Source organism: Antechinus flavipes, chromosome 1 (genome assembly GCF_016432865.1).
Source record: "Antechinus flavipes isolate AdamAnt ecotype Samford, QLD, Australia chromosome 1, AdamAnt_v2, whole genome shotgun sequence".
NCBI classification, from domain to species: Eukaryota; Metazoa; Chordata; class Mammalia; order Dasyuromorphia; family Dasyuridae; genus Antechinus; species Antechinus flavipes.
The window spans coordinates 615,617,651-615,761,829 of record NC_067398.1 but is presented as its reverse complement, the minus strand read 5'-3'; the positions used below and the strand labels follow the sequence as shown (position 1 = coordinate 615,761,829).

General features: G+C 34.5%; 2 protein-coding genes across 8 annotated transcripts; one reads left to right on the top strand and one right to left on the bottom strand.

The window, feature by feature from the left end:
* Positions 1 to 20,594: 20,594 nt before the first annotated feature.
* On the bottom strand, positions 20,595 to 44,374 carry NTAQ1 (N-terminal glutamine amidase 1). 2 transcript variants are annotated; one of them, XR_007949442.1, is made up of 7 exons: positions 44,158 to 44,374; positions 41,314 to 41,413; positions 40,262 to 40,312; positions 36,017 to 36,165; positions 35,525 to 35,649; positions 29,856 to 30,050; positions 20,595 to 20,679 (listed from the first exon to the last, which is right to left on the bottom strand). XR_007949442.1 is itself a non-coding variant. In XM_051971053.1 (6 exons), exons 1-6 carry the CDS (start codon positions 44,238 to 44,240, stop codon positions 29,944 to 29,946), a joined length of 615 nt encoding a protein of 204 aa, XP_051827013.1. In that variant the 5' UTR covers positions 44,241 to 44,374; the 3' UTR covers positions 29,731 to 29,943. The 2 variants fall into 2 exon arrangements, 1 of the variants encoding a protein (XP_051827013.1); XM_051971053.1 differs by lacking the exon at positions 20,595 to 20,679 and having other exon boundaries at positions 29,731 to 30,050.
* An 18,012-nt stretch (positions 44,375 to 62,386) lies between these two features.
* ATAD2 (ATPase family AAA domain containing 2) lies at positions 62,387 to 142,578 on the top strand. Of its 6 annotated transcripts, none has more exons than XM_051971047.1 (28): positions 62,387 to 64,986; positions 72,580 to 72,725; positions 74,715 to 74,767; positions 75,360 to 75,525; positions 76,345 to 76,447; positions 77,356 to 77,443; positions 81,109 to 81,264; positions 81,819 to 81,936; positions 85,597 to 85,704; positions 85,939 to 86,047; positions 86,937 to 87,052; positions 89,375 to 89,549; positions 89,941 to 90,029; positions 93,833 to 93,992; positions 95,730 to 95,820; positions 96,323 to 96,637; positions 97,171 to 97,303; positions 97,801 to 97,987; positions 98,662 to 98,847; positions 108,662 to 108,797; positions 109,213 to 109,409; positions 110,561 to 110,720; positions 113,792 to 113,914; positions 113,997 to 114,152; positions 115,345 to 115,752; positions 121,281 to 121,414; positions 124,155 to 124,283; positions 124,984 to 126,773. In XM_051971047.1, the coding sequence occupies exons 1-28, from the start codon at positions 64,756 to 64,758 to the stop codon at positions 125,083 to 125,085; spliced, it is 4,275 nt and encodes a 1,424-aa protein (XP_051827007.1). In that variant the 5' UTR covers positions 62,387 to 64,755; the 3' UTR covers positions 125,086 to 126,773. The 6 variants fall into 6 exon arrangements, with proteins under 6 accessions (XP_051827007.1, XP_051827012.1, XP_051827011.1 ...); XM_051971052.1 differs by lacking the exon at positions 124,984 to 126,773 and adding an exon at positions 142,462 to 142,578 and having other exon boundaries at positions 62,388 to 64,986; XM_051971051.1 differs by lacking the exon at positions 124,984 to 126,773 and adding an exon at positions 132,516 to 134,061 and having other exon boundaries at positions 62,388 to 64,986.
* Positions 142,579 to 144,179: the final 1,601 nt, after the last annotated feature.

Here is a 144,179-nt window from a genome sequence, read left to right as displayed (position 1 = left end):
CTTAAGTGAACTTGGAGAGTGGGGTGATTCTCACTCTTGCAGCCCAGCTTCAACTCTGCCTACACCAGAGCAGACTCTTGACACCCTACCCCCACCCTCCATCAACTTCACCTTCCAGGGTGGAGGGAGGAGGAAGAGCGGGAGGGGCAGTGATATCACCAGCACCTCCCCCCCCAGCAATCACCCCCTTTTATGACTAGATTACAAAAGGCACTATCTAAAGCCACAGAAGAAGGGCCGAAAACAACTGATTTGAGAATAGAAATGTATCCTGTGATTCAACAGTTTAACTCTTCAGGTCAAGAAAGTAGAAGATACATTCTTTTTGATCTAGAAATCATCAAAGACCTGAAAAAGGCTTGTACTCTTTATGGGGCTATATCAGCTTATTATTATTATTATTATTAACATTATAGATGTTATTACATAATTTGATTTATGAAGTCTTAACCCCTAGCGACTGGAATCTATAGCAAGGACGTGCTTAGAATCTGGACAAAACTTGTTGTGGCTTTCTGAATATAGTGAGCTCTGTAGGATACAAGCCCAATGAAATAGTCAAAGTGGAGTTAATCCTCCAAACACCTGTGACCAATTAACAGTTGTAGGTTCTTACGCAGACATTTCAGTACAGATTAATTACCCCATAGCAGCATATGAGCAAATTGCTTCTGCTGCTATCAAAGTATGGGGTTTTATCCCAGGTAAACAGGACAGAGGAGAGGCCTTCACAAAAATAACACAAGGGCCAAATGAACCCTTTGCTGACTTTGTGGGACATTTGCAGACAGCTATCACAAGAAAAAATGGAGAAAATGTAATAACAGACATTTTGATAAGGCAAGTTGCTAAAGAAAATGCTAATGAGGTTTGCAGAAGAATTATACTTAGGACTGCACAAGGATGCTCCTATAGAGGAGCTCATAAGATGCTGTGCCACAATGGGCACAAATTCCTTTTATAGCCAGGCTATGATGCAGACTTCCCATGATCCCAACATGAGAAGACAGGGTCCCTTCTGGCAAAGGACTTCCAGAGAGATTCATCAATGCTTTCAATGTGGTAAAGTGGGGCATCTGAAAGCTCAGTGTTGGAATAGAGACAGAATGAGAAAACAGGAGAACAAGACCCAATACTCCATGTCCAAAATGCAACAGAGGCTTCCACTGAGCATCAAAATGTAGACAGGGAAACAGGATGAGGGGCCCAGCCCCAGGGCCCAAGGCAAAAATACTTGGGGCATGATGGCAGCTGATGCTACACCTTCTAAAGAGAGCCTTTAGAAATTCAATACCCAGACATGACCAATCAGCCAGGAAGCAACCTGATGAGAGAAAGGGATTACAATTGGGGAGAATAGAGTTGTATGCAGTTGGGACAACTGAGAGACCCCCTAGAGAGGTGAAATCTGTTCCTCTCCAGCCTATGGATCCCTTGTCTCCAGGCACAGTAGGCTTGACCATTTTACCTCCCAAGAGTACTTACAAAACAGTGTCTATCCATACACTGATGTGGGAAACTGGGAAATGTGTAGATAATATCCCAGTCACTAACACAGGTAGACAATGTGTGACATCACCCAGGAGAAGTAGTAGCATCAGGTTTACTCATACAGAATCCTAATAAGCAACCTGGTGATAGTCACCCAGATTGTCACTCCAAGCAACAAAATCCAGGAATATACTGGACAGCAGCTGTAACAGCTGACGGAACTATGCTCACTGTTTATATAAATGGCCTACCATTAGAAGGATTGGTAGACACAGGTGCAGATCATACAGTGTAACATGCTCTCATAGCAGTTACCATTACCAGTCTCTCCTGATTCTTAGGCCCTCAGAGTATCTCTGGCCACTGACCTTTGCAGTGTCAACTAATTCTACCAACTCGCCTCCTCCTCTGAGGCCTTTAGAGGTTTCTGGCCACGATTTCTTGAATCGTAGTTTAATAACCGATAGCACGCTCAAGAACAGCCAGCCACATGCAAACTTAAAGCCTTTATTATACCTACTCACATAATGCCCTGACTTGTTAACTCCCTTGCGAAGAGCTGGTCTGAAGACCCACGTGTTCACTATCAACCTTTCTTACCTCTCTTGGCTATTCATCCACTCGGCTTGGCTACCGCAGGATAAAGAGAGTGACTTGCTGCCCACAGTGGGCTTATAGAGGGTCTGTGAGGTCACACACACAGCCAATCAGAAAGAGAGTGCTTTCTCTCGTTAAGAAGCTATCTTGATATGGACAGGATCCCACCCAAGGGGCAGTCCTATACCCACAGAGACTACTTCCGGGCACTCAAATCTTTTGTTGCACTGTGGCCACCCATTTAAAGGACCCTTACAGTACAGTCATTAGAGGTGCCAATTGGCCCAGTCACTGGCCAAAGATGAAGACAGCCACCTACATGGCATAGGAGGATCGATAGCAGCTGAAGTTAGTGCTGTCCCTTTGAGATGGAATGAAACAGGAGTTTTTTTTAACTCCTTTTATAAGGAGTAAAGAGGAGTATTGAAAAATCCTCATCAATCTGTGGGGAAAAGACATTTTACAACAATTAGGATTAGTACAACAAATGAGTACTTAGGTTTTTTAGGCAGGGCTGCTGTTGAAGGCCTGCCAACACTTTCACCTGTTCTTATTCAATGGAAAACTGATACACCAGTGTGGATAGAGCAGTGGCCCTTAGCCAAAGATAAAATTCAGGCCTTATTATAGTACAAGAGCAACTTGACTAAGGACACTTACAACCTTCTCTGAGTCCTTGGATTCCCCTGTATTTTTTGTAAGAAAGAAATCTGGAAAATGGAGGATGTTGACTGATTTAAGAAAAGTAAATGAACAGATGGAAACTATGGGAACTCTTCAGCCTGGACTTCCATCTCCTACTCAATTGCCTAGATAATGGCCTCTTTGGGTTATAGATATTAAGGATTGTTTCTATTCTATCCCTCTAGATAAGGAGGATATGAAAAGATTTGCCTTTTCAGTGCCCAGCGTTAACTTAGCTGAGCTTTATACAAGTATGGACAGTTTTACCACAAGGAATGAAAAACAGTCCTACTATGTGTCAAATGTATGTTGCTAGTGACCTTACTCCAGTAAGAAAAGCATTTCCAAAAGTTATGTTGTACATTACATGACTGATATCTTGGGATGTGCACATGAGGAACAAATGTTAGAAGTATATCTACAAAAGACCATAGAAACACTAAGGAACTACAAATTGCATATAGCCCCCAAAAAATTCAAAGACATGCTCCTTTTCAATATTTAGGATATGAGGTATACCCTAAGATGCTTATTTAAGAACAGAGAAGCTAAACACCTTAAATGACTTTCAGAAATTGACAGGAGATATCCAATGGATGCATCCAATGTTAGGCTTGACTACCTATCAATTGCAACTATTGTATGACATTTTAAGGGGAGACAGTGCTTTAAACTCAACACATCAGCTTACAAAAGAAGCTCAAGAAGCTTTGAGAGAAGTTGAACTGACTTTATCCAATGTGGTTGAAAGAATTACTCAAAAAACCCTTGGAAATATCAGTTTTGCTACACAAGAGGCACCCACAGCAGTCCTTCATCAAGGAGACAGTGTGATAAAGTGGGTGAATCTCCCAGCACAACCAGAACAAAGCCTTACTCCTTACCCAGTGCTTGTGGCTAGAATTTTATTAAAGGCCATTAAGTGAGCAGTACAATTATCTGGGACAAGACCTGACAAGTATATACCTTTTATACTAAAGCACAAATTAATGTATGCTGTGAAAACATCCCAGAGTGGCAAATTTTATTGGCCACGGCTCCAAATTTCACAAACGGGTCTCCATTAAAGATAACCAGACTATTACATAATTGGCAATGGATTCTTGAAAAAAAAGGTTTCTAAAGTTCCTCTTAAAGGACCAACTATCTTTACAGAGGCATCCAAACATAATATTTGTGCTGAATACTCTCATGACTTAATTATAAAGAGAGTAGTCAGTACTCCTTTTCAGTCCACTCAGCAGAATGAATTGTATGCAATCATTCTGGCTCTTATTAACCAGTAGATATAAATATAATATCTGATTATATATCAACTCTTTAAGAAACTTCAGGAGCAAGTAAGAAAGCATCCAGGTAAGATTTATACCTTGCATGTCCTCTCATAGTGGACTTTCAGGTCCTATTTTTGACAGTAATTCAAAGGCAGATAGCCTTCTAACCATGTTGGCCAATACTCCTTTATTTCAAGAATCCCAAGAATCTCATTCTAAATATCATCAGGCTGCTCTAGCTTTACGTTTGCAATTTGGAATAACAAGAGAGGAAGCTAGGAACATAGTAAAAGCCTGTACAGCTTGCCTTCCTTTCTATACTCCTACACTCCCTCCAGGAAAGAACCCTCGTGGTTTGAGACCCATTTAAATTTGGCAAATGGATGTGACCCATTATAAATCTTTTGGTCATCTGTCTTTTATCCACGTTGTAGTAAACACCTTTTCAGGATTCACTTTTGCAATACTAGCAGCAAAAGAGACAGCCTGAGTGGTCACTGAATTCCTTGTACAATCAGTTGCAATTATGGGTGTGCCACAAGCAATAAAAACAGATAATAGACCTGTATATACTTCTAAACATTTTGCACACTTTTGTGCACAGTATAAGATTTTACACACCACTGGCCTACCTTTTAATTCTCAAGGACAGGCAATAGTAGAGAGGAGAAACAGACATTAAGATGCTGCTCCAAAAACAAAAGAAAGGGGGAGGCACAGGTAACCCTAGAGAACTTCTAAATCTAAACCTTTATACTATTAACTTCTTGATTTTTGACAAAGATGCACTGGCTTCCACAGACAGGTTTTATAACCCACTGGAAGGGCAGTGTCCAGTGCGAGCAGCTCCACTATCTTTAGATAATCGCCAGGTGATGTGGAGAGACCCAGAAAGTGGTGAATGGAAGGGACCAGATAGGTTAACTGCTTGGGGGAGAGGGTTTGCATGTATCTCTACAGATGGAGAAGGAATCAGATGGATGCCAACAAGCCATATTTGCCTTGTCCATTGGAGAGAAATGGAGCAGACCCTTGAAACGAAGAAGACTCAAGAAACATCGGGTGGTTCCATTGCTGATTGTGCTCACCATTGAAAGAGTGTGGCAGTTATGGCGTTTGAATCATGGACATAGAAAATTGTTGGACTTCAAACCTCTCAAGAATTATTGGAATCCCTGAGACATGAAAAGATTGTTGTAGGACTCAAAAACCCTCAGGAATCATTGGATTCTCTGAGAAATGATAAGACTGTTGCAGGACTTCAAAAACTTGCAGGGATCATCGGATTCCCTGACACATAAAGTAATAGACAATAGATTGGTTTGGACTATCTCTTGGCTGCTGAACAAAGTGTATGTGTGACTATTGTTTACATACTCTCCTTCTAGGACTTCTGGAAATCTTTTACAACACCATGTTGATTTATATTGTTTGTTATACCACTACTTGCATGTGCAATCCATGTTTGTTATATCACATTGAGCCTGCACCAGCTGTGAGGAAAGTCATCACTAATAGCCTGTGCTTTATTGCTATGTGCTTGTGAAATACCTCCCATGCTGATGGGTTTGTGCATACTTGTTTCTAATAATATCCTTCAGCCCAGAAACCCACTAACAATATCTGGTTTGACTCCCCACTTCCCTTTGGTGAAAAATACCTCCCCCCCTTCCTGAGAAGTCAGGGGGGCATGATCACCTCCTTTTTGGAGCTCTCACCTTCCTGAAAAGTCAGGGATGGTGTGACCACCTGTGTTCTAAAACAAAAGAAAGTGGGAGATGTAAAGGTCTGAAACTCTGAATAGGTGCACTTCAATCAGACAGCCGAGCACTTAAGGCTAATTACTTAATCAAAATAAGACAATGACTCTATTAGCATATGTTTGGAATTGCTCTTCTCACAGTTAATGCTGGCTTAATGTTTGGGGTTAAGATAATTGTAGGTAAGGATTAAGGAGTGGGGTGAGAGAGGAGAGAGAACTTCACTTTGTGGCAGGACCAGGAGAAGAGAGGTTAGTAGTAAGCTTGTGGCAATTTGTCTGTCTCCTTCACTTCTTCCCCTAAAGACCAAGGACTTTTACTTATCCTGACTCCAGCTGTTTCTGAGGCCTCCAGGGAGCTAGCCCAGATTTCACAGGAAAGTGTGAGATATGTCTTGTCTTCAAGTAGGTTTTTTCAATACTTTTACTGTGTAATCAAAACTTTTATGTGATATTTTATTTTCAAAATTCTTGAAGAGCTGAAGGCCTTTTCTGAAAGAGCAGAATGAATAAAATGAAAATGCTCTGAGTTTTTCAGGTTGGGATAATAAGTCAGAGATTTGGGAGGTGCCATAGACAATGGAATCTTGAAGGTTCACAAAATTAGAACTACAACAGGCAGTCGACAATACCTAATGTCATTTTACAGATTAAGAAACTGAGCACCAAGTGACTTGCAAGACACTACAAATAATAGGTAGCAGACTCAAAATTAAATTTAAATTAAGGTTCTTCAGCCTCCAAATTTAGTTTTTTTACACTTCTTAGTTTCTCTAGCTGATAGGCAAGCTGAGATTTTTTTTAAAGAAATCTGTAAAAATTGTACTTTAGTCCACTTTGTAAAGGGCCAGAAACCAATGACACTTGGGTTACTGAACACAGAAATAGAAATGGTTTAAATCAAGTTCTATCTTCTCCTTTATTGCCAAATTGCATTTCTAAATATATTTTCTCTTGAGTTTCACTTACACACAAAATTGGGATTGGCAGAAAACTAACTGGAGTACTTCCTGCAATGAGGTAATATAATTTTGGGAATCCAATTCAGTGGTACTTCCCTGTATCTCTCAATCTAGGGAAGAGATATTTGAAGTCTTAGAAATTTAGGATATTATTTTCAGTAATAAGCTTTGAAAATGCTCAGCAATGCTGTTTGTAACATTAAGGAATCTCCACCTAAAAAGGCTCAATTACTGACTAGACCTAGTGTAGAAAACTTTGATTCAGATTATATTAAGCCACAAAAAAAGAGTATAACCAGCTGTCAGATCACGAGATCTCATGAAAAAGCACTCAAGGGTTTGGGGTTTTGGCATTCCAACTAATATTTGGTTGGATATGTACTATTATAAGCAATAAAAAAAAGCAGAATAAAAAATTTGGAAGTCTTAAAGAGACTTCCAAAGACCATACAGTCCAACCAAGGGCTGAACAAGAAACCCCTCTACAAGATTTCTGTCCTAGGCCTTCTACATTCTCAATAAACCCATGAACCCAAATGGGTTAAACTATCATCTGCTAATATCTCACATATACACACATAATATATGCCTGTATGCATGTATGTATAGCTAGTCCAGTGAACTTCAGTCCCACATTATAATCTATTAGATATTTTAAACTAAATGTTTCAGAGACACTCAAACACCATACATACAAAATTGAACTCATTATCTTTTCCCCTCAAGCTAACTATTCCAAACTTTCCTATTTCTGTTGAAAGTACAACCATTCTTTCCACCTCTTTTTGTAATCTCAAAATTATCCTCAACTCCTTACTTTCCCTCATCCCACATAAACAATTGCCAAATTTTACCATTTCTACCCTTATAAAATCTCTCATAACTGTGAGAAATTTTTTTTTGTTTTCTTTTTCAGTTCTTTTGCAGTTACCATCTTAATTCAGGTCTCCTGCAACTCTTACATAGGATATTTTAACAGTCTCTTAATGGTCTTCCACTTCCATGTCTCTCACCCTTCCAATTTATCCTACACACTGCTGCCAAAGTTATTACCTTTAAACACAAATCTGACATACTCATTTACCCATTCAATCAAATCTAATGATTGGAGTTGTTTCTAGGATAAAATATAAACAACTCTGTTCAGCTTTTAAAAGTGCTACACAACCTGGCCCCAACCTATATTTCCAGACTCATTAGATATTGCCCTACTCCTTCTAGCACTCTGTGATCCAACTGATTTGGCCTTTTTTCACAAAAGATACTTTCACTTCCATCCTTTTTTCACTGTCTGTCCCACTCCTATCTTCCTTCCATTTTAGTGTCCCTCTATAAGAAGCAACTTAAACACTATCTTCTGCATGAAGTATTTTCTGATTCCCCCTAACTGCTAATGCCTTCTCTCCCCAACTATCTTATATTTAAATTATTTTATATTTATCTACTTATTTTATATTTACAGATATACTTATCTTCTTCATTAGAATGTTAAGCTCTTTGCAAGTAGAGATTATTTTATTCTTTGTACTTATAACCCCCAAATCTGGTGCAGTGCCTCGTATATGATACATGATTAATAAAAACTTGATTGTTATTTCTGACAAGCTGTCATCTAGCAAATACTGAAAAACCCAATGACACCTCAAGGAGACTATTTCTCTTTGGATGATTCTAATTGCCTCTTTTTGACTTCTACTCATTGTTATGTTGCACTTTAGAGCCAAGCAAAATAAATCTAATCTCTTTCCACATGTTTGCCTTTTAAGTATGTGAAAACTATTATTATGTATCCCCCAGACCCTCCCAAGTCTTTTCTTCTCTGAGCACCCTTGATTCTTTTAATGCTACTTATGTAATACATTTTTCAGTCCTCTTACATCCTAGTCATCCTCTTCCAGTTAATCACTACCATCTAGATTCTCTCCTAATATCTGACCTCTGATCTGAACACAATATTCCAGGTAAAGTCTAATTAGGATAACATTCAAATCATCATCTTCTGGACACTTTCTCTTACTGTAGACAAAGACATTATTATTTTTTTGAATGACAGATCTTGCTGTTGGTTCATATTAAGGATACAGTCCACCAAAATCTCCAAATCTTTTATATAGGAACTGCTATCCAATCACGTAATTATGAAGTGTGAAAGTATACAACTTTATCCTATTAAATTTCATATTCTCTAATTCAGAATATGGTTCTGGTCTGTCAAGATTCTTTATAAATAAAGATCATCATCCAATGGCTTAACTATCCTCCTAGCAACACATTGTCTACATTTAACACGTTTTCTTTGCCTTCATCTAATTTATTTGTTAAAATGTTAGATAATAAAGAGTCAAGACAGATTGCAGATGTATCCCAGTACAGCTCTGCTATATAACTTCAAACCATTAATGGCAACTCTTTAATTTGTTCGATTCATCCAATTCTAAATTCACCTATTTAGTCATGCTGTAACACACATCTCTCCACCTTATCCATAAGAATAACATAAAACACTTTGCTGAAATTTAAATACATTATTGTTACAACATTTTCCTGACTTACCAGTCTAGGAACCTCATCAAAAAAAAAAAAAAAAAAAAAAAAAGGCATTAATTTAGTCAGGCATGAATTCTCCTTTAAAAGTTTTATTGATAATATTTATTATACCATGGTCACTTCTCAAACTAATCCCTCCCTCTCCCCCACAACAACATATCTGCCTCATAACAAAGAAAAATATTTAAACAGAAACATCTACTGTATGATTGCATATGTGACATTTTGCTTCTCCACTTTTCTATTAAAATGGAATACTGCATGATGAGGGATCAGTTTTAATCTTTTAGGAGTATGTACATCTGAAGAGCTTTTTTCTTGAAAAGCCTAATAATTGATAATGGAGAAGCCCAGCTCTCCAATTCAGAGTATGTGCAGGAATTGTATAATTACTTCCTGGAAACTTACCATATGATGAAGCAAAGGTCTTTTGATTTGCTGCTGAGCTAAAACTGCATGTGCACATATATAAAGATATCAACAAATTAATGGTTCTTAATCTTCTACAGTCATTCATTTGGGGGAATATATTTTAGAAACTAGAACTTTTTCAAACATTTTTGATGCAAAGGTTTTTTCCCTCTATTCAGTCATTTCTTCTTATTTCTGATAAATAAAATGCCTACAAAAGCTTAATTTTATGCAATCAGTATTGTATAGTTTCTCTTTTATGATCATCTCTAGCTTTAATTCTTCACCTCCTTGCCATAGATTTAAATGGCATTTCCTGTTCTCTAATTTTTTAAAGATATGCCCTCATATATTTAGGTGATGAAAATACTAGTGTTTACTATGGCAGAAAATATTAAATGTTATTTTTTTTTTGCCAAACTTTTTTCAGTTTTGCCAACAGTTCTTATCAAATAGGAAGTCATTCCCTCTCTAGTTTGTAATCTATTTAACACTGGGATATTATGTGAAATTGTTCTAGATCTGGCTTATCTAGCCTGTTCCACTGATCGAGTTTTCTATTTTTTTATATAATAACTAACGAGTTGATAATTACTGCTTTATGATATGTTAGGGTGAGGCAGTGATATGATTTCATTCCTACTTTTTTATTTCCTTATTTCCCCTGAGATTCTAGATCTTTTGTCCTCCAAATAAATTTCATTATTTTCTAGTCCCATAAAGTAACCACTTATTTGTTTGATAACACACTAGATCTGAAAATGAAAGTAATATTTTTATCTTATTGACATAGTCCTGCCATGCACAATGACTTTCCAAAATTATTTAAGACTTCTTTTATTTTTAAGCAGAGTAACAGGAAGGACTATAGTATCTCTCCCCCTAAAATGTCTCCAAACAGATCTAGAAAACACATCAGAACAAGTTTTTTTGTTTTGAATAATAGCTTTTTATTTTCAAAATGCAAAGATAGTTTTCAATATTTACCTTTACAAAACCTTGTATTCCAGATTTTTCTCCTTCCCTTCCCCCGACTTTCTCCCCAGACAGCAAGTAATCCAATATATGTTAAACATGTGTGATTTTTCTTTACATGTTTCCATATTTATCATGCTCCACAAGAAAAATCAAATCAAAAAGGGGGAAAAAAAGAAATACAAAAAGGAAGCAAACAACAATAAAAATGAAAATATATACTGTGATCCACATTGTTCTCCATAGCCCCCTTTCTGGATGCAAATGACTCTCCATCACAAATTTTATTAAAATTAACTTCAATCACCTCATTGTTGAAAAGAGCCACATCCAACAGAATTGATCATTGTATAATCTTGTTATTGCTGTGTACAACGTTCTCTTGGTTGTACTCACTTCATTAGTTTATGTTTTACTTAGCATATATAGTTTATTTAGCATCAGTTCATGTAAGTCTCTCCAGGCCTTTCTGAAATGATCCTGATGATCATTTTTTATGAAACAATAATATTTCATAACATTTATATATTATAACTTATTTAGACATTCTCCAACTGATGGACATCCATTCAATTTCCAGTTCCTTGCCACTATAAAAAGAGCTTATACAAATATTTTTGCACATGTTGGTCCCTTTCCCTCCTTTATGATATCTTTGGGATATAAGCCCAGTAGAAATACTTCTGGGTCAAAGGGTATGCACAGTTTGATAGCCCTTTGGGCATATTTCCAAATTGCTCTCCAGAATGGTTAGAGCAATCAGAACAAATTTTGATGAGGAAATCCAAGAAAGGGTCACAGTGAATCATTTTCCCAGGATGACAAAGGGAGACAAAGAAGTCTGTAAATATTGGTAATGGGGTCTTGGTAAGGAATGTGCCATGGTAGAGAATTCCAGTGTCCAGTGAAAGGCTATGCAGCAAAGCAAGAAGAGGTCCCAGACGCAAAGAGGGACAATGTTCAGAAAAAGGTATCAACTGGCAGTTTTGTTTCCCACTACTCTATTCTAGATTTCAGACTCAGGGAAGAATGAAAGAGCACCTACAAGCAGGGTAACGTTTCAGGATAAGGAGAGGCTCTAGGCTCTAGATGATATGGATCTGAGAGAGAAGCAAGTTAAGAAGTAAACAGGTGCCATGTAACTCTGAAGTTAAGAGCAAAAACAAAGTCTCAGTTCAAACTTCTAGTTCAATCAAAAGGAATAACAGGGGTAGGAATCTTGAAAACAAAGGCAAGATTAAAGTTTGCTTAAAACCCATAGTCATTATGAATCAGAAGAGTTTTCTAGCTGACTGATAATAGCTGTAATTGTACTCCTACTGTTGCTCAGACCCAAACTCAAGGCAAGAACTTGCAGAGCTCAGACCAGGATAAAAGGGTGGGAGATTAGAATGACCAAATTTCCCTAAATTAGCCTATTTGGAAGCATTGAAAGATTACAGGTCCCCAGACAGAGCTGTTCCTGAGATACTGGAAAAACATAACATTCAATACCTTAAGAAAGTAGCAACAGGATCCACACATTTCCTCCAGAAGCATGTAGAACCCAGCCCTAATATTAAGTTCAATGTCAAGAAGCAGGAGAATGACCAAATCCAAAAAAAAAAAAAGAAGAAACCCACCATAAAAAGCTATTATAGTAAAAAAAAAGATGCTCAAGACACAACCTGGAAGAAGAGAATGACTCCAAAATATCTACCAAAAAAGTCTCAAAGCAAAACACAACTTGGGCACAAATTCAAAGAAAATTCCTAAAAGAGATGAAGCAGGAGTTTTGTTGTTGTCATTGTTTTTAAAAGTGCTGAAAAGTGATTTTGAAAAAAAAATGAGTTACAAAGGAAAAAAATAGGAAAATAAGTGAAAGCTATTTAAAAAAAAAGAATTGGAAAGGGAATTAACAGCTTGTTAAACAAAAACCTTGTCTAAGGCACCAAATCCCTAAAAATTAGACTAGACCACTTAAAAACCAAATGACTCCATGAGACAACAAGAAATATTGAGGAAAAAAAATTCAAAACTGAAAAAGAAAATGTAAATATCTCACAGCAAAAACACTGACAATCCAACATTCTAGAAAGTAATTTGGAACTATGCCCAAAGGACTATAAAACTGTGCATTCACTTTGCTCCAGCTCTCACTTGCTGGTTTGTATCACAAAGAGATCATAAAACAGAGAAAAAGACCCACATATGCAAAAATATTTGTAGTAGCCCTTTTGTAGCAGAGAGGAACTAGAAATTGAGAGATATCCATCAGTTGGGAAATGGCTTAATAAGTTATGGTACATGAATGTAATGAAATATTACTGTTCTGTAAGAAATGATGAGCAGTCTCATTTCAGAAAAGCCTGGAAAGATTTACATAAACTGATATTGAATGAAGGGAGCAAAACCAAAAGAATACAATGTATACAGTAACAACAAATTATGTGAAGATCAACTGTGATGGACTTGGCTCTTAAAAATGTGGTGATTCAGGGTAGCTAGGTGGCTCAGTGGCTAGAGCACCAGATCTTAAGTCAGGAGGATCTGAGTTCAAATTAGATCTCAGATACTTAACACTTCCTAGCTGTATGACTCTGGGTAAGTCACTTAACCCCAATTGCCTCAGCATTATGTGGTGATTCAAGGCAATTCCAACAGACTCAGGATGAAAAATGCCACCTGCATTCAAAGAGAGAACTATGGAGACTGAATGTGGATCAAAGCTTAGGATTTTCACCTTTTTTATTTGTTTTTTCTTTTTCATGTTTTTTTTTTCCTTTTGATCTGATCTTTCTTGCACAACATGATAAATATGAAAATGTGTTTAAAATAAATGCACATATTTAACTTATATCAGATTACTTGCTGTCTTGGGGAAGGGGAAGGTAAGTGGGAAGAGAGAAAAATCTAGAATACAAAGTCTTAGAAAAATGAATGCTGAAAAACTATCTCTACATGAATTTGGAAAATAAAATACTATTAAAAATTTTTTTAAAAGAGACTGAACACTGGACTAAATCAACCATTTTGTCCATCTATGTGTTGTTTGGCCAGCAGAGTAATCTGGTAAGAACATATAGATTTTTCAATTCATTAGCAATTTTTGACCCCCGTTCCATATTTTCATGTCAAAGTACTTGTAACTGTTGACCTTTAGAATCTGGTATGGCTATCTTAATCATTAAATTTAAATGAGTCCTAAAAAGAAGTACCTACTAAGTACCAGGCACTATACTAAGCCCTGGGGCTAAAAAGAAAGGATAATAATAATAATAATCTCTGCCCAAAAGAAGCCTATATTCTAAAAGGGGTCTAGTCACAATGTCTAAATCAGTATTGGATTCATAGTAAATACTGAAGAAATTTTTTAATTCAAATTCAGTTTTTAAGGACTTACTGTGTTGATGGCATTGTTGAATGAATCAATCAATAAAATACTACTCAAACATGAAAGAAAAAACCCACTGACTTGGAAAATAGATTAAGGAGAAAATTTAAGAATCATTAGACCATTTGAGTTCCATAATTAAAAATGAACCTAAATACATATGTCAAGAAATCTTAAAACAAACTGTTGAGTTATATTATTACCAGAGGATAAAGTAGACACAAAAAGACCCAAAAACCAACTGGAAAAAGAAACCTGAAAATAAGAATTCCTAAGAGTTCTTATGATAGACAAAATCTAGAGTTTCTAGTCAAAGGAAAATACCCCCAAAAATAAAGAATTCAAATTCCAAGGAACCACAGCCAAGGTCATACATGATTTTAGGAGTATTGATTTAAGGGAGTAGAGAAATGGAAATAAAATTTGCCAGGATGTGATAGATAATAGACAAAAATTATTTACCCAACAAAACTAAATATAATTTTACAAAGGAAAAAATGAACTAAGCATTCCTAAAGAATGGAGCTGTGTAAAAACTTTGAAGTTCAAATACAGAAATTAAAGAGAAACACAAAAAGGTAGACACAAATAAACAATATTATAATGGAATAAACAATAAATAACATTCAAATACAAAGAGATGATACATATATCTGCTCTCAATCTTATCATTATTATGAATCAGAAAGGAAGTCTAATTAGACAATGCCTAGGAATTATTCTCTTATGTCTTGATGATCTTAAGGGAAAAAGAATAAATTTTAAAAAGGGGAAGAGGGAGGAAAGAAAGGTTAGGGAAAATTATCTCAAACAGGGTGCACAAGTGGACATCTATCTAAATAAAGAAGAGTGGGGAACAAGAATGACTTACATCCAAACCTCACTATATCTGAACTGGTAAGAGATAAGAACATAGGAAGAGAGAGGGAGAGAGGGAGAGTTGGTTACAGAAATGCTTTTTACTTAATAAGAGGGAAAAGGGGGGAAAGAGAAGGAATAATTGAAAAGAGAGTAGATTAAGGGAAGGATTAGTCCTAAGCAAAACAAACTCTAAGGAAGATACAAAAATATTTATAGCTTTTTTTAAGGTGGCAAAGATCAGGAATCTGAGGAGGTACCTATAAATTGGTAAATGGAAGAACAAGTGACGATATATATAAATATGAAGGAATATTATTGTGCTACAAGAAATAATGAAGGGAATGGTTTCACAGAAACTTAGAAAACTTGTGTGAATTGATAGAGAACTGAATCAGAACAATTTATACAATAATAGAATGGCAAAGAATTTTGAAAGAATTGGGAACTTTCATCATAATAATGATTAACATACAATTCCAGAAGTCTAATGATAGAGCATACTACCCACCACCTCCATCTTACTGAAAGGTTCAAATAGTATAGAATTAAGAGGAAGTGAAGGAAAAGGGAGAAGGAGGAAGAAGGAAAGAAAGGGAGAGAAATACAAAAAGGTAGGGCAGAATTTATTAAGCACTTTATGTGCCAGGAACTGTACTGCCAGGGAAAGAAATGCAAGCAAAGAAGATAGTCCCTACCCTCAAGAAGCTTACAATTCTAATAATTTAATGGGAAAGACAATGAGTAAAGGGATGCTGGAAAGTGGAATACAAGGGAAGCTTGTGATACAAGGTTACTTGTATCAAAGAGATAGAAAAATCCAGAGAGTGAACTGAACTAGGAGTGAAATAAAAACTTGATCAAGGTACTTCCCCTCTATGAGCCTCTCATGAAATGATGATCTGGCCTAGATACCAATCAAGAAAGCAAGTCTCTGGGCAGAGGTAATTCTTGTGTTGAAAACTGTTCATGAGGAAGCAGAAAATGCTAAAAAGAAAGAACAGAGAAATAAGGGAAAGGTTTCCTTAGAAGACCTCCTCCTTCACAACATTTCAACATACCTAAGTCTTCTGCCCACTGTGAGAAAAATATCACTAAATTTCCAAGTGGTAAAATATGGTCTCCATATTTGTAGCCTCCACAAATTCCTATTCCAACTTCACTAGGCAGAAAAGTGGCTCTGGGTTCACAAATGTATAAATGAAGTATAACTTTGGACTGATTCTACCATGATAGAAAAGATTGGAGTAATTACATCAACAGATTGTCTATTTTCTAAGGACCAATTCATTACTATTAGGCTGGCTACTAAATGATGAATTATTTGGGTATGCCATAAAACAAGACAAAATATTTTTTAAAAGGCCTCAGTTTTATTTGGCCCCTTTTGCTTCCCTAATGAATCCCAATGAATAGAGTGACAGGACTGGAGTCAGGAAGACTCATCTTCCTGAGTTCAAATCTGGCCTCAAATACTTATTAGCTACATGACCCTGGCCAAGTCACTTAACCTTTTTGCCTCAGTTTCCCCAGATGTAAAATGAGCTGGAGAAGGAAGTGATAAATAACTCCAGTATCTCTGCCAAGCAAACCTTAAACAGGGTCACAAAAGAGTGAGACATACTGAAAAACATCAACTATAACAAGCTTCTACAGTGATGCTAGCAGAATGAAGGCAGAAGAGGCTGAATATCACATGGGTTTTAGATATCTATAAGCTTTAATTTAGTTTTTACTCAAGATAAGATCCTTGTCTAACAACCAACAATTGGACATACTAGAGGAATTGAGTCATATGATCCCTGACATTTTTGTTATAAATTAAACTAAAATGCCCAATGAGAAAGTTTCAGATATGGTCAATATGTTCATTTGCTTTGCTTAACTATATTTATCTGTCATAGGGTAGGGATCAAAGAATTATTAGCGAAAGATAGACACAAAAAAATTTTTTAACAAACAAAAAAGTATCAAGAAAACATTTAAAAGACACATAATAAGAGGAAATTCAGAAGGAGACAAATGGAAATTGTGTTACAAACTTCCTAAATTTAATATGCATGTTTTAAAAAGATATATTTTTAATGTCATGTAAAAGAAGTTGTTTCATCTACCATCATTCTTTCTTATTCTTCATATATTATGTTTGTTGAATTTTTAATTTCATAATAAAAAGGAAAAATAAATAAAACCAAAAGAAAAAAAAAAGAAGTTTCAGTAAAACTGAAAGATGACTCATACAGATACTCCTTTGGTGAAAGAAAAAAATTGGCAGAGTTGGTTTGTATTGTGCTCCCAAGGCTAACAAAAAACATTTGATAAGATATTTGTTCATTTCATATTGAAGTTCTTATGAAAATATTTGCAAAAAGATTCATCAAAATAATTGCAACTCAGGTATCATTTATTTCAGAGGATAAAGAGGTAAAAAAATTATATAAAGAATCAGATAGGTCCCTTCATATTAAAAAATGCTTTCAATGATTTTGATGTGAGGAAGGAAAAAAAGTAAACTGGAGAATAAACAGAAGTCAAATGCCTGTAAAATACAGGGAAATCAAATATGTCATAATTGCCTTCTCTTTAAGAAAAGAATCAGTAGGTATTGAGTATGGGAAGCACTGAATATCACAAGGAATGAAATTATTTGGAAAGACAGAAAAAGATTAATTTTGGATATAGATGTTATACCTGAACCAACTCTCCATGAATTGTCAGTCAACAAACATTTATTAAGTACTTATTATGTGCTAAGTACAGGGATACAAAACACACACACACACACACACACACACACACACACACACACAATATGTTACCTCAATGGTAGAAGGTAAAAATGAAAACAAAAGGTGCACTTAAATCTTAATATATTCAAAAAAACCTATTGAAAGTCAAAAGAATCTAACAAATGCCTCAGCAAATACTTGATTTATTTGCCACATGAAAGATGAGGTAACCAATAATATGGTTTAGAATATAAACTAATTTATAAAATCTTATGGAAGTTGCCTCCCCGGTTCATAATCTTAGGATTATTCTCAATTTCTCACTCTCCCTTGTCCCACATATTCAACCAGTTGTCAAATATTGCCATTTCTACACCATTTCTTTCATCTGACCTATTCCTTCTATTTACATAATCATCATCATAGTTCAGGACCTCAGCACTTCTCTTCTAAACTACTGCAGTGGTTTAATTAATATTCTGCTTCATTTTATTCCACTCCAACCTTTCTTTCACTCAACTCCCAGAGTGACTTTCCTTAAGAACAGATCTGGCTCTCACACACTTCTCCCCCCAAATCAACAAATTCCCTATTGCCTCTAAAATAAAATAGATTCTTCGATTTAACTTTTTTTAAGCCCTTTACAATCTAGCTTCAATATTTCATTTCAACTTCTTTATGTTATCATTCCCTTTTCCACTCTTTATGGTCCAGCTAAACTAAAGTCCTCTCTGTTCCTGAAAAACAACACTCTTTGTCCCAAATCGGTTTTAAAACATCTTAATGATATATTTAACTAAATAGCCATAATAATAACAATAACAATAATTTTACATTCACATGGCATCCACTATAGACTAGGCACCGTGCTAAGTACTTTATAAATATTATCTCATTAAATCCTCATAACAATCCTGGGAGGTAGATGCTATTATGATGCTCATTTTACAAACAAGGAAAATGAGCTAAAAAGAGGTTAAATGATTTGCCCAGGGTCACAGAACTAATAATTATCTTAAGCCAGATTTGAACTCAGATATTCCTGACTCCACTACACAGTCAAGATGCTTCCAAGGACTTTTAAAAATAAAATTAGAAAAACAATAAGTAGATGAAAGATATAAAAATATTTGCAGATCTTTTCTAACAAATTTTTTTCACCAACAAGAACAGTAAAATTACTTCTTAGACACTGTATCCCAGTACTAGATCTACTTTTAAACTAAACAGAAATGACACAAGAGAACAAAGGCAGGAAAAGCAAGTGGAACAGACTAAGAATCACAGAGGTGATCTATACTGGAGGTGATAAAACTGTAAGGGAACTGAAAGACCAATTTACATTTATTAACAGGAAAAAAGGATACATCTATACAAAAAGTCATAGCATTACTATCTGAAAGAGGAAAAAATTGGAAACAAATTTTGTGCCTAGTAACTGAAGAAAAGCTAAATAAATTGTGAAATGTATCTGTTATAAAATATTATTGAGCCATAAGGAGCAACTAATATTTAAAAAAAGAAGACAAAGATGAGTGATATAAAGTGAGGGGAGAAAAAAGAATCAGAAATAAAAACACTGAGATTTCAACTGTGTAAAGATATAAAATGGCAGTAAAATCCATGATAAAAATAATGGATGTCAGTTCTACCTTAGGTAAAATTAATGCATGTGGTTTTCATTTCTTTTATCAGTTAGTAAATATCAAGATTATTTGAATTTATAATTGTTTAATAAAACTTCCTAATATTAGTTTACTTATTTTGGGAGCTTTATGATTTTTTTTTCTATTGCGTTTATTTTATGATCTTGTTTGGGGGGGTTGCAATCTTTGCTGCTTTCTTGATAATGATTTTGCTTGTACAGTCTATTTAATATTATTTCTGAAGATATATTATCAATAGAAGTTAAAATGACAATCAATTTTAAAAACAGACAGCACATAAATCTCAATGATGACTTTGTTGTAGCACGTGACACAAACTGCTAGTGATCACGTTTGTCACTTTCATAAATATAGCTCATCTGTCATATTCCACATGAGAACTGCTCCTCCTGCTGGATGGCTGAAACACAGCAGTAGCTTTCACAAATTCTAATGAATTACTTCACTCCAACTCCCCACCCCATCCCCCACCCCCGAACAAAAATAAAACCAAAAAACCTATGAACATTAATGAACTGATGTTCTGAAGAGAAACTTAATACACACACATATGTAACATATCTGTATGCAAGTCTAGTGCTCAAAAGAGAAATTAAATTGTGAGCTTATCCCCTTTACTCACTAATATTTTCCTTTCCTGGGTATCTGAAGCTACAATCATGGGTAGAGGGATAGATGAAGAAAGTAAAGGACAAAGAGGGCTAAGGGGTCTGCCAGTCCTGTATAATGGAAACAGTCCTGAATCTGAAGCCAAGGATCTAGACTCAAATGCAGATGCTGCTACTCATTACTTCTAAGGCCCCTGATCAAGTAACTTCACTTATCAAGACCTGCTTCCACCTTCTATAAAATGAAAAAATTGGACTTACATAAGGTCCAAAACCCCTTCTAGTTCTAAATCTTATTTTCCACATTTTTAGCACCTGAATCCAGTTCTTATTAGATGATCAAGTCTTCTTAAGCTTCAGAGGAAGGAGAGGAAAATAGGGTCTTGTTCTTTCAATCTGTTACCTGATAGGCCTGAAGTAAAAAGAGGGAAGCCTCTTGTAGTATATTAACAAATGTGTTGTTTGTCTTGGGACTGTTTTTTTGGGGGGATGGAGGGGAAGTTGGAGGATTAAGTTTAAAAGATCTTATTGTTGTTATTCTGCCTGGCCACTTCCAGGTTCTTGGCATGAACCTAAAACATGACCACTATGGTTTGGACCATCATAACACCTCTTGCCTAGACTACTGAAATAGTCTCCTAATTGGTCTCCCTGCTTTAACTCACCCCATTCCAAGATTTCTGTTATTATATCAAACTTCATTTAAGCGGTTTCAGAGTTATAATAAAAAGCAAGGTATCCAACCTGAAAAGACAGAAGAAAAGAAGAGTAATGCTACAATGCCTATCAGTAGCCAAACTCACCTACTTCCTCATATATGCTTAGGGCTTTCCTGGATTATGATATTTCCATTAGTTAAATTACTATTCTTTCCCTCTTTCAACCTTCCCACTCCCTCCAGTTTTACTATCTGCTTTTGAAATCCTAACCATCTTTACAAAATACAGGTCAAATGCAAATTCCTCTAACAAAGTCTTTACTTTGTTGTAAAAAACCATGTTTCCTTTCTGTGTTCCTACATAGTACTTTGTACTTCTGTGACCATATCATCTTCTTTATTAGTCATCATACATTGTGTTCTACTGAAACTTTCCTCCAATACTTCACACCATGGTATGCAGATGACCTCTCTGGGTTCCTGAAAGTTATACTGAGAATACGAGCTTATTGGGGAACACAGCTATTGCTGAATATCATCCACTCTGTAATATCAGAATTATAGTCTGTGATCATAAAAGGAATACTCCTAAATATAAAAATTACAATTTTTACATATACAGATATACAGACTTATATCAACCATTTGTATCATATTGCATGCTTTTTGCACACTGTATTCCTCGGAGAATATAGTATATATAATGTATGGTATAAAGTAGCAATGTCAAATTTTAACAGAAATGAGGACATCTTTGGGCTACATATTGGCTTGGGAAACTAAACAGTAACATTACCTATATTTTTAATACTGTATTTTAGTATTTTTATTTACTTTATTAACTATTTTCCAATTACTTTTTTTTTTTCCAATTACTTTTTAATCTGGTTCAGACCACAATCAGGAATGTTGTGGGCCTCTGAAGTAAAAAATGAAGTACTAGGTTTGAAGTCAAGAAGACTTGGATCAAATATTGTCTAAACACTTTTCCATGTGCCTCAGATTCAGCTACTAAGTTAATAATAGACTGCAGTAAGAATTGGTTAAGGTAGTTTCTATATGTGGAAGTACTCTAAAATAAAGAAAACATATTCTGTGCAAATTCTGGCATCATCTACTTAGATTTTAGGTCCTGGAGAGGAAAAAAAATTATTTCTTAACCATCTATGCATCATTTTTAGGCTCTAAAGATAATACTTTATACATAATAGGCATTTAATAAAATGAGATTGAAAACAAGAATGAAAAACATAACTAGTTATCATTTATATTGGAGCCAAAAGATTTTGATCTGGAAGAAACCTTAGAAGGCATCTAATCCAATTTGTCATTTAACAGATGAGGAAACTCTTTCCCCAAATAGGCAAAGTTAGTTAAGGGCAGTAACTCTCAAATCAGTGCCCTTTCAACTGTACCATACTACTCTCTAAGCCTTGTTTCAAAATTATTTCCTTTCATCATGCTTTATGCTTTTGCCCAACTGTACTCACTCTATTCCAAACACATATACTTTCCGACTTTCACAATTTTGTTTATATCATTTACTTATGTCTAGAATGCCCTTCTCCACCAATTGAAGTACTACTCATCCTTCAGTACCTTGAGTACCACTCAAATACCACATCAATCATGTTGTCTTCTCAGATCTCTAACATAACCATCTCCAATCCTCCACATTTTATATTTAAACCCTCTCCCAGTTTTGTTCTCAATTTAGCATCCTATCCACTATGCCACTTATATGCCTCAATAATGATGACATAAAGTGTTAGCACAATACCTAGCACATATCAATAGTTTAGTAAATATCTGTTGTCTTGACAAATAAAATGGACAAATTTTTAAAATATAAAATATCTAAATTAAAATAACAAGAAATGAATTTTTAAATATCTCAATCTAAAAAAATTAAAAATGAACAAGCCATAAAAGAAGCACCAACTTTTATTTTTTTAAGCCTATTATGGTTTTTTACTTTTTTATTAAAGCTTTATATTTTCAAAAAACATATGCATGGATAATTTTTCAACATTAACCCTTTCTGTTCTAATTTTCCTTCTCTTTCCCCCACTCCCTCCCCTAAATGGTAAGTAATCCAATATGTTAAACATGGTAGAAATATATGTTAAATCCATATGCATTCATATTTATACAATTATCTTGCTGCACAAGAAAAATCAAATCAAAAAGGAAAAAAATGAGAAAGAAAATAAAATGCAAACCAACAAAAAAGAGTGAAAATGCTATGTTGTGAACCACACTCAGTTCCCTCAGTCCTCTTCTCTGGGTGTAGATGGCTCTCTTCATTACAAGATCATTGAAACTCGTCTGAATCATTTCACTGTTGAAGAAAGCCAGTACCAAAGTTTAAAAAGCAATAACTAACCTAGGACCAGATGGATTTACAACTGAATTTCATCAAACTTGCAAAGCCAAAATTCCAAAGTTATTTGAAAAAAATCAGTAAAGAAAGATTCCTATAAATAAATCAGATGAAGGAATAGAGATCAAAGAGTTATTAAATTCAAGATCACTTAGGAAGCTATTGAAATAATATGGGCAAGAAATAAGGAAAGATCTGTTCTAGAATAATTGTGGCATGAGTAGCTATAAGAGTATAGATAGGAAAGATGTTGAGAAACAAGAATCAACAAGATTTGTCAATTAATTGAATGGAGGTGGAGAGAGAGTTTGAGTGACAGAAAGTAAAGTTTCAAAGATGACTCAAAGTTTGTAAATATAGATGACTAGAAGAATAGAGGTATTCTCAACACAAACTCTGAAGAATAATGAGAGTTAAAGGGAAATAAAATTAGTCTATTTTGAATGTTTGACTTTAAGATGCTTATGGAAAATTTAGGTTGAAATGCTAAGCAAGCAGTTGGAAATACAAGAATAGAACTCAAAAGAAACATAAGCACTGAATATGTAGATTTAGGAGTTAATCTGCATAGAGATGGAATCTCTGTGAGTTAACAAAGAGTAGATAAAGGTGAAGAAACCCCAGAACAGAACCTGGGGTTATGCTCATGATTACCGGGTAGGTCATGAAGGATGAACTTACAAGAGGTAGTAAAATGGTCTGATAGATAAGAAGAGAATAATAAAACAATGTCATAAAAACAGAGAGAGAGCATCTGAAAAGAAAAGAGTAATCATTAGTATTTAATGCTGCAGATAGATAAAAACTCAATAAAGAGATCATTAGTAACTTTAGAAAGAGCAGTTTTAATTGAGAAGTAGGGACAGAAACCAGATTCTGAAAGACTGAGGTGAAGAAGTCAAGCAGGAAGTTAATAAGTATGTATTAAGGACTTACTCTGCCAAGCAATAAGTAGACAACTTTTTCTAGAAATTTGGCTACAAGAGGAAGGAGAGATACAGAAAGATAGATTGAAGTCAAGTGATATTTTTTTAAAGATGGAAAGAGAAGGTACAAACATGTTTGTAGATAATAACAAAAAGATCCAGAGATAAGAAGAGTCTGAAAATTAGGAAGGGCAAATTCCCAGAGGATGTTGGAGGTAATGGGATCAAATACACAAGTAGAGGGGTTGGGAATGCCATCTCTATCTCAGAGACTAGAGAAAATAAAGAGAGAGAACAATCAGATTTCCCAGTGAAAAGAGAACTGGCTCTGGAGTCAGGAGGAACTGAGTTCAAATCCAACCTCAAACACTTAACACTTACTAGCTGTGTGAGGCTGGGCAGGTCACTTAATACCAACTGCCTCTCAAAAAAAGAGAGACACACAGACACAGAGAGATAGAAAATGAGAGAACAGAAAAGGAAAGAGTTTGGTAGAGAAGAATTTGAAGTATGAAATTGTGGAAAAAAGAAAGTAAATGATGGGGGAATTTCCATTTTTTCAGAAAAGTCTGAAGCAAGGCCCACTCTTCAAATGGAGTGAGGGGGTAGTGATATAGGTGTTTGACATAGGTGTTTTGAGAAAAAAAAGGTTTGAACCAGTTGCTGTGTAGAGTGCAAAAGAGGACTGATCAAAAATTAATTAATTAATTAAAAGACAGATGAGAAGCAATAAAGGCCTAGTTGAAATAACAAAATTTTAGTGGAACCAATCAGTAGGCATGTCTTCCTTCAATGATTAAGCAGACATGCAAAAGGCATAAGGTGAGAGTAATCCACAAATGGAATCTAGAAAAGAATAAGAAGGTGAAGGAGCCAAGTTACTCAAGGCCAGGACACAGTGGAAAGCCGAACTATGGAATAAAAACATTTGAAAGGAACCAAATAAAGCAAAAGATGATGGCCCAGGAAAGCAGAAAGTTCAATGACAAAGTTGTGGTAAGGGTGGATGATAGTTGAAGAGGGGCACCAAGAAAGCTGAAGCGACAAGAGGTTATGGTCAAGTAGAGCCATCTCAAGAGCTAAAATAGCATGAATATAGAATAATTAGAAATAATGATCATAAGATTAAGGGCAGCTGTCTCTGTGTGGCTGAGGTATAATAAGGAGGTAGATCATAGGAGCTGAGAAACCTGGTAAACTGTAAAATGAGGTTATTTGAGGGACATTAACATGGAAACTGACAAGTATAAGGATAGAATCAGGAATAAAGATGATGGTAAAATAGGTACTAAGCTCCTTGAAAAAAGCTAGAGAATGTTGTGGCATTTAAAAAATAAAAACTGACAATACTATTACACTCTGTCTTGATCAAACCATAATAAAGCACTGTGTTCAATTCTAGAGACCACAATTTAGAAAGAATAGAACTAAGCAAACAACTGACAAGTATTTATTAAACATTTACAATATTTAAGGCATTGTGCTAAGAACTGGGAAATACAGAGAGGCAAAAATACAAGCAGTTCCTGTCTTCAAGGAGCTTACAATTATAATAGGGGAGATATAATATGCAAACCAATAGGTGCATACAAAATATATAGGCCAAATAAAGGAAATATTCTCTATAGATGCTAAGGCTCTTCAAAAACTCTTTTTCACAGATGATATACTAATTTCATCAAGCCTTAGTATACAAGAAGGCTTTTTCAATAAGTACAAATAAAATGAACATTGTTCAGAGTATAATGCGCCCATTATTAGTTATTACATATTACAGATATGTATATGTATGAATAATAAGCTCAGCAAGAACTGAAGGATTTGTAAGCTAAATTACATCTGAGAAAATGCATAGCAAGTTCAATGATCTCAAGAAAATTATTCTTTGCTACCAAAGCCAAATAACATCTACAAACATGAAATACCACAAGAACCAAAATTACAGATGACCCAAAGGAAAATGGAAATATGGATGCCAGATATAAACGCTAAAGAATACTGCCAAGAATATTTCTCATGTGAAAAATTACGTAAAAAGGCAATATCAATGATATGTAGGACAAAAAAATTTTTTTAAACAAGGTGAACTAGCCTATGTAATGAGAGCAAGGGATAATAAACAGCCTAAATGCAATCCCAGCATCTACAAAATATATAAAGAATCAAATAGATCTCTAACAACTTAGGTGGGTGCTCTATGAGGAATTTATACAATGACATAAGTATGATATGTTGCCTCAACTGTACTTCTACAAAAATTCTTTCTGTACTTCTACAAAAAGTTCTTTCAACTGTACTTCTGCAAAAATTCTAAGGGTGAAAAGAATCCTTAGAATTTTTGTAGAAGTACAGTTGAGGCAACATATCATACTTATGTCATTGTATAAATTCCTCATAGAGCACCCACCCAAGTCTTTTCAAGTCTTTTCTTCCTTGACTCTATTTCTTCTGTCTTCCTAGTAAATCAATGAATCTATGGGGAAATTCCCTAAATAGCAAAAAATGATTTTAATCTATTTCATACAAAATCCTAAGCTTTTCCAGAGCGATTTTTTAATACTGGCAGAGTGTCCCATTTTCCAGGAATTCAATACAAAGAAGGTCTCCACCAATCCAAGTAAAATGTGAACTCCTTAAGGGAAGAGACTTTGATTTTTGTCTTAGCATCCCTAGTACCAATCACAATCCTTTGCACATAACAGGCACTTAACAAATCGTAGCTGAATTTAATTGTTAAAATCATATAGGGTAAAAAAGCATAGAGGTTAGCATTCAAAATACACTCTTTCAGGGAGTAAAGGCAACAGGATTTTGTAAAAACAAAAACAAAATCAACAACAACAAAAACAAAACACCTCACATTTATAAAATACATGAATGTTTTTTAAGATGCTTTCCACACAATAATCATGAGGTAGGTAGTTTAAATAATATACTATTCCCATTTTACAGATATAGGTACTGTCACTCAAAAAAATGAAGTAATTCCCCCATTCATCTCCAGTTTCCTAACTCTGAGAGTCCTACATTCTTATCCATGAGGATAAGCTGCCTTTCAAAAAGATTCTGCTTAAAGTAAAATACCCAGTATCTTTTAAGTTAATGCAGTAACCAGTATAATATCCTAATTTAAAATTAGCAAGTTTGATTCTTCCCTTTCAAACATTTGTCAATTACAGGTTGGGTGGGAAGTCCACTAAACAAGGTAAAAATCCCTCTAATTGTACCAGTCAGCTCTGTCCACTAGACATACACAGGCATACAAGAGACTGCCATTGTGATTGCCAAAAAAACAAATAACAAAACCCTTAATTCAGACATCAGGCTATATTTAGTCACCCGATGACATAATTTATGCAGAAAATGTTCCTATGATGCTACTTCATTATACCTCCTTTATTTTCAGCCATACTTTAGATAGACAGTGAAATAATTAATAGATACTACTGTCCATAGAAGGAGGAATACCTGAGTTTAAAGCCAAGCTCTAACATATTACCAACTGCGTGACCATGGGCAAGACAATTAATTTTTCTGAGCCTTAGTTTCCCCATCTGTAAAATGGGGATAATAATACTTCCAGTACCTGTAAGGTTCAAGTCAGATAATATATAAAAAGTGACTTGCAAACTTTAATGTTACATAAACATTGGTAGCATTGTCTCAGCACAAAGAAGGCACTTGATAAATGTCTATATTGCTACAAAAATATATTAATAATAGTCAAATCAAATACTCTTAAAATAATTAATTCCTAAAATATGGACCTGGATCATTAGTCATCAGGTGTTAAAAGTGTAAAATTGTGTAAAGAAACTAGGCCAACATTTTTTATAAACCATAAAAATTAAGCTCTCAATCAAATTGCTTGTGGCCCAAAAAATATTCTAAGACATTATATAGCACACTGAACAGCATTCTGATCAGCCTAAGCAGCAGCGCAGTGCAGGAAGGACCCTGAACTCTGAGTTAAAAGACTTATGGTTAGAACACCTTAGTCCTGACTCTGTTCCCTACTTGTTATGCAAATCCCAAAATTTAAATTGAAAAAACACTAACCCATTTTAAGACAATTTCACTTCTGGATAGCTGTTGGACATCTTTCCCAACATTGAAGTTAAATGTGTTTCTTTGTAACTTCCAACCATACTCCTAGACTTTGGGGTAAACAGTACAAGTCTTCCATATTATAACCCTTTGAATACTTGAAAACAATTTTGTTTTCCCAAAGAATATAGGCAATCATCTGTAGGTACTTCTACCAATCATCATAATGGCATGAATCATCCTAGTTTTCCTTCCTTAGATAGTCTCCAGCTTATACATGTTCTTTGCATGTAAACTATGCATGTAAACTGCAAAGAATTAACACGTTATTCCAGAAGTAATGGAGGGCAGTGGAATAATTATCTCCTAATTCTTATAATTCTCTTGCTTTGTAGCTGCCATATCACTGTTAACTCATATTTGAAATTGCAGTCTATTAAAATTCCAGATCTCTTTTCAGGAAAATTGCTATCTTTTTAATGTCTTCCCTACCCCCCCCCACTTAATTTTAGTCTTTACCTATCATTATTAAATTTCATTTTACTGGATTTGGCCCAACATTTTGGCTATTGAGATATTTTTGCAGTCTGTCATCAACTGTGTTAACTATCCCTTCAAGCTTTACATTATCAGCAATCACTTACTTATTCAATAGAATTATCAAATATAGTACCTGTAAAAATACTTTGTAAACTTCAAACTGTTATACAAATATTAATTAATAAGCATTTATAAATGCCTACTTTGAGTCAGACTTTGTAGAAATCAAGATGTGGAAGAATTAGAAAAAGTTGGAGCCAAGAGATCCCCTAATTCAACCTCTTCATTTTTATAGACGCTATGACTCCGGCTCAGAGAACAAACTAGTTAGTGGCAAATACAGAGCTAGAATTCAAAGTCCAATACTCTTTCCACTACACCATAACTACATTACTTAAATTAGATAACTAATCCAATGTCTAAAGAGAACACAAGTGTTGAAAGAGATCAAACATCCTCACGATATAAAATTCTCCCAAAAAATTAAAATAAGCTTTGGTGTCCTGGGCCAACTAAAGTATCCTTTGTTCTTTATCAGGACTGGTATTTCAATATCAAATCAACGTTGCTCCAGGAGGCCATTATAGACCCTAAGAGTTATGTTAACATCCATTAATTATATGTAAACCACATAATACTTTTAAGTGAATGCTAGGGAATACTACAACTCTGAAAAGGTTATGAATCAAGAGGGACATATATAGATATAGCTATATCAGCTCAGTATAAATAATTTCCTAACAATTAAAACTGTTCAAAAATTGAATGGGTTGCTTCAGTAAATAATAAATAGGATGAACACTTGCTGGGAATTCTTGTGAGGGGATTTATATTTCACAGAGTGATTAGATAAGATTATATCTAAATTCTCTTCCAATATACAAGTCTATAATTTATTTTCTTTCTATAGTATTCCCTTCTTTTATCCACAGTTACATCATATAAATCAAAAGAGATTTATTGACCTTTACTATATGTAATTCACAATATTGGGGTTACAAAATGGTTTAAACATAATCCTTGTCCTCAAAAAGCTATCTGGAAGAGAAGGAAGGAGAAAAAAGTACTGGGAGGATTTGATGAAAAGAGAAAAGTATAACTAAGCCAAATAAGCTTGAATAATTAACATCAAATATCTAGCAAAACTTTTTACCTTAAAAAAAGATAAAATTTGCTTAAGCACAAGAAAAAATCAACAAGAATAACTCAGAAATTATTTGTTACATTAAGCACACAAACTCTTGACATATAAAAATATTTTATTCAATTTTTTACATGTGTGCACCACACATGTAAATTTCAATTTTATGAGGTAAAATAGAAAAACCTAATTCTGTGCCCATCTCATTGGGCACTATTTACAAACCTGGAGAGTGTTGGTATTCACATCATGCAAAAGGAAAAACAAATATGTGTCCCAGAATTATTCCATTATCCATGTCCATATGCAGAAATCAGTTCTTATTGCCAAATCGATGTACAAAGTCAGGTAGTGTGTATATAGCTCCCCATCCAACCTCAGGATTCATACTGATAAAATCATTCAGGTTCATTTTTGAAGCTAAGAGAATGCACAAAAAGAAGTGTATAGTGAGAAAAATAATTTTCATTTAATCACAACATAATTCAAAGAGCTAGAAGTATGTCTATTTTTTAAAAAATAAACTGGAAATATATAATAAATCCTTCTACAAGGCAGAATTTCACAGAATTTTAGAATTGAGAAGCCCCTTGGAGAGCTATAGTCTCTATTTTTCTATAGAAACAGAAGTAGAGATGTGAATAACACAGAAAGAACTAGAATCCAGACCACTTAAGTCACAGTCCAGTGCTTTTTCCAAAAAAGTACTTTATTCATGTACATGAATACATATAATATTTAGAAATATTATAAATATAAATACAAAGACATACTATTACACAATGAGCAATTCTACATTATAATCCTTATAACCAATGGGGAAACAAAATATATTTTTCCTACTTGGTCCGTTTTTCATGTTTTGAATTGGGATCACTAAATTTTTTTTGTTTCTATTATTTTTATTTTTTTCTGGCTACACATACACCAATTTTTTAAAATACACATTTCTTTATGAATCATGTTGGGAAAGAAAAATCAGAACAAAAGGGAAAAACCACAAGAGGAAACTAAAAAAGAAAAAGGAAAAAAAAAGTGAACACAGCATATATTGATTTATATTCAGTTTCCATAGTTCTCTCTCTGGATGCAGGTGGCATTTTCTTTTTTCTTTTTTTTTCTTTTTTTAATAATAGCTTTTTATTTTCAAAATATATACAAAGATAAGTTTTCGACATTCCCCTTGCAAAACCCCTTGTATTCCAAAATTTTCTCCTTTCCTTTCCTTCATTTCCCTCCCCTAAACAGCAAGTAATCCAACATAGTTGTTAAACATGTGCATTTGTTCTAAACATATTTCCACATTTTTCATGATGCATAAAAAAAAATTTCAGATCAAAAAGGGAAAAAACAAGAAAGAAAAAGAAAAGGAAGCAAACAACAAAAAAGGTGAAAATACTAAGTTGTGATCTACATTCAGTCCCTATAGTCCTCTTTCTGGATGCAGATAGCTCTCTTCATCACAAGTCTATTGGAATAGACCTGAATTACCTTACTATTGAAAAGAGTCACGTACATCATAGTTGATCATCACATTATCTTCTTGTTGCTATATACAATGTCCTCTTAGCTTTACTCACTTCATGTAGCATCAGTTCATGTAAGTTTCCCCAGACTTTCTGAAATCATCCTGCTGTTCATTTCTTATAGAACAAGAATATTTCATTACATGCAGGTACCATAACTTATTTATCCATTCCCCAACTGACAGGCATCCACTCAAGTTTCCAGTTCCTTGTCACAATAAAAAGGGGCGCTAAAAACATTTTTGTACATATGGATCCTTTTCCTTTTTTTATGATCTCTTGGGATACTTTTGGATCAAAGAATAAGTACAATTTGACATTTCTTTATCTATTTTAGAAATGAGGCCTTTATCAAAAAAATACACTGTAAAAATTTTTAGTAAATTAAAAAAATCTAAAAACTATATTTCAATACCATTTCAATATAGCTATTTTGCTTTGTAAGTCTAGTTTGCACATTTAAAAACATTATTACAGAAAGGGGTCCAGAGCCTTCACCAAATTCACATGATAAAAAATGTCAAAAATCACGGTGTTGTAGTAAAAGCAGTATTTTAAGGATGATCAGCTATGAAAGACTTCTATACCTTTCCTCCAATATAATACTCCACTGCTTTTTTTTAGTTTGTTTATTTTTAATGCACATTGTCTTATGAATTATATTGGGAGAGAAAAATCAGAGCAAATGGAAAAAACCACAGGAGAGATTTAAAAACAAAACAAAACAAAACAAAAAAACAGAAAAAAAGAAGTGAACATAGAACGTGTTGATTTACATTCAGTTTCCTTAGTTCTTTCTTTGGCTACAGATGGCATTTTCTGTCCAAAGTGTATTGGGATTCCTTTGGATCACTGAACTACTGAAGAAGAACCAAGCTTTCATAGTTGATCATTGCATATTTTTGCTATTATTGTATATAATGTATTCCTGGTTCTGCTTGTTTTGCTCAGCTTCAGTTCATGTAAATCTTTCCAGGGCTTTCTAATAATGAGTTTGTTCATCACTTTTTATGGAACAATAATATTCTATTACTTTCATATACTACAACTTGTTCAGCCATTTCCCAATTGATGGGCATTAATGAAGTGCATTTTCATTGGCTATCCTCATGTCCGGAATTGTTTTTGCTTGTTTCTTGATTTACTTCAAGTATCAGCTAAAATTCAAGTATCCTCAAAAAGCCTAACCCAGTTCCTATGTATCATCAGTGTTGAAGTATAAATATCTCATGAAGGTAGTATTTAAGTTAGTTGTTGCTGTTTTTTTTTTTTCCTTTCATCCTCAAAGAAGACCATGACATCATAGAGGTAATGCTATGATATGCAAGTGAAATGGATTTAAGTGAGGGAGGTCTGTGCAAGGTCACCTGCCTCACTTTCCCCTCTAGAGCCATCTGAGTCCAGTGGCAAGTTATAGATCAAGATGACTGGAAATGTCCCTGGATGCAGTGGGAGACTTTGGCCTTCTTAAGCTAAGGTCTTCAATAACTCCCAATTTGACAATTGCAATGGAGACAAAGAATCTCCTTTCATCTAGCCTAAAAAAAAATCTAAATAAATGAATATATAAATCTGGGAGAGGAAACCTCTAAGAGTTTCTGACCAAATTACAAATGATCGTTATTTACAATCATAGTCAATCAGGACCCAAATACTGACCAAATGGGGCTTGGCCTAGGACTTGTTGGTGGTCAATGAGAATCAGATTGGTTTTAGTTTAAACCCTGGTCCTTAAGAAAGAAATCTAGCCAGTAAACCCCAAGATATCTTGGGAGGGTTCAAAAGTGCAAAAGAGGGGGCAAAAAGCTTTTAAGAGCATGCTAAGGGTATAATACTCTATGTAGACAGAAGGAGGAAAGAAGGAAAGAAATGGGGAAGGAGGGAGGGAAAGAATAGAAAAAGAAAAACTGGAGAACTTTCCAGATCAAGATGACATCATGTGTGGAGGCACAGAGATACAACAACACAAAGTACATTCAGGAGATGGTGAAAATCAGTTTGGATATAGATGATCATTTTAGAATTATTAGAAACAGAAAAGAACAATAAGAATAGCTAGCTTTTTTATATCATCTATTGTGTGACAGGCACTATGTTAAGTGCTATACAAATATTTTCTCATTTGATCCTCACAACAACCCTGTAACACAGGTGCTATCATTCTACCCAAAGAACTACCTAGCCTCTTACTGGAAAAAAAGTAGTGTGATACTACAGAAAATAGCAAATTTAGACTTAAAAGATCCCATTTGAAATTCCTGGGTCTGCTATTTATTACCTGTGATTCTGGGCAAGTCACTAAACTGCATTACCCCAATTTCCTCAACTATAACATGAGGCATTCAACCAGATTACTTCTGAAATCCCCTCCAACTCAAAAACTATTTTGTGCAATAGGCAAAGCAAGTATTATCCCTATCTTACAATACAAGTCTAGAGACTCAGGAACACTGTGACAAATTCCTTTTTTAAAACTACTTCATATCTAACAAAGAATAATTAATGACATGAATCCCTTGCACATATCCATTTTCACTTTCTCTTATAATAAATACAGGCTTTTTTAAAATTAGTAAGGCCTATGCCTATTATTAGAAAACTTCTCATTAAAATTAAATTGTTACAAAGGTAGCCATTACATTTCAAAATCAGCTCTCTGCCTTATCGCCCCAAATAACTAACCACACTATATACCTTTGAAAGTCACATCTCAAACAATTTTTGAAAGAGATACATTTTAGTTATTAAAAATTTCAAAGATGACAAATTTTCTTATTTGCAAACTCAAAATACATCAAAAGCAAAGAATACAGATCAATGTTAATATCTCAAAGGAGTTCTATAGCTCTTAAAAAATCAGAGTGAATTTTTTAATATTGAAAATGTTTTTTCATTCTTACCCTTAGCAGTGTTAATGATGTCATTAAATCTATATCGTGACTGGGCATCCCAGGTTCCCTGAACCTTGATAAGAATAATAATTTCCTAATACCTTTTTTTAAAAAGATTCAGTGGTTAAAAAGCTGTGAGCCAACACTTCACAGCTTCATCAGCAGGTGGTGCAGGAATAACATGACACATAAACTCTCTCTCCCTATGGCCAGAATAAGTCTACATTCTAGATAGAGTATTCACCCACAAATTATTTTTTACATAGTACTAAAATTAATACTTCAGCCCATATAAAAGAAGCCAATTGTCGTATATATTTCTTTTTATTTTAAAAAGGTCCACATTGACTTTTTAAATTGTTCCAGAAGTTTCTGAAATTACTGTGACATCCATTTCACAGCAAACCACTATATTTTTTAGCTGTACCACTACACAACTAAAAATAATAGCTCACATTCATACCATACTTTGGTTTACAAAGCACTAACAAAAATCCAGTGAAAAAGGAAAGATACTATTAATGTTATATTATGAGAAAAATAAGATTCAAAGAGGCTGTGCTGCTATTTAAGAGCAGAAACATTTTACAGACCCATTCTTTCCCCAAAAAACTTTTTTCTTCTTCTCACCATTATTTGCCTGTGATCCAGTTATCATCCTCATCTCCCTCCCTCCACAACCCTAGTCTCTAACCAAGTCCACCCCTCTCTAAGAGATTAGTTTTTGCTTTATTTTACCTGAAACTACACTCCATGCTATTTCCAGTCAGATACTTGCTATTCAGTATACTACAGCTATTAACCTTATCTCCCTGCCACCACAAGCTTGAACTCTGTCTCTAGGTTCCCTAGGGTTGAAAAAAATCTTTCTACTTCTTCAACAAGACTTGGTACCTGATATATAGGTAGAGAGGGAGAAGACTCAAAAGTCATACTGAGGTTTCAAATCTCAGTAACTGGCTTTCAATAAATAAACTGGCAGAAGGAGTAGCTTGAGGAAGGTAAGATGATACAATATAGAAATCCCTTAAACCATGCTTTTTATTATATTTAATTTATATGATGATTAATTTTAATCACTTGATGCTGATTTTTAGAAAGTTCATTTACTTGGTGGCAATCAAATAAATATTTTAGTTACCTCCAATCATCATGAACCTTTCTTTACTCTTCTATAATCTCCTTTGCTCACGAGACTAATTCTTCACTCCACTATTTTCCAATATTGGATGGACAGGTAAAATAATGATCAATAAAATAAATTGTGAAAAGTAGATTAATCACAATCTCTCTATGCTCATTTCCTACCTAATAAATATAACAAAAATACTAATACTTGCCACTTCTTACTTCACAAAATTTTTATAAAATCAATAACCTTATAGATTATTGATAATCTTTAGAGAGGGAAAAAGCTGTTATGTAAAGTAAATTGAAATAACTGATATTAATACCATACAAATATAAAGTAGTCTACCTCCAGTTTGAATGCATGGGTAGGGAGGAGGAGGTTCTCTCCAATTTCCGCTGGAATCTTTCATATGAGATCGGTCAGATGCAAAATTCTTCAAATACAAGTCTGCTCGAATCACTCTAAATTTTCTAAAATTAAATCAAGCACTTGTATCAGAAATATTTCTCTAACAGGATGTATATATGATGTATAAGTAAAGTATAGCATGCATTTCAAAAGGTGACATGTGGGACAATTTTCATCAATGAAGGAGCTGGCTCTGCTGCCTCCCATCCCTTTGGGGATGATGAAATTGAGGTTATATCAAGGAATATCCCTAACCAGAACAAGAACCTAGCCATTGGTACATAATTCTTCAAGTCAAAGCCAAATGCCAGTTCCACAATGATGTAGGGGTAAGTACATCATTGGCAATAGTTGTGCATGTGATAAGTAAAATGAGTTATTGTGCTTCTACTTTAAAAAGTACAAAAAAAATCACTATTTATTGCTTACCTTCTAAATTGTGGGTGAATATCATCATCAGACTTAAAGGCTTCTTCTACATAAGTGTCAAAGGGGCATGGAAAAGGCAACACAGTATCAAGATCATAAATGAAACTCTGTCCTCCACTTGAAACATGAAGCAAAACAACATGGTAATCCTAGAAGTAAAAGCTTGAGTTAACTAAGTAATTTTGTAATTATGACAATAGCTCACATTTATACTTCCCTTTATAGTTTATAAAACCCATTCCTCACAACTTTGAGCTGGGCAATACAAATATTATCTCCAAAATACAACACTGAAGCTCAGAGAATTTAAATTAAACCATCCATTCAAGACCACTCAGATAATAAATGGTAGAGCCTGAATTTGAATCCAATCTCTAGACTTAATATCTAATACTCATTCTATTATATCACTAATAGAGATATATTGAACAAAGAAAATGAGGACTTGGGAAGTTGTTTTTTGTTTTTTGTGGGAGGGTTTAAAATACAGTCATTAGAAAATAAAGAGATGGATTGAGAATAAAATAACTATACAGCATTGCTTTCACATGTTACATTTACATTTTAATTTATTATTGAGATGAAGAAAAATCAACCATAATGTAGTAATCTTATAGATAATCTATGGTATATAAAAATGATGAATTATTTGGGGGGAATGTTTTAAGTTATCACACTGTGGATTGAAAGAAACCAAATGAAAAATTATGTTGTTTTTCAAAAGGACTTTGGATATTTCCCTTTTTATAATCAACACAGATGCAACATTAATAAAAGTGAAAACAAAATAGTTTACAAATTCACCTATTTTTTACACATAAATTTGTACAGCTACTCATCTTTCTATTAATTTTCTTTTTTCTTTTCTAATGAGCTGTTTAAGAAGCCAGGTGTTGGTAAGGGCAGAGGGAAGTATATTTATATAACTTTTATCACAAAATCATTATCTTATCACAGCTAAGCACTCTGGAGTATGAATGTCACTAATTAACAGTGTCCATGGTAGGATACAATATAAAACTAGGTTTACAAAGTATTTTCCTTCCTATAACCCTGTGCAGTAATAAATGCAAGAATGGTTATCCACTTTTACATGCGATACCAGCTAAAACTGTGAAATAGCTATGTCCAAAAACAAGTCTGCTTCTTATGTCTATCATCTATGTTAGGAAGTAGTTAATGGCTTTATCATAAATCATCTAGAAACATATTTATCATTAACTGATCAGACCTCTTGAGTTTTTCAAAGTTTTATTTCTTTATGATACTGCTGTAGTTGTAAAAAATTGTTCTTCTGGCAATGCTCATTTCATAATATATTACTTCATACTTTGTACCATTCCCTGAAATAACTGTGTCATTTCTTACAGTGCAATAATATTTCATTACATTCATATGACAATTGATTCCACCATTCCAAATTTGTTTTTAAAAAGCCACTTAAGGTACATTTGATTCTAGATATTTAATTTTTTGTTTCTCTTTCCTCTTTTAGTCTCCTTTTCAGGACCAGGAAATGTTTTCCTCGTGACTATTCTTTTCTCAATATTATTCTATTTAATGCCTTTACTCTCCTGCCCCCACCTTCTATTTCTGCTTATTTCCCTGTTGAGTATGATGTATTTCTATACCGAACTGGGTGTGTATATGTGTTCCACCTTTCTTTGTTCATTTCAGAGAAGAATAAGATTCATCTGATGCCCCAAATTCCTTTTTCCATGTTCATATACCTCAATTATGAGAAGTACTAAGCTCTTTTCTCCTATCTATACTAGTACATTCCACTTACTCTTTCTTCTCTTTTTTCTCTTCTAATCTAAAAAACAGAACCAGTATGCCTACTGTTTTACTTTTCTTTTAAATTCTTTCAATACTTTTTGAAGATATTAATTTATTTCTTCTCTCTCTACATCAGAATTTTAGTACTACATACAGCTTCTTCTATGTGCTCAAATAAATTTACCTTTCTTGGTTTCTCTGAATGTTTGTCTTTCTTTTTCAACTCAACTCTGGCCTTTTTTTTTTTTCTTGGAAGTCATGTATCCCATTAAAGATCCATTTTTTTTTCCTCCATGTAGAATTACGTTGAGTTTGCAGAGTAAGTTATTCTTGTGTGCAATCCTATATCTTTTGCCTTTTAGAATATAGTATTCTAGTATCTCCTCTCATTTACAGAAGTAGCAACTAAATCTTATATCATCCTGTTTGTAGTTCTTTGGTACTTGAACTGCTTCTTCCTGGATGCCTGTAGTAACTGTGATATTCCTGGGAAGAAGGATGTTAGCAGATGGCAGCTCAAGTAAGGTTTCATGTACAAAATGGTATCTGAACTGTCTTAAAGGAAGAGAGAGCCTCTGAAGCAAAGGTAAAGAAAACTTAATTCCAAACATGTGAAATATCCAATAAAAAGGCACAGGGTGTAGTGGGAATGGTTTTGCTGGTTGCTATAGTACAAGAAAAGTGATGTACATTGAGCCTGGAAAGAGAGGTTAAGACCAAGTCATAGATGGCTTTAAATGTTAACAGCATTTATATTTTTATCCCAGAAGCAATGTAAGTAGATGGAGTGGAGGCTCATATGGTCAAATTCTATATTTAAGATAGCAATGTGTATGATGGGCTAAAGTATGAGAGATCTGAGGCTGAGAAACCAATTAGGAGGCCACAGAAATAATCTACATAAGACATTATGATAGCCTGTACTAGATAAATAGTTATGAGAGTAAAGAGATATGAACATGTTACAGAAGAAGATACAGTAAGTTTTGTAACAGATTGGATATATGGGGAAAGAGAAAGAAGAAAATTATGTCTTTCCTCATTCTCATATCATCACTCAGATCTAGTACCCCATAAGAGAAATGATTGTTTCTTTCACATATTAATAACTAATTATTGAATTAGGACCAAGGTTTTTGCCCTTTTCTACTTCCTCATTCAGAAATCAACCAGTGTGGGAAATATTGGGCAAAGACTTATCCACTCAGGTAAGCTAAGACATAATCAAACATAGTAAGAAATTCTAAATTTAGACAACTGGTGGATTGCTGCTCACTGTTTAATGAGATATATCCTGGAAAAATGTGGATTCTCCCTTTTGTCAGAAAGGTAATATGAAAATTGATAAATCTCTTTGACCAAAATTTGAGTGTTCCATGTCACATACCCCAAGACCTTCACTGGAATAAGTTTCACCTCTCATTATAATATTAATACTCTCATTAATTGTTAATGAATCAGAGTTGGTTGCCACCCTCAGGAACACCCACTCTTCCAAGGGAATATAAAATATTGAGTCTACCACCATGATTCACCTTTTATCCAAGAGACCCAGCTAAATGACCATTCCTTTTATTATAATATGTTATCATTATTAATAAAATGATTAATTATCCAGAAACTGTCTCTCTCAAAACATTTTAAACTTCAGACTCAATAACTCCTCCTTCACCCCATCTCATGTGAAGAAATGGCCCTACTCCTTGACATGGCTTACCCTTCTTTATGCACAAGCGATGTCATTCCATTTCATCCATTCCAGAAGATTTTTTACTTTGTGATCCCCACTGACATCTTCAGTTTCTTACTACCTATGGCTGCTTCCTTGCTACCTACAAACACTTCCATGACTTCTTCATCCTGAAATCCATTAATCTCCTCTAGCTATCAACCTATATCTCTTCTTTCTTCATGGTCAAACTCCTTGAGAAAATCATCTACAATCAGTGCCTCCACTTCCTTTCTGAGTTGCATGATAATAAACTTTTCAGCATAAGTTACAAAGGCTACATTGAGACCTTGAAATTTGTGTCAATTTCATTTATTAAGTGCCTAAGTGAAAGGCACTGTGCTTGGCATTTGGAATATAAGTACAAAAACTCTTTCAAGAAGATTAATTCCAATAATGCATATTATTAGTTCTAATAATAGCAACCACACTAATATAATCATGAATTCTTTATGTCATGAAGTTTATTTTAGCCTTACCTTTATTATCAACATCATTTCTTTTTTTCTTTTTCTTTCTTTTTTTTTTTTTTTTTTTTGCTGAGGCAATTGGGGTTAAGTGACTTGCCTAGGGTCACACAGCTAGGAGGTGATAAGTGTCTGAGACCACATTTGAACTCAGGTCCTCCTGACTTCAGGTTAGTGCTCTATCCATTGCACCACCTAGCTGTCCCAACATCATTTACTTTTTATAAATAAATTAAATACCATCCAGAAATCATTTATAGATTACCTTACCCAAATGATAGGTCCATCTCCAGGCCTGGCCTGCTGTTTCCAAATTGGGATCTACAAAATACAAGTTATTTCAGTTCAGCTGAATTTTCATTTAATCTTTCATATATATAAAAGTTGATATATAATTAATTAGATATGAAGTAGCAGATGCTTTTGCCCCAGAAAACAAAACTAGAAGTAATGAATGGAAGTTTCAGGGAGATAGAATTTAGGTTTGATTTAAGGAAAACTTTCCTAACAATTTGAATTGTACAAAAGTAAAATAGGCTCCTTTAATAAGTACTGGATTCCTTTTTAATAGAAATTTTCAAGAAAAAACTAAATGACCACTTGTTAACTATGTTATAAAGGAAATTCTAATTTAGGTAAGAGTTTAACTAGACGGTCTCTGAGTTCTGGTCCAAGTCTGAAATCCAGTGATTCTGTAACATGGTTTTCTTTAAAGCTAGTTTTACTTCCAGTTTCTCTAAGAATACATAATCATCAGTAGTTACTTGAATTCTAAGAACCCTAATTAACTCTTAAATAATAACAATCATACTAACAGAAGTTGGCTATACACAGCATTATAGAATTTAAAGTCTTTCCTCATAATAATCTTGTGAGGTATATCAATTTCCCTTTTACAAATGAAATCCAATCCTTAACAATGTACTTATAATGTTCATCCAAATGTCCATTTTAAAATGTTAGTCTATTTTATAATATACAACTTAAGACAATAATTACAATAAAATAATCAATGATATTTGTATATCATTAAGTTTTGCAAAGTGCTTTATATATTATCTAATTCAATCCTAACAACAAGCCTGAGAGGCTATATTATCCCTATTTTATAAATGAAAAAAACTGAAGCTAAGATATTAAGTGATTCTCTCAGGGTCATATAGCTAGTAAGCATTAGAAGCAGTATATTAAATTGGATTTTCCAGACTTCAAATTCAGAACTCCACTTCTATACCCTTAGTCCCTCACATATAATAAAGTCTTTTTATTTAAAATACTACTCTAAAGCTTGCATACTTTCCCTGCTACTAGTTGCAACTTACCATCCTTCTCTCATTAGATATGAAGACGGCATAACATTCTTCTAGAGGATATTGATCATGGTTTTTTATGTATTCACAAAGCTTCCAGATATTTTCTTCACTGAAATAAAAGCATTTAGTTTTTAACATTTTTATTTGATAAAATTTAAAGAAAATGTTATTTCTTCCTATTAAACAGAAGAATAAAATGATCATATTATCATTTAGCTATAAATTTAAACCCAAAAGACCACTAACCATTCTGTGATCTCTTCATCACTGATTATATACTAATGACTATAGTTTTTAACTGCTACCAACACTGAGCTTTACTCACTATCTTATTCCACTATCTTATTAATTACCTAAAATTGTGAGCTCAAATACAGTCGCACCAACTTTTGACATATACCAAATAGGTTAATCTATTTCTGTAGCTTCTAGGCAGCTACTTGACTGAAAATAACATTTAAAAATGAGTAACATGAATGGCACCAGAAATTCTAATCAATGCATATAAAATAGTCTTTCAATTTCTCAAGTCATGATAGTATCTGCCTAGTCCTATTACTTTCCCATGACTAAGCAAAACACAGAAGCACAACCAGTCTTGAATTTATCTCCCCAAATCATTCCTATAATACCTCTACTGAAAAGATGGAAAAAAGACAAAAAATATTAAATTCCTCTTAAGTTCACAGCCCAAAGCTTTAAGGTCCTAGGAAATTAAATCAGTATAAATTAGAACTAGAAAAGTACTGTTAGAACTGGAAAGATTCCTAAGAAATAATTCAATCTAAATCCTTCATTTTATGGGTGAAAATACTAAAAGCCAGGGAGGAAATCAGATGTATGTAGCCCTGGTCCCTAAGTTAGTCCCAGAACTTATATTTTTTCTCCAATTTTCCCATATAAGCAACTAAAAAAGTCTGCTAACATTTGCACATTGCTGTTTTAAGATTTAAAAAAAAAAAATTCTTAGATATATTATCTTATTTGATCCTCACAAATCCATATTATCCCCATTTTACAGATAAGGTAACTAATAATCTGAAACTGACATAGCTGTGTATAAGTGTCAAGATTAAGATTTAAATCCAGGTCTTTCCTTATTTTAAGTTCTAGATTCTCAAAGCCTGAACTCTGAAATTCTGAGAAATAGCAAACCCTATCACTTACTAGTAAAGCAAAGAGTAATAATGTGGCATAGCAGAGTTTTACATTTAAAGGCAAAGAAACTTCTATTTAAATGCCACTTTTTGATAACTATTTATGATGACTATGAGCAAATCATTCAGCTTAGCTAAACCTGTTTTTTCTTCTGCAAAATGGGAATATTACCTGTAAGACCTTTCAAAGTTATGAGCCTCAAGTAACTTAACAAGTAAATGCACTGTTCAAAACTTAAAAAGTTTGCTGTAAACATAGGTACTATTTTTTATTATTATTAAAAACGTATTTATACCTCTGCCTACAGACATCTAATTTTGACTATTTTAATCTAATGTTTTGCCTATAATGACTTGGGGCAAATGTTTAAATAAAAAGCACTAGAATATTTATTTTCATCTGTTTCCTGGTTTTAAATGGAAAAACATAAAGGAAATCATGATTATATAACAAAATCTTAGAGCTGAAAGGGGCATGAGGAAATTCAATTAAACAAATATTTATTCAGCACCTTATGTGCATAAGGCCCTGAACTTGGGACATAAAAAAATGTAGCCCAAATATCTGGTCCAAACCACCTTTATTATGGAGATTATGAAATACTCAAAAAACACAAGACTGGATTTAAGAATAAGAGCACCTGGTTTAAAGGCTCTGCTTCCCCACTTAAAGACAGAATGATATACCATAACCCTTCCCTCACAGGGTGTTGAGGAAAAGGTGAAATAATATATGTCAAAGTGTTCTGTACTCCTCAGACATTTCAGAAATCTAACATTGCAAATTAAAATAGTTCACATTTCTACAGCATTTTAAAATTTAGAAAATGTTTCTCCCAATGGCCTTACCCCCCTCAGAAATGCAGTAACTGAAAGTCAGGGAGATGATTTGCCTAAACCAGTAAGACCTGTTAACTGGGCTGAAATCTTTATCTTTCTGAATGGCCACTTATTACACCATGGTGTTTTCTTAATTACCAGGATCGCCCAGATTTTTCACACCCCCAACTAAAAAGGGACACCTGCACTATTTAGTCTTCCCCAACTGCCCCCTCGCCCTCATCAAAAAAAAAGGAACAAACTACTGATTATTTTTATGACAATATATTGTCAGAAAACAAACTGTCCTTCCCCGCTCGCCTCTCTCAACCCTGAAAGGACTTGTCATCTCCAGCAGAAGGGCTCTGGAGTCAGAAGGCCTGAATTCAAATCTTGATTCCGTCTTTACCATTTTCACCCATAAAATGAAGGATTTAGATTGAATTATTTCTTAGAAATCTTTACAATTCTAACAATAGTTTTCTAGTTCTAATTTATGCTGATTTAATTTCCTAGGATCTTGAAGGGATTAGTCCCTTTTCCCCCCTTTCCCCCCTCTGCTTCATTTTACTGTATGAATGTGAAAACTGAGGCCCAAAGAGAGTGAAGGGACTTGCCCAGGATGGGTCGCTGCCCCAAACCCTGCCAGGCCTCAGTTTCCCCAACTGTAAGAAGGGGTGGAGGGGTCCACTTAGAACCCCCTCCCGAAGATCCCAAAGCCAGGCCCGAACGGGAGGGAAGTCCAGGGGTGTGCGGCGCCAGGGACTGGAAGGGAAAGGCCCAGAGAAGGCGGCTACCGCAGACTCAGACCGGATCCGGGGGCGGGGACGGGGATGGGGGCGGACCTCAGTGGGCCAGCCGGCCTCGGGCCCCTTACCAATAGCAACTGCTGTAGGTGCAGGCGTCCCGAGGCGGGCTAGCGGACTGGTAACCGCGGGCAACGGATCCCTCTCCCTCCATGGCGGGCGGGTGGGCAGGCCTGGGCCTAATCCGGCCGGCCGTCCCGTCACCCTCGGTCCACAGGCCCAGGGAGCGCAGTCTGAAAGCTTGGGAAAGAGGCCGCAGTAGAGGAGGCGAGAGCCGAGGCGGAGGCCGCGAGGGGCGGGGCCGCGGAGCCTAGAGGGAGGGGCCAGAGGGGCGGGGCTGAGGAGGCCGAGGTTGAGGGGGGGAAGGGGGAGGAGCAGAAACACAGAGGGCGACCTCGGGGAAAGAGGGGATCGGGTTGGGGGCGGAGCCAGAGGGGGCGGGGCAAAGAGTTTTTGAACTTTTTTTGACTAAACTTTTGACTCAGTTGAGTATGGAATTCGTTTCTTTTCATTTAGGGGCAGAGGAAGAGAAATTTTCCTTAGTTTTGTGGGCTTCAGGGATGGAGGCTTATTTTGCACCGCAGGGCGGGGGGAAGGGGGGGCAAAGAGAGGGGTCCTCCTCTTATCTATATTTTGTATCTATGTTCAGCGCTGAGCAAATAATCAGAAATAGATGAGTTCCTAGATGAGGCAGCTCAGTAAATTGTATTCTAGCACCGCAGAAATCATTCATCCGAGTTTAGCTCTTCGAAAATACCTGAGAGGTCATCTGATCCAACCTCAGAGCCTAGATTTAAAGCTGAAGGGGATCTGTTCCAACTCTCCCCATCCCCTCTTATGATCCCCGTTTTTCAGATGAGAAATCGCAGATGAAACCAGAAAGGTCTAGTGACTAATCTGCGTGTGGTCCCAGGGATGGTGGGAGGACAGAATCAGGATTCAGACTCGGGACCCCATGGGTTCCTTCCAGTTCCAAACAAAATTCACATCTTCTGCAGGAATCCTTTCTCAGGCCCCCATAAAAAATGCTTTTCCCCTTAAGACTACCATAATTTTATTCCTGAATATGCCCTATTCCAGTTCAGGCCTAGTACCCATCACTAAATCATGGTCTCTAATCCTCTCACCATTCCTGTTATCCTTTTTTGAACGTTTCAGTTTGTCAGTGATTTAGCCCAAAATGAAACATCCCTAACTAAACTTAATACTCCAGATAGCTAAGCCCAGTGATTCTACTTACTTTTCTGATCTGGACACTGCTTCTGTCAGTACAAACTGAAATTCTGGCTGCCAGGTTACCGAGACAGCTCATATAGAACATGCTTGTGAAGTCCTTATCAAATGGAGTGTTGTCTACTATGCCTCCTTGAATCTAAACTTACAGAAGTGATTTTATTTTTATATTTGAAGTCAGTTGTTCTTTTTCCCTTCACTTCAATAACATCTTCAGTTCCTTCAAACCATATGGTATGTTTATAACCATCATCCTTAACTTAGTTTCCCTTTGGCACTGCTTCATCTTTGTATAAATGTTTAAATAATTGAGCAGAAATAATAAAATGAGGAAGGGGTTGGGGGATAGTGTGCCTCAAATACGGAGACCCTGGGAAAATAACAAAATAACAAAGAGTTAGAGGAATGAGGGTAGAGGTAGAAATCACCTTTCTATCCGAATTAGAGAAAAGGCATAAGGAGTTTTGAAAAGATAGCAATAATAGTAGAATCTTAGAATCTTGAATTTATGAAAACAAACATGAGGATATGGAGAATCTAAGATGGAAAGTCTAGCTGCCTTTTAAAAAGCTGGCTTACATTTCTAGTCATGAAAAAAAAATGCTCTGTCACTATTGATTAGAGAAATGAAAATTAAGACAACTCTGGGGAACCACTTCACACCTTATAGATTGGCTAAGATGACAGGAAAAGATAATGATACATGGAAGAAGGAATGTGAGAAAACTGGGACACATGCATTGTTGGTGGAGTTATGAATTAATTGATCCAACCATTCTGGAGAGCAATTTGTAACTGTCCAAAGGGCTATAAAATTGTACATACCCTTTGATCTAGCAATCTCGCTACTGAGTCTGTGTCCCAAAGAGGTAATAAAAAAGGGAAAAGGAGCCATATGTGCAAAAATGTAAAAGTTCTTTTTGTGGTGACAAGGAATTGGAAAGTGAGCGGATGCCTGTCAATTGGGGAATGGCTGATTAAGTTATGGTATATGAATGTAATGGAATATTATTGTTCTATAAGAAATGATGAGCAAGCTGAAAAAAGTCTGGACTTATATGAACTGATACTGAGTGAAGTGAGCAGAACCAAGAGAACATTGTACACAGTAACAAGATTATGTGATGATCAACTTTGATAGACTTAGCACTTCAAAGCAATGCACTAATTCAGCACAATTCCAATAGACTTGGGAGGGAAAGTGCATCCACATCCAGAGAGATTGAATGTGGATCAAAGCATAGTTTTTTCACTTTTTGCAAAAATTTGCTTTTTCTTGTGATTTGTTTTCTGATTTTTCTTTCACAGCATGACAAGTGTGGAAATTTTAAAAAAACAATTTTTCATTATTAAAATGAAACAATCTATATCAGATTGTCTACTGTCTTGGGGAGGGAGGAATGTTAAAAAGTGAGGGAGAAAAAATATGGAACACAAAATCATACAAAAATTAATATTGAAAACTATCTTTATATGTATTTAGGAAAATAAAATATTATTGAGGAAAAAATAAAGTAAAATGAATAGGAATAAGCACAGATGTATAAAGTTAAGAGGAATTCTTCCCAACAGATAGTTAAAGGCTCTTAACAAGTCTTTTATTTTTGCTTTGTGTTATTGAAATCTTTTGGTTTTGCATCACCTTTTTTACCAAATATATTCTATCTTTCTTCCTCTTCACTGAGTCATTCCCTATAACAACTGTTTTTAAAGAGATAGCTAAAAAGAGAAAACTCAGGATGAAAAAGAAATTTAGAAAAAATTAATCAACACAATGAAGTTTGTCAGTATATGAAGGTGAATGGGTGTTTTTTCCGAATAAACATAACACCAGTAATTGAAATGAATAATCAAAAAATTCAAATTAGCTTGTCTTAAATATCATTTTAGAGGCCATCAAATTCACATAAATGGCCAAAGATTTTTTTTTAATCAGTTGTTGGCAAGATTTTTGGAAAATTAACACTCTAAAAATTCACTGCTAATAGAGCTGTGAATTTGCTAAGAATTTTGGAAAGAAATATGGAATTATACAATAAAAGTGACAAAAAAAATTTTGTATTTTTTAATCCAAAAAATCCACTATTAGGCTTTTAATTCTAGGTGGTAATTGATAGGAAGAGACCAATCTGCAAAAATATTCATAACAGTACTATCTGTAATAGCTGAAAAGCTGGAAACGAGCTATGTGATTTGAGAAATGGCTGAATAAATTGTGGCATATGGTTGCAATGGATTATTCCCAAGCCATAAGAAGTGACACAAATTGCAAATTTGAAGAAATGGTGAAATATTCAAATTGAATCTATGCAAAGTGAAGAAAGCAAAATTAAAGGAAAAATACACTCCAATTACAATGAAATAAATGAAAGCACTAAAGAGCAGCAAATCTTAGATAAATATGAAAGTAGATGTTGGTATTGCCTTAGCAAAACTGAAGCACACAGCCTCTGGATCCCCACCCTCCCTTCCTCATTGTCATCATCATTGTTATCTTCTTCTTTTCCTTTTTTTTTTTTTTTTTTTTTTTTTTGATTAGGTCAGCACATAAGCCTCTTTATATTTTCCCATTTAAACCAAGGATTTCATCAATGTGAGAAACTCCTAGTGTGGAAACTTTCTCCACAGATTCAGATTAGCCATTCCTCTACAAAGAAGTATGCTTATCCTTAGGTTTCCCATTTCACTGAGGTAAAGTGACTTAATGATGGTCACATAGTATCATATAGTATGTATCATAGGGAAAACTTAAACCCTGCATTTCCTATCTAGATAGCTAGCCCTTCCTCTCTCCCTTGGTAATATTAACTCCCATGATTGCATTTATCATCTTGATTCACATGGTTCCTGAAACCAAAATACCTTCCATTATGACCTCTCTCAAGGTCACAGACTCACTTTTCAAAGCCTACAGAATATTCCTTACCTGAATGCCTCACTAGCACTTCAAACTCACCTCCTCCAAAGCAAAGGTTACCTATTCATCAACACTTCCTCTTTCTTCGGGTTTCATCAGTTCTGTCAGTGGCAGCATGCTGCCTCTCCTTTTAAAATAAAAAATAAACAAGTGCATGGTTGCTTGTACAACCTATATCTTCTTTTTCTTCTCCTTCGATGACTCATCCTTTCTTGGACCTCAGAAGATTTTGTCAGTCCTTTTTTGCTCTTTAGTCTCTCCCTTAATAATGTCCTAAACTCCCATGATTTTATTAATCACCTCTAGATAGATGGCTCCTGAAACTATAACACCTCCTCCAGTATCCTCTCTCAAAGTCACAGGTTCACTTTTCAAATGCCTTCAGGGTATTCCATGCCAGAATATTTTATTAGCACTTCAACTTAACTCCTCCAAAGCTGAGCTTGTCCATCAAAACATGCTTTTGGATTTCACCCAGTTCTATCAGTAGCACTACCATTGCCCTATTGTACCATATTCAAAACCCTGGCGGTATCTTTGATTATTCCCTCTGTTTCATCCTTCATATCCAATTAGTCACAAAATCTCAATGGTTCTTCTACAATCTTTCCCATATCTAACTGTAGCTTTTCACCATAACTCTATTTCATCTTATTAACAGCCACCTGCATTATAGTCTTATAAAAAAATCTTCCGGCCTCCACTTCCTTTTTTTTCCAATCTATCCAAGACATCACTTACAGACCTATCTTCCTTATGTACAAATCTAGTTATATCGAGTCTCTGCTTAAAGCCAGCCAATTGTTTTCTATTTCCCACTATGTCAAACTCAGTCTCTTTAACCTGGCACAGATTTTCCACAATATGACAGCAGTTTAATTTTCTGGTCTTATGTTTGGGAAGACAGAAAGCTTTTAAGTAGTCTATCCTTTTGTATGCATACTCACTTTCATTTCAGCAAAGACATCACTACTCAGAAAGCCAACAGGAAATAGAAGATACTTATACATGCTCGGGTTACTGTATCCCACAAAGAATTTCCAGAAATAGGATCACCAAACTTCACATAAGTTGATACAAGGGAGAACATATTACACATGTCCTAAGGACTGGGACCTCATTGGATAGTCTCATCTTCCTCTCATTCCACTACTGAACTCTCCTTTTTTTAATTAAAGGTTTTTATTTTTCAAAACATATACACAGATAATTAACCTTTGCAAAATCTTATGTTCCAATTCCCCCCCCCTTTCTCCCACTCCCTCCCTAAATAGCAAGTAGTCCAATATATGTTAAACATGGTAAATATATATATATGTGTTAAGTCCAATATATGCATACATATTTATACAATTACCTTGCTGCACAAGAAAAATCAAACAGAAAAAAAATGAGAAAACATAAAATGCATGCAAACAACAAAAAGAGTGAAAATGTTATGTTGTGAACTACACTCAGTTCCCACAGTCCTCTCTCTGGGTATAGATGGCTCTCTTCCATCATAAGATCATTGGAACTGGTCTGAATCATCTCAATGTTGAAGATAGCCACATCCATCAGAACTTATCATTGTATAATCTTGTTGTTACTGTGTACAATGATCTCCTGGTTCTACTCATTTCATTTAGCATCAAGTCATGTAAGTCTCTCCAGGTCTCTCTTAAATCATCCTGCTTATCTAAATTCTCCTTCTTAAACAATATAATCCAGCCACTAGACTACTCACCAAATTCAAACACATCCTACTATTCTGCCTTTAAGTCTTTGCTCATGGGACTTCTTTCCCATATCTGCTGAATTTTAAACATTTCTCTCTAAAAGTACACTACTTTTTCTCAGGAGTTACCACTTGTACTGAGAATATTGAGATCATTTATCATAAGATCTCTCATCTCACTTCTGCCACACTTCAAAGGAAAGCAATAAGCTCACTGCATACTTTTCTTTTATTGTCAGATCCAAACAATCAATTACAACCTCTTCCTTACTAAGAACAATCCCTTCAACTGCACCTTTGATGTCATTCCCACTCATTTTATGAACTATTTCTCAGATGCCTACAAATATGTTCAAGTTCCCCTTATCCAAAGAAACTCAAAATTATCCCCTTGACATGCCCTTGAGCCTTCACCTTATATCTCTTTTCCCCTTCACTGCTAAATTTAGGATCATAAATTTAGAGCTAGAACTCATCTTAAAAAACATCAAATCTAACCCTTCACTTTAAAGATGATACAATTTGGATTTAGGAAGGTTAAATAACTTGCCTAAGATCACAGAAACAGAGCATGAAAGAACTAAGACTTAAATTTAGGTCCCCTGACTCTAAATCCAGCATACTTCTTCTACATTGAAATAATCATCTTTTGATTGAAAGGAAATTTACAATTAAAGCCTCTTCTTCCTTACCAATTTATCAATCACTGGCAATCTGGTCCCACCATTCTATAGAAACGAACCTTTTCAAAATCACTAACTACCTCTTATAAACTATATCTAACACCATTTTTATTATAACTTTTTACTGATAGTACATATACATGGGTAATTTTTTACAACATTATCCCTTGCACTCACTTCTGTTCTTATTTTTCTCTTCCCTCGCTTCACCCTCTCCCCTAGATGGCAAGCAGTCCTATACATGTTAAATAAGTTATGGTATAGCCTAGATACAATATATGGGTGCAGAACCGAACAGTTCTCTTGTTGCACAGGAAGAATTGGATTCAGAAGGTAAAAATAACCTGGAAAGAAAAACAAAAATGCAAACAGTTTACACTCATTTCCCAGTGTTCCTTCTCTGGGTGTAGCTGATTCTGTCCATCATTGATCAATTGGAACTGAGTTAGATCTTCTCTTTGTTGAAGAAATCCACTTCCATCAGAATACATTCTCTACAGTATTGTTGTTGAAGTATAAAGTGATCTCCTGGTTCTGCTCATTTCATTCAGCATCAGTTCATGTAAGTCTTTCCAAGCCTCTCTGTATTCATTCTGCTGGTCATTTCTTTCAGAACAATAATATTCCATAACATTCATATACCACAATTTACCCAACCATTCTCCAATTGATGGGCATCCCTTCGTTTTCCAGTTTCTGGCCACTACAAACAGGGCTGCCACAAACATTTTGGCACATACAGGTCCCTTCTTTAGTATCTCTTTGGGGTATAAGCCCAATAGAAACACTGCTGGATCAAAGAGTATGCACAGTTTAATAACTTTTGGGACATAATTCCAGATTGCTCTCCAGAATGGTTGGATTCGTTCACAACTCCACCAACAATGCATCAGTGTCCCAGTTTTCCCGCATCCTCTCCAACATTCATCATTATTTTTTCCTGTCATCTTAGCCAATCTGACAGGTGTGTAGTAGTATCTCAGAGTTGTCTTAATTTGCATTTCTCTGATCAATAGTGATTTGGAACACTCATATGAGTGGAAATAGTTTCAAATTCATCATCTGAAAATTGTTCATATCTTTTGACCATTTATCAATTGGAGAATGGCTTGATTTCTTATAAATTAGAGTCAATTCTCTACATATTTTTGAAATGAGGCCTTGATCAGAACCTTTAACTGTAAAAATATTTTCCCAGTTTGTTGCTTCCCTTCTAATCTTGTTTGCATTAGTTTTGTTTGTACAAAGGCTTTTTAATTTGATGTAATCAAAATTTTCTAATTTGTGATCAGTGATGATCTCTAGTTCTTCTCTGGTCACAAATTCCTTCCTCCATCACAAGTCTGAGAGATAAATTATCTTATGTTCCTCTAATTCATTTATGATCTAGTTCTTTATGCCTAAATCATGGACCCATTTTGATCTTCTCTTGGCATATGGTGTTAAGTGTGGGTCCATGCCTAATTTCTGCCATACTAATTTCCAGTTTTCCCAGCAATTTTTGTCAAATAATTCTTATCCCAAAAGTTGGGATCTTTGGATTTGTCAAACACTAGATTACTATAGTTATTGACTATTTTGTCTTGTGAACCTAATCTATTCCACTGATCAACTAATCTATTTCTTAGCCAATGCCAGATGGTTTTGGTGACTGCTGCTCTATAATATAATTTTAGATCAGGTACAGCTAGACCACCTTCATTTGATATTTTTTCATTAATTCTCTTGAGATTCTCGACCTTTTATTCTTCCATATGAATTTTGTTATTTTTTCTAGGTCATTAAAATAGTTTCTTGGGAGTCCCAACACCATTTTTCTAGTCCTTATCTCCCTGCACTTTTCTATAACATAGTCAGTTTGGATCAATTGTCCTTCCATATAGTCTTTTGACTTGAGACTTTGCCATAAAAAGTTGAGCTATAGCCTAAAAAGCTTCAGATGTTTGACTGTCTTGGATGAATATTTCCCCTCCCCCACCCATATATCTTAATTAGCATTTAAATATTTAATGAATAAAGAGTTTGTTATTTACTAGCATACTTTTGTTTCAGGGATAGCTTTCCACATTTAGTCTTAAGCCTGGACTCACCCTCACGATGAGAGCGATCAAGGGAAGAGGAGGAGGTAGGAAGGAGGGAGCAGAAAGGGCTTCTGTGTTTAAGGTCTATATAATCTTGTATTTCAGTTTGTCCTTTGCACTTCTCTACTGACACCTTGTCAGGAGTGTCCTTTCTTGAAAGATTGTAATAAATACTTTTTTTTTTCCTTGAGAGTCTCTGATTTTAATTTGGGTAAGAGTCAGTGTCTCATACACACTTTATAAACTTTAAAATGCAATACAAATTTTGGCTTATCAATTTTTTTAACTCTGCCTGGTCTGGATGAAATGGCATTCCTATGGCCTTTCTAGAGGTCTACTCCACTTTTATTGATATTTCTAGAAGCTTGCTGAGCCCTCTCCTCAAGGTCCTATCCCCTTGATTGCCTGGAAATTCAACATAAACTCTTTGGTTTAACTTTTAAACAATGGTGAGTAGAAGCTGACCTCTAACTCATATTCCAGCCTTCCCATCTCCTGTTCTATAATGCTGCTAAACTGTTCTTCTCTTTGCCCCTCTTACATGCCATCTACATACCTTTTCATTTGACTATTCTACTTCTCTGTTATAGAATCCTCTCCTCAATCTTAAAGGAAGGAAAGGGACCCACATGTGCAAAAATGTTTGTGGCAGCCCTTTTTGTAATGGTAAGAAACTGAAAACTGAGTGGATGCCCATCAATCGGAGAATGGCTGAATAAATTGTGGTATATGAATGCTATGGAATATTATTGTTCTGTAAGAAATGATCAGCAGGATGATTTCAGAGAGGCCTGGAGAGACTTAGAGGAACTGATGCTAAGTGATGCTAGGTTACAGGACTCTACTGAGAGGGAGTGCTGGGGCCACCTCGACCCTTGGTGTACAATAAGTTTTCTGCCACGTTGCAGAAACGCCCTTGTTGAGTAAGGAGCATCGATTTGTGATCATGGGAAGAAGTGTACTGGCTATGTGAGTAGGGATGCCTTGACAGGATCTCTCACCTGTGAAGTTGCTGCTGAATTGCTGGATTGGCTCTCCTCCCATTGGCAGATACCATGCATACACAAAGCCCACGAGCTGCTTCTCTGAATGGTGATTGGGGATTGTCTACTGTTCACTCACTGATCACTCTTGCAAAAATGTATATCAACAAGTCTGTACAGCATAATAAACTGGAACTCTTTTCACACTCTATGAGTCTCCTGTCTCATTCATCTCGTCTCTGAGATCAAAGAAAGGCTCATAGACTAAGCTCTTAAGACAGTGGCAACAAAGTGAAATAAGCAGAACCAGAAGATCATTGTACAGGGCAACAACAAAACTATACAACGATCAATTTATGTCCTAAATATATACTTCTTATCTCCTTCCTTTTAGAATGTCAGGTTCTTACAATAAGGATTATTTCATTGTTTGTATTTGTATTCCTAGTAGGTGTTTAACTAAGGCTTGTTGATTTTTCATTAAGGGAGTTTTCTTCATTGACTCCGAATTACTCCCACCAGCTGACTCCTCTACTTCTAATCCATAGCTCCTCAGTATAATGGGGGAAATATCACGACTCTTTTGACTGGATACCTTACAAATTTATCCATCTACAACTGGATTCTCACTACAGCAAGACAATTTTTTCATTCTTACTTAATTAATCCCCATCTAACTCTCCATAGAAACTATTCCACCATCCCCCAATAGAATGGATCGACAAACAGTTCTGAAAACAAAATTGCAAACTTTTAACAACCATATTTAAGAATACTCCAAATCATTAATAATAAGATAAAGTCCAATCAAAAAAGCTGAGCTAAGTTTCCACATCCAATGGAAAAGTTCCTTCACTCTGTATTGTCTGGTACATATTCTCCAATATGTACTTTTTCTGATTTCTGTTTTGTTATGATTTAGAGAAATAGACTCCTTTGCTATTTGCTATGTGTATTCATTGTACAACTTCTATTAGGTGGAAAAAAAAGCAAAGCTTTGGATATAGAGCTTGAGGTACTCCTCACCCCCAAAATATCAGCGTTCAGAAGTTGAAAGGCAATTATATCTCCTGGACTAACAACATTCAAGGGAACCAATGTTTATAATTCTAGCCTAGTACCCTGATTAACCAGACTAGAAGAAGCCCAAGGTTCCATAGAGAGCCAGGATTGAAATTCAGTTCCTGCCTCCAAACCCAAACCTTTTTCTCCTAGATCACAGAATACTTTCATGAAACATGTGGCACTTGATCCAGGCTTTAAAGCAAAAACAGTCTTCAAGAAGGAGTATGTTTAGAGTGGGAGGGAAGAAGAGAAACCCTGGACAAATGCCCAGAAGCAATGTGGTATAATGAACAGAGTACTGAGCTTGGAGTCAGGAAAACCTGGGTTTGGTCCCACCTCAAACATCAACTAGTTGTATAACCCTTGGTAAGTCACTTAACTTGAGCCTCGATTTCCTCATCTATAAAATAAAAGAGCTGAATATAATGACCTGCCTTTTAGTTCTAAATCCACAACAGTGTAAAAGGTCAGGGGAGGACAAGAAGAAGCAGGATAAGATGAAAAAACAGCTAGTTCAGTTTGGCTAGAACATAGAATACATGAAGAGGAGTACTGTGAAACAGGGCTGAGAAGAATAAAGGTTCTATTTTATACAGTATTATGTTTTGGCTTAATTGTTCCAAGATTTCTAGTACATACAGTTTCCAGAGGCAACATTTACAAAGCAGGCAAGTATTAACATCTTTAAGTACATTGAAATTTTTTCACTCCCTTACAAGACTTTTTTGTTGATATATAAAAGGAAAATATAAAATTTAAACTAAGTTGAAAAATATAAAATCATATACCCTGAAAAATCCTGTCTATATAGGACTGCTCTCTTGTTCTGTTACAAAATACTGTTTTGTGATTGAAATCTAGATAGAATGGTCAACTAAATGTGATTCAGATCAAAAAAGACATACTCTTACCTAGACACAAATACTAGATTTTGTAGTTAGTAGATAACTTTATTTATATGGTAAAGGAAAAACTCTAGACTTGGAGTCAGAAGAGATTTGAACTCAAATTCCAGCTTTGATACTAATTGGAACACCAATTGGAAGTCCCTTCCCCCATTTGTTTCCTCACCTATAAAATGGTGATGATAAGAATTACATAGGATTGTTTTTGAGAAAAGGGTCTGTCAGTCTTAAAGTGTTCCAGAAACATGGTATGAATTTTTATAGAAGGATTCAAGAATAATATATTTCAAGAAGAAATAAGGCAAGAAATAGCAATATAAGAAAAAGCAAGGGAAGAAAAGTTAAGAATTCTTAAAATAATTTTATTCGATTTTTTAAAGTACAAAGCTTAAGAAATCACACAAAGTTAGAAGCTGAAGAGACCAAAAAAAATTTTTTTAATTATTGTCCTTCGTTCTTGAAGAGAACCAAAATGATACCATTATATTAGAGTCCAGTTACAGTGTGACTAACTGTGGCTGATGAGAACAATAAAAGCTCAGAATGCTCTGCCTGGCACAGGTCAGGAACAAATAATCACTATGAACACTTGGGGTGGACTCTTTAATCTTGTGCATTTCATGTTTCTTCTGAGCTAATTCAATTCTGCTTTGCTCATAAAGCCCAGCACCTTCTCTGATGAGGGCACGCCATGCTGGGAGGTCCTGTGCCAGTGTCCCCCATGTCCTACAATCAATTCTAAGTTTCTTGAGAGACCTAGAGAGTGTTCTTACATCCCTTTTTCTGTGCTTACCCTGTGTGAGTTCTCCATAAAATAATCTTTTTAGCAAGCATATATTTGGCATTCAATGTGGATCTCCACAGTTTTGCTCTCTACAGTAGAATTGGAACACTTGGCAATTTAGTTCAAGAAAGAACCTCAGTATCTGGTATCTTATCCTGCCAGATCTTCAGAATCTTCCTGAGATAATTCAAAAGGAATCGATTCAGTTTCCTGGCATGGAGCAGGTACACTGTCCAGGTTTCACAGGCAGACAACAATGGTCGGCACAATGGCTCTGTAGAGCTTCAGTTTAGTAGTCAGTCCAATACCTCTCTCCTTTCCCACATTTTCCTTTGGAGCCTCCCAAATACTGAGCTAGTTCTGGTAATGCATGTGTCAATCTTATTATCAAAGTGGACATTCCTAGAGAGTATACTACCAAGCTAAGTGTACTTTTTCACAGCTTTTAAAACTTCCCCATTTACTGTAACTGATGATTCCACATATGGATGGTGATGGATTACCTATGTTTTCTTGGTGTTAATTGTTAGGGCAAAATTAGCACAAGTAGCAGAGAATCATCCCGTACAAAAATGTTGTTGCATCTCAGCTTCAGAGGCTGCATTAAGTGCATAATCATCTGTAAAGAATAAATCATGTTTCAATATTCTCTCTGCTTTAGTTTCGGCTTACAGCCTTTTCAAGCTGACTTTGATTCCATGTTTATCCTCATTGAAAGCATTTGACAACATGGCTGAAAAGATCATGTTAAAAAGCATGGTAGTATCCAATTCTCCCTGTGCAACAAGAGAACTGCTCGGTTCTGCAAACATATATTGTATCTAGGATATACTGCAACATATTTAACATATATAGGACTGCTTGCCATCTAGGGGAAGGGGTGGAGGGAGGGAGGGAAAAAATCGGAACAGAAGCGAGTGCAAGAGATAATGTTGTAAAAAAAAATTACCCTGGCATGGATTCTGTCAATATAAAGTTATTATAAAATAAAATAAAATATTAAAAAAATTTTAAAAATAAAAAATAAAAAGCATGGTAGTAAGCTTTGATTATCGGGAAAGAGCATGATCCATTGTCCAGAACCCAGGCAAGTATGCCATTGTGAAACTGCAGTATTATACTGATGAACTTCTCTGGGTAACCAAATTTTGACATAATTGACATTGATTTGAACTCAGGAAGATAAGTCAATGTGTAATCCTGAGCAAGTCACAACTTCTATTTGTTTTCCTCAGTTTCCTCAATTATAAATTGGGAATAATCACAGCACTTGTTCATCATGATTGTTGTAAAGATCAAATGAAATAATAATAGGAAAGCATTTAGAACCGTGTCTGGCACAAAGTGATTGTTATGTAACTACCTATTCCCTTTCTTCCCCCTTCCTTTCCCTGACTTTAGCCTCGAACCTTTGTTGAAATCCTGTTATTCCACTTAGCATAATGGGATAATAGTTCTATAGCTTAAAGGGAATTTAAACCCTCTAATTTTATAGATGAAGAAGTTGATAGCCAGGGAGAGATGAGATCTGACCAAGGTTATACAGGTAGTAAGCTATAGAGATAAAATTTCAGTCAATAAACAGTAAGTACCTACTATGTGCCAGGCTCTATCCTAAGCCCTGGGGAACAAAAAGAGGCGGAAAGATAGTTCCTGACCTCAAGGAATTTACCATCTAACTGGTGAGACAATATACAAAATTACAAAATAGAGAAAAAATAATTTACAGGAAATGCATTTAGAGGGGTTAGGAAAGGCTTCCAGCAAAAGATGAGATTTTAGTTTAAGCTTAAAGGAGTCAGACCTGCAATCCTCTGCTTTCAGAGCTATTTCTAGTGTACCACCTTGTCTTCTAATCCATAACAGAAGTCCCCTATAATTCTAGAGCTAATATCCTGACTCACATCCCTTAAAGTGGCAGTCTCTGCAAGAGGAAAATTATGGGATTAGAAGATGGAGAGCTTAGATAGATGTGTGGCTCTGTCACTTTTAAATTGTGCAGTTATGGTAGGAAATTTCACCTCTGGGTGAAGTTTCTCTGGGGCTTAAGTTTCTTCATCCTTTGTATCATCAAGAATTTTGATTCTTTAGATAATATGGTGTTGTGTAATGCAACACACTCCTGAAAACAGGGATGTCTATGCTCCAAATGATAAATGATCAAAATATATGATCTATGCCCAAAGGGCTCTAAAATCATGCACATCCTTTCACCTAACAAAACTACTACTAGGCATGAATCCCAAAGGAGATTTTTAAGGGGGGAAAAAAGGTATATATAAACTTGTCAGGATAAAAAATTCAAAATTAAGGGGATGCCCATCAATTAGAAAATGGCTGAATAAATTGTGGTGTGTGATTATGATCAAATATTATTGTTCTATGGGAAATGATGAGCAGGATGCTCTCAGAAAAAACCTGGTTCATGAAAGACCTCAAGCAAAGTAAAATGTACTGTACACAAAATTCCTGGATGATCAGCTGTAAAGGTTTTGCTATTCTCAGCAGCACAATGATTCATAACTATTCTGAAGGATTTATGATATAAAATCCTATCCAGATCTAGAGAAGGAACTGATTGTGTCTGAATACAGATTGAAGCATTCTCTTTCAACTTTATTTTTCTTAAGGTTTTTGTTGTTGTTTTTAGAACGGGAGATCTATGTTTTCTTTCACAATATGATGTTTATGGAGATGTTTTGCATAATTTCACATGTGGTTTTTTTTAATAAGGATTGGGAGTGGGGATAAAGGAGAGAATCTGGAACTTAAAAGTTTTAAAAACATTTTTTTAATATTTTAAATATAAGTAGAGAAAAACATTAAAAAAAAAAAAGAAAAGAAAAGAAAAGAAAAGAAAACAGGTGCACCTGAAGGATTTAATGGTATAAGGGGGACAGATATTGGCTCTAATAGCAGAAATGCAGGACAATTGTTGCCAGATCTGTCCTCCCTCTTTAGAATTGTTATGTACCTCCACAACAAACACGTGTTTCTCCAAGCTTCAAGGTAATTTGCATGATCCCAGTGCTAGATGTCTAATGATGTAAAAGGGCAAATAAAAAAAAATTCAGAATGAATTTGAAATAAACACACACAGGAAGTACAGAACATAGAAAGGGCACACAATGCAAGCTGGGCACACCTGGTAAGGGCAGAGCAGAAATGCAGCCCTTTTCCCTAATCCAGGTCTGATTGGCAACTGGGCACATTTCCCTAAGGTGGTAGGGGGAGAGTATCAAGTAAATTCTGCCTTGATAGATGTTCCAAAGAATTTTTTTTTAAATTTTTCAGGTGCATTAGTTGAGTATATTGTATGATTGATTAACAAAAGAACCAAAAATATGCTTATTGTCTTGGCCTGGGGAGGGTGGAGGTGAGGTCTCAATGAGAGACTTTAAAATTGTATCTTTTAAAAATTTCACCCACTGAAGTGTTCATATATATGTGTAGTGTGTGTATGTAATTTGCACATACATACAAGCAGATAGATAGTAGGTAGATAGAAAAGTCCTTGAATCCCAGTTCCTGCTCTTGTCTACAAAGTGAAGGAGCTGGAGCAGCTTGAGGTCTGAGCACCTCCTGGTGGCTTATTCAGATACGGATTCAGCTCCACCTTTTCCTGTTCTTGTTCTGGTTTATCCACTTCCTCCTCAAAGATAACCATGACATCACAGAACCGAGTTGGATTTGGTAAGAGCCAAGGTACTCTGAGAGATTGTAGAACTTTTCCCTTTCCCCTCTTTCAATCTCTTCTTTTCTAGCTGTGTAACTAGGTAAATTATTTAAGGCACTAGGCAGACAGACACGGTAATGAAAAGCCATCGATGTCTATATGTAGAGGAAAAAAGTTAGAGATAAAATGGGCCTTGAGAAGGATTTCAACCCTTTCATTTTCTAAAAGAGGAGAATGAGACATCCCTGCTTGTGTTTGCTAAATTTGGATTTGAACTCAAGTCCTTTTGTTCCAAATATAGCCTCTCCTCGCTTGGACCACAATGCTGACTGAGAGTAAAAGACTTTGTGACTCCATGAATCATTTCAGATACACCCATTTTTTAAAAATAATTATCAGTGATCTTAAAATATGGAAAACAAGGACGAGACAATGCAGGCAGCAAACAGCTCATCATTAACATGATGTTGATGTGAAACAAAATTAAATGCATTTTGTCACCTCATTGATTCCTAATTTGCCCAATCTTCAGGAAATGGTTCACAAACGACAATCAAAAACATTCTATGGCTTAGAAGCTTTTGTGAATGGCTTATTGGCTAACTTTTTATGGATGAGCCAGCTGACGTCTCCCTAAGCTGTTTTCCTGACAGGAGAGAGGTCTTCCTACTCAGCTGGATCCAAAGCATTTCTTATACTTACTTAGTAGGGGTGATTCCATGATCATAAAGGTGGTTTCCCTAGGGTGAGGCTTAATCCTTGCACTCCAGATGAACCGACTCCGTTAATTTCCCCCATAATTATAAAAAAAAAGTTAAAGCTTTTCTGGCTTAGGAAGATCTGCCAATTAGCATTCTACTGGCAGAAGCACCTGTGTGAGTAATTAGATGAGGACTTGTATCATCTGATTTCAATTCTAAGATTTTCATAAATTCATGTTTTCAGGGGCTTTGAAAATGCATTGTCACATATAGCTCTTCTTAGTCACAGAAGACACATTACAAGTATCCTGTGGTCATGAATGTCAAGTCAAATCCTGCCTCTCCTACATAGTAGTTGGCAAGTTATTGAACCTCTAAGCTCTAGCAACATCATTATCACTACATTATAGGTGAGTTGCTATTCTGCAAAGGTGGAAGGAGTTTCCACACTAGATAATGCATTAAAAGCCTATGTAACTTTTCTTTTCTCACATAAATACATATAATACTCCCCTTTGCATTAGCCTTTGCTTGGTTTTGACTTCATGGAACATCATGTCTCCCCCAGGATAAGCTGATCACCTGAAACCTCATTACTACGCTGAGTGATTCATGTTTTGAAACTCCACACCTTCTCAGCTCCCACAGCTCCCAAGCCCTTTGACTGGAGGACTGAAAGGTGAGGCTCTGAACTCCCAAAGCCTTTTCATCAGTAGTTCTGCTTAGTTTTGACTCCAAGCAATATCACAATCTCCCCCTTTTTCCCTTCCTTTTGCATGTCATCCTCCATGACATTGTGAACTCAAGGGCCGGGACTGTTTATTTTTCCTTTTTTTATTTGTATCCCTAGCACTTAGCACAGTACCTAGCATTTAGTAAGCCCTTAGTAAATGTTTATTGAATTGAATAAATGATATTTATGTAGTATACGCATTTTACAGATAAATTAGAGGCTCAGACAATTATTATATTGGGAGATCTGAGCCTCTTCTATAGTCAGTTATTAAACACCTCAGGATTTCCATGGAGGGCTCTTTAGAGACTCTACATCCAGGATTCTTACCACTGCATCACCAAGACAGCCTACAAACCCCTAGCAGGATCCCGTAATCAATAGTGTACAATAGCAGGAAGGGGAGAGTGGGAGGGCTCTGATGATACCAAACCAAAGTGAATTGGTCCCTGTACTGTGGACTTAAAGTTCTAAAAGGGGAAACAAGATGCCCACATACAAATATATATAAATTACCTACAAAACCAATTCAAAGTAATTCTGCAGAGAAGGGGAGCCATATGCAGAAGGTGAGACTTAAGCTGAGTCTTAAAGGAATTAGGGATTCCAAAAACTAGAGGTGAAGCAGAGTGTTCCAGGTATGGGGATAAGCAGTGAAAAAGCAGTAACAGGGAAAAGGGATGCTGTGGGTGATGGGGCAGGGAACTTTAATGTGTAAGGCTGGAAACATGGCAAATGACAGAGCTCAGATTGGTTTAAAAAAAAAAAAGAGGTAGAGTTTATTAAATAACTTAGTGTGTGGTTCAGATACTTATTTAATTAAAAAAAAAAAAAAGCTGGAGACATCTCTAGAAGCAAAGCAAAGTTTATTATCCGTCCTCTTGAGAATCGGGCCCACTATCAAGCAATCGAAGGCAGGAAACACAGTAGGGGGCAGGGTCAACACTTTTAATCCCTAACGCAAATACCCCTTCCCATCACTGACCCTTGTCCTTATTGGCTGAGGATCTTACATTCTAAACTCGAGAACTACCCAAGAAATTGAACTTGACCAATAAGTACATAGTTGCCCATATCTGACCTAAACAGAAAGACACTGATGTTATAGGAGGATAACAAGGGGACTTAAGTATGCCCTTAGGAGCATTGCAGGGAGGGGGCTTAAGTATGCCCTTGACTTAATGCTTAAAGTCTTTCAGGCCTACTCAAACTTTGAAATAGATGAAGCCTTATTCGATTTTCACAACTGTCTTGAAAGATCTCACCTCATCTCATCTAGTAATAACTTTAACAGTTATCTGGAGACTGGAGTGAAGCCAAGTGAAAAGGCAGGGAGACAATTAGGAACTTTGTCGTCTATTAGAGGTCTTTCATAAATCATAATGATGTGGTTAGTGGCAGTGCAGAGTGTTGGGAATCCCCTTCTGGTCGGCGCAGGCTCAACGTGAAAGAATTCACGAACCCTAAATAGTAGTGGCAAAAAAAGGAAGTTTATTGGCACTCTTCACAATGGACAGGAGTCCGGGCAGGCAGCTATGCCAAGGAGCAAAGCATATTATTTAGGACTGCTGCAAAAATGTGGAGTTTAGAATTGCCCTTTATAGAAGTCTGAGGCTCAGGTTTCAAGTTGAAAAGAAAGCCTAGATACTTATCAATATCAGGCTCAGATCTCCCAACTGAATGAAAATCACTTGAGTGAATTTGGAATTTCCTGAAAAGGGTAAGCATTCCCAAAAGATCAATGGTGGTGGTGGTGGGAGACCAGAGTTATTTGCCTTAGAAAAGCCCAGTTAAATGATACCACTTAATTTGTCTGGGGAGAGAATGCTTTTCCCAGAGGACCTGAGACTCGAATCTCCCTTTTTTACTGATCAGAGGGTACACAGTTTAGGGTTCACCCCTGTCAATAAGATTTTAAGATGACTTTTTGGGTACATACTTGAAATTGAATTTCATACTAATAAAAAGTTATGTTTTATTAGAGTAAATGAGAAAATAATAACTAGAGAGTAAACTTTTGCTATATGCTCTCTCTAGTAGGAGGGCTGCATCTAGTCAGTCTAATTCAAATTCTTTGTCAGACACTAGTTAGCTGTGTGACTCCAGACACACCCCTTAATGTCTGTCAGCTTTCCCATCTGTAAAATGGGGCCGATCGATAATAATAGCATCTACCTCATAGGGTTGTTGTGGGAATAAAATGAGGTAACTGTAAAGTGCTTTGCAAATCTCAAGTGTCTCCGCATATAATCATATTCTAATTTTTAAAAGGCAGGATTTTAAGATTTTATTTCCAAATACAGAAACATCAGCAGAAATTCAACAAGCTAGGGACGTTGGAAGAATAATTTTGAAAAGGGATGCAATAATTTTTTACTGCTTTTAAACTGTAGAACTGCTATTTGCATGAGGTGGTCATCTTAAATTACCCATTTCTTTTCTATATAAAGTTGAGAATTTTACACACATATCCACACACGCCTAGTATTAAAATGAAAATCATGGAACAAAAATGAGATAGGAAATAGGGGAAAGGTAAGGTTAGATTTCAATTGAGTTGCCCCACATTCGGCATCTCAGAACTCTTATCTCTCCAGTTAATTTTATTTCACATATTTAGTCTACATCGTGCCCCGCCTTTGGGTATGGGTGGGGAGGGGACGACGGGTATTTGGCCGATCTCTTGCTGTGGCATCCAGATAGCACACATTCTTGGATTAAGTTGTGGAAATAGTTTGTAATTTTTTATTTGAATTTTTCTGGCGGGAAGAAGCAGCATGACGGACTAGGGCTCGACTGCCAATCACAACCTGAGCCAGTCTCCCTTCCCCCGACTTCCACGCGCCAAAATTCCAAACAAGCCGCTTCACCTGTTTCCGCTCCCTCCGCCACCTCCAAGGCGCCGGGACTACAAAGAACGCAAAGAAGTCCCTTCGGAGCCTAGCCAGTCCCTCCAAATCGCTGAGGTTCTTTTCCTCCATCCCCACTTGTCCCGTAAAGGGTGAACCAGAACTGGCCTCCGTGCCGAAGCGCCGACGAGGGGCGGGGTCTGCCGCGCAGGGATCCGGGGCGGGCCCCGCGTTCGCCGGCGGGGAACTTGTGGCGCCAGAATTCGTAGCGCGGAAGAGCCCGGCGCTGCCGCCGCCTCCTCCCGGTCAGCTCTTGTCCCTCGCCCGCTTGGAGGGAAGAAGATGGTGATCCTGCGTAGCAGCTCCGAGCTGCACGGCCGCACCCCGGCCTCGGCAGCTGCGCGGAGTTCGGCCGCGGATGCGGGCGGCGGCAACTTCTCGGACCCTCTGGACTCGAGTTCCGAGTTCCTCACCTTGGAGCCCCTTGGCAGCCGGAGGAGGCAGCTGCGCTACAGCAGCGCCATGGGTAAGGCGGCGGCGGCCGCCACCTCCGCCGCCTCCCCCGCCTGCGTGGTGAGTGCGGCGCTGGCGCCTCCGGGCCGGAGGGAGAGCAGGAGGGAAGCGGGCTGACCACCGGCCGGGCACACGCGCCGCTCGGGGCGGCGGGGACGGGCCATGTCGCCGTCTGTCGCGGGGCGCGGTGGCGGTTGGGGCTGAGGGGAAGCAGGGCAAGGGGGGGCCTGGCCGGGGAAGGGGTGGGGTCCGGGCGCGGCCCCCCAGGAGAGGGGTCTCCGCGCTGGAGGAGAAAGCGGGGGCGCCCCGGAGCCGTGGGGGGAGAAGGAGGAGGAGGTGAGTGCAAGGCGGGCTCTCGATTGGAGCCCCGAGGGGCGGGAGCCAGGGCAGGGCCAGGTCGAGGGGCGGGGCCGGGACGTGTCAGGAGCTGGGCCGAGGCCTTCGGTCTGGCTCTCGGCCCCGCCGCCCTACACCTCTCTTCTCCTCTCCGCAGACCCCGGGGTCTCGCGCGGGTGATGGCCGCAGCGCCCCTCGCTCTGGCCCCTTTGGGGGGCCTTCTCCTAGCTGTGTCCTGGGCTTTGGGAGAGGACATGGGCGCTATGTGGTCGAGGTATCCAAATCCTACCACACACCCTCTAAAGACTCCCTCCCCCTACGCGAGCCTTGGGGGCTCTGAAGGCGGAAACGACCTTAGTCCGAGAAGGACCTGGGCTTCCCCTCCACTACCGACACTTAACGGTGGAACCATGTGCAAAACACTTAAACTAGGCGGACTCTCGGCCTCCCCACACACACCTGTAAAGGGGCAAAGGCCTCAGCCGTAGCCCCAACCTCCCACGGCTGCCGTCACGATCCGGAGAGAGAATGTGTGTAAAGCCCCTGGTAAACCTTAAGGGGGAAGTCTATGCCCGACGTGCCCCCGAGCCCCGGGTCCCAGCCACCTTACCACGAGTTTGCGGATCAAGCAAAACGCTTAATCTTCCTGGTCTCCAGGAGGGAAAAGAGAGAAGAAATTACGAAGAACCAATAAAGTGTGGTGTTTAAAGCCCGGGGAAAAGTGTCCAAAAGGATAAAGGGTATATACCCTTTATAAAAATGGCCTTTGCATTTGGGGTGTGATTTTTAAGAATAGGAATAGATCAAGAGAATGGGGTGTGGAGAAAGTTTAGATATTAAGTACAGACTACTTTTTCAGAAAGTTTAATAGTAAAGATAGAGAATAAAAATGTAAAGGAATCAAAGAATGATCTTTACAGTCCAGCGAGAACTAAGTTCTATCAAATTATATATAGGCTGACAGTAAGCCAGAAGACAAAAGGAGGAGAAACTTGTGTTAAAGAGGTTATTTCTGTCACATTTTTGATGTAGGTTAAGGTACCTGTAGAAAGATGAGCTTTAGGAAGGATGATTGGTGATCATGTTTGAGAGGAGTTGAGAAAGCTCTTGTAGAATGGTCTTGATCTTGGTGAAATCAGAAGTGTCATCTATTCATTAAGTGTGGGGAATCGGACAATATAGTCTCTAAACTGATTGGAGTCTCACTTGGCAAAGTGGAGGAGGGATCAAAAATTATTTAGTGCCTGTTACAGGTGAGATGTGCTAGACACTGGAATAGAAATAGAGCAAAACGATTGCTACTTGTGAGTTTATATTCTAATGAGGTGGACAAAAAGCACGAATAAAAATAGGTAGAGAATAATTATGGAGTTAAATTCACATATTTGCAAGTTTTGGGGTAAGGGGAATGATAAGTCCTGAATGATTTCATATTGAGCAGTTTTAATGGAACAGTAACTCCATGAGGTGGAGATAAGAGTGCGTGTGATATAGCCATCAAAAGGCAAAAAGAAGGGAGATTTGGAGTGGTCAATATAAGGACTAATTATACAATGTGAGACGGTGAGTAAAGATAGATCAGGTTTAGGGCTTTAAAAGCTGAACAGAAAAAATTTATTTTTACTTGAGGGTAATAGGGGATCCAGTGGAATTCATCTAAGGAGAGTTGAAATAGATTCGAATTGGGGGGGGGGGGGAGAATTTTGGTAGCAGGTTGTCAGATGGAGAGGAATGGTGAGACTTGAAGCTTGAGAATCTGCTATAATCTAATTGAGAAATGATAAGAATCTGAAATGGTAGAGAAAAGACATCATGTGTGAGATGTGAAAGTGGGATATATGAGATGTAGACAGACAGTCAAGGATAAGGTTATCAGGTGACTGAAAGTATGGTGATGCCTTTCACACATAAAAAAGATCGAAAAAGCAGGTTTTTAGGCAGGAAAGTAAAATGAGGAAACACCAAAGCAAAGGTGATTGTGTGTCGAAGTCTGCAGAGTGTAGATGGAAGAGAATTGAGGAAAGGCCATTAGAATTGGTAGCTAATTGGTAATTTTGGAGAGTATTTTCAGGTGAATGAAATCAAACTAGATTGCAAACAGTGAAGAGGGAAAGAAGGGGAAGTAAAGACATTGAATGTAAACAAACTTGGAAGTGAGAGACAGTTCAAGGATTTTGATAGTGTCTAGTGAAAGCTCCCTCCCACCTCTACTTCCTCCCCATGAAGAAGCACTTCAATATTCTTAGAGGTAGTGGGGAAGAAACTAGTTAATAGAAATTGATTGAAGAAGAGGAGGTTGAGGATGGAACCTACCAGAGGGGAGGGGGGTGTCAAGGGTGCATGTAGAAGGATTGTTTGTCAGAGATAGGGGTGGCCTCTGTCCTCCATCTTTTAAAAATGACAAGTGCCAAGGAGTTTTCCAGGCAAGAAAGTGGGATGGAAGGAAGCTCAAAGTAAATAATGTCATTTTTCTCAATAAAGTAAAAGGAAGAGTCCTCACCTGACAGAAGGGCCATAGACATTTGGGAGGCTAAAGAAACAGGGAAGTTTGAAATAGCTTTTGTGGAGAGTGAAATGGGGAAATCAATTAGAAATAAAAGGAACTGTCTTGCCCCCGAGTGAAGGCCCAGGATCTTATCAGCTGTTTGTTTTTACCTGGCAACCCTGCCTCATTTGGAGCCAGTTTTATTAATAAAACTGCGTAGATTACTAATACACCTTTATTTCTTGATATTCCTGTTTATTAGTATGGACTATGTATACATGTACTAACAGAAAAATCAAAGCAGGAAATACTCTGGGAGAGCAATTTGAAGGACTCATAATAAAAAGTGAAAATATCACCCAATCCCTTGAGGGAATGAATTTTTATCCCAGTGCTCTATTCTGGTCCCTCTTCTCTCCTTTCTGTCCACCCTTTCACTCAGTGATCTCATCATTTTATAAATTAACTTAACCCTTTGTAAAGGACTCCTCAACCTTTTTTTTTTTTTTTGGTCTAGCCCTATTTTTCTCTTCTGGGGTCCATTTCCTACATCACCAGCTGCTTTTTATACCTTTCAAATTGAAAGTCCTATAGACATCTCAGACACAAACCCATTCTAAGTGGAACTTCTTTCTTAAAACTCATTCATCTTCCACACTTAGATCTTTATCTCAAAGATACTGCTATTCTCAGTGTCATTTTTCACCCTATGTAATCAGCAATTTGCTGCTTCTAGCTTTTTCTGTTTTCCTTCCCATCGCTTGCATTTGCCCTCTTAACTACCCATAGCCACCACTTTTCAAATCCTTGTTGCTTCTTAAGTGGACTATTCCAGTGGCTTTCTAACTCATCTGCTACCTCCAGTGCATTCTACACTCAGATGCCAAAGTGATTTACCTTCATTTCAGATCTGATGATGTATTCTCTACTTAAAACTATTTCTGTAAATTCAAGCATAAACTCCTCTTGCTTTTTAAAGCTCTTTACACTCTCTCCCCAAACTGTTTTTATTACACAACTTTGTTAATATAACTCCACTTTTTTTTCCCTAAGCTTTCTAGACAAACTGACTCACATGTGTTTTGTACTCCTGCACTGGCCCCATGCCTGTGATACTAATCTCTTTATTCAACTTGTGGGATCTCTTATTTCCTCTTAAGACTTAGCCTAAGTACTTGCCTTACACTTGACATCTCCTCTTCCCTGCTGGTATTTTCCCTCCTTAAACTGTTTTGTCTTCTGTATTTATCCTGTATAATATTAGATATGAGATGTCTGACCCCAAGACCCCACCATTCCCACCCCTCTTTAATTATGTTGGCCATCACTTTACTCTTCTAAAAGATATTGGACTAGGTGACCTGTAAGGCTCTTTCCTGTCCTAAATCTATGGTGCTATAATCAATCATTCCCTTTCACTTAGATCCTTTCTTACTCTGATTCACAAAGCTTAATGTCACTGGCCTCCTCTGATGCCCATTTGCCACTAGGATCAAATAAAATCTCTGGCATTTAAAGCCCTTTGCTACATGCTTGAACTTTCTAACCTATACATTACTTCCATCCAGGCACTTTTGTGGCTGAAGGCAAATGGGTTTTCTTACTGGATCCTTTATAGGGTACCCCATGTTTTTGTTTCTGTACAAGCAGATCACCTCATCTTTGACTGTCAGATTCTTTGTTTCTTTCAAAGCTCAACTCGGGACTACCTCCCATATGAAGCCCAAAATTCCTCCTTCCCCAAATTAGTTTTATTTTATATAATTTATATGTTTAGCATGTTTAAATGCACATTATCATCACAACACAAGGCTGGGAGGGGGAAGGTTGAGTATGACAACTTTTATTTGATTATGTATTCCTGCTTCTAGGACTTTGACTATTAAGGAATAAGTGTTTAATAAAAATTGCTTAACTGATCTGAATTTACAAATAGCTCTGCATTGAGTTTCTTAAAGTAGATTTTCCCAACAATTAAACTTCTCTTTTTTCCCTTTTTAAAAAAAAAAATTCTTAGATTTTGGCAAGGAACCTACAATTATTTTTATGTAGACATGGTAGGCATTAAAGTATCTTACTGAAGTGACTTGCACATTGTCAGCTTTGGGCGGGAAGTTGGCTTTTTTGTTTTTTTACATTGTCAGTTTTAAATAGTTAAATTCATTTTAGAAACTAAACTTTAGTCAGTAAAGAGTGATTTTCACAAGAGCTTGAAAATCCAATTAATACCAACATTAGTCAGAATGCTAATGCTACTTAAATAAAAACTGGTTCTTAACCCAGTATGTGAACTTGGATTTTTAATATTTTGATAACTATTTCAATATAATTGATTTCCTTTGTAATCCAAGTGTATTTTATGCATTTAAAAACAAAGAAGGGTTACAGAGACTTCACCAAACTCAGAAGTCCATGCCTCAAGGTTTAAAAGGCCATGATTTCAAATTTTGAATCTGTATAAAAATAAATATCTTTTAAAATGAGTAACTAAAGCTTGTTTTTAACTGTTAATAGTTAGAAATATCATTAACTTTGAGTTCAACTATACTAAATTGAATATAACAGCTAACTTTGCTTACATAACAAGGTACCAATCTAAGTGAAAGTCTTAGCTAATTATTATAGTCATTAAAATTCAGGTTAGCATTTTGAATTAAATTATTGAATCCAGGATTCTAGTTGACTTTACAAGGAGGTTTTTTTTTGTTGTCAGTGTTGTTAAAAGATGAAGTTTGGAGTAAATTTTAAGAGAACAAGGGGAAAAAACCAACTTCACAAATTGAGGAAAGGGTTTGTTGAGCTTAATTTCTTGACTGAATCATTTTATTTACCCTACTTAAACTAAATGGTTAATGGCACAGATATGGTGTTAGTTTATCAATAAAATTTTTCACGTATGTGTGTCACTTTTTTTAATTTCAAAGTTTCTCAGTTTGTTGTCATCTAAGAAAAAAATTTTAATAATTAAACTGATCTCTTTTGATTCAGCATGGGCATTTTGATACTATAATATGTTCCATTGTTTCTTACCTCCTAAAACATGGAATAATGAAAAGAATGTTGGAACCCTCCTTGCTGCTGTCTGTGACTAGCAATTCACTTATTTAATCAGTGAGCCTCAGTTTTTATCTAAAAATGAAAGGACAGAACTACATGGCTCCCTTCTAGCTTTTAAATATATGATCTTATGAAAGAGTTTGACAGGAATCAAACTGTCAACGATGAAATTAGACTAGCCAAAACCAAATCCTATCTCTGCCTTGGTAAAAGACATTTTTCATTTGATAAATTCAAAATAAAATAATTCAATAAAAATTAGAACACTAATAGCTTTAGCTTACATTTATATAGACTTTGCAAAATACTTTATATATTACTTCATTTGACTTTCGCAATAGCCTTGTAAGGTAGATTTCCTCATTTTAAAGATGAGAAAAATAGAAGTTAAGACAGGTAAGTTCTGTGTTAAAGGGGAAATGGGTAAGGAATGAATATTTGACAACTTTTTGTTTAATTCATACAATGATTCTGACAGGTAAGTGCTATTATCTCCTTTTCACAACTGAGGAAATAAACTGAGGCAGACAGCTTGTGATCACATAGCCCATAAGTGTCAGAACTCAGATTGTCCTAATTCTACACCCAGCAGTTTTACCCATTGCACTACCAGCTGCTTCTAATATAATTAAAACATCAATTGAGAAGAGACAGTATATTAGAAAAAGAGCACTGTGATTTGGAGCAAGTAGAAACCTAAGCTTGATGGTTTTTGTAAACCCTAGGTAATTCACCTTTACCTCTGAGCCTCAGTAAAGTAAATAAGTAAAGTAATTTAAAAATAAGTCAAATAGATATAATAATGCCTTTAATGTGTATTTAAAAGGATTGTTAATGAAGGTCAAATGAAATAAGATTGAGAGTTCCTGTTTTGTAGACAGGTCTTAAATAAGAGTTAGAATAAATATCAGCTAGTCTGACCACTCATACTCCTGAAGGGGAAGTTAGTATATTTGTAATTCAGTAGAAGACTGGCAAAAACTAGTTTCCTCCCTAAAGGGAAAGCTTCAAGTGATGGTCTCTAACCATCAGAGACCATTTATGCCCTAAATATCCCATGCTTCAGATATGAAGTAAATAAAGATTTCTTTAAACTTGGTAAAACTGAACCCTAAATTTGAAAAGCATTCCATTGTTGTACTTTGTTTTAATTACCAAATTCTAATAAAATTTGCATGTTATAAGAAAATCCAGGTGTGATTCAGTGTTAGACTTAGTGGTTTTTTTTGGATGTCTGTCAACTCTGAAACCTTATGGTAATACATCTTTTGTCAAGTATGCTAGCTAATCTCATGGGATGATTACTGGGAGAAGCCCTGTCATTTTGAGAGAATCAAGTATATAAGTTAGGTGCCCCACAAAATAATTTGTACGAACCAGGTTTGGGTAAATGAAATTTTTCATTGATTTTTTTTTTTTTAACCTAATATCCAGGTGGAACATAAATGTAATTAGCTTAATTGAAATCAACTATTAAAAATCCTTGGCGTACAATTAAATGGGTGAGCATTTGCCTGAGTTCCTTTGTGTGATTGTGGGAATGTGATAAGATTCTTGTGTCAGTCAAACTTCACAATATTTTAGGGTTGCTTGATAAAATTTAAAAAAAAAAATCAGCTTTCAGTGATATTTTTGAGAGGCACTAAATTCAATATTTAATTATAAACTATTAATATTTGAGGGACAACCTCATCTTTTTTTTTTGTTGTTAGGAAAAGGTGGGTTTTTAGGTTTAATAGTTGTTATATTGTCTCTTTTTTAATTTTTCTTAAAAGACTCGTTCTTCAGTTAAGGAAGTTGAAAGTTTCAGTACACATGCATTAAGATCATTGAGGAAAACAGAACAGCATTCTTCAGACTCTAGTTTTGACAAGAATATGGAAATATCAAGTGATACAACTAATGGAAGACATTTTACAAGGTACCTCCACAGATGGTTGAATATGAACTAATTTAAAATGATTTACTTCTGACATATTCTCAAATGCTTGCATTATCAAGATACCAGTATTAAGTTTGCTTCCATAATACAATTGTGGCCTTTATTGAATCCAAAAGTTATTTATCTTTCATGGGTTTCTTTTGGTGGTGATATGTGTACTGGCAGAACTGACATATGGCCCATTCTTTTCCATTATTCTCATCTAATGATATTTTTTTTTCTCAAAAGTGGGAGTGAGGGAATAGCTATAGCAGTTCCTTTTTTGGAACTGATTATAGTTTTTGCTTCTGTGTTTTTGTCTCATCACCTTTATTCAGAATCTTTATTCCAAATTAGTCTGTATTCAGGAATTTCTCACTATATACGTCATATCATTACTAATAATTATATCTTGATATACTTGGTTAGTGGTTTTTTCCTAGCCTGGTTTAGGGCATCTCTATTTTAGGATGTCATGTAACAATGTCTGGCACATAGGCTCTTAATAAATATTTATTTATTTTATCTTGTCCCATTAGAATATAAACTCCTTAAGATTATCTTTCTTGCTTATATTTGTAGCCTTGGCCCAAAAATGCAATAATTTACAAATAGGTTTAGACCGTCTTCAAATTGACCAAGTTTGTTTCAGGTTTACTTTGCTACCACAAAAAGTTATTTTGAATTTTCTAAGCTAGCTCTATCTACATGATGTTAAGGAAGCCTTTGACTTCCTGGCTTAGTTTTTTTTTTTTTTGTTTTTTTTTTTTCTTTTCTTTACCTCAACTACTGGTTTCTTGTTAGGGAACTTTATCACACATAGGGATGTTCCCTTCATTCAATACCCTAACTTCTTATTTCCTTAATCCATTTAAATCACATGGCCTAATATTCCAGATTATACCTACTAACAATGGGTAATGTTCCCAACCTACACACTCAAAAAAAAATCCTTTATCCTGTGCTCTCTTCTTTCCCTTCTGTACTCTCATTTGGTGATCTCATCAATTCCATTGGTTCAATTATCCTGGTACAGCTAATTTCTATATTTATATATTGAACCCTAGTCTCTCAACTAAGTTCTATTCCCTCATCACCAACAGCCTTTGGAACATCTTTAATGGGATGTCCCATAAGCATTTTAAGCTTATGTCCAAATCAGAATTTCCCCAGCTCCAGCTCGTTCTTTTTATAAGGGCACAATCATCCTTCTAGTCATCCAAATTGTACAGCCTTTGTTATCCTCCACTACTCACATATCCATTCTGTGCATATCTTTTCTCTTGTGAATCCTCAACATTCTTTACATATAACCTCTTCCGTATACCCTGGGAGGAAGGAAGGATGGATTAACTCCCTACTAGCCAGGAACTGTCCTATGCACTTTACATAGAGCTCATTTGATCTTTACAACAACTCTGGTGGATGGTGGGTACTATTATTATCCTCATTTTATATTTGAGGCAATTGAGGCAATAACTTGTCCAAAGGTGGTGTCTAAAACTGATCTTAGAACTTGGATCTTCTGACTTGAGGCCTCAACATACAAATACTTTGCTGGTTCCCCTATGTCACCACTCCCATTTATACTGTAAATGTATCTTGCATATACATAGTTTTTTGCATATTGTTTCCTCCATTGGAATGTGAGGAGCTTAATGGTAGGTACTGGATTTTTATTTTTATATCCCTATCATTTAGCACAGTGCCTGGCACATAGTAAATACGTAATAAATGCTTTTTAACTAATTTTTCTCAGTGTTTGTTAGAGCATTAGATCAAAAGGTTTAAATGGATTTTTATGACAACATTCCCTCTCCTCCCTCCCCTCCTTGCAAAATTCACCTTTGGACTTTGATACAATGATACTTAATATTATTAGTGACTTTGGAATTTGGGTATGGAATTAAAATGGAAGTTGTTAATTGAAATTAAGGTTTTGTGTGTATATATAGTTATTTTGTATTCTGATACGTTTTTCTCATGTAGGCAGTTGGCCAGACAGCAGGCTGATAATAAAAAAAATGAAGATTGTAAAGAAGGTAATGTTAGAGAACATGTTTCCTGAAATTGGTAATAAATTTATTTAATTTTGTATACTGCATTTGAAATCAACTTATATTATATTCATTAATAAGCATGACAGTGCTAACATTGTGTATTGGATTTATAATATTTTTCTACTTGAAAGCAGTCTATTAACGTTACACCATCTTCTTTTGTTAGTATAGATAGTATATGAATTGATTTTTTTAAAAAAACTTTTTGTGCTTTTTTTGAGACTGTATGCTAAACGTCCTTGAAGTGTATTAGTAACTATTAAAACCTCTACATAGAGTAATTTTGAGACTGAATAGACAAATTACTTTTAATTGGCTTAAAAATTGTTTAAAAAATTGAACAATTGTCTTTTCTAGTGTAGGTTTAGCAAGATATTGTAACTTTATTAATAAAAAAATACTACTTTAAAAATTGTATATTCACTTCACGACAGTTGTTATTCTCACTGTTTTCTGTGTGTATATAGCTTCTCCAAAACAGAAAAGCTAGTGCAGAAATTTTTACATTTAATAATATATATACACAGATGTTTATACCTTTAATGTGCCCATATCCTATGCATATATTTTATAGACAAAGTGATTCCAGTTACTCGGTCATTGAGGACTAGAAATACTGTTCAAACTACAGAGCATCTTCATGAAGAAAATGGTGATGTAGAAGTTCGCCGAAGTTGTAGGATCAGAAGTCGTTATAGCACTGTGAATCAGTCTGTACTGTTTGACAAACTTATAACAAAGTAAGTAAACATGAAGATACCAAAAGTTGCATGTTAATTTACTTAGAACAATAACTGATTTCTTTTCAGGTTAAGAAAGAGGTAAATACATATGAATGAAATAAAAATATCAATAATATTGGATTATTACTATAATATCTCCTTTGAAATTTAGTTTCCTATTACCACATTAAATTCAACAACAATTAGCATATTTTTCCCCTTAGCTTATCCCAACTCACGAATTTTTATTAGCTTGAGATTCTAGCGCACTCAGTGAATGAATAGACAAAAATGATTACATAAGTTCTTAATTAAAATACACTTTGATTTTATCTATTTTTAGTTCTAATACCTCACCAATGGTGTTCTTAATTTTTTTTTCATAATACTTTAAATTTTTTTAACTAGTACTTTTTCTTTTCTTTTCTACCTCCCCTTTCCCATGCCCTGAGGGGAAGAAATGAAAAACAGAATCTTTTTTAACAAATGGTCACACAAAACAAATTCCCACATTAACCATATCTTTTTTTAAAAATCCAATTTTTTACCTTGAGTATCACTTTTCTGTCAGGATAACCGGTATGTTGTATTGGTGATCTTCTGGGATTGTGTTGGTCATTGTATTGATCATATTTCTTAAATATTTTGGAGATGTTTTTCTTTACAATGTTAGGTAAATTGTTCTCTAGTGTGCTTTTTAAAATTATTATTAGTCTTTTCAGCTTTTTCTGAAACTCATTTTTTCGTAATGTTCCATTATATTTACACATACTTTGCAATTGTTTTAATAATTGTAATGTTAACCTACATAAACTGAATTTTTTTTTTTAATATTAGCACTGCTGAAGCTGTATTGCAGAAAATGGATGATATGAAAAAGATGCGCAGGCGTCGAATGATTGACTTGGAAGACTTAGGAGTATTTAATGATGCTGAAGAAGTAATTACTTTTTACATTTTCCCTTTATGTAGATTTAGTAAAACTCAGTTTAATTTTCTCCATCAGCCTTTTTTGATAAAATATTCAAATCCTTGAGGTTCATCACTTAATATTCTTGGCTTAATAACTCCTTACTTTCCTGTTGGAGAAGTATCAAGAATTTATATTTTTGTAAAAATTACTTGAAGCATAAGTTAAATTAAAATCAGTCTTTAGTAGATTGGGTTTGTTCACATTCTTATTTACTTACTAGCTATTGTGATACTTTTTAGGTGAGTTAGCTTCTTTCAATCTGTTTTCAGATTTTTAAAATAACTTATAATGATACCTCCTATATCTATTTCCTCCTGTTGTTACGAAGAATAAATGAGGTAATGCATATGAAAATACTTTGAACCCTAAAGTCTATTTACTTGCAAGGCATTATTTTACTTAAAAGTTGAGTTTAGGGAATTAGTAGTTCTTGTTAGCAGCAAGGATTACTATTTTGTAAAACAAACTCAAGATGTCCCAGTGCTTTAAAATAGCTTTGGTGGAGTTTGTTTATTTTTTTGTTTTTAGTAACAACTCTTACCAAAAATTGAATGTAAAAATGACAACACCCAGGGGCAACTAGATGGCCCAGTGGGTAGAGAACAGTCCTGAAGTCAGGAGGATCTGAGTTTAAATCCAACTTGCTTGCTAGATGTGACCCTGAGCAAGACACGTAATACCGATTTCCTCTCAAAAACAAACAAAAATGACAACATCCAGATATGAGAAAGTTAGTATGGCTTAAAATTTATGAAAAGATTAAAAACAATTCTCACTAACACTACCTTCTTTTTAAGTAAGACCCAATTTTATAGACTACTTCTGTGTTCAGAACACATAAAAAACATTAATAATTTTCATTTAAATAATTTTAGGAAAATCTTGACATGTACTCTAGAGGAAAGCAAAAAAATGTTCAAAGAACTGATGAAGAAACCACTGATAATCAGGATGGCAGTGTAGGTGAGTTCTCTTTTGGTTGAATTCTTTATTCTTTTCAATAAAAAGCAACTTTTTTTGGTGGGGAAATTATATTCCTTGTAACACTTGGAGACTAAGCAAATCAAAAACGTTATCATAATACAAAACAAAGAAAGCTATATAGGAATGCTGCTTAGTTGCTTAAGAAAATGCTTTAATACCAAACATAACTTTAGACACACAGATTACTTCATTACATCACTTAAATAATGTAGGTTTTAAAAAGTGTTTTTCCTAAGTTAATAAAGCTGACTTCCTCAGGAAGGAGTTAATGTATAGTATATAACCTTTTAGGTTGGGGAGGGAGTGGGTGTTGATAATTTGGATTTTTGAGAATTAAGTTTAAAAACTTAATTTCTGTCAGCTAGTTTATATTCTGGTGAGACTATTCAAATAGCAATGAAATTTTTTTTTTTGATGGAAATTTCAAATATTAAATAAGATCATTTATTCTTGATTATCTTAATATTTGATTTTTTTTGTTAGTATTGAGACAAAAGTAAAGTTGCTTTTACATAGGCAAGTGATTCAAGACACTTATAAAATATAAAAATATTCTAAAATAATATTATCTTAACACTGTAAGAGTTGGATTGATGGGGAAAAAAATTGATGAGGGACACGTAGGTGGCCTACTGGATAGAACACTGGCCCTGAAGTCAGGAGGACCTGAGTTCAAAATTGGGCCTCAGACACTTAACACACCCTAATGTGGACCCTAGTAAAGTCACTTAATGCCAATTGCCTTAGCACCACCACCATCACCCAAAAAAAAGAGAGAGAGAGAGAAAAGAATTATGCTTGGCAGTTACAGAGATAGCAGGCAGGATATTTTGATGTGATTGTGTGTGTTCATAAGCTCTGCCACTCCTTAAAAAAAAACCTAGAATTTAGACACTGGTTTACTGTAACTACTTTAAAGAATCCAATAAAATAAGTAATGTATGGGTCAAAAAATTTCACTAAATTTTTGCGAAAACTACTTTAACAATATTTTTTTTAAGTGACTATATCATAAATATAATAGTAGCATTTTAATAATACATATTCTTAAATAATGGTAATTTTTTTTTTTACATTTCCTTTAGTTGAGTTTAGAATGTAAATCATTCTGAAAATCTATAGCAGTACAAAAACAGCCAAGCTCTAGAGTATTAAACTATGACTTAAGAATAGTTGGGAGGTTGGTTTATTTGTCATTCTGTCCACATGTTCCATCCCTTTAAAAAAAATTTTATTTATCTTTTGAGTGTTCTTTGTCTTTATATCCTCCTTCATCCATATCTTTTCCCTTTCAAGGATAGCTATTACCATATAACAAAGAATATTTTTTGGGGGGAAGGGGAGAAAACAGCAAAATAATATGTAATAAAAAAATCTGAATCTATATTTCACAACTCTCAGCTTCCTACCTCTGTAAATATAATATTGGAGGTATTTTCATATCTTTAACCTCAAGTTATACTTGTTCTTGGTGAACAATATTTCTTGTTGCAACATTTATTTTTGTTTGTTTTGTGACTTATTTTTCCACAAACATTGTTGTAATTATTCTGGTTTTTGTTTTCTTGGTTCTGCTTATTTTGTGCTGCATCAATTGATGTAGTTCCACATTTTTCTATATTCGTTATATTTATCACTTCTCGTAGCAAAATATCAAATTACATTTATGCATTGTAAATGGTATAATTTCTTTCCCAATATATGGTCATTTTCTTTGTGGTTTTTTTGCTACCACGAAAAAAATGTTGTTAGAAATATTTTATTATAATGGATATTTGTTTCTTAATGACCATCTTAAAGTATCTCTGGATCAAAGGATATGGATATTTTATCTACTTAATAATTTCAAATAGCTTTCCAAAATGATGTACTAATTCATAACTCCCCTGGTAAAGTACCAGTACATCTCTTTCCATATCCCTCCCAAATTGATTTATTCCTACCTTTTGTCATCTTTGCCACTTTGCTGGAAGTGTAAGGTAAAAAAATTCATGGTGTTATTTAATTTGTCTTTTTTTTTTTTTTTTAATAAGTTCATTGCTGTTCTAGTCCAGACTATGTAGTATTGTGTACTGTCAGTGAAGAACTTCAGATTAAACATAGCTATTCTCTTTTTTGCTAAAACTATTAAATCTGTTATTCATACTTTTGGGGAATATTTATTTTAAAAGAACTTTATTGGCAATTGGGCCTTGGTATAGAGAAAACAAATCACTTTAGTTAGTAAACAGCCATAGCTAGTCAGACTTTCTTGCATCTATAAACAAAATTAAATAACTGTTTCTTTTAATGAAGAGGTTGACTTGTATGTTATAACTTTTACAAGACTGACTTTTTCATAGTTAATGGTAAAAAGTTCTAAGCAAAACACTCCTAAATTTGGCTAACATGTTAAGAGTCTTGCATTTAATTTTTCAACATTTGTTAAGCATCTACTATATGCAAACAAGCATATAGAAAGCAAGGTATATGTAAGATAAGGGGATAAATAAGAAGGATTGGAAAAGGCTTCCTGTAGAAGAAAACCTTTTTAGTTGACACAAGAAGCTAAGGAGGTCAATAATTGAAGCAGAAGAAGGGAGAACATTCCAGGCATGTAGGACAGCTAGAGAAAATGATTAAGTAGAATGATAAGTGTCTAGTACCATGGAAAAGGAAGAAGGCCAATCTCACTTGATTGAAGAGTACTTGTTGGGGGGGAGGGGAGTAAAATGTAAGAAACCTGAAAGCGTAAAAGGGATCTATATTTTGAGGGGCTTTTAATACCAAGAAATAGAAAGTTTCCTGGATAGTTTAGAGGAACAAGATTAGAGGGCCTGGGAGAGAAACCCTTAAGGACAGTATGATGAGAGGATATAACCTGAGGAGGATTCAGCAAAGGAAGACAGAAGGAGGTGGTGGTCAGGTAAGAGGAAAACCAGAAGGGGAAAGAGTCATATCCTGAAAACTTACAGATATCAAGGAGAGGAGAGTGATCAACAGTGTGAAAAACTGAAAAGATCAAGGAAAATGAGGACTGAAAAAAGGTCATTGAATTTGAAACTAGGTGTTGTTAACTTTGGAGAAGACATGGAGTAATGAAATAAAACCAGATAAGGAAGCTCGTGAAAGAAGAAAAAGTAGATACTTAAATGAGTTTTACTTTAAAAAAACTGAAACAAATGTAGGATATTAGTGGAGGCAGAATGGACATGTTTGGATAGTAGAGAATAAAATAAGCCCATAGACAGGGAAAAACTGAAAATAAATGAAATATTAGCAAGATCTGTTCACAATCTTTTGTAGATTGGATCTAAAAATGTTTTCTTTTAGTGTCCTGTATTGTTCACGGCCTAAAATATCAGAGGTTTTAATAATAATTAAAATTAGCAAGAGTTCTAAAGTATGAGACAAATGTCAATATAACTTCTTCATTAATTCTTTATTATATATATTGGCTAAGGTATCTCTATGCCTATCATGGTCTTTTGTATTATTTGAACTTTTAACTAAGTATACAAATTTTTTTTTTCCTTTGGTGTTAGCAGACCACTGAGTGCACTCAGTAATCTAACAAACTCCCTTTCATCTCCACCAAAAAAAAAAAAAAAAACCCAACTTATTTTATATTTTTATTCTAAAAAGTTAGATATTCTTAATTGTAGAATCTTCTGAAGAAGGTGAAGACCAAGAAGATGAAGATGAAGACGAAGATGAAGATGGTGATGGAGAAGAAGATGAAGATGGAGAAGAAGATAATCAAAAACGCTATGATCTTAGACAAAGGAAGACTGCTGTACATTACCAGGCACCTCTGGAAAGTAAGTGATCTATGAGAGGGAGAGTAGTAGAGACAAGGAGGGGTAAAGGAGAGAGAGTGTTTGGATGGAAGGGAATTTTTCACTAACTTTATTTTTGCTTGTAGTTACAAGTGCTAATCTTAGTTGTTTTTGTTTTTGTTTTTTTTTTTTCCAATGACTCCCATTCTAGTAAATGTGAGTTATAGCTTAAATAGCCTTTCTTAGTCAGCAGTTCAATTTCTTCCAAAGAAGTTAGGTGCTATAATATAAATATAATTCTTATTTTAGCCTAAAATGGATTGATTTTATAGGACATAATATGAAATACAAACCAACATTTTGAAATACTGTTTTGTTTTTTTTTTAGATTGACTATTCATGTCCAAGTGTCTTCATTGATTTGCATAAACAAAACTACCTTTCCCCTATCTATTAAAAAAAACTTCTGGGGCAGGTGAAATGAAATGTTAATTCCACTACAAAATGATGTTTTATTTTTAACTAAGGAAGCAACTGTGGATAATTAGAGTCCAAACATTTTGTTAACTGTTACAACTTTTTAAAATTTTAAATAGAACCTCGGCACCAGAGAAAACCTAACATGTTTTATAGTGGCCCAGCCTCTCCTGCAAGACGAAGATACCGATTTAGTTCTGCAGGACCAAGAAGCCCTTACTGTAAAAGGATGAACAGGTACCAATTAGTCTCCCAAAAAAAATGTATTTGGGATAGGGTCATAGAATTTTAGTTATTCAGTTTTAATTTTTACACTTTACTACAAGAATTTTCCAGATAGCAGGAGTTCTTAACATAGATTCTGTTGATGGGATACAGCTTCAAGGGGCAATGTGGAAGTAGTCCTGAGGCTACTGGACCTTGACAATGCTATAGTTCCATGGATAATGTTGGCTGCCAGATATCAATCTGTTGGTCTGTGATAACAGGGTTTCCAAGACAAGTGGTGGGATACTCTTCAGTTTCCACCTGTAAGCCATATAATAAAGTATTGAGGGGCATAATAAAAATTGGCATGTGAGATGAAACACCAGGTTTCTCTGTCCTTTTCCTATAAATTTATCTTATTGCTCCTGGTTCTTTGTTAATCCATTGGAACTTAGCCTGCTGTTGCCAGCATGATAAATCTTTGCTCTTTATGTTGGAGACAGTTTGTGAATTCTTTTGCCATATTTACAACACTGTCCTGGGGACCCTAATTGTGTTGGGTGTCATTTATCATCTGGAAGTGGCTTTTTTTTTTTTTTTTTTAATTTCCGTTATTGATAGTAACATATTAGTCATATTTATTTAAAATGCATTTTAAATTTTAAAACATTTTGAGAAAGCATTGGTTGTCTTTACTAAATTGCCAAAGGGTCCATGACCCAATCATTAAAAACCTCTGCTATGCAATATTCTTAATGGTTATTTTTCTGCATAAGCATCTCCAGTGAAGGATGCTTGCTGCTTTGCTAAATAACTAAGCCATCATATTTAGCTGCTGTCTGTGTCCTTTAACTTTGCCCTGTAGAAGAACATACAACTATTCTTTTTCAGGACAAAAAATGACTGCCTTTCAGATAAATATTCAGAAGCCATCATGCATCCCTCTAAAGTATTCATTTGTCTAAACTGACCATCTTAGGTCCTTTATCTTTTCATTATGTGATATGACTAGCATGACCTTGCTAATTCATTTTAAAATTGTGAAGTTCTCAAAAAGTATCTCCAGGTATTGGATGACAAGATTACAGATATAATCTAAATAAGATTATAGTGGTATGTACTCCCTTACATGGATATAGTTTTTTAAACTATAAAGTTTTAAAGTTGAATGTAGTATTTTTAAAATGCTGACTATGGTTGTAGTAGTTCTTTTTTCTGGGATGTGACTGTTGGCTCAATGAATCCTTTCTCATTGACCTCTGGAGTCTTTTGGACTATTGTTCAATAAATAAGTATTAAGTATTTACCCTGTGCCCGGCTCTGTTCTAGCACCATGTATATATGTATTTAAAAAAAAAAAGTCCCTCCTCAGGAGGAAGATAAAGTATGTATCTAAAATATATATAGCATAAATGTAAAATGAATACAAGTATGCAAAAAGTAATTAGATGCAAGATAGTTTGGTGGAAAGACAGTAGTAGTTGGAAAGGATCAGGAAGGGTTTCATGCACAATGCAGTTCTTGAACTACATCTTAAAAGAAATTAAAACTTAAAGAAGTGATACATTTTAGATGATAAGTGCAGAGACGGAAAAATGGAGGGTTTGTGTGAAGAATAGAGGTTGATTTGGCAGGCGTCTCAGAGTAGGAAAGGGAGAATAATATCTGGTGAGACTAAAATTATGTAGGGTTTTAAAATCTAAATAGTTGATATTTTATTCCAGAGACATTAGAAAGACACTAGAATCATATGAGTAGAGTCCATCAATAAACATTTATCAAGTGCCTGTTATATTTCAGGAACTGCTAAGCATTGGGGACACAGAAAAATAAGACAGTTGATATTTTCAAGGAATTCACAGTTTAATGCCAATAACTTTGTACATACAAGCAGGGAAATGACATGATCGAGTCTGTGTTTAAGGAAAATGACTTTGTGGGTTTTGTAGCACATGTGAGAATGATGAGACATGAGATATAGAAATCAAGAATCTATTTATTAGAGTTAATCTAGGTGAGAAGGATGCTGTGGGAGTGAAGAAAAAAAGTCCAATAACCAGGGATGTGAAGGTAGAAACTGCTGAATATGCCTATTGATAAAATATGTGGGGTAAGGAGTCTAAGGTAGTACAGATATTAATGCCTTCGATAGAAACAAGGAATTTTGGAAGAAAGGGAGATATTAGGGGGAAAGGTAGAGTTTAGATTGGGACTATGGGCAATTGGTGATATGAAACAAAAGCTCAGCAAAGAGATGAAGCTGGATGTTTAAATTTGGGAGTCATCTGGATAGTTAATTATATTCATGGGAACTAACAGAAAAATAAAGAAAAAGAGGCTGAAGCTAAGAGTTCTTTATCTGGGGGACTAGCAGCCTCAGATTTCATCTGATTTGTGAACTTGAAAGAGAAAAAAAATTCATTCATACTAACTTCTGGCCGAAATGTAACATTAACTGCAGTTACGATGTTTTGTTTTTTTAATTTATTCTGAAGTATGTATAGGCTTCATGAGAATGCCAGAGGGGTCTGGAACACAGAGAGGTTAAGAACCTTTGGAGAAGAGAAGCTAACCTGTGACAGAACATTAGCAAATACCCATTTGGTGGTGGTGGTGATAATAGTGGTAGTGTTGATACAGATGAGCTAGCAAACAGAGGCACAAACAGGAAAAGAAGAATTTCACATATACCTAAAAGAACAGGGTATCCAGGATAGAATGCTCAATTGAGGGAAATCTGAACAAAGATCTAGAAAGATAAGGACTGAAGAGAGACTTGGGTTTGATCATTAAGAGATTAGTGGTAATTTTGGAGGGAACGAGAACATTTGAGTAATGAGGTCAAAATACAGATTGCAAAGGGTTGAGGAGTGAAAAAGGATAGGAAGATGAAGCAGTTAGTGCAGATACCTTTTCTAAGAAGTTTTATTGAAAAAGGAAAGCTGTAGATAATTATTTCAAAGTCTGATAAAGGTGATTTAAAGAACAGTGAAGACTTGGGCATTTTATGAAGACAGCTGGGGATTAACCATTAGATGAGAGGAGCTGATGCTTTGTGGGGAAGAATGGGTAGTGGTGACTGAAGATGCTATGCTCAAGTGTGACAGCACAGGGTGAAATGGATTGAAGGAGAGGAACAATAGCTGTTTGTCATGGAGATTTTGGACCTCAATGCAGAACTTGACATTTGTGTTAAGTGTAAAGTTTTATCTTTCTGGTTTTGAACTCCTATGATTCCTCATTATTATGGGAGCTGATTCCCAAAATAAGGAGGAGTAAAGCTCTAGTAGATGCTGTTGAGCTGGAAGAATTTTGAATATAGTTTCATAGAAAGACTTTGTTTAGGACTAGTTTATCTAAAAAAACATCACAACATTTGATAAATGAGTGTGCTTATAGTAGATAAAAATCTGTTTATCTTGTTTATGAGAATCAGATTGATTTTTTTTTTCTTATTTGCCCAATACATTCATTTTTTTTTTTTTTTTTTTTTGGTATAAATAAATAAATAAAATTACTGGGTTGTGCTTTGGCTTAGCTAATGCTGTTTTTTTTTTCCCCTTTTATATTTCTAGAATTTAGCACAGTGCCTATACATAGTAGGCCCCTTAATAAGTTTGTGGATTAACTTTTTTTTCCTCTTTATTCAACTTGAATTCAATATTTTTTCCTTAATGTGATATTTATAAGGCGAAGGCATGCAATCCATAATAGTGATTCTACATCTTCTTCCTCTTCTGATGATGAACAACATTTTGAGAGGCGAAGAAAAAGAAGCAGAAATATAGCTATTAGCAGGTAAGTGATATAAGTATTAAAACCTCATCAGTTGAGCCTTTTTAGAAGAAAGTAAAACAAGATTATAATGTTGCTTCATAAAAGGCCATTTAGATTTGGGGTAGAATAAATTGGTTTGCAGGCATGATCTTTTATATTTTTCTATTTGTCTAGAAAGTGCTATAATCTTGTGTGGTTTATCGTTATCGAAATAATGACTTCATAATATAATGGTGCTATTTTTTTTTTAAATAGGTGCCTTCCATTGAACTTCAGGAAAGACGAGTTAAAAGGAATTCATAAAGATCGAATGAAAATTGGTGCAAGTTTGGCCGATGTTGATCCAATGCAAATTGATTCTTCAGTGAGTATTGAATGTAATATATACAAAATGGACAGTTCTGCTATAATAAAACTTGTTTCTAATCCCTTCCCCTTCCAAAATACTATGCACAGTCATTCAGTAAAAAACAAACTGAATTCATGGGGAAAATGGAACTGGGGCACAATATTCAAAAACGTTTTCAATGGGGTTTTCTGTTTGTTTTAAGGTAACCAAATTTTTAGAAAGCAGCACAGTTTTAGATGTCTTGAATGACTTAAGAACCACATAAATACTACAACAAATTGTGTCTTTATCCTATATTATGGACAAATGCATAAATGAGTTAGGCAGACTACAAGACTATTTTGTAAGAAGGTGTACAGTGAGGAGGTTAAAGTCAGCCCTTCTTTTCTCACAATTCCCTATTGTCCCAGAAGGTAGATAATGTATTATCATATGGCTTTTTGCCTTGACAAAAGCTTGGAGTTTGCTCTGGAAGTCAGTAGTGGGAAGGTTGCAGTTTATGGGTTATTTTGAAGTAGTCCAATTTTCTGATTCTCTGGTTGGTTCTCATAGAAGCAATTTTCCAGAAGCGAGCTCAAAGTTAAGTCTTACTCAAAATGTTCTCTAGTGTATCCATCAGGAACAAATTCACATTTTCAAAATTGGCATTATAGCAAAACTGACAGTAGAAGTTCATTTTAATTATGCATCTTCACATAGAATATAAAAAAGCATAACTTATCTAAAAGCCAACTTAAACTTTTATGGACCCCTCATTTGTGTTCACTTTAGTAGTATGTACTCTACCAGTGCTCCTGAGCTATTTATGTATTTCAAAACCAGGAAATTATGTTTGTTAGTGAGTTGTAGCATTTTGAAATTTCAAGATCTGGACATATCAACTGCTGAATTTCTTCCCTTGTAGGTACGATTTGATAGTGTTGGTGGGCTTTCAAATCATATTGCAGCTCTTAAAGAGATGGTGGTGTTTCCGTTGCTTTATCCAGAAGTTTTTGAAAGATTTAAAATTCAGCCACCAAGGTAATGTTGTTCTCAGGTAAAGAAAACTATGTTATGGTATTGCCAAGAAAGGTAATGAACCACTGTTGAAACGGCATTGTGAGATAAATTAAGCCTTCGCCAGTGACCATCTTCTTTTTAAAGTTTTTTTAGGCTTCAAATACCTTGTTCTACTAGACCCTGTTCAACATGGGCAGTTGTTATAAAACTCTATGCCTGAAATCTCTTTTATGACAAGATGTTACCTCATTGAAGAAATGATATTATTTCTTGGGTGACTTCAAAAGGACAAAACCTCTCTAGGCCTCAGCTCCTGGGTCAAATGAAAGGCTAGGATGAGATTGTAGTCCCTTTAACTTCTAAATCTCTTAATTGTATCACTCTTCCCCATGACTTGAGTTATATGCAGCTTTGGGGCTCATTTCCCCCTCACAGATCCTGAATATATGCCTGTACTCTATGTATTTTATTCCTCTCTGGTTATACCTACTCTTTGTGACTCATTCAGATTTTCTCTAGAATACCCCAGAAATATCTTTGCCCTAGAAAGCTTAGTCTTTTCCTGAACTTCACACTTTGGAAGTATTCTCTGCCTCTTCCTCTGTCACTTCCATCCCCTATCCATCATTCTCCCTAACTCTTCTCAGAATTTTCATTTTACAAAGAAGTGTCACATGCCAACCAGATTGTCATCCCCCTCTAGGCTATAATCTCAGGTCACAATTTTTTTTCCCCTATTGTGCTGGCAGACCTGCCCCACCCTATCCCTATTTTGTCTCCTCTTCCTCTCCCTTGTCCTTCAGCCCAGCCTTTTCAGCTTTCTGTTTTCTGTGTGGTCCCCGGTTAGAATGTAACCTCTTGGAGTCAGGGACTATTGTTTTGTTTCTACCTTTATTCCTAATATTTAGCACAATGTCTGACATTAAAGTGCCTAATAAATATTTGTTAACTGCAGCAAAACCTCATTAATATTGAATTTGGGGAGCTAGATGGCATGAGTCTGTGCCTAGCGTCAGGAAGAGACCTGAGTTCAAATCCAACCTCAGATAATTACTAGATATATGACTGGGCATTTTGTTTAACTTGTTTGCCTCAGGTTCCTCATTTGTTTAAAAAAAAAAAAAGTTAGAAAAAGAAATGGCAAACTGCTTCAGTTTCTTAGCCAAAGAAAGTCTAAATGGGAGTCATGGAGCTCAGACATGATTGCGAAAATATTGAACTTGCAAAGCCATTAAAACCTCCAAATATTTTTCAGAACAGCTGTATCTATCCTTCACCCTATTATGCTTTACAAATATTTCATTTTCATAATTCTGGGAAGTGAGTACTATTATCTCCATTTTGTAGATGAGGAAACTGAGGCAGACAGATGTTAAGTAGGTAGTAAATTATAAGCATATAATAAAAATATCTGTGCATTTCTCTGTCATTGACAAAAATGTTAGATGGCACAAAATTAAACATACATCCCTGAGATACTACACTGGAGTTCTCTTATGTTAGCTTGACATTGGACCATTAACTATTCTTTAAATCTGGCCATCTAACCAATTATCAATCTCGTAATTGTCTAATTCATCTTTTTTCCTTTCCTATGAGAAGAATGAGATCCTGAATCAAATGTTTTATTTGAATCTAAATAAAAATATCAACAGAATTCTCTTTGTGTTACTGTCATAAAGGATATGACTTATTTTAAAATACACATATACACATATTCATGTGTTTGTGTATTCCAATTCAGCCATTTATTTCCCAATGACTAGCACTTTTTTGTAAATGAGCTTTTATCAGTCTTGTGTGTGTGTCACTTGATAATCTCCTTTAGTGTCCCTTCTTTTCCCCTTTACAGAGAACCATCACAAAAAACAAATATTTTTAAAGGCAAAAGAAGAAAAGGAAAATAATCAGTATAACTGATATGAAATAGACATTTTTAGCTTATGATCACATTTTGCCCTACTACCAAAGTGATAATACTTAATTGATATTTTCTCTTCCTGCACAACTTTTTTCATTTCCATTCAGTTCTATAGATTAGTTCTACTTCTTATGTAATTGATTTTTATTTTCAGGACACACTTAATTTTGATATATGAATGTATAATTCTGCACACATTAACAGCATATAGCAGTTTTATTACTTAATTACAAAGATAAAATTTTTCAATAATAAATATCCTTGTATTTTGTAATAAAATATCCTAGCAAAGACTAGAAAAATTGATACATAAAGTTTATATAAAATGCAATGAATACTCACTGCAAATTCATAACATCTGTCATCATGTTACATTTTCAATTTGTGATTTGTCTTGACATTTAAAATATACTGATTTACAGGGGTTGTTTGTTCTATGGCCCTCCTGGAACTGGAAAGACACTTGTTGCCCGGGCACTTGCCAATGAATGCAGTCAGGGTGATAAAAGAGTGGCCTTTTTTATGAGGAAAGGTGCTGATTGTTTGAGTAAATGGGTAGGCGAATCCGAACGACAACTACGTTTGTTATTTGATCAGGTAAGAAAACTAGCTTAATATATACACAGTACAATGTTATGGGGAAGAAGGGTTCGTGCTGTCTTTGAAATTGGATAAATATTCAATAGAATGCTTTTAATATTTGAATGATTATGTTAACAGAATAGAAGCTTGGTGTTTTTTACATGAAGATAATACCTAATGTAGTGATGAGTTTTTCATATAAAATTGAACAAGTATCTATAATTCATTAATAGAAATTCAACTATCTTTTCCTATATATCAAAAGTAAGCTCTTGAATTTTGATTTCATTTGATGCTTATGCACTCCTAAATTGAACCTAAAGTAGAAATTTGACAAATATGGAGATAAGATTTATATATTCCTAATATTTGTGCTAACACTAACGATACTAAATTTGTCTTCTAGGCTTATCAGATGCGTCCTTCAATTATTTTCTTTGATGAAATTGATGGTCTGGCTCCTGTTCGATCAAGCAGACAAGATCAAATTCACAGGTAAGATTTTATTTACTATAAGAATTTTTCAAATTCTATTTCTTTATATACTAGCATCTGCATCAGTATTCTACTGGTGATGTCTAATGAATTCCATCAATTCTCACTTTATTTGATTGCCACATTCCCAATTGGCTGATGTCCAAAGGCAATAAGCCTTAAGCATTCTGTATACTCTTATAACCTTAGCATTTCCATGCAAATTTGAGTCTTAGCACTTTGAATTTTTTTTTAATTTTTCTTAAACAAAAGAGTAATACAAAGAGCATTTATACATAAACAACAATATAAAAGAAGATTGTGGATGAAGCTATGAATTTTTATACAATTTTCTAAAATACACACATTCACAATAAATCCTACTCATTACTTTTCAGATTCTTTGCTTGTCTAATCCCTTCTGAATTACCTTCTGTTCTTTTCTTTGCATTTTGAAAAATACTACCATGAGTTCTTTTTGGCATCAGGCTTCCTACTCCTCCTGTTCTTCTCAATTGGAAATTGAGAAAAACAAAAGAAAGAAAAACCTTGTAATAAATAAGCATAGTTAAGCAAAACAAACCTACAGTATAATCATGTCTCTTTCTCTTTCTAGTGACAGGTTTGGGATTTAGGGAATCAAATGGAGGGCTTTGTCTCCCCTGGAACCCCTTGGGATTCAGCACAAGCATAGGTTCTCTTTCTACACTTTGTCCATCACATTTCTCTCAGGAGGGAGGTAATAGTATGTTTCGTTTATAACCCCATCTCAGAGACACATTTGGTCACTCTCCTGACTAGTGATCTTGTCTTTCAAAGTTGTTTTTTCTCTACAATTTCATTATTCTTAATGGAAATTATCCTTCTTACTTAATTTTTTTTTAATAACTCTTTATTGATAGAACCCATACCAGGGTAATTTTTTACAACATTATCCCTTGCACTCACCTCTGTTCCGATTTTTCCCCTCCCTCCGCCCCCTTCCCCAGATGGCGAGCGGTAAGTTTTTTTTTTTTTTTTTTAACCTAGAATTATCTGAAATCATCTCTGGTCTTTTCTGAAAACATTATGTCATAATATATTAAGATATTGGTCTTTTCATCCATTCTTTTCTTTTGTTAATTAGCAACTTAAGGAAACTTTAGCTTTTAGTTTACTTTTCCCATTTTAATTCCTCTAGAATGGGATGTTTGTTTTGCATTTGACTGTTCCTTGCCCAGAATTGTCCTCTATTTTAACACTTCCCATCCATTCCTCTGTTTTTAAGTTAATTCTTCTTACCCCTGTTAGGACTAAAGGCAAGTTCCACCACTTTCTATGCTAGTATAGTCCACTTTTTTCTGTCCATTTAAAAATCTTAGAACAGAACCATTTCTCCCTTCCCCCCAAAAAACAAACAAACTTGTTTTTCTTTTTAAATTTCCACCTTTTGAAAACATTAATGTTTCATCTCCATTGATGAAAATATTAGTGTCGCATCATATAGCTCCTTGCAGTTGCTTAAATAAAATTTCCTTTCTAGGTGTCTGTGGACTCCTTTATTTCAAAGTTCCAACTGTGTGGGATAACAACCCCTAATTCAAAATACTCAGATATCTCAAAGTTAAGAACAGAAGCTTTATATAGAATCTCACGAGAAGCAGATAGTCCACTCATTGGAGTCTCAGAGGAGGGCCAGTTTTACAGAGGCTGAAATAATTTAAATAGTCAGGGGAAAAAAATTATAGAAACTATTGCCCCATTCATCTCCTATTAATGCTCCTACTATCATTGGCAAACTTGACCTTTATTGCTTTGTCTCAGGAATATAGGTGGGTTTTTGTGGCACTAAGTAAGGTCTTGGTTAAACAATACCTGTTTCAAAAGAAAGAAACTCTGTTCTTCTTCTAAGATTAACAGTCAATTAAGTCAGAGGAGTTAGAGGTTTCTAAAATAACTTAAGGAGACTTTGTTTTACCTTCTTTTCTCAGTCAACAAATAGAGATTAGCCAGTTTGTAGACTTCAAATATCTCTAGGCTATTAATTAGTCAGATTCTTCTCTAAGCAGTTATGTCTTAATGTTTTCTCTTGGAAAGTCTTTGTTCTTCTTCCCAGAGCCTTAATGATTAAACCCTTGGTGCTAAGTCTTATTATTCTGAGAAGTCCTCAGTTTCTCTTTTCACTCACTACTCAGCTCTGGTGTTTTCATGAAATATACTTGAAGTCATTTTGAAAAGGGGACCCCAAAACTCTGAAATTCCTTAAAGGAGAAAATCTCCTTCAACTCTGCCTCAGTGAGGAGACTCCACCCCAAAGCATAAACAGTTTCATCTTTGTTGTCTGGGTGGGGTCAGCTCAGTCCTAAAACCCATTGAATTCAGTTCAAATTCTAGCCCTAGCTGAAACCCAGTGAGAAGCCTACTTGGGACTCCACTCATGAGCCCCCTTCAGCTTGTAGTTAAAGCCCCCTATTATAAAAGAGCCAAACTAAAACCCTGTCTTTGCAGAGTTTCCAAACACGCCAGCCATACCATGCTTGGCATCTCAAGGAGCTTCGGCCCACTGGAATACTCTTTTCCAGTGCCCTCTTCTCTTTACCCTCACCTATTTCCTTAACCAGACTTTAACCTTACTTCCAATCCCCATAATAAACTTCTTTTATCAATCCTGGTTTTCGGGTCTGTAAATTCTTTTACAGAGAACCTATGCTTGCATTGAATCCCAAGGGGTTACAGGGGAGACAAACCCCTCCATTTGATTCCCTAAACCCCGAACCTGTCACTAGACCTCATTTAACTCCCTGACCATCAGAAACCCTAATTTCATTTGGGTTCCCCAAGTCTAAACCTCATCAATCTGTTCCATTAAAGATCTCTTTTTACCCCATATAGGATTATACTCAGTTTAGTTGAGTAAGTTATTCTTGCTTGTAAGTCTTTCTCTCTTGTAACATACTGTATTCTAAGAGCTTTCGTTTATTGCAGAAGCATTCAAATCTGAGGTGATCCTTAATGTAGTCCCTAGATATTTGAACTGCTTTCTGATTTTTTATTTTTTATTTTATAAAGGAGTTAAGGATTATGCCTGACATTTCTGGGAATTTGATGTTCTTTTCACAAGATGAATAGATTCTTATTATCTTTACATTGCTATCCAATGGGCAGTTTTCATTATGATTTCTCGAAGAGTTCAGACTTCTTTTTTTTTTTTTTTTTAATAATAATGATTTTCAAAGTCCAGTTATTGTGGGGTTTTTTGTTTGTTTATTTGGTTTTTTAAACTTTTTTTCTGGGCAGTTTAGTGGTTTGGCAATTGTTACACCATTGATGATCGGCAGAGCCAAAACTAGATCTCACGATTCCTTCCTGCCAGTCATGCTTTTTATCATGGATATTTATAATAGGATCTTTGTTTTTATAATGTTGCTAGTTCTTTAATGACTTAATTGAGATTGTATTCTGGATCAGGAGTTAAACTTTTGTCATGTTGAAGGGAAAAAAATTGGTCAACAATTGTTTTTTGCATTCTCTTATGTTTTCTTAAATAATTTACTTAAATGGTTTTTTTTTCCCCTAAGTGTGATTGTTTCTTTATAGTTTGCTTTTTACTGTGGATCAGTTCATTAGAATATTCATCAGAGTTGTAAAGTGACATATTCATTGAAATGTATAATATATTAAAGTGGCTAATTTTTTAAGTGACTATTTTTCAAATGGACCACCTTGATTAAAAATACTATCAGTAGAAAGGAAAGAAGGAAATTTTAAATGAATTAAATGAAATTTCATACAACTTTAATAATTATTTCACTTTTACTGAACCAAAGTTTTGTGTCTTTGTTTAGTTCCATTGTATCTACCTTACTAGCACTTATGGATGGATTGGATAGTAGGGGAGAAATTGTTGTAATTGGAGCTACCAATAGACTGGATTCTATAGATCCTGCTTTACGAAGACCTGGCCGATTTGACCGAGAATTCCTTTTTAGCTTACCTGATAAAGATGTAAGGACTTAACATTAATTTCATTTCATTTTAGTAATTTTTTTTCAATACACTTCTAGTACTGTTGTGCCACAATTTCCCTAAATTGTTCTGCCTCAGTTTCTCTGGTTGCAAACCCCCTTTTTTGCCCATTAGAACTGAGATAATTAGGGCTGTGGAGATCTGACATTCCAGAAGATAAGACTCCAGATATTTTGTCTCAGATACCTAATTGGCATTGGTTATACCTCTAAGTCCAGACTTCCTGGCTCTAAGCTGGATACCACCTTATCTCCTAGTTTGTTAGAATTTATGGTCCTCACCTGGAGTCAAACTAACCAGTCAAAACCAGGTTGATGGTCCCTATCGGGAGAATCCTGCTCACCAGAATTTGGACACCACCCCCTGCCTTTGTTTCAGCTACCTGAACCTAAGAGCTATAAATATATCATTGAGAACTCACATTTGCTGCTGGGTACTTTGAGATGAGAGTCAGAGCCAGTCAATCGATTAAGCTCTCCAATAAATAAAATATTAAAAACTCTCTAATTTCTCTCTTTCCAGTTTGGAAATTATCCATATATAAAATCAAACATCTGGACAGCCCTTCCATTCCACTCAAAAAAAAAAAAAAAAAGCCAAACTAATTAGGGAAACAGAATTGAGGGCTTGAGAGAGTAAAAAACAATTGTTGGGAGAAATGAAATAGGAAGTAAGGATAGGATAGCAAGTAAAGGCAAGAATGCAGGTGATAGACAAAGAAGGCAACAGTTGACAGACCTGTTGATTAAACCAGTGGGATTGAAGGAGAGCAGGAGAAGCTAAGAAGACATGAGATTGTTTTCAGAATTTCAGAATTCTGAGTGAAGTTAAGATAGTTCCATATCATTGAAGCTCTAAAAATGAGGTTAAATATGGAAGTTGCTGAATTTGAAGGGCTTAAGAGTTGGGTCATGAATATAAATATAAATTTTATCCAAAGTAATAAAAAGGGATATTGATTGAATTGTTAATCTAGGTGCTGAGGTTATTTAAAAAATATATGAGAGTGTCCTTAAAGTCAGTAGATATTAGCAGTTGGGTAAAAATCGCATGATTATTATTTAAGTGGGAAACAGTTTTTCATATTTTGTTTTGTTTTTGTGAAACGGGTTTAAACTTACTCTCCTTAGTTATAAAATTCTTTGATTCTGTGACTGTAGTTTCTTTTTTTTCCTTTTATGTTTGGATTGGGACATGTTCATGGCTTTAGTCACTTATTGACTATTGCATGAACATAATTACCAAATCCACCTATTAAACTCTTTTGAAAGACAGATTTCTCTTTTAACTGGGAACAAAGCAAAGAGATTTACTCTTGCATATTAAAAATTAATGCACTCCTAAAAATGACTTAATAGTATTTTTTGTACATTGATAGCTAGCATATTAACGTTGTGAATACTTTTTAAATATGAAAATCAGTTTCTTAAACGAATAGATTTTCAAATTTTTCTTGCATATCCATTTTACATCTATATTTAAGTATGAATCAATGGAAAAATCATACTTTTAGAAATTAAGCACCATGTAATTAATTTTTTAAACAAAATATTAACTATAAATGGTACCTGAAGCCTCTCTTTATCTCACCTTAATTTCATTTCTTCATCACTTCACAGTTTTTGTTTAAAGAATCCTAAATGTCTAGCAGTTGAAAAGTTTTTAGAAAAGTGATGTTGTTTTTTTAAATCTTTTAAATAATGATTTTATTTATAGGCTCGGAAAGAAATTTTAAAGATTCACACAAGAGATTGGAATCCCAAGCCATTGGATATGTTCCTTGAAGAACTTGCAGAAAAATGTGTTGGTAAACGTTTTTTAAAAGAGTACTACAATACTTAATAAGTTACAATATACAGTTGGGTTTCTTTGTTATTCTATTAACTTTTATTTATAATGGATATTGGAGATTTCTTTGTATTTCTAATTTGTCCTTTAGTTTTTGCTATTTCTCTTGCTCAAGACCTGCGTTTAATGTAGAATAAATTATTGAATTATTTGTAAGGTTTGTAAGAAGGCAACCTCAAATTACTTATTCCTTGTCTTGCCAACATTGGCTTCTCATATGTGTGACTTTGAATACATATGCTCTACCTTGTTAGGCTTTACTTAAACTTCATTTGCAAATTGAAGGGATTGTTTTAGTTTCTTTTGTCACTAAATCAAAATCTCTGCTCACAGATATCAATATATCTTTCATCAGGGAAAATTGGGAAATCCTTTTTTGCTTAAAGTTTATTACTTTATTGCAATATTAGCAAAATGTCCTAAACTCTTTATTTTTTCATTTTAACATTTTTTAAAAATAGGATACTGTGGTGCAGATATTAAGTCCATATGTTCTGAAGCCGCTCTCTGTGCTCTGCGTAGACGTTATCCTCAGATATATACAAGTAGTGAGAAACTACAGTTGGATCTCTCATCAATTAACATCTCTGCTAAGGATTTTGTAGTAGCAATGCAAAAGATAATACCAGCCTCTCAAAGGGCTGTGACATCACCGGGACAGGCACTGTCTGCTATTGTGAAACCTCTCCTTGAAAGCACTGTTCATAAGATCTTAGGGGCCATACAAAAAGTGTTTCCACATGCAGAACTTGGAGCAAACAAAGGACCAAAGTCAGGTATAAAATCTTAAACAAGTGTTTTGCTTGCATTTGAAGGATGATAAGTCCATGTTATACGAGGATTGGGTGAAAGAAATGGAGATGTTTTGTCTAAGGAAGATTGAAGATAATTGGAATTATAAAAAAGTGAAATAGATTTAAATTTTCATGAACCTTATCCTGATGTATCAGATTTTAAAGTTTGTAATGTGTTTTCATAAATCATTTGTCATCTCTTGCCTTCATAAAAATTACAAGTTTTTTTTCCTTAAAAAGTTTTTAGGAACCTTACTACTCTTCATATCTCAACTCAATTTGCAGATTACAGTACAATCTAAATCTGAAGTTAGCAGAACTATAGCTAGTGAGCTGAACTATCTAAATCTAAAAATGCTTTTTACATTTCTAAATACAATAAAATTTTATTTTAAAATTTAAAAATCATTCTTTAGCTCTCAGTGGAATCTCTGGTCTAGCTAACTAGCTATAACTATTAATCGAAATTTACGTAGTAAAGTCAGTAACGTGGGATGCAATGCTTTGTTTTGTAGATGTTCCCGGGCCTCTGCTAGAAAGTGACTTGGCATATAGTGATGATGAAGTTCTCTCAGTATATGAAAATGGACTTCCACAGAAACCCTTCAATAAAACAAAAGAAAATGTTAATTTCCTTCATCTCAATAGGTATGTTTTTTTGTTATGTATTAAGAATATACTTATTACTCTGAGACTCAATTGAAACCAAAGGGTATCTTGGTGATGGAGTTAATGGTAAAGAAGCATTAAGGACACAATATATTTTAACTATCAACATTTCTATTTGTAGCAATGTTTGAATGAATTTCCTTGTATTTGTATTTATGCAAAATTTTATGTTATGTCATGTACATTTTGTATTACTTTTTAGCCTGTTAGAAAATGCATTCAGTTATATTAAGGCTGTCGATCTTTATATAGTAAATGTTACTTTTATTAAATTTCTATATAGATTAGTTTGCTTTGGAAAACCGTGTGCCAAAGAAATTGAGAATAATAGAGCGATAATATTCATCAAGGTGAACTAAAGGTGGTTAAGTCTTTGAATTATAAATGTTCAAACATCAATAATTGGGGGTGGGGTTATTTTAGAAAATTAACTGAAGCACTTTTTAAAAAATGAAATACATTCACTGTCATTTTAGAAATGCTTATCACCAGCCTACATCTTTTCGACCAAGAATCTTGATAGTAGGAGAGCCAGGATTTGGGCAGAGTTCTCACTTGGCACCTGCTGTGATTCATGCTTTGGAAAAGTTTACAGTATATACCTTGGACCTTCCTGTTCTTTTTGGAGTCAGTACCACATCTCCTGAGGAAACATGTGCCCAGGTAGTTCAGTGTTAACAAAAAAAAAAGTGTTATTTTTAAAATAGTCTCTCGCAGAAAAACTTAAAACACTTAAATCTTTGATATAGTGGGCAGCTAGGAGGTACAGCAACTAGAGTGTTGGACTTGGAAGTAGGAATACCCTGAATGCTAATCCTGGCTTAGCACTTACTAGCTTTGTGACCCTGGGCAAGTTACTTACCTTTCAGCTTCAGTTTCCTCATTTGTAAAATGGATATAATAGCACTTTTCTCACATTTCTTTTTTTATTTTATAAAAAGAAATGAAATAACATAAATGCTTTGTAAAACACAAGCATTCTATAGATGCTAGCTATAATAATTATACTCATGAATAGATTCTATTATTTTTAGTTTGCATCTTTAGATCTATTTTTTTTAAGCTCGTTAAAGGTAACCTCGATTTATTGTAGAACTTTTATAATTGAATAAGGCAGCTTTAATGGGAATGTTTTTTCTTGAAATTTTTTTTATCAAATGAATTATTCATTTGACAATTGAAATCATTATGCATTAAGACTTGACAGTTTATGATTGCATGTGAATATAGTGGAAGAAACTTCTTGAAAAGTAAAGATTTCATGTGTTTTTCAGGAAGATTAAGCACATTTCAAATGTATTGCCTCTAACTAAAAATATTAATCTTTTTCCTATTAGGTGATTCGTGAAGCTAAGAGAACAGCCCCAAGTATAGTGTATGTTCCTCACATCCATCTGTGGTGGGAAACAGTTGGATTAACACTTAAAGCTACTTTTACTACATTGTTACAGAATATTCCCTCGTTTGCTCCAGTTTTACTACTTGCAACTTCGGACATACAACATACTGCTCTTCCAGAAGAGGTATAGTGTGTGTTTGTGTGTACACACATGCATACTCCCTCTAGCTTCAGTCTAGTTTTTATTAAGTACAGGGTAAATACAAAAGTCTTGAATGTAGCAAACTTTTTTTTCCTTTGGTCCTGATAGTTTGTTATAAATTTCATCTTTAGTATTAAATTTCACTTTGATAGGTTGCAAAAATGATTTTATCTTAGACTGAATTCGAATGTGGGTCTAGGCTATCATTATCCAATTTCTTTGCCTCTCTTGCAGTCCTTTCTTTTGGCAAATTGTTTTATTCACCTGTGCCTATGAATATATTTACTTCCATGTGACTCAAGATCCATAGACTATAATTCAGCGGAAAATGAAGGTATTTATTAAGTGTTCAAAACCACATGACTTGGAAATGAGGCACATTTTCTAAGTTTTAATTTTTTTTCAACGGGCAGTTTTGTATAGTTTTGCCCGCAGTGTCTGAATATCCCTGTATCCCCACATCCTTTCTAGTATTTGGCATTTTATTTTTTGTCTTCAGAGATGGCTGAATTTGTATTTCTTTAACTACTGAATCATTGTTTTTATGGTGATGCTTTATTGGCTTTTTTGTTTGTTTTGTTTTGTTTTTTCCAGAAGTTTTGATTGAATGACTTGGAGGAATCTTTATCCATATTTATCAGTTGAAGAAGTTATATTCAATTCAGGAAACATTTATCAGTTTTTTTAAGTGTAAAAAATATTAATTAACCATAAACAGAAAAATTATTTCTGTCCTACTACATACAGGTTGCAAGAAATGTAAATCCTTATGCATTAGAAGATGATTTGATAGTGTAAACATTAGGTTGGCCAACAGAAAGATTGGGATCCAAGACTGATAAAAGGCCTTTATGGTTAACAGGATTTGTTTTAACTAACAGAATTATGGAAAGTAAGGTGGGAATGGAAGAAACAGGACTAGGGTGCTGTAGATGTTGCAGAGGTAGAACTTAGCAGCTGTTTATCAAGTTTATCAGTTAGCAGGTAGTTATCAAGTATTTCATTAAGTATAAACACATGAGGCACATAGAGAAGTGCCGCAATCATATAGAGTAGCAAAGTCAGAATTTGAACTCATAACCCCTGATTTTATATATATTTTTGATATGTTAAAAGTAAAATTCTTTTTGACTATGTTCTGTTTGAAGCATATCTCAAAAGGCCATTGAGAAGGGAAAAGAAGAAAGGAAGGAAAAATCACAGAAGCAGCAAGAGAACCAGGAGAGAAATTGGTGTTGAGATAAAAGAAAAAGTGATGACAGATTTTATAGATTGGATAAAGTTGAATCTAATAAGTGGTTTTTTAAGAGAGGAACTTCAGTAAAGTGGTTAGTGCCTGATTGTGGATGGAGAATAAATGGAGTAATGAGAAAGTAAAGCCATTGAGTATAAACTTTTCCTTTGTTTAGTATACCTGAAGAGAGAAAAGCAAATAGCTTTAGATGGTAGTATGGCCAAAATTTTTTTTTTTTTTTTTTTTAAAGATGGTGACATTCTGAACAGAGATGAACTGGATGCTTTCTCTTTGAGTGAGATTGTATCATTAGGGAATGGAAATATCCTCATCTTTTCATTTCAGTTTTATTGGATCTTTATAATTGTTATATTAACTTTTCACTTTTTGAAGTGTGTACTTTTCTTTCCATTTATACTGTAGTTATTTCATGTTATTTTTTTCCACTTTTTATCAATTAATACAAATTTTTCCGTATTTCTCTATCATATATCAATTCTTTCATGACGGTAGCATTCCATTACAGTTACCACCATTTGTTTGGCCATTCCCCAATCAATAGGCATATCCTTAGTTTCCAATTCTTTACTATCACAAAAGGTGTTGAATATAAATATTTTGGTATTTGTGGAGCCTTTTATTCATAACTTCTTTGGGATATAAGCCCAGTATGGCTCTCCAGAGTATCTGGATCAAAATGGACATTTTTACTCATTTTATTTGCATAATTCTGTATTGTTTTCCAAAATGGTTGTACTACTTCACTGTTCCACCAACAAGGTATTCATGTGTTCATAATTTCACAATTCTTCCAACCCCAATACCATTTTTTGTTGTTTTTTGCCATACCCTTAAGATGCCCTGCATTAAAATTACATTTTCAACAAGGATTGGTGAAAGCATCATCTTTGTTTTAAAAAATCATCCTATTTCCTTGATTGGTTAGAATTACTATTGATACTACTGTTACCAGTAACAAATGGACATTATTAATTGAAATGCATAAACATAGGATTTCAAATGAACATCATTTTTATTTTTAAATCCTTATTATAAAATATGCTGTGTAATAATTGTTTGGTTTTAAAGGCGGGATCAGACTTGTGGGAGAGAGAATTAGAAAAGAAAAATATAAAAGTCTTAAGGAAGAGTATATCTAAAAGGGAGAAGGATTGATCAAAAGATGACAAAAGAAGGTCTTGGAAAAATTAATTCACCAAAAGTAATTGATGATGGTTCTGCATCTGCTGCATTGCCTGGCATCAGCTCCATAACACAAGTTGCCTCACACCCTGGTGCCTTTTAGTTCTTTCCCTCCCCTCCGCCCCTTAAATTTCCTGCCTCTTTTCTTGTTTTTCCTTTTCTGCTCAGTAGATTATATGTTCCTTGAAGGCAGGAACTGCCTTTATTTTATCGCCAGCTCTTAATACAGCTCCTGGCACATATTAGGTGCTTAATAAATGTTTACTGAATTATATTTCAAGTAACTAAGAAGTGAGAGAGAATTGGCAAAAGGCAGTAACAGGAGTAAACAAATGTTTCTAATAGTTTGACCGTGAAAGGAAGGATTATTGAACAAAATAGTTTCAGAGGATAACAGTGAGATGAAAAACTATTTTTTAAGAATGAGGAGATCTGAGCCAAGTGGATTAGGAAAGATAAAAAATTATCAAGACAGGAAATGAGTGAGCAGGCATATTCTCAGATGTGGTAGAATCAGACAAAAGTAAAGTCTTGATAAGGATAAAACCACCACTTAAGAAACTGGAGCAAAGAATAAGAAAATGGAAGATAAATTAGATGTTTGCTTTGTGTAATGAGGAAGAATTGTTAGCTTGTATCTAATGGGTTTTTTTTTTTTTCAGTACATTTTTAGATAAAGTTCTCTTGATTAGAGGCAATGTGAGCATATAGAAAGCATGAGAGAAGATTTGGAATTGTTGCTCTGATGGAAAACATAATTAAGAATTTGTTATGAAAGGATTATGCAGCAGTGAAAAACAACCAAAATTAGATAAATTCATAATAGATCCAGGCAGCTTCTTCAGTGACATTCAATAGCCTTTGAGTAGTAGTTGAGAGGTAGATGATGTAAAGATTATCTAGAGATGGGATTTGGCTAGATAAATGCAAAATCAGAGACAGACAAGTGGTTGATAGGAGAAACAGACTGTCAAAACTGAAAAAGAGAAAAGTAAGGTTGATAGTGGTGATGAATTTTATCATTGAATTTTTCAGTTGTCTGAGTCTTTATGACCCCACTTGGGGTTTTCTTGGCAAAATAGTGGAGAGGTTTTCCATTTTTTCCTCCAGCTCATTTTATAGATGAGAAAACTGAGGCAAATGTGATTAAGTGTCTGAGACCCAATTTGAACTCGTAAATGAGCATTCCTGACTCTAGATCTAGCACGATCTACTCTGCCTTCTACCTGAGGAGTTTAGGAGAATAAGCAATGAAATAACTGGAGGGCATGAATTAGTATGATTTTGAAGTGAGGAGCCAAAAGAAGAGGTGAAAGAAGTAGAATTATGATTGTAAATAAAAATCTTGGTAGTCTGGATCATCTTGAGTAGAATCTTAGTAGAGGTATAAAATCAAGTCATTACTATGTAGCTGAGGGAAAAAAAAAAGCTTACAAAATAGAGCATGGGAATTGAGGTTATAACAGAAATTGTGAAAGCCAATATTTTAAAATGCCTAATTTAATATGACATGGCACAATAGTTATAATCACTGTCATCTATGAACTATGAACTCTTTAAGACACTTAAGAAGCAGATACAGGTATAAATCTTAAGATTAAAAGCATTGAATCAAAAAGAAATGAATATTAACTTGTATTAAACAGATGTGGATTATGTGTATATGCATTTTAGAAGTAAGATGTAAAGTTAAAAACATAATTGGGCAGAGGTAAAGATGCAGAATTGGAAATTACCTTTCTAATTGAGAGAAAAAGCAGCTCTATTCTAATGAGTATTGTAAAGCTTTGAAAAAGTGAGGTTTTGGAATTTATTTCTGTGAACCATACTCAAATCCATCTTTTTTACTTTATAATTGGATCCTAATCATTTCAGAACCAAAAAGCTTTAAAGTAATCATGTGTATTTAAAGGATTTTTTTTATGTACTATCTTGATGATTTAATAGTGACTTATCAGTAGCTTAGTGTACAAATAAGTACAATCAAGCAAAATCTTGTTTGTACCTAAATTCTTCATCTCTATCAAGAGGTACTTAGTATATTTCATATACATCACTGAAATGGTACTTAATCATTTTACTGGTCAATATTGCTAAATTTCTCATTGTTTCTTTTGCAATGATGTTGTCTTGGCCCTATATTTTTCCTAAAAAGTTTGAGAGTTTAAATTTTGAAGTTTGTTTTAGAGGGAAGGCTTTTTTCACTTTATCCTCTGGTTTGAAGAAATTTGTGAGGTTTTATGATTTCTTTTTTTCTTTCTTTTTTTAATCATGGGTTTTAGGTAAAAGTAGTCCAGTGATGGTTAAATTTTGTCTCCTTGATCTGTTTCCCAGATTACTTCTTTTTTGTTTGATTGAAGTACGTTACATTTTCTTTATAACAATATCAGAAAATGTTTGTGGAATGAGGAATAACAGGATGATTTATGTAGTTCATGCCCTAAAAAAATCTGGTAGGATAAATAAGATATTTTCATAAATATATGGACATAAAGAATGTGAAAATGCAATGAGAATTTTTTTTTAAAAAATTTTATTAAAGCTTTTATTTACAAAACATATGCATGGGTAATTTTTCCAACATTGACCCTTGCGTAACCTTTTGTTGTAAATTTTCCCCTCCTTTCTCCTACCCTTTCCCCTAGTCCAATACATGTTAAATATGTTAAAATACATGTTTGATCCAATATATGTATACATATTTATACAATTATCTTGTTGCACGAGAAAAATCAGATCAAGAAGGAAGAAAAAGAAAAACTGAGAAAACAAAATACAAACAAATAAGAGAGTGAGAATGCTATGTTGTGTTCTACATTCTGTTCCTATGGTTTTCGCTCTCTGGGTGTAGATGGCTCTCTTTATCACTGAATAACTGCTACTGGTTTGAATCATCTCAATGTTAAAGAAAGCCATGTCCATCAGAATAGATTGTCATAGTCTTATTGTTATGTATAATGGTCTCCTCGTTCTGCTCATTTCACTTGACACCAGAGGCTCTCCAAACCTCTCTGAAATCATTCTGCTGGTCATTTCTTAAAGGATAATAATATTCCATAACATTTATATACCACAATTTACTCAGCCATTTTCCAACTGATGATCCATTCAGTTTCCAGTTTCTTGCCACTATGAAAAGGGCTGCCTCAAACATTTTTGCACATGTGGGTCCCTTTCCCTCCTTTAAGATCTCTTTGGGATGTAATTCCAGTAGAAACACTGCTGGGTCAAAGGGTATGCACAGTTTGATAACTTTTTGAGCATAGTTCAAATGTCTCTCCAGAATGGTTGGATCCATTCACAGTTCTACCAACAATGTATCAATGTCCCAGTTTTCCCACATCCCCTTCAACATTCGTCATTATTTTTTCCTGTCATCTTAGCCAATCTGAAAGATTTGTAGTATTATTTCAGAGTTGTCTTTATTTATTTATATATATATATTTATCTATTTATCTATTTGTTTATTTATTTATTGACAGTGCATATGCGTGGGTAGTTTTTTACAACATTATCCTTTGCATTCACTTTTGTTCTGACTTTTCCCTTTCCTCCTTTCACCCTCTCCCCTAGATGGCAGGCAGTCTTTTACATGTTAAATATGTTACAGTATATCCTAGATAGAATATATGTGTGCAGAACTGAAGAGTTCTCTTGTTGCACAGAAAGAATTGGATTCAGAAGGTATAAATAACCTGAGAAGAAAAACAAAAATGCAAACAGTTTATACTCATTTCCCAGTGTTCCTTCTCTGGGTGTAGCTGATTCTGTCCATCACTGATCAATTGGAACTGAGTTAGATCTTCTCTTTGTCGAAGAAATCCACTTCCATCAGAATACATTCTCATAAAGTATTGTTATTGGAGTATATAATCTCCTGGTTCTACTCATTTCACTCAGCATCCGTTCATCTAAGTCTCCAGGCCTTTCTGAAATCATCCTTCTGGCCATTTCTTACAGAACAATAATATTTCTTAACATTCATATACCACAATTTATCCAGCCATTCTCCAATTGATGGGCATCCACTCAGTTTCCAATTTCTGGCCACTACAAAGAGGCCTGCCACAAACATTTTGGCACATGCAGGTCCCTTTCCCTTCTTTAGTATCTCTTTGGGGTATAAGCCCAGTAGTAGCACTGCTGGATCAAAGGGTATGCACAGTTTGATAACTTTTTGGGCATAATTCCAGATTGCTCTCCAGAGTGGTTGGATTCGTTCACAACTCCACTAACAATGCATCAGTGTCCCAATTTTCCCACATCCCCCCCAACATTCATCATTATTTTTCCCTGTCATCTTAGCCAATCTGACAAGTGTGTAGTGGTATCTTAGAGTTGTCTTAATTTGCATTTCTCTGATCAATAGTTATTTGAAGCACCTTTTCATGTAGCTACAAATCGTTACAATTTCTTGATCTGAAAATTGTCGGTGAGAAATTTTTTAAATCTTAATACAGTTCAAATATCAAATAATTATTGAATACTTATATATTATTACATATATATATTTTGGAGAAAACAGTGTTTCTAGTACACTTATAGCATCTGACTCGGGTATAATTTCATTTGTTAAAATAAAAATGTGTATTCATATTCTAAACTAAAGTTATTGCCATTCTATAGCATAACAGAAACACACCCAAATTTACAATTGTGTGCTTTATATATTTAATCTATGTCGGATTATTTGCTATCTTGGAGAGGGGGAGAAAAAATTGAAGCACTGTTGCAAATTGAAGACTATCTTTGCATGTATTTGGAAAAATAAAATACTATTAAAAATTATTTTTGAAAGTTAAGATAGTAAAAAAAAAAAATGAAATTAAGCTCACTGAAGTATAGGGGTTAATTTTAAATTCCATTTGTGTCACTGCCAGTGTGAACTCTACAAAGTTATTTCTTTGTGCCTTAGTGACTTCATAAAATGAGGAGACTAAATGGACATCCTTCTATCTTTAAGTCTTTTTATCTTGTGACTGAGTCTCAGCAGAATACTTGTGAAATAGCTGCTAGCATCCTAGAGATCTTTTCTTGTAAAGTTATTATTATTTTTATATTTATGCTAATGCCCATAATGTATGCTTGAATGAATCTATGATCTTCTCAATGTAAATGTTCTTCCTGAATATAATGCATATCTTTCACATTTTCTCATTCTGTGCAACTATTATCCATGCCCTCCCATAAATCCAGTACAAAAAGTCATTCATTCTTGGGATCTTCTAGTAGATGTTTTCTCGTTTTTCTGTTCTTCTATCCCCCACTTCATTGATGATCTTTTTACCCATTCCTCACAACTGTGGAACAGTAAGTAGAAGTCATGGTTAAAAGAGTCAACAGTACTGGTCATGTCTGAAAATGCACTTCTTATTCTATGCCTCTAGCTCATCATTTCTCCCAAAAGATGGGAATCATTGGCCTTATGAAATAGTAATTGGTCATTTCATTGTCCAGAGTTTTTCAAAGATTTTCTTTTATATATTTGGAGTCATATACATTTTCCCCTAGTTTCATTCCCTTGACCTTCATTAGTTTATGTAAGTTTTCCACATTTCTCTTTTTGTCATTTCTTTTGATGAAATGATATTCCAACACATTTGAATATTGTAATTTTTTAAATCATTCCCCAATTGATGGCTGCCTGTGGTTAATCACTTAACTATTTTAAGGTAAAAACCAGTTTTGTTTGTAGGTAAATTTTAAGCAACTAGTTAATCCCTTCTACCCATACAGATCTCAACCTAACCATGCTTGCCCATCCAATATGTCTTTTTTTTTCCTTTTCCTTCCATAAATATGCTATAGGGAGTCTACCTGACAAGTTGGAAAACTTCATTCTCATGATATTCTTCCCAGGAACATCTTTTATTCTTGTTCTTCGGAGTTCCTCTTTGGTTACTCAAATCCTCTGCTTATTTTTCCATTGCTTTGTGTAGCATGCTCATTTTGATTTCTTCAAAGACATATCTGATACTATTCTTCAGCACAGCAGAAGAATTTTATTTGTTCCCTTGGGAAACATTAAGTTGTTAAAGAAGCTTTGTAATTTACTGAAGGCATTGCCATTCACCCCTCTCCCATTAAATTCTGATCTTTGTGTGTGGTCTGTTTGTACCATCTTTCTGTGATCACAAAGATAAGTAAATTCTAAATTATCTTTTTTTTTTCTCTTCGGATGATAAAATCAAATTCAGTTAGAGGATTACAAATTTTTTCATGAATGTTTTGGAAATTGATGCAGCCAGCACCATATTATCTAGAAAGAATAGTGTCTTGAAGGCTTTACTCCTCATAAAGAATCCTTTTCCAAATTGTCTTGTATTCTAAATGCCTGTTTTATATTTTTAAATAGGTAAACCTTTGAAATCTTTATATAAGATTAAGTTGCAAGAATGAGCAATAAATATAGTTTAGAGGGGAATAGTCTTTATCGTCTTGGAAACAGGATCAGTCCATGGTTGTTGCATTTTGTTGAAGTTAACTTACATTAGGTGATAATAGGGATCTTTATTAGTGTGGCGTGGTATTTAAAAAAGAAAAGGAAAAATAGAAATTGCAAGATCTTGCAGCTGATTAAATGTGAGAGAAAGATAAATAAAATTTGAATAATCAAATAGTGGTGCTAGTGACAGGGAATTCAAAAGGAAGAACATATTTTAGCAGAAAAATAATGTTTAGTTCTGGAATGTTGAATTTCAGGTATTTCTAGAATGCACAAGTTGAGATGTTGGCTGGGTGGCTTAAGCTTAGAAGAAAAGTTAAAATTGGAAGGAAAAGAGAGATCCATCCTATTATCTATATTTTATCATTTGGGTGAGCCAAAAAGGTAATCTTTTGAACTCTGTTAGAAATTTTTATGTAGTTAAATCTGTGACTTAAAAGATTGTTAATCTATATTACTAGGACTACGCTATCATGTAGTATGAACATAATTAATTACTTTTTACTGCTTGCCAAAATGCATTCACTGGTCGTAATTTTTTAGATTTGTATGTCAAAACCAGTGTGCAACAATCTCTGTGCTTTGTCGAATGACCAATTACATAAATGTGTATTGCTTCTCAGTCACAGTATATTAGAACTCAGTAATGGATTAAAGACCTAGACTTGAAATCAAGGTAGAATTGGTTTCAGCTCTCACTTTCAGGCAATTAGTACCTCTGTGAACCTATATCCATCCTTCATTATATCTATTAGTTTCCATACTTGATGAAAAAAAAAAAATAAAGAGCACGTACTTCAGGATTGTTAGGATCAGAGGATTTAAAAACATTTCACAAATCTTAAAGCACTATAGAAACATTAGCTTGTACTGACTAGTTTACAAAATGGTGCTATTCTGATTTATTTATTTAGGTACAAGAATTATTTATAAGTGATTATGGGGAAGTTTTCAATGTCCAATTGCCTGGTGGTGAAGAAAGAACAAAATTTTTTGAGGATTTAATTCTGAATCAAGCTGCTAAGCCTCCTACATCCAAAAAAAAAGCAGGTTAGTATCTACCTTACAATTTAGTTACGTATTTAAAAAATTTTTTTTGGAAATGGACAACTGGTATAGTGGTGGGTCTCAAGGATGTGAAGGTTTGTTGAAGCTAGAGTTATTTATTGTATCCCATTTCTTCCATTATCTCTTACCTCTTACATCACCATTATGCCATATCAGCATAAATTTTGATTTTCTACTTTCCTCTGAAATATTTCCTTAAATGCACTTATGTAAAATTTTGATATTTTCCTTTTTTGTCAGTACAGTTTAAAATTAACAGTATTTTTATTGTATATTATATTAAAACTGTGACAGTATACCTCTTTTGTTGCTCATAAGTTTCTGACTCCCAGTTTATGATTCAGTGTCAAGAGATTAGGACAAATTATATTTTCTAAAATATTTGGTTCACTTAAAGTTTTACAGGCACTGGAGGTCCTACCAATAGCTCCACCACCTGAACCAAAGCCCTTGACAGCAGAGGAAGTAAAACGGCTTGAAGAACAAGAAGAGGATACATTTCGTGAACTTAGAATTTTTTTAAGAAATGTTACTCATAGACTGGCTATTGACAAACGCTTCAGAGTATTTACCAAGCCTGTTGATCCTGATGAGGTATCTGAATTTAGTTCAACAGATAAATCCTCTTTAAAATGTAGATATGCTGTCTCAACATTTTGGATAGACCTGAACATGAGCTCATGTAGTATAAGCTGTCCTGCTATAAGTTTTTTTTTGTTTGTTTGTTTGTTTTTTTAAGGCCCTAGGTGGGAAATCATGTCCTTTTGGCTTTTCATTTTCTGATCTAAAGTTCTACTTCAGGAGCTCATGGACCAGCATATATGAATATATGAATCTGAAAAGGATGCAGATCCTGGCCCAGTAATAAGAACTCATTCATTATCTGGCTGAGAATTAGCTTAGATAAATTTAGATAACCTTAAGACTAAAAATGTCAAAGTTTTAATCTATCCACTCCAGTAAAATCATAAGTCTTCAAAATTTTAGAATATATATAAATCCATTCCTCAGGTCACCTGTCTGAATTTAACAGTAGGTACTTAATTGACAGTGAAAATATGGTGATAGTTTGAGAACTCTAATTTTATATATCAGTATGTTTAACTATTTGTTAAATACTTAAATGTCTCCAGGGGGCCTCGAACTTTGGTGGGCCAGATGCAGCAGCTGAGGACGATTATCCCTCTCACCTAGGGCTATGAAGTTTGTTTATTTAAAGGCCCACAAAACAAAGTTTTTGTTTTTACTATAGTCTGGCCCTCCAACAGTCTGAGGGACAGTGAATTGGCCCCTATTTAAAAAGTTTGAGAACCCCTGGTCTAGGCTATCTGAGCTATACAAAGGAAAATATGATGGAGACTCTTAATTTATTAAGCTTATATAGTAGTTTAAAAAGGAACTTATTTTTAAATAATTCTGTAGTAACTAGATGCTAATTTTTATACTCTTTAAGTATTACTTCAGAAAATAATTAACTTCAGGTGTAGTATTGAATGATGGATTATGCAAAATGGAGAAGTGATATTTCAATAGAAAAGAAGCAGCACAGATCAAAAATCCACGGGCAGAAAAAAAACATGGGAATTTGAAAATGACAATAATGAAAATAGTCTGACTAAAGCAGAACATTCTTGGGGAAGTTGAAAGTCAATTTGAAAGGATAATTCAAATTTGAATGTAGATTCTTTAATCATTTAAATTCTACTCATTGGTAGATTTACTAGAGATGTTTTTTTTATTTGTAGGTTCCTGATTATGTCACTGTAATAAAGCAGCCAATGGACCTATCATTAGTTATCAGTAAGATTGATCTCCATAAATATCTGACTGTGAAGGACTACCTGAGAGATATTGATCTCATCTGTAGTAATGCCTTAGAATATAATCCTGATAGAGATCCTGGAGGTAAGTTTTCTTTCTCCTTAAAAATTAGGATAGATAAGACAATATTTATGACCATATGTTGTTTGAATTTTTTTCTTTAGTTAACATGAGAATATTTTGATTCAACTTAACAACTATATCAACATTTTAACTACATGTAAAGAAGCACTTTGGTATATGAATACAGAAGTGAATCTCTGCATTCCCCTCCACCTCTCCCCCCCCCCCCCTTTTCCCCCTAAGGGGAGGAAACTTCCCCTTCCACTTAAGAGGATTTAACATTTAAAAAAAAAAGAAATCCATTTAAGGAATGGGGAAACATAGATGAAGAGAGCATTTGAGCCAAGACTTGATTGAAAAATAAGGATTCAGAGAGCTAGAGTAAAAGAGGCCTCGTGTATTCTGAGTATGGGAGACTTTCTGGGTGAGTACCCAGAAGGAGGAGATGGAATGTTAAATTTAGGGAAGACTTAGTAGTTTCATTTGAAAGTAATGTGAAATAAGGGTAGAGAGGAAGGTTGGAGTCAGATTGCAGGATACTTTTAAGAATCAGGTTTAGGAATTTGCATTTTGTCCTAGAGTTAAGAGACTACTGAAGCATTTTTGAGCAAGAGAATGACATGGTCATATCTCTACCTTAAAATTATTATTTTGGCAGCTATATAGAAGATTCATTGGAGAGGAAAAAGATGAAACGGGGGAAATAATTGAAAGTCTATTATAACAGTCCAAATGAAAACTGATAAAGATTCTAAATTAAAGTGGTTTGGGACAGAACAGAAATATGGTAAAAATTACATTAAAGAGAGAGATCTGGCAATCTGATTGGCACTAGTGTGGAGGAAGAGAAAGTACAGGATGGTTCTGATCATTCTGAACCTCATTGATGGGGAAGGTTCAGCAAGTGGGGAGGGAGGAGGGGCAGGGAGAGGGAATTAGAAGGGCTAAGGGGAAATGTCTAGGGGGAGTTGACTTTGAATAACTCTAGGGATAGATTCAAGCTGATAGATAGACCTCAGTTTTGTCTGTATAGATAATTGGCTATTGATAGCCAAAGGATAAAGGAAGGTGGATGATAATATAGCCAAAGGAACTAAAGAAAGCATGGCCAGTCAGATAATAGGACAGAAAGAAAAAATAGTTCTTTGTCATTAAACCTAGTGGACTATTTAGAGGGAGGCAGTTAATAGATGACACAGGAGTGAGGTGGCTTGCAGTAGGGCAATTGCAAAGAAATAAAAAAGATGAAGATTTAGAAAATTCTATTGAGTTTAACAGTTAAAAAATTATTGTACCTTTTGAGAGACGTTTCAATAGATTGGGCTCAAAAAACAGATGGCAAGGGACAGAGAAGTGACCAGGGAGGTGAGAAAGTATAAGCAGCTCTTTATAAACTGTTAACTGAAGTTTGGCAGTAAAGGGAGAAGGACTAGGAGTTAATAGTTTGGAGGGATTTCACTTGTCTTGAGAAGGTATAAAGACAGAAAACTATGTGTCTAGCCAGCAAGGAAAAAGCTGCCTTAGAGATAAATAGGGTCAACTCCCAGAAAAGATTGGAAAGGGATGCTGCAATCAAGGTGGGGAGGGAAAGAACCATCTGTTTCTTAAAGTTTGAAACCAAGGTTACTACTTAAAAGGTTGGATTAAGATGAGGCATTTTCATGAGTAGAGGGAATGAGGAAGCTCAGGTTTATGATTTCTTTTTTACTAAAATTACTTGCTAAGATGGAGTGGATATGTCCTTACAGAATTGAGGAAAAGATTTGAAAAAATAGAACTGAAGGAAAGAGTTGAAAAAACAGAACTGTAGGAAGGTAGTGATAGGGAAAGAAATCTTGTATGGGTCCTATTGAAGTTAAATAGCATGAATTTTAGTATGATGAACCCTATTTTAGTATGGCTTCTTGATATTCATCTTTAAAGTAACCAATGGGTTTCAAACTCATTGAGTTGAGGATATGTATCTCTACCCTAAGCATGTGAAGACTTTAATGCAAGAATGAGTACTGACCACCAGATGTGACTGGAAGTCAGTCTTAAGAAGATTGGGATTGGAAACGGTACTAGTCACTTAATTCTGAAGGTGTGCATAGACAAAGGTAATGTGTGGCCCAGAGGACTAAATCCATCATCCTTTCCCTCCTAGCTAAATATTCCCATTTAACAAAAGCAGCAACTCCAAAGCAAGATGAGTATCAGAAGACCTAATATCAGCAGATTAGAGTGCTTTTTTGAGCACTAGAGAAAGCTGTGCCAACACATGGTCTCATTGGAGCAAAAAAGGTGTCATAGCTTTCAGAGATTTGGTGACAACCCTGGTTTTGATAAAAATGATGAGGAAATTCAGAATTTGATAAATGAAGAATGAGAATTCCATGGAGTTTACCAACAGAATAGTTCATCTGTTTCTAAGAAGGCAGCATATAATAATTTATATATTATATATATCAGAAGTAAAATACAACAAAGAGAGATGGAGGATTCTTGGCTCATTAAGAAGGCATATGAAAGTCAGTTTTACATTGAGAGTAATAATCCAAAAGGGGCTTTATGATCCCAGAAAGGCTATGTATAAGCCAGAGATCTGTGGTGCATCTTGGATACTAAGTGTTGATGGAATCACATTGATTAGTGGTTAAAAACTTCCATAGTTGTCTCAACATATTGTTATCAATGCTGAAGCCATTGATCATATACATCAGGTTAAAGTCAATCCCTTTTAGCCAAAATTCCAACTGAAGAAGAGGTTTTGAATGACATTAGGTTCCTTTCCTATGTCAAAAGGACACAAAAACTTGGTACTAATTTTACTCCAGCTGAGAATGGATCTATTGCTTATATCAGAGTTGATGGAAGTTATCTGTGTTACATGGCTAGAAGAGATTGTCCCCAAAGAGTTCAAGGGTTCCTCCTCTTATCATTTCTATAAAGGAAATGGGTTATGTGGCAATGCCTCAGTGGCACTGATGGCAAGTTACTTTTAAAAACCACAAGATTAAAGTGGAAGTGGAAGAAGAGTTGGTGCCTGGTATTTGCAACTTAGTCTTAGTGATAAAAAGAAAGTAATATTAAGTTTTGTCTTGACTTTTCAGATCGACTTATCAGACATAGAGCCTGTACTCTAAGAGATACTGCCTATGCAATAATTAAAGAAGAACTTGATGAAGATTTTGAACAGCTATGTGAAGAAATTCAGGAGTCTCGAAAAAAGAGAGGTAGAAAATTAAGAAAAATGTGCTGATACAGTATTTAATTTGTTTTCTATCACCCAAAATTCTCCTTTTTTTTTTTTATTAGGTTGCAGCTCTTCTAAATATGCACCATCTTACTATCATGTGATGCCAAAGCAGAGCACAACTTCTGTTGATGGTAAAAGATCTGACCCAGAACAAAATGAAAAGCTGAAGATGCTCAATGCTCCTGTGGCCTGTAGTACTCCTTCACTTTATAGTGGTAAATACTCTTGGATTTTATTTTATTTTAATTCTTTACATCATAATACAAGCATTCAACTTAAGATTTTTAAAAATGCCTTCTTTTTAAAGAAGATCAGTGACCAAATGCCTTTGATTTGTATTCGGCTAAGTTAAAACATGGTAAATGTGCAGAAAAGGACTTTGAAAGCACATTTTAACACTAATGTTCTTTCATCTGTTTTTTTCTTTAATTGTCCAATTTTCCCCAACCCCTTTCCCCCAAAAAATAGTATTTTAATTTTTTCTATGAATAGTTTTTTTCATAGTTGTTATTTGCAGAATTTAAATGGAAAATAATTGTTTCATTGTAGTGCTTCTTTTCCATATAGATACTATAAAAGCACACTACCAGATCTGTAGTTGAATTCAAGAAAATGTAGTTCCTATGCTTAAACTACTCAGTCTAGTACTAACTATTGAGACATATTCAATATAAATCAGAGTAATAATTTCATTAAATAAGTTGAATAGAATGACAAAAAAAGATTCAAGGCAGAAGGATCATTTATATAACTGGAAGGATCTGGGAAGTGATTACCAATCAGTGAGTCAATATTTATTAAGTATTTGGCTTGTATCAGATACTGTGTTAAGCACTGATTATAAAAAGAGGAAAAAGAAAAACCCTCAAAGAGTTCAATCTGAGACAATAAACAGATATATACATGCCAATTAGATATAGGATAATGCAAAAAAGCTATATGCAGGATAGGAGATAAATTGAGAGGGAATGGACACTGGAACTAAGACAAGTTAGGGAAGGCTTCTTGTTAAAGATAAGATTTTAGTTAAGACTTAAAGGAATTCAGGGAATTTTGGAGGCAGAGATGAGGAAGGAGAGTACCTGTAGCATAGAGGACAATCTAAAAAATGTCTTGTGTGTGGAACAGCCAGGAGGCCAATTTTCATTGGATTGAAGAATGCTTGTCAGGGAGTAAATGTTGCCTTTAAATGTGACTTTAAGTCACTTTAAAATCTGACTTCATATTTTATAATTTATGATTGTAAACTCTGTATAATTATATCTTTCTATTATTGAATTATTAAAATTCTAAGCACTTTGTTTACTCCTATTTGTGACCATGGGAAGAGTAAGTGAGATAGTCTAGACTTTAAAATATTTGACATTCACCTGTGGCTTTGCTTTAGTGCCTTTTTTTGTCTGTTAGCTCCATCAAAGAAAAAGATTCGAAGAAAAAGTAAATGGTACTTTGGCACCATAAAAAAAAGAAGGAAGATTTCTCAAGCCAAAGAAGATAGCAGAAATACAGAAGATGACAAAAATGAGAGTGATGGAGATCAAGAAAATCATGATACTAGTATAGACCATAATGAGGCTGAAGTCACAGGAGAGTCTTCAATGGAAGAAAATGAAAAGCAGCAAAATGGTTCTGAAAATAAAACTGAGACAGAAAATAAAAGTATTTGTGTTACTTGTGATAATGTTGTGAATGAACCTGAAAAGGAAACTAAAAAGACTACAATGAATGCAGACTTAAGAAAAGAAAAGATAACTTGCAATGGAGAACTTGCTAACTGTCAAGTAACAGAATGTTCTGAAGATGTTGAGGCAAAGGGTAAGTAAATTAGTTTCTTGTTCAAGTGTTCTTAAATTACAGAAGTAAAAAACAAGATTTATAGTGAAGACAAAAGTTTATCAGATAAATTCATTTATGTGCATCAAAAATCATAGTAAATTCATAAGGGAAGTTGATGGCATTATTATATTTTTTAAAAAGATTTTAAAATATAAATATTCCCCAGCTCTACCAATTCAATTATTCTGTTAATTAGAAATTGATGTTCAGTCATTTCAATTGTGTCTAACTATTTGTGGCTGCATGGACCTCTCCATTGGCTTTTCTTGGCAAAAATACTAGTGATATTCAGTTTCCTTCTGATACCAGAGAAGTTAATGATTTGCTTTAAGTCACAGCTAGTGTCTAGTTGAATTTGAACTCGGGTTTCCTTGACTCCAAGCTCATCACTTTGTCCATTGTATTATTACTAAGCCGTCTTAACTGCCTAAGTAAGAAACTGAAACAAAAAAAGATGTGATTTCACATTTACTTGATTGATTTTATTTTGGAAGAAAATGTCAACTCGTTTGTGAAACAGCTACCATTTTAGAGTATGAAATATTTAATTTAAGCATAGTGGCTCAGAACTAAGAGTAGGGTTAGCAGCTTCCTCACATAAATGTAACTGTAAAGGACTATGATTATTCCAATATTGGACTCACATTTAATTGACTTAATCTTTTAACTATTAAACAGCATCAAAGATGCTTTTGTTTTTGTTTTTAGTCGTCAATCAGAATCTTAAGTGAATCCTAAGTAAATCAGATATATTTAATGTGTCAGATAAATAATTTTATTATTAATTCTAAAATTTTTGACCATTAACAGGTTAAGAATAAATTTAATGGTTTGTTGTTAAAGGTATGCTTATTTTTATAACAATAGAAAGTATTAAATTCATTCTGAATAATGTTGGTTTTAATCATTGATGATCCTTATGTTATCACTTCTATAAACATATTTCTCTTTTATGTTAAGCCATTAATGACTATATAGAATAGCCATTCAGTTATTCCCAATTCATCCAATTATCATTTTAACCTACATGTCTCCAATTTGTTTCATACAAATAATTTAAGATTCTTTATCAAAATAAAACATCTTCCAGTAAAATGAAATGAAAAAACAAAATCCTACATCCATATCATTTCAGTAAAGCTAGAAATTATACATGGAAAAATCAGATAAACTTTTTCCAAAGTACTTATTGCTGTCCTAAAAATGTCTCATTTGATCATAAAGAAGTCTAGTAAATTAAGATAGAATTAACAAAACAAACAAAATAAAATAGTGTTAACACTATTGCTTTTTGTAACTATTTTTGAGAAAAGCAATTTATAAACCTTAAAATACTATGTAAGTTTCTGTTGTAGTTCATTGGCATTTAGTGTTGAAACCTTAAGAGATCTTAGAGGCCAGAGTCCAATTTCTTCCTTTTACATAGGAAGAAGTTACAGCTTACAGTTTTAGTGACTTGCCTGGAGTCATAATGCCTTTAAGCATTAGACATTAGTCTTTCCTGACTCCAGAATTCATAACTATTGAAATAGTAAGAGGCCATAAATCATAGTGATTAGTTCCATTGTCAGACTTGTCTTAACTTTAAAGCATAGGTTTGACCATTTCAGACACACACTACAATTCAATAAATTCCAGTGGTTCCCTGTGTATTTCATGATAAAATCTAAAATCCTCTATCTTTTGTAAACTAGGACCCATTCTACTCTCTACCCTCTCCTTTCAAGTTTTTTGCATATTAGTCCCCTCCTTATATTCTCATCCAGTGACATTGGACTCTTTTGCTCAGTGGTTCTCAAAGTACAGTCTAGAGAATCCTGGGGATCTCTGAAACCCTTTTAGAGGGTCTACAAATTCAAAAATAGTTTTTATTCCCAATATATGATAAATGTCTATAAATATAATCCAGATAAACAAAAACGCTTTGGAGAGATTCTCAATAATTTTTAATAGGATAAAGATACTGAAAACAAAAGTTTTCCTCTTTCTTTTCCTGCTGTGCTTCACTTTGTTCCTCAAAGTGAAAATTTTAATATTTTTCCTACTACATGTGGTGGGGGGAGGGAGGATAGGGAGGATATTTTAACATTGATTTTTTTAAAGTTTGGAGTTCCAAATTCTCCCTCCCTTCTTCTCCATCCCCCTCACTGAGAAAGCACATAGCTTAATGTAGATTATATATGTACAGTCATGTAAAACATTTCCATATTAGCCATATAATAGGGGTGGGGAGACAAAAAGAAACCCAAGAAAAATAAAGATTTTTTTAAAAGTGTGTTCTGATTTGCATTTCAACTCCATCGTTTCTTTCTTTGGAAGTGAATGGCATTTTTCATAAGGTCTTCCAAATTGTCTTGGATCATTGTATTGCTGAGAATAGCTAAACTATTCCCAGTTGATATCCTTATATTATTGCTGTTATTGTGTACATATAGTATTCTCCTGGTTTTGCTTACTTTACTTTCCATCAGTTCATGTAAGTCTTCCTAGGTTTTTCTGAAACCGTTCTGCTTATCATTTCTTAAAGCACAACTTGTTCTTCTACTTCCCTCAATTTTCAGTTCCTTGCCACCACAAAAGGAGCTGCTTTAAATATTTTTGTATTTGTTAGTCCTTTCCTTTTTAATTTTTTTCTCTAATATTTGACAGGCAGACCAAATTGTGTTATTGCTGGGGTCAAAGGGTATATACAGTTTCATTATTCAGCAGTGATTTAGAGCCTTTTTTCCCTAAGACTTATAGAGAGCTTTGATTAGTTCTGCAAACTGCTTATTTTTATTCTTTGATCATTTATCAATTGGGGAATGACTCATTGTCATATAAATATTATCCAGTTCACTGTATATAGTTGAGAGATAAAAATCTAAATTTATCAAAGAAACTTACTACAACATTTTTGTTTTTGTTTTGTTGTTTTTTGCAAGTTACCTACTTCTAATCTTAGCTGCAGGGATTATTTATATAAAATCTTCGAAATGTAATGTAATTCGAATTATTTGTTTTACATTCCATAATGTCATAAATTCTTAACTTATCCATAAATTTGACAGGTAAATTATTCCATGCTTTCCTAATTTGTATCGCTTTCATATCTAAGTCATGTACCTATTTTGACTTTGTATGTAATGTGAGTTACTCTATACCTAGTTTCTGCCAGAGTATATTCCAGTCTTCCCAGCAATTTTTGTCAGATTGTCCTTTTTGCCTCACTCTAAGAAATAACAGCTCTTAATGATGTTACTATTCAACGTGGGGGGGGGGGGGGGGGAGTGGTTGTAGCTGTCTCATGTAGAGATCTTGTCCTTACCTTTTTGCTTGCCAGGATCAATTTCTATTCCTAATACCTAATAATGTTATCCTATTTCTCATTCTACATCTGGATGTTGGTGTTCCTTGGCAATTTACATTCCCTTCCTCAGATGGAATACTGTCCAAGAAGGTACAATTCTTACTTGGAGAAAGTGGTTAGCTAATATAAAAATTGCTTTCCATGTAAAGCCCATTATTAGGCCTAGTGGTATATATCTTGTTGCAGACGTATACCTTTGCCATTGTAATGTTGTTTACTAATGTTCTAAAGCTCCCTTCCATCACTTGTTGAGAGACTAGAAACTTTCCTAGGGAATTGGTAGGAGTATAAATCCACTCTGTCCTGCCTCTTAAGTTCCCCCTTCCCTACTTATAATTCTCTACTTATATTTCTGCCTACAGATACTGATTCACTTGATATAAGTAGTCAGAGAATTTAATTCCCTTTACTTGTCCTGATTATTTACGTTCCCCTTAAGTCTTTGAATTCTAGAGCCTTTTTATTATTACTTTTTTACTATGTATAATAGTGTTATTTATTTTTATTTTAGTGATGAAAATGTTCTTTTTTTTTTTTTTAATCCCATAGATGTCTCTTTTTATTAGCCCCTTCTTATATACTCACTCTTCTTTACCCCATATGTACAGTTACCAAATCTTGCAATTTCTACCTTTCATAGTTTAATATCAAATTTCCTTCATTCATAAGTTACCACTTTATCACTTCTCTCCTAGTTATTACAACAGCCTCCTAGTCACTTTGCCATGCCTCTCAACACTCTAGTCACTCCTATATACTGCTGCCACAATAATTTTTCCTAAGCGTAGCTCTGACCATGACACTTTATCTGTTTCTAGTGGCTTCTTCTTACTGCTAGAATAAAATATTAAATTCACCTCAGAGTCCTTTTTCTTAATGGTGTAGCTAAGACATCTCCTAGAAACCTTTTATTATCTCACTAATAATGCCCTCCTTTATTCACTTTATATTTATGCTGTATATGTTTATAGTTGTATCTACTATCTTGCCAATTAAAATAAACTCCCAGAGAGTAAAGATTGTTTATTATGTATTTTGCTTACTAGCACAGTACCAGTCACATAGGTACTTAGTAAAAATGTACTGAGTCATTTATTGATTTTTCAAGGTAATCTGCTCACCTCTAGTTTTCCTTTTTTTTTTTTTTTTTTTTTTAAATTTTTATGTGCTTTCATTCCTCAAATGCCAATTAATCAGGAAACATTAAACATATACTATGTGTCAGGCATTATACTAAGCTCTAGGAATGCAAAAAAAAAAAAAAAAAATCCTTTCCCTCAAGGAGTTTGAAATCTCGCAGGGGAAAGTGATGGCACACAAAGGAAGCAGAAAGGATGGAAGCACAGGTATTTGTCACGGCAGCATGATGAAGTTCAAAGGAATACAGACAATTTTAGTGGGAAATAAAGGGATAGCTGGCCTGGGAACCTCTTTAATAGGAATTTTAGGGAAGGAGTTTCTAGCTCCACCTCCACCTCCACCCATAGGAACAGAGAAAAATAAGGTGTTTCTCTTGTTGTATTTGCTATTCTCTTGCAATTTTTCTTGAATGCAGAATAACTCAATTATTCAGATTTCCTTTCTTTCCTATTTGAAGGTCTTGCAATCAACTTCCATCTTCTTTCTCCTAATCTTTCTTTTGTACTGCTTCCACAATTGTCTTAATATGTCTTCTTATTGCCATAATTGTGTCTTTGAATACAATTTAATAGTATGTTCAAAAATCTTGACTGACTTTATTGTAAACTCTCCATCTGAATACTGCCTTATTTTTCCATCTTTATTTTTCTTCACATATTTTAGCCAGACTAGATTATTCTCTGTCCCCTACTAACACTGTCCTTTATATTATTTATTTCACTTTCTCTCTTTTGTTAATTTATTTTATATTGTTCCCTATTCCCAATTCCTGGAATGCCCTTCCTCTCCCTTTATTGTAAATATCTTTCTATTATATTAAGCTTGTACTCACAACTGCCGTTTATCTGTACCATAAGGACAGAAACAATGCTTCTTATTTGACTTGATATCTCTCCTGTTTCTTAGCACAATATTCTTCGCACAGTTGCTTAATAAATGTATATTTAAATTTGAACTTAGATGTTTAATTTCTATATATCTCTGAATTAAATGATAGTTGTCTGATTGATCTTTCTAGAAACCTGTGTTCTTAGGATGACTCGAGCCAGACGTTCCCAGGTTGAGCAACAGCAGCTCATCAGTGTGGAGAAGGCTTTGGCAATCCTTTCTGAACCCACGCCACCACTTATTGTGGACCATGAACAACTTAAAGTATGTAAATAAACATTTTTAAATGCTGATGTAGAAATAATTTTTTTTAATATTAGTGCCTACTTTTGCTTTCTTTTAAATTGTATTCCATAAATGTGTGATAATACATTTCATTCCCTTTAACATCCCATGAGATCTATCATTTATCCATTCTCTAGCTTCTTCAATCTTTATCTTCCTGTTGGTATATTCTGTTATTCTTTAAAATTTATCAGACTCATATTCTGTTTCTTCAGTTTATATCAAACTTGTTAAATACACTTTCTGTACACACTACCTTCATTATCTTGCTACCTCTTCCTTCCTTAATTACCCCCAACCCCTTAGTTTGATTTCTAGTCTTTCTGTTTTAATGAAATAAAAGGATTTATTTAAGGATCTGTTTCAAAATAGAAGTATTATATTTTATAGAAATATTACCTATCATCTTAGGGTTTTAATAAGTTGTCTCTTGTATTATATGTAATAATACATGTTCATTTCCAAAAGCATATACAATACAACTTTGGAAAACTCCTTTTACACCTAGGATAACTTGTTTTTAAGTTTTAGGTTTAGAAACATACCTTTCATTCTAAGTTGCCAATAAAATGGACATTTGAGTTGCTGTGGTGAATTTTTTTTTAAATAGGAATTATTGGCTTTGGCTTCAGTTTAACATTCAACATAGCATTGACAAGATATCATCCAAATCTGTTCCCTGACCTGTGACTTAAAGTCAGACTACATCTCTAACTTCTTCAAATTATTCCCATTTTAGTATCCCACCATGGTAGCTCAGTAGATGGAGTAATAGGCTTGAAATCAGTAAAACTCATCTTTACTGGTTCAGATATGCTCTTGGACATTTATCAGCTATATTACTTAGGCAAGTTATTTAACCCTGTTCACTTCAGTTTCCTTATCTGTAAAACGAGCTAAAGAAGAAAATGGCAAACTACTCTAATGTCTTTGCCAAGAAAACCCCAAATGCATTATGGAATAGTCAGACATGACTAAATGACATCATCTGACTTGATAAATTTTAAGTTGATCAAAAATCAGTGTGGTTCAATGGAAAGAATACTGGATTTAAACTAAGAGGACTTGGGTTTGAATCCTACTTTTGCCACTTATTGCTGTTATAAGTTAGTCACTTAATCTCTCTGGGTCTGTTTGTTCACCATGAAATGAGGGTATTAGTAAATTAGGTGAACTAACTAAGATTACTTCTTGCTCTAAATCCTTGATCCTATATGCTAAAGTCAGGTTCCCCTCTTAACTTCTCTATTTGAAGAATACGCTTCTGTGTCATCTAAGACTTAAAATTTGAAAGACATTTTGACTCTTTAGTCTTCAGTCATGAGATTTATCCTACACTTTGCATCTTACCATCTTAATCTCACACCTAATTAATACCAGAGCCTTCCAAATGTTCTTTTTAATTGGTCTTCTCCTCCTTTATCCATACTTGTTTTAGAAGATTAACATTGATAGAAGTAAACACCACTTTATTTCATCCCTTTAAAGTCCCTCCATAGATATCTACAACATTCTCTACTACTGCTCCTTCCATTATAGCTGGATTTTATCTGTTGACCATTGCTAATCAGCATATTCTTTGCATTGCCAATATTGTTTTTGCTTTTTCCCTTCTAAAACACCCTTTACTATGTTAATTTCCTTTCTAATACATGCTTGTTCTTAAAGTCCTACCTCTTCATTAAGCCATGGGTCACAGAGTTGTAGATGGGAGTCAGAGGATTTGGGCTTACTTCCCAGATCTGCTACTTCACTGTGCCCTCTGTAACTTTGCCAAGTCAGATGACTTTGTCAAACCATTATTGCTTTGCTGGAGGTTAGACTAGATAATCTGGAGGTCTCTAAAAAGAACAATAATAATAGTAGCTGACATAATAGCACCTTGAAGTTTGTAAAAATCTTTACATATTTATCTTATTTTAGCTTTACAAAATATTTATGGGGTAAATACTATTAAACCTGTTTTATTTATGAAGAAACTGAGGCTTAGAAGTAAGGTAGTATTTGTGAATTACTTAGCACAGTCTCTGACATATAAGAAGTAGGTGTTTTATAAATAATTATTCCTTTCCTAATGATCCAACACTACAAATGCTATTCATTTAAGTTGATTCCAATCTTTGTTAAAAGGAAGAACAAAATAATCAGAAATCGTAATGGAACAATTTGGTCCATATAATGATTTAGCAGAAAAAAATGAAAAAAATTTAGATAATACTTAGAACAAAGCTCTTTAAAAGAAATCAGGAAAGGAAGTGAGTATTATTTAGGACATACAAAATGTAAAATAGTTTCTTGGTAGCAAATTTAGATGCTCAGAAATACATAGGTAGAAGAAAATTTGGCAGTGCAGGGGGGAAAAAAGCCAGTATCACTAGAATACAAGTTCTGTACAAGCCAGTGACTGATATTTAAGATGGAATGTACAGAAATAATTCAAGGATTAGTCCAAAGACCAAAGGATATCAATTTATACCACAAAAATTATTTTCATGCAAATGTCTGTAAAACTTTACATTTATAAAGAGAGAAACCATACATTCACAATAGAATGTAAGATTTAGGTGGACGTGGATTGTTTGGCTTTTGTGTTTTTGTATTTCTAGCACAATGTCATAGTTGTTGCAGGCACTTGATAAGCATCCAGTTTTGGGATTGAATGAAAATCACTACCAAATTATCACACAGATAAATATTTAATACTTCTTTTCTTTTTTAGAATCTTTTGAAGATTACAATTAAGAAAAGTCAAGAGTACAATATATTTCAGTTGGAAAAATTATATGCAATAATTAGTCAATGTATTTATCAACATCGCAAAGACTATGACAAGACACAACTAATGCAGGTGAGTTATATATATTTTATAATTAATATTTTGAACCATAGTGATCATGATCTTAGTTGGAAGAATCTCAAAGTTCATCCAACTACAATATATTTTATACAATCAAATTAACAAAAATTAATAATCAAATTTTTTTTTAATTATAAATTCCAAACTAATTAGATAAAAATGGGTGCAATTTTTGTGTTTTATCTTCTGGCGATTTCTTTTCTCTTTTAGGCTTTGTTTTTTTTTTTCTTTTTGTAATATTATCAGTGCATGTGTTACCTCATATATTTTTCATATTTCTATTTCTGTCATTTTTATGTGTAATACTATTCCATTATTAATTTAACAAAATTTGTTATTTAATCATTAAACTTGTTTTCTTGGTTGCCTATTCTACTTTTAGACAAGTCTCATTGTTACAGAGTCTTTTTCTTATATTAAATCAGAATCTGTCTTCCTGTTCAAAGAGTATTTCTTTTGAAGGCAGCATGATGCAATGGAAAGAGCATTGAACTGGAAATCACTGGGCCCAAGTTGAGTTTTGGCTTTTTCCTCTTAACTACTTTTGTGACATTGGGTAAATTCCCTAATCTCTCTGTATCTCAGCTGTCCTAGTTGCCCTCAATTAAAACATTCAATTTCTCTTCTACTTCACAAACCCTCCATTATTTGATTACTTCTCTCATGTCTATAATGCTACTTTCCCACTCAGCTCTGTGACACTAGGCAAGATTTAAACTTTCTCAACATGTTACCTCATTTGAAAACTGAAGGGTTTACACTGGATAATCTGCAAGTTGTTTTCTGTCTCTAAAATTACTTGAAGAAGGTCAAGAATAAAAGACATTTAAGCACAAGAGTTGAAGTCAGAGTACGTGAGTTTTTAAAATCTTGACCCTCCTTATCTCTGTGGCCTTTTAGTGAGGCGCTTCATCTCTGGTCCTCAGTTGAGTGGGTTGGACTTAAATGCCAGGATTACTTTTGTTCTTATGGCATGATTCCCACACAATCTTGATTATCTTTTTCCCAACAAGCTTCATCTTATTTAATGTCTTTGAAACCATATATCATTGATTTACTCAAAGGGCCTTCAGAGATCATCTGAATCAGTAATGTTAAGCTCAAAATAAAAACCAAGGCTAGCAAATTTTATCTAAGGATTCCTATGGGCCACACATTGACTTGGCAATTTTGACATATTTATAATATGTTTTATTGTATTTTCTTTTTAAAAATATTTTCCAATTACATTTTAATTTGGTTTGTGCTGCTCTCCCATATTGTAGGTTTCATAGAACACATTTTTGGCACCTCTCATCTAGATCAAATCCTAACCAAAATACAAATTACCAACAGAAAGACTTTTGGATAATCCTAGAATGTTCACAATTCCCCCCAAAAAAAATGTAACTAAAGATGCTCAGTTTAGAATAGGTAATTATTTGATATGAAGTGAACTAGAGTTTTTCTTGATACCTCAAACAGCTTCCCAATCAAATTAATAAAGAATATTTTTTACCTTGTTAAGAGAAAATACTTATTTTAAGGACTTCAGCATGATTGTTACAAATAAAAGACTAATGTAAGTAAGCATTACCATCATTGAAGCATAACAGAGTAATTCTGCTTGAATAGTTGAATTACTGCAGATATTTGAAAAATGCGGATGAGATTTCTACTTTCATTCCTCAAGTTACATAATATAGACTAGCTTCCCCCTTGTTTTATCTAAATTGTTTATTGAGAGGTTTTACTATAATTTCTTTTCATTTGAATTTGTTGAATAATACACAAAACCACACTTGTTTTATAATTATCATTCTTGAGGAATAGGTTGTTCAATTTAGTTAAAAGCAATATATTCCATTTACCTCCATTTCTTCCTTTGTAAAATAGGGATAATAATAGCACCCACCTTTTAAGATTGTTCTGAGGATCAAATGAGATAGCATATGTAATAAAAGTTGAAATTTTTTATTAATCAGGATGATTAATTAGCTTGAATTTACAGTCTCAGGGACTTTAGAAATATTTTAGTCCAGTCCCAGAATTTATCTGGATTTTCTTCTCCAACAACAAAATAATTTTTATCTTTGCTTTTGGGGAAACTTAGTAAGGGAAACCCCACCTCCTTCTTAAACATAGAACACTTTCAAGGTCACAGCCCTTAATTTGTATTCTTAGAAATGCAGGTCTTTTTTAAAAAATCATTAAAATATCAAATATTTTTGATGAAAGCATTTTTCAATATGAGGAGGCAGTGATCATTTTGAAAGATTTCAAGAGTAGGCTTTTCTACATTATATGAAATCATTGGTGTGGTTTACTTTTATTTTTTCCTGGCAATGGTTGGCTTGAAAAATTTAGGCACTGCTGAAATATAAAATGTTATTTATTGTAAATGAAAAATTGGGGGATAATATTCTTTAAAACTTTGTATCACATCAATCTTGGACTCGATCTGAGGGTATTTAGGTAATAAAATAATAGCATTAAAACTTACTGGGTTTTTTTTCTTTCTTAATCCTCTAGAAAATGGAGCAAGAAATCAAAAACTTTAGTTGTTCCAAATCATGAAGTTGTGAGATTCAGCTTTCTTCAATGACATCTTTTTTTGTTCACTTTTGTTATCTCTGCATAGCTAGTGTGAAATTGAATTTCCACATATTTAAGATATATTGTTATTAAAATACTGCTAAATAAAGTATTTAAAACTGTTTTTAATTTTGTATGTGTGAGGTGGATGTTTAAAAGTTGATTTTGGTAGGTATTCAGTCTGAATCACAGCAAGACTATTGAATATTTAATATTGCAACATTTAAACTGAAAGTACTCTGCAGGTCTATTAAAGTTTTTGATAAGTTTAGTTATTTGTCAGAGACCATTAATTGTTCATTAGATTAATTGAATTAATTAGGCTAATTGAAGGTGGAAACCTATTAATAACAAATCTGTTAAATGTAGTTAAAATTTTCCCCCAGACTTACATTTAACTGATAATTTTGTCCTTTCTTTTCCTTTTCTTAATGGGGTAATTAAATAGACCTCATGACCTATCATTGACTTCTGTTCCTTCACTTTTTAGTCCATTTTTTTTGTTTGTTTGTTTATTGTTTGTCTGTTTTTGTTACCTTTATCTAATTTTCTGCATTCTGTTACTTTCTTTTCCTTGCCTCATTACCCAAGAGCTAATGTTCAAGTTTAGGATTAGTAGTAAAACTCTGAACACGCAGCAAAAAAAATCTTACAACAATTTTAAACTTGAACACTAAAATTATTTGTAAAATATGCATTTTCATAATTCTAATTTAGGTTTTCTAAATATCCATGTTTACATTTTCTTATGTAACTTTCATATTTTTGAGTTAACTACATTTTTGATGTTTTTTTAAAAAAACATGAAAATTGTATTTGAAATCTAAGCCTTGTGGCCTTCAAAATTTGTGTTGAAATGTCATCATATAAAGTTACTTTGTTATATACAGTTGTATAAATGTTATACATTTTGATATTTTGTATTAATACCAAAAATAAATATCCTGGGCATCTTTTAAATGGTTAAAACCTTTACTACAATGCATATTCACTTTTTGAAAATGTTAATCCCCAAAGTTAATTCTGGGAAGGAGCTTTAAAATTTTTCTGATTAGTGTGGGTATTTCTGTGGAGATAGGGAAAGTAAGTTTTAGTAAAGCTATTATTTGGACTTTAGTCATTCTTTATGTAATGGTCAATGTTATACTGCCTTTCATTCCTTTAGCTATCATATGTGATCTATCTGGTGGCCAGTTTATCACCTTTAAATTAGTTGTTACTGCCTTAAGTATTTATATAATCGGCTTTAAGCAGTACTCTACACCTGAAAAAGTTTTCAAAAAAAATATGTATGTACCTGGATATAAATATTTTGCTTGTACTGAAATTTTATATATAAATTATTATTTTTCCAGGTACATATTTTGTAACTTTAGCACTTCATTTTTATGTATAGTTTGCATAATAAATTTTGCAAGTTGAAAATAATTGAATTTTGCTTTTATGTCTTTGGTATTTTAAGCATGATATTAAAGATAATTAATGACTGGGGACAGTGGAGCAAATACAGAAAGATGAAAGTGAGGTTATAAGAGAGGCTATTTTCTCACTATCCCTTTTAAAATTAGTCATTGAGATGTTAAAAACAAACTACTAGAAGTCCTAAAATAAAGGAAGAAAGCTCTCCCAAAAATAAGGTTCTACTACCAAAAAAACCAATTTTATAAAAGGATTTTGAAACAATATAAACAATAACACCTAAAACAATTTTCTCAAGGCATAGTAAAATGAATGGCACTAAGCAATTGAAGGAAAATGAGCACTTGGAAAGAGAATATTTCTTTAAGCACCTATGTTTTAAGTTGTGCCAGACACTGGAGACAGAAACCAGAACGAAATGATCCCTGCCCTTAAGTAGTTTACATTTGCTGAGTGTGGTTAGGATAGGTGCATGGACATCAAAGTAAATGAAGAGTATATACAGGGTAGTTATAGAAGAAAACAGATCAACACTAAAAAAAATCAGGCACAATATCCCTGAAAGAAATTAGGATTCTTAGATGAGAAATCAGTGAATTCTAGGCTTACAAAACCACCTGTATGTAGGGAATAAATGGAATTTTGTAATGAGATGGGTAAATCAGTCTTAATTTTAAATATCAGCGTAAGTTAGATTTTGTATTTTATCCTAGAATTTACATTACTCTGCCAACTAGATCTGTAATGTTCAGGCTAGCTTTCTGGAGGACCTCGGGATCAGCCCACGGCCTTGGTTTTTGGGTGGAAAGGTGATGAAGGAAGGAGAACCACCATGAGACTGATGAAAGAAAGAATATCTTCCAGTCCTTCTATTCCCTTATATACCTTATTATAGTTACATCATTATGTGCATACTGGTTATGTGTGAACTTGGAGAACCATTACATCACCATACTAAGTATATATGTGAACTAAAGAACCATTGTCTCATCAATTCCACTGAGTTAACACCTTGTTTCAAGTATACTTCAGAGTTCTAACTCTCTACATAGGTCCACTATAAATTGATGTCTACAAGTGTATCTAAACTATGCATCAGTCTTTTTTTTTTTTTTTTTCCTTGATTGATTTTTTTTCTTATTGGAGTTTTTATCATATTATCATAGAAATTCTTTTGGTTTTGCTTACTTCACTTGGCATCAGTGTTTAGGCAACTAGATGGTACCATGAAGAACATATTGGATTTGGAGTCAAGAAGACTTAAATTTAAATGTGGAATTGGGCACTTAACCTAGCTGGGGAACTGAGGGCAACTCATCTGAACTTCTGTTTGATTCTTTAATTTTAAAAGTGAAAGTACTGTTATCTAACACCTGGATTGTTAGGAGAACAAAATGAGATTTGTAAAATACTTTATAAACTTTAAAAAGGTATTATATAAATGCTAGCTATTGTCTTCCAAGGTTTCTCTGAAGATACTATTTTTCTTGTAGCACAATATTGTTTCTTATTTCATAATTTAGCATTTCTCCAATTGATGGGCATTGTCTTTGTGGAAGAAAAATCTTGGCTACAGATAACTATAAGAATGAATGGAAGAAATTTAAGAATTATTGGAATTAAAAACTATAAAACTGGGAAGAAAAATACTTTAAAATAGGTGGAAAACTAAAGAATTCCCTAAAACGACTAGCACAACGAAGACTTTATATTTCAAACTATAAGAAATATTTGTGAATTTTTAAAATTGAAAGTAAAAAAAGTAATATGAGGTATATAAAAAACATGTGATTTGGAAAACAGATACTTTAAGCATGAGACTCCCAAAGAGAACTGGATACCACACTTGAAATCATTTTTTTAAAAAAATGTGCCAAATCTATTAGAACAAGAGGATAAAGTGAAGATAGAACAAGTCCATAGGTCACCTCTCAAAAGACACTCCAAATTGAAAAATTAAAACCAAAATCCAGAGCTTCCAAGAGAAAATACATGTGAAAAGGTGCGTCTAGAAAGTTTTAAGTACCAAGGAACCAGTTACAAGATGATTATACTCTATTATTAAGAACAAAGGGCTGGGGGAGGGAGCTTGGGATAAAATATTCCAAAATGCAAAAAATGGAGTTGAAATTTTTCCTGAAGAGGGAATTTGAATACTCTGGAGAAAATAATCTACTTCTCTAAAAAGGTGCCTTTCTCTCTACAGCTGCCTTGTATGTATTAATACCTATGTATGTTTGTGTTGTCAACTCAGTTAAAATGTGAGTTCCTCGTGGACAGAGATTGTTTTTGGTTTTTCTTTGTAGTCCTAGTACTTAGCAAAGTAAGTGATGCTTATTATATAGCAAGTGCTTGACATGCTAACTGATTGATTAATCAGTGGGTCAAAGAATCACATAGTTCAGATAAAGAAGCTATCAGGTGAGAGATCATCAATCCAATAAAGGTCAGAAAAAACTGAACAGTAGTAGTATTGCTTGCTCAAAAATAAAAAAGTTATTTGTTCTGATTACAACAGCAATAGAGGTCAGTTGTCTTGGGACATGTCCAGAATATAAGAGAACCTCATTCCCACTTGTGATGATTCATTTATGTACAAATGATAATACCAGATGGAACATAGAAAAAGCATTGCCAATAATTATGAAATCTTGGATAAGAAAAGACCATGAAATCCTGGTTGTATTTTCTTCATTGTTGCCCATTTAAAACAAGGGATGAACAATAAAAAAAGTAGCACGGGAAATAAATAGCTAGCTTAGGAGAATAGGATTTGGACTTTGGACCATAGTTTAATATATGTGGATAAGCATGTCTTTGGACAGAAAGACTTGGGGAGGTCAACTTTGACACAAGCTCACTCTAGCCTTCCTTCAAAAACAATTTTTTTTGGAGGAGACGCTTCCAAAAAATTACCTTCCAAAAGCAAGAAGCAAGAGAAAGCTGTGCTCTTCCCTCCACCTAGCCTTCTCTCTCATATTACAGCCTGCTTCCATGTTTAATTGACATGGAAAAAGCTGCTTCCACAGCTTTTTTTTTTTTTCCTTCCAAAGAAAAGGCAAGGCATGCTGGTAAATTGATTGGTGCCTCCTTCCAGTCTGTCTTCTCCAAAGTTGGACTGTCTCTAGATAACATATCCCTGATCAAATATGGAGTGCACCAAACAAAAGCTCATGAGAATGTATCTTTTGGACATCTTGCAAATCTTATAAAAATGGTTATTAAAAAGGATAGTGGAGAGAGAGGTTACTCTCATGTCCCTCAAGCTAGAAATATAAAGAATACAATAAACAGGAATAGCAGTTGTACCCATAAGTTTACAGGAAAACAAGATAAATGAAACAAACCAATAATAAAACCCAATGCCTTAAAGTTTAGACAAAAAGTTGCAGGAATTAGCCACTAGAGCTAAATGACAAATCTGACCCCACATCACTTGTTCTGGAAAGGATTACTTCATTTATAAAAGAGTGAGTCGAACAGGATCTATTGATGAGGGAAAGTGATAACATTAAATAAGGTATCTTGATATTAGCAAGACCAAGAAAAAGAAGCTATAGCGTGTGCAGTGGCTACACCTTGGTAAAATCTATGTTAGCAAAGGAGCTAAATGAGGCTGAGGATAACTGACAGACTTCCAACCTATAGATGAACTGGGGAGATGCCTACCGCAAGCCTGTGAAGACTTCCAGGCAGCATGGCCTGATAATAGTTTGTTCCAAAGACCGTGAAAATGTCTGAAACGGGCTCTGTGAATTGCTCAGAGCTTGGTTAGACAGAGAAATGTCATCCTCTGCATCCAGAGCCATCATGCTTACTTTGTCTTCTCCTGGATTTCCATGACTTTAGTGGACAGTGAGGCTGATAACTTTGTGCAACTCTGACTTGCTTAAATCAAATTCAAACTCAAATTAAGACATTACTCTGTGAAGTTATTGATCCTCTTCAAAAATGAAGGACAAACAATATCATAGAAGTTAAGATTTCTTTCATTTATAAAGTGCTAAAGATTCAAATAGAAAAAAAAACATTCTGAGATGAAAAAGCTTATAGATATGTAACACACTTCCTCCTCAAATCTCATTCTCAGAATTCTTATCTTCAAGACTTAGCTTGCGGACTACTTTCTTTGTGAAACTTTCCAAGATTTGTGGTTGTCCAAGCCCTGTTCTCTCCAATTGTCTTTTATGTTTATTTTTATTTTTTGATATACTTGCTTTATTCCTCTAGGAGAATGAAAACTCCCTGACGACACAAATGGGTTAGTGTCTATTTTGGATTCTCAGGTATGATACTGCTTGACAATAAGAACTTAATAAATATTGTTGAATTTTTAAATTCTATTGAGGAATAAATAGGCCAAATTTTTTAAAGTGGATTAGAAATTAATGAAGAAAAAAATGAAAAATAATTTTTATTTAAAGTGACAAAATTATGCAATAAAGACTAATTGCCCAAACTAGTTAGTGCTGTTTTGTTAATTTTTTTTAAAAAGTTGACTAGAACAGCATAGGCCATAAAGAATTAGAACCATCAATTTAGTGTTTGATGAATCCCAATCACAAAACATTGAGGAAAGCAATTATTATTTAATATAAACTGGAAACTGAATAATAAGTAGCATGGCAAAAATAAATAAATAAATTAGATCTTAATCCCATATGATAGTTTCCAATATATTCCAAATTTTTTTTCAAAAACACAATACATATTGTATTTAATATGTTTAACATATATTTAATATATATATATAAACATATATTACTTACCATTTAGGGGAGGGAGTGGAAGGAAAGGGAAGAATCTGGAACACAAGGTTTTGCAAGGGCCAATGTTGAAAAATTTTCCATGCATATGTTTTGAAAATAAAAAGCTTTAATTAAAAAAATTCAATGATATTCTATTTATTGCATTTGGGAAGTGGAGGGGGAAGATGGGAGAGTCTAAAACTTTGTAAAATAGATGATTTCGATTATTAATTTTCATGCAACAAAAAAGCAATCCAGAATAAAAAGGAAAGAAACCAGAAGGGGAAAATGTTTGCCTGATTATTTCTCACTATCTGACCTGATATCAAAAATAAAGAATTAAAATACAGAAGAGCAAAGAACTAAAAATTATAAAACCCATTGTTAACAGGTCTGGGAAAGACAAGAGCACACATACATTCCTATAGGAAGAAATGAAGGAAGGGAAGAGAAGAAACAAAACAATCCCTACCTTCAAGAGCTCACAATCTAACAAGGGAAGATGTGCCTGAAGCAGAATTCAAACTCTTATCTGACTCCAAATTAAACATTTAAGCCGCTGTGCCACCTAGCAGGCATCTACTTTTAAGTCCTTGCTCTTCTGCTTAATAACACTGAAATTTAAGACTGACTCTAGATTTCAGTTTCCTCATTTATCAAATGAGTGAATGAAGCTCTAGAACTCTTAATGTGTGATTCTATGAATTCAGATGAAAAAAAGAATCCTTGGGATTCTGACTTTAATAAATACTTTGTATTTTAAACACTGCCTTTCAGAGTTCTCAGCTTTTTCTCACATCTTTTTCATCACACCATTTCAGTAAATAATGTTAATCCTTTAATATTCAGGATGAAATTATCATTGTGCCTTCCTAAAATTCTGCCACCCTTTAGTCTTGGATCATTCAAAACTCTTACATTTCTCTTCCTTTTTCTTTCCTTCCTTTTCCCTCTTTCCTTTCTTTTCCTTTCTTTCTTGCTTGCTTATTTGCTTTCTTGCTTTCCTCCCCTCCTCCCTTCCCTTCCATTCTCCCTATTCTCTTTCCTTTGTTGCTTGTTAGCACCTCCACTAGGAAGTGTGCAGAAACTGGAACTTAGTGATTTCACAACTGTTGTAACAGTCCTGATACCTTTAAGTATGAGGAAATGTAATGGGCTGAAACTGAGCAGATGCACTGAGATCCAAGCACTTAAGGCTAATTACCAATTGGACAATACTTTATTAGTATATGCTTGGAGAAAGAATGGTGCTGCCCACTACTCTGCAAGTTTAATCTGTTGTATAGGAGATTGGGTGGAGGATTTAGGGGGTGGAGTGAGAGAACCAGAATCACTCCTGGTGGATTCGTGTTGTGACTCCTCTCACTTCATATCACCCTTCCATTCATGTCCACAAAGAATAAAGATCAAGGACTTTTGCTGATCCTGATTCCATCTGATTCTAAAATATCCAGGGTCCTAACACTGTCATCACAAGAAAGGAAATGAAAACTCAGTTCAGATTAATGTTTCTAGATTTCAGTTGTCATTTGCTGGGGTGTGCTGGTAAATGCATAACAAATGACTGTGAAATGACATGCATGATACAAGCCATTCCCCAGTTGATAAATGGTCAAAGGATATGAACCAACAATTTTCAGGTGAAGAAATTAAAGCCATTTCTAGTCATGAAAAAAATGCTGTAAATTACTATTGATTAAACAAATGCAAATTAAGACAACCCTGAGATAGCATTTCACAGCTCTCAGACTAAGATGACAGAAAAGGATAATGATAAATGTTGGAGGGCATGTGGGAAAACAAATACTAATGCATTATTGGTGGAACTGTGAATGGATTTAGCCATTCTGGAGAGCTATTTGGGCTATAAAACAATACACACCCTAAGATCCAGTGTCTGTACTGGGTCTATATCCCAAAGAAATCATAAAAGAGGAAAAAGAACCCACATGTACAAAAATGTTTGTAGTAGCCCTTTTTGTCATGACAAGGAACTGGAAATTGATTGCATGCCATCAGTTAAGAAATAGCTGAACAAGTTATGGTATATGACTTTATTTATTTATTTATAATTACTTTTTATTGACAGAACCCATGCCAGGGTAATTTTTACAACATTATCCCTTGCACTCATTTCTGTTCCAATTTTTTCCCTCCCTCCACCCCCTCCCCTAGATGGCAAGCCGTCCTATATGTGTTAAATATGTCACAGTATATCCTAGATACAATATATATATATGCAGAACTGAACAGTTCTCTTGTTGCATAGGGAGAATTGGATTCAGAAAGTAAAAATAACACGGGAAGAAAAACAGAAATGCAAATAGTTTACATTCATTTCCCAGTGTTCTTTCTTTGGGTGTAGCTGCTTCTGTCCATCATTGATCAATTGAAACTGAGTTAGGTCTCTTTGTCAAAGAAATGCACTTCCATCAGAATACATTTTCATACAGTATCATTGTCGAAGTATATAATGATCTCCTGGTTCTGCTCATTTCACTTAGCATCAGTTCATATAAGTCTCTCCAAGCCTCTCTGTATTCATCCTGCTGGTCATTTCTTACAGAACAATAATATTCCGTAACATTCATGGTATATGACTTTAATGGAATATTATTGTTCTGTAAGAAATAATGAGCAGGCTGATTTCAGAAAGACCTGGAAAGACTTGATGCTGAATGAAGTAAGCAAAACCAGGAGAATATTGTACACAGCAACAACAAGGTTGGTGATCAATTGTTATGGGCTTGGCTCTTTTCAACAAGGTGGTAATTCAAAGCAATTGTAATGGAGAGAACCATCCACATCCAGAGAAAGAATAATGGAAACTGAATGTGGATCAAAGCAGTATTTTCAGCCTGTTTTTTTTTTTTTTTTTTGGTTGTTTGTTTGCTTGCTTTTTTTCCTTGTATTTTTTCTCTTTTGAGCTGATATTTTTGTGCAGCATGATATGTTTGAAAATATGTCTAGAATTGCTCGTTTTACCTATATTGGATTGCTTGCTTTCTTGGGAAGAGAGGAAGGGAAGGAGAGGGACAAAAATTTGGAACTCAAGGTTTTGCAAAGTGAATGTATTTGGATGTATTTGGAAAAATAAAATACTATTTTTTAAAAAAGAAAAATATTCATGAGACATCTTTAAGTTTAATCTGCTTTGTTAACATTTTCCCATGCTTTCTTAAGACATCAACATTTATCTTTCAGACAATCAACATTAATCAAACAGTAAATCAAACTCTTAATTCCCTAATTAATTCCCAAAGTATAAATGCTCACACTGTAAATTTAACAATCCACTCTCACTATTGCTGGCTTCAGCACACCTCTGGTGGGTCACACTAGTTCATAAGATATAATTGATACATATATCTCAGAAGTGCAGTTCCTCAGGATTGGAAGTGATCCCAGAGGCAAAGCCTAGGAACCCAACATGTAAGCTATTAGACTTTTTTTTCGTCTGAGACAATATTTGTAAAGCATCTGGTGAGAAATATAATGAAGATTTTGTTTCCATAAATTCAGAGTAGCATTTAGTAGAAGCACTAGATAAAATGTAATGTAACTGGTTCTGTCCTGTTCAAGGTTAGGTGATAGTTAAGTAAGGTAAAGGATAAGCTTTGCTTGAAGTGCTCATACACAATTAGCTTATAAGTATTAACTTCTCCCAGGAGGAACTAAAGCTCGTTTTAATAGTCATGCAATGTATGTGTTGGGAGAGGGAAGATACCAAGGTGTAACTTGAAGAAGGTGGGGCAGAGAAACATGTAAATCTGTTGCACCCAGCCAATGGGGAATGGAGAGAGGGGCCTACACTGGGGAATAGGATAAAAAGGATCACTCAACTTTTGTGAGTGTATGTGTGTCCCTTGAATTTCACAAGAACACATATCCTCTTCTTGCAAGAATGTAAATAAAACAGGCTTTTAACTTCACCCCTTTCTGAGTCCAAAAGGTTTATATCTCATACCTGGCACCAGTGCTTAATAAATATTTGTTCCCTCTCATTAATCTTAATATTCCTATTTCCTACAAGTGATTCATATAGGGTTTCTACTCTTCTCATAATTCTGATTGATTCTAACATGTTCCATTTTTTCTATTTCCTTCCTAAAATCCAGTGTCTAGAACCGCAAACATTCCTATAAATGTGGCCTGACCTGATCATAGTTAAGAATATCAATTAACCTTCCTTAAACCACCAAATATGGTCTATCTGAGACTACATAAAGAAAAACACTAGGACCAGTGGGTCTGGGCTTTGATTGTGACCTGATATTCTTCTTTTTCTTGTGGTTGTTATAACTTTACCTGCACTAATTGGCACAGTGGATAGAGCACTAGACCTAGAGTCAGAAAGATTTATTTTCCTGAGTTCAAATTTGGCCTCAGTCACTTACTTAAATTATGATACCCTAGACAAGTCAATTAACTCAAATTTACTCATCTGCAAAATGAGTTGGAGAAGGAAATAGCAAACCACTCCAGTGTCTTTGACAAAAAAAAAAAAAAAAAACCCAAATGAAGTCATGAAAAGTTGAACAATGATTGAGTGACAACAAATATAAAATAATAAGAAACAGTCCCCAAAAAATCTATGATGTATAAATCACATATAAATATATATCAAAATCTATAAATGATCCTGGACAGTAAGAAGACTTACATCACAAATTTCTCTTCTTAAGTCCAAGGAAGTATTATAAATGAGTATTTTGCAACTTTTTCATTTATATCAGTAAAAATTTGGAGTATGTATGATCTATCTACATATATATGCATACCTACATGCATATTTATTTACTTATAAGTGAACTACTCTCCTAATGGATTATGTCTCTAAAGAGCAGTTGCTATCTCGGGTTCTAGAGGGTCATCCTATGGGACTATAATCCTATTCTTAAAGCTCATGAGCTTCCAACTTCCCATTAATAGTCAATCCAGTAGAATCAACTAGTTCTTAGCAAAATTATTTACTAAAATGGCATAATTATAAGCAACAGTTAAAAAACATTTCCCCAAAAAATCTAGTACACATCCATCATCCATGTTTGTGCTCAAACATAAAATATAATGTAGTGAGGCGCCTGGCAACTCACAAATCCTGATAAGACAGGATTTGGGAAATGCTTTCTCTCTCTTTCGTAGAATCTTTATGCAACTTCCCTTGAATGTAGCACTTCTATCCAGAGTATTGCTTTGTTTAATCTCCAGGCTGTGTCTCTCAATTGTCGGGGATCACAATCCTTAAAGCTGCTCCCTCCCTCTGGTTACTGTATCCATGCCTGTCCGACGCATGTAATGTGACCTTCACTGAATCCAGTGCCTCCTACTCCTTGAAAGTTACATAGATGTTGTGTTTGGGAAGGAGGTGAAAGAGAATCCCGTTCTTTCTCCTCCGCTGCAGCAGTTTCCAGTTTGCAATCTCTTCCACGATTTGCAATCTTCCGCTCAGCTACTAGACTTTCCTACCTAGATGTCACTACTGATAGGGGAAAGGCGGAGAGAGAAAAGTCCTATTCTCCAGAGGAGATGGGAGAGTCGGGATCGGGAGGAACGGGACAAGCAAGAGCGGGGAGGGAGGTCTCTCTCTATAACTGCTGAGCCTCGATTTCTGGGAGTTCTTCACGGTTTAGCAATTTAAAGTCCGAAGAGGCATGACTAATTTATTTTCTTGCCCAATCATATTGTATCTTTTTGATACAATTAGAGAAGGGTTTGTACTTTTAGAAAATAAGCCTATATTACTGCTTCCTTAAAACTTGATCATATGGACGTGGCTCTCTTCAAAAATAAGATGAACCAAATCAGTTCCAATTGTTCAGTAAAGAAGAAAACCAGCTACACCCAGCAAAAGAAATATGGGAAACGCGTGTGGACCACAGTATAGCATTTCCAATCCTTTTGTTGTTCACTTGTATTTTTCTTTTCCTTCACAAGTTATTTTTACTTCTTTCTAAATCCGATTTTTCTTATGCAGCAAAAAAACTATATAAATATGTATACATATATTGTATTTAACATATATTTTAACATATTTAACATGTATTGGTCTGCCTGTCATCTAGGGAAGGAGGTGGAGGGAAAGAAGGGAAAAATTGGAACAGAAGGTTTTGCAAGGATCAATGCTGAAAAATTACCCATGCATATGTTTTGTAAATAAAAAGCTAAAGTTAAAAAAATAATAAAAAAAAACCTTGATCATATACATTCACTTAAACTGGAGATCTCTTTCCCTATTATATATAAATTATATAGGCGCACTGCTATACAAATTCTCAAGCATACTTTTTAAAAGGATAAAATGAACACTTTTAAAATAATGATTTTTATTTATTAGAAATAGATACTAGATGAATGATTTCATTTCTCTAAGGAAGTCTGATGAAGAAACTCTCTTATTTATTAATGGTTAAAAAAAACCTAAACCCTTCTCCCCCCACTAAAATTATTATTAATAGTATTTTTAATGAGAGCAATGTGATTGAATGTGTTCATTCTTTTTTGAAAGTCTTGATTTAAGATTTTGTAATATAGTGATTTCAAAATCTGATTTCACATTCAGTTTTATTTTGATACTTGGTTGACTTTAATGGCTATCATAATTTGAAAAAAAAAAAATTCCTTACAGAGATACATGGTTCTAAAAGGATGAAGTATAGCTCTGGCTTTCATTACTAAATCATGACTCATTTTTCTGTCCCATCCATCAATTATGCAAAGGTTTTTGTTTAAATTTGGCTAGTGAATTTCCATCTTCTCAGAAGGTGTTGCATTTTTCATATTTTTAACAAATGGGTTCCAATGTATGGAAGCTTTTTAAACAGTTTAGAAAATTTTAGTGCAAAAATCTCCTGGCACAGACAACAAGGACTTCATCTCTTATTAAAGGTCCCCAGCTCTGAGATCATTCTCTCTTATCTGGTTCAGGTCTTGGGAGATCCTGCCCTTGAAATGAATTTTCATATTCATCACTCTATGGTATAGTAGAAATCTAGAGACAATCTCTTAAACAAAGCTTAAATTTGGGTTATTTATACCTAAGGTCTAACCAAAAAGGATTAACTGAAACACACCTAGAAAGATACCCCGTATATCAAAAATCAAGCATTTATGCTATTAGGTGCCTACTATGTCACAGCCACTTTATGGAATACAAAGCAAGAGTATGAAAAAAAAAAAAAAAGTCCTCTTCAAGAAGCTCATATTCTGACCGGGGAGCTTGATATACATAAAAGTATATGTAGAATTGGCAAATTACAACCTGTTGGTGCCCTAGGCTAGGGTTTCTTAAACTTTTCTCATTTGTAACTTCCTTTCACCCCAAATTTTTGTGACCCTGTATATATAGGTATATAAAATAGGCATAAAAATTAATTATTTACTGATAATACATCATAATTGATTTATGAATACTAACTCTCTTGTGCATTTATAAATGAAATTCAGAGTGGTAGAGAAAGCTTTGGCAGGGAAAGATGGGGTTCAAATTCCCCTTCTGACCACTACTGCCTAAGTGATCCCCAGCATGCCAATTAATATCTAGGTGCCTATTCTCAAAGACTCAAATTGCAGAACAATTGCTGATCTCCATTCATAAAGCAACTTTCCCAATTAATCATGCTTCAATTCCTACTCATAAAAAGGTATAAAACAGAAATAGAAATATAAAAGCAAATCAGGTAATGTTGTAATTATGATTATTTGTGTTGATATCTTATCATAGTTCTAGGCCCAAAACAATAGATTAATAAATACTTGTCAAATTGCTTTGCACAAACGAACAAACAAACAAAAAAAAAAAGCTAGACCTAAGAAGATTAAATACAAGCATTGTTTGTCACTTGACAAGCTAAACAAATTGTGTTTTTCAGTGTTAAAATGCCCCAAATGAAGAGAGTAAAATCATTTAGTTACAAAATAGGAGGGGCAACCCAGATATAGTCTACCAATTTATTAAGCATCCATGTGTATTAGACAGTTTTCTCTTTAGCCTGACAGATGGTGAGTGCATGTTTTAAGAATCTGCAAAAAAAAAAAAGTAACATTTGAAAAATACAAGATACCCTCATTACATTTGAACAAAACCATCAATCAAGAAGCATTTATTAAACTAAATGTGTTTTGTTTTGTTGTGTCATCTGTATAGGGCTAGAAACTGGCACTTCTTGCATAATTTATAATTTTAGAGGGTTGACTAGGGCCCAGCTTCTTAAACTGTGGTTTGCAACCTCCTATGGAGTCTTTAACTGAATGTGGAGATCATGAAATTATGATCTATTGTCATTAAATATTTAATTTTATGCCTATTTTATATACCTATATATACAGGGTCACATAAAAATTTGTTGAGTGAAAGGAGGTCACAAATGAAAAAAGTTTAAGAAGCTCTAGCCTAGGGCACCAAAAGATTGTAATTTGCCTATGCTCAAACTGAAAATAGGTGTCAAGGGCAGTACATAGATCCAAACCTTGTCTCACAGCCAACTCTCTCTCCAACATGACAAGCTGCTTCTCCAAATGAAGACTCTTTTGTGGAAGTGGAAAGGCAGTGGACTATCTTTTAAGTTTCCCAGATTATCGATATCTTCTTTAATGCCAAAATGGGACTTTTTAGCCCATTTCACCACTCACTTTATAGTTTTTTGCCATGGTTAAACTCTTTTGTTTCTTCATTCTTGGTAGCATTGCTGCATTCTATTTTTATTACAAGTTCTTAAGAGGGAAAAATGAGAAAGTTGGATTCTTTAAGATTTTCATTTTCAGTGAGCAAAGGTTGGGAGACGAAATCCCTACATGAAAACAGTTGCTTTGCCAATGACTGCTCTCTGGCTCTGATTCAGAGAAAAGCACTTAGCATGCAGCGAGAGGGCGCTTGGAGTACTTCTACCTTCAGACAGCACATTTGTTTAAGTGTTCTGAATGTACGTGATTAAAACAGTTAATGGATCAAAGAAAGTCCAAATTGATATCTTGGACATATGGATACTGTGAGAGAGCAGTATTTGTTTAAAAGCCTTATTGTGAAACTTCCACTGGTATAAAGACTGACTGGAGGATGGGGGAAGGTTCATTGGCATAAATAATGTATTCACAAAATAATTTGGAATCTGATTACGGGTGATGAATCTTAATTATGGCTGTTTACTGTGGTGAATATTTAGGAAAATCATGGAGTTTAAAAATGACAAGGTTCATGCTTTCACTCCAGCTATTTAAGAAGAAAAGTAAGTACCACCCTATGTAAATATTCTGTAATTACTCTGTAATTTCAGTTACATATTTTAGATGAAGGACCCTATCTTGCCTGCCTGGTGTCTTTCTTTTAATGCTATTTCTCTTAAGCCTGTTTTTCCACACCAGTTGGGAAAAAATGTAAATTAGATGCTACTTGCTAATTCTCAGGTTCTTTCTTCATTTTCCCCCCACAGATGTTACATGAAGGATAATCACTCAGATTCTGCTTAAATGAAAATGGCTGCCCAGTAAGACGCTTCCTGGACATTTTTAAATAGAGTAATCTTGCAGAAAGAGAAGAGAAAAAAGGTAGATGGGGCACATTGGAATGTTTTTTTCTACTTTTAAATATATATGTATATATATATACATATATATTTCAAATAATGAATACTGATTAATTTTTCTTCCACCTATTGCTGACTTAAAAGAGAAAAGAAAAACAATATCCTTGTAATAAATATGCCTTAGCAAGCAAAACCAATTCCCATGATACTCCAAAAATATGTTTCATTGTACATCTTGAATCTATCATTTCTCCATCAGAATTCAAATAGATCATTATCAGTCCTCTGATAATAGGATGCTCGTTTTGGATTTCTTTGATTTCTCAGTTTCCCAGAAAAATTTTCATTGCGAAATCTCATCATCTTGCAAGACCCATCAGTCTTGTTACTCTCATCACATTAGTACCTCTCTCCCCTTCTGATTGGAGAGTAATTATAAACTCTTCCTTTTAAGTAGTATCAAGGATTGACTTCTTGCATCTCAAATTTCATACCCTGATATACCCATTCTATACTTCTTTAGACTGTTATTCTTTTTTTATATTTTTATCCCTAGTACTTATAGCACTGTTTAGTACATTTTGTTGTTGTTGTTCAGCTATTTAATTATGTCTCTTGAACATCCCCTTAGTCACTGATTCTTTACACACACACACACACACACACACACACACACACACACACATACACATACACACAAAATGCTGCTATAACTATTTTTGTATACATGCATTCTTTTCCTCTTTCTTTGTTCTCTTTAGGATATAAACCTAATAGTAATGTCACTGGGTCAAAAAACATGCACAGTTTAATAGCACTGGGGCTTGGTTTCAAATTGCTTTCTGGTTCACAGCTTCACCAACAGTGCATTAAGGTCCCTCTTCTCTCAAAGCCCCTCTAGCATTTGTCATTTTTGGGAGGTCAATTTAGCCAATCTAATGGCCATAAGGCAGTACCTCAGAGTTGTTTTAATTTGTCTTTCCTCTAATTGTTAGTGATTTACAGCATTTTAAAAATATGGTTTCTTCAGAAAACACCTATTCATGTCTTATACCATTTTTCAATTGCAGAATAATCTTATTCTTTACGAATTTAATTTAGTTCTTTATATATCTTTAAAATGAGACCTTTCAATTTCAAAATACTTGTAATGGAAAATTCCATCCGCATTCAGAGAGAGAACTATGGAAAATGAATTTGGATGAAAGCATAGTATTTTCACCTTTTTGTTATTATTGTTGTTTGTTTGCTTTTTTTCCCTTTATGATCTGATTTTTCTTATGCCGCATGACAAATATGGAAACATGTTTAGAAGAATTGCACATACTTGGAGAGGGGGGAAGGAAGGATCAGGGTAAAGAAATCTGAAGCACAAGGCTTTCAAAGGTGAATGTTGAAAACTATTTTTGTATGTATTTGGAAAAATAAAATAATATTTTTAAAAATAAGAACTTTATCAGAGAAACTGGCTGCAAAGATTTTATTCTAAACTTCCTGCTTCTCTTCTAATTTTAGTTGCACTGGCTACGCTTATACAAAAAATTTTGATTTTATGTAATTAAAATTGTCCATTTTATCTCACATGAATTTCTCTAACACTTGTGTCATCATGCCCTTTTATTGAT

What these genes read in the sequence shown, in the direction of transcription:
- NTAQ1 (XM_051971053.1), bottom strand. Translation starts at nt 44,240, where the DNA reads ATGGAGGGAGAGGGATCCGTTGCCCGCGGTTACCAGTCCGCTAGCCCG. An exon ending in ATTCACCCACAATTTAGAAG is followed by an intron (nt 35,650 to 36,016) that starts GTAAGCAATAAA and finishes ATTTAATTTTAG; the next exon opens with AAAATTTAGAGTGATTCGAG. An exon ending in CCCATGCATTCAAACTGGAG is followed by an intron (nt 30,051 to 35,524) that starts GTAGACTACTTT and finishes GCATTCTCTTAG; the next exon opens with CTTCAAAAATGAACCTGAAT.
- ATAD2 (XM_051971047.1), top strand. Translation starts at nt 64,756, where the DNA reads ATGGTGATCCTGCGTAGCAGCTCCGAGCTGCACGGCCGCACCCCGGCC. An exon ending in AATTTCCTTCATCTCAATAG is followed by an intron (nt 97,304 to 97,800) that starts GTATGTTTTTTT and finishes CTGTCATTTTAG; the next exon opens with AAATGCTTATCACCAGCCTA. An exon ending in TACTCCTTCACTTTATAGTG is followed by an intron (nt 114,153 to 115,344) that starts GTAAATACTCTT and finishes TTTGTCTGTTAG; the next exon opens with CTCCATCAAAGAAAAAGATT.